The following is a 141,592-nucleotide window of genomic DNA, read 5'->3' as shown; positions in this document are numbered from 1 at the left end:
GGGGGGGGGAAGACAAAGCAATTGGGGTTAAGTGACTTGCCCAAGGTCACACAGCTAGTACTTGTGTGTCAAGTGTCTGAGGCCTGATTTGAACTCGGGTCCTCCTGACTCCAGGGATAGTGCTCTAGTACCCAGATGGGTTAGTACCACCAGTACCACCTAGCTGCCCCACTTGAGACCCTTCTGACTTTATGAGAACAGGGTGGAGTATATACCCTGAATTGTACTTTATACAACTGAATATAACAAAACTAAACTGTATAGCCAGATCTGTATAGTCATCAATTTTAATCCCTTTGGACCTCATTTAACTTTCCCACAGAATTTTTTTTCCCCCAGAGACTTGAGTTTCTGAATTGCTGTAGCATAGCTAATGTGTGTGAGCAAGGATGCGATTAAACATTTGAGAGGTGGTTTTCACTGTCTCTGTGAGGTTGCATGTATAGGTACTTATGTACCATAAGCTGGTTCCTAACTACATTAATGGGACATCTGTCCTAATCAAGGCATAAGCTGTTGAACACACAGTATAAAAGCTCAGGGTCTGAATGCAGGTTCTGGGCTTTGTCAGGGAGTGGCCTGAGTGTCTGTCAGCTTCATCAGAGTATATGGAGTTTCAGGAAAGGTTTATTTCCTGTGGCCACTTTGGAACTCAGGGAATTGCCCAAAAAGCTATCTCTTGAATTAGTTGCATATAGAGTATTGAATGTGTAATTTCTTCCTTTTTGAATTTAGGTAGGACTTCCCTTTGATCTTGTGTATGATCAAAAGAAAAGAGTGAATATTGTCTGTTTTCCATTTGGTTTTCTTCATATGTGTAATTTCTTTTGTTTTATTATTCAATAAATTAACCCATTTATTGTTGGACTGTGGGCTAGAGATATTTGATAAGATTTTACTGGTCTTTCAATTCCTTCAGTCTTCTGATGGCAGATTTGACTGTGACTGCAGAGGTGGTATTGTAGGTCCATGCACCACCAGCTACTGTTTTCATACAGGATCCACAGTGCCAGATACCCACAGCCCATCTCTTCATTTTGGTCTTGCCACAGAAAGAGCAGGTATACTTGGCATGCTGGCTAATTTCAATTTTCTTCACCATTTTCCTGAAGGATGCACCATAACGTGTTCCATATTTACCAACAATTCCGACCTTCTTGGTATGTTTAGCCATGTTATCGGCTCTGGGGCTGGAGCTTGGAGAGGCCATATGTGTAATTTCTAACTTATTAAGTCATTTAGACCTGGAATTTATTTATTTTATATCTTTTTCTTTGATTTGTCATTTTTTTAAACGGAGGGTTAAAGTCCTCTACTGAGGACAATCCACGATGAAGACACCAAGGTCATCCACTGCACCCCAGGCCATCCATTACCAGTCATCTTGACTTCCGTTTTGCCACTGGACTTCAATGACTCTGGAAGAAAGAGTAAGGCTGAGACTTTGTGCAATTTTGCCTTTCTTAGACCCAGTTCACAAGCAAGTCAAGACATCGCCCCATGATATCATTAGTCCTCTGCAAAAACTAAGGATGAACAACAACAATTTTTGGCAATTCATATTTTTTCCCAATTTTTTCAATCTATTCTTGTAATTACTATTCATCTTTTTAAAATGAATTTAAATTGTATTGTTAAATCATTAACTTAGTGTTTTAAACTATATTATTAAATTGTATTAATATTTGGTGCTTTAGTAGGAGCACACCCTTAACTGTTCCCCCATGCAGGTTGGGTTAATTTTTTCCCTTAAAATATATTGAGACATTCCTTGAGAGTAGGATGGCTCAGGGGACTGCAGGCAGACGGCTGACTTGGCTGCTTTGTTGTCTGAGTACAGGGAAGCCACCAGGTCCTGAGCGACAGGGTTGCTAATGGTGGGGTGTGGCACCCTGGCTCTTGGAGGTTTGTCTGGTAGATCAAGATGACTAATGCAGGTTAGGCAGTTTTGCTCAGTTGAATCAACTTGACATGACTTTAGTGAGTATCCTCGATGACTAGCCATCTTCTGCTAAGGTTAGTTAAATATCCTTTTGTCAAATATTGAAGGAGCTGCAAATGTTCCATTCCCCCTCCCCCTGCCATAGGCCTGAGTCAGGCCTATCCCAGGACAGGTGCATTAAGAATTGTTACATATTTAACTCATCTTCCTTTTTTTACCATGAATTAATATCCTTGCCAGTGCTTTTTTTGAAAAATAAGTTTTTATGGATATCTTTTGCTTTTACATCATCTATATTTCTTCTAGTATTCCTCTCCTTCCCACTTCCCAGAAAGCTCCCATATAACAAAGAATATTTTTAAAGAAAAAAAAAAGCAGAGGAAAAAGAGAAAAAAATAAGTAAAACCAACCAATTCATTGAAAAAAATCTGAAAATAAATGCAATGTTCCACACCTGAGAACCTCCCACCTCTGCACAGGAGTGGCTGGAGATGTTTTCTTTGTGCTTTGTTCTTTCTAACTTGGCAGCATTCATTTTTTATTGGCATGGGATTGCTGTTCATTTTATTTACCTTGCTTTAGTTTTATATTGTTTTCTTAGTTCCATTTACTCCACTTCATCAGTTCGTGTAAATCTTTCCATGCTTTTTCTTATTCATCATGTTTGTCACTTTTCCTAGCACAATAACATTCCATTGCATTCGTGTACCACAATTTATTTACCCATTTCCTGATTGATGGGCATCTACTTTTGTTTCTAGTTCTTTTCTACCACAGAAAGTGCTGCAATAAATATTTTGATGTATATAAGGACTTTCTTTTTATTAATGACTAATAGTGGAATCTCTGGGATCAGTGGGTATGGATATCTTGGTTACTTTATATGTACAAATTCAAATTGATTTACAGAATGATTTACTAATTCACAGATCCACTAACTATCCACTAGTGACCTCATCTTCCCATAATCCCTCCAACACCTGATTAATCCTATCTTTTGGCATCTTTGTTGGTCTGCTGGGTGTGAGGTGAAAAAGGGATGTTTATCCTTGCTTTTTCTGATAATTAGTGAGCATTCTTTCATATGATTATTAATAAGTTGCTGTTCTTTTGATAACTTCATTATCTTTTGCATACTTTACCTATTGGGGAATAGCAATCATATATATATGTGTGTGTGTGCATATACACACATATATATCTAGGTATGTGTATATATCTTTTATATATGCATATATGTATACATATATACACATGTCTGTGTGTATGTATATATGTACACATATATACATACATATGTCTCTGTATACACACACATATCCAATTATCTTGGATACCAAATCCTTATCTGAGAAATTCAATATTAAGATTTTCTTGTTGACCTTTTTTAGCATTTTTTTTCTTTTTAGAGGGGGGAAGGCAGGGCAGTTGGGGTTAAGTGACTTGTCCAAGGTCACACAGCTAGTAAGTGTTAAGTATCTGAGGATGGATTTGAACTCAGGTCCTCCTGACTCCAGGGCTGGTGCTCTATTCACTGCACCACTTACTCGCCCCCTATTTTAGTATTTTCTAGTTTAATATTTTATCAAATGCCATTACTTCCAATCTTACTTAGAACATTTTTTTCAATTATATAATACATTTTAAACCAAGCTATTAATTTTAATGTAGCTATATCTTTTTTCACTAATATGTTTCCTGTAGGTAGCATATTGGTAAAATAAATTCTGTAAATCTTTTTTCTTTTAAAGGAGGAAAACCCAGGCCATTCACTTTTAGTAAGAATATTAAATATGATTTTCCTCATATTTTGTTCTTATTGATATTCATAAGAGTGAAATCGATCTTAGCTTTCTGTATTTGTTTTAGCTATTAAAATAATTCATAAAGCTAGTTATTGTTTTTCAAACCATTATTTTTTTTTTATTCTTTCATTTTGAAAGTATGGCACTATGAATGAACATTTTAATTGACCAGAGTTTAATTTTCTCTCCACACTGACTTTATCTACATTGTTGTAGTCACTGTGTATGTTGTTCTTTTGGGTCTGCTTTTTTCACTCTGCATCAATTCACACTTTCTGTGTTTATCTGAATAATTCACATTTGTCACTCCTTATGGCACAGTGATCTTCTATTACAACAATTTATTTAGCCATTCCCTATTCACTAGGCACAAGTTTTATTTCTAGCTTTTCATTGTCAAAAATAATGCTGCTAAAAAAAATCATGCTGCTATGAACATTTTTTTTTTGCGCATATGGAGCTTTTTTTTTTTCTGTCAGTTACCAGTCATGAATTACATGACTATTTTACCATAGCTCCTCCAGTAATGAATTTTACCACTTTTCAAAAAAAGCATCTTTGCTACCCTTATGGGTATGAGGTAAAGCTTCGGTGTTGTTTTAATTTGCCTTTTAAAAAAATTATTAGTAATTTAAAACATTATTTTGATGGTTATTGATCATTTGTATTTTTTATTTTGAAAATGTTCCTACATTTTTAAAGCACTTCTTTGTTGAGAAAGAGCTCTTAATCATATATTTGCATCGATTCCCTATAGATTTTGGATTTTGACTTTTTTCAGAATTATTTAATGCAAGAACATTTCCCAATTTTTAAATATTTTTCTAATTCTAGCTGCATCGATGTACAATTGTAAAAAAACTTTTTAATGAAGACACCAGCTTGGTTATGTGGTTTAAGTTCTGCCTTTGTGTAAATTACTGAGTTCTTTATCTGATTCCCTCTCTGGCACTCATCTACTTGAATGTCCTTGAGGGCAGAGAATGTTTTTGCCTTTCTTTGTCTTTCCCATGCTCGGCACCATGTCTCCCACATAGTAAACCCTTAATAAATGTTTGTTGACCTACTGCCCATCCTTGTTAGGTACTCTCATATGTCTGCATGCATACCCATCCTAAGGGTCTGCATTGTCCCCACTAGCCATGAAGAGCTCAGCTTGTCAGCACCTAGTCTGAACCTCACTTTAAAATACCTCCTTGAGAGGCAGCTAGGTGGTGCAGTGAATAGAGCATGGGCCCTGGAGTCAGGAGGACCTGAGTTCAAATCCAACCTCAGACACTTGACACAAAAACTAGCCATATGACCTTAGACAAGTTGCTTAACCCCAACTGCCTTGCCTTCCCCCCTCCAGAAAGAAAGAAAGGAAGAAAGGAAGGAAGAAAGAAGATTTAAAAAATAAAATAAAATACCTCCTTGACCAGGTCCAAATTTAAGTTAGTTCATTTAATGGGACATTGCTTAAAATTTTTAAATGTGAAATTTGTTCAACCATAGTTAGCTCAGAGCCTTTCGCTCATAATGGTTCTCACTCTCTCAATTCATTTCCCCTTGCATTCATAAATCCAGAAATGAAGTATGTTATGATCGCATACTTTATTGTACACAGAATGAAGTTAAAAGGAAATAAGAATTTCTCTCCCAATTATCTTCTACCCCTCCTCTTGAATCCCTATGATCTTTGAATTCAAACATGGGGAATCCTGACTACATAAAAGCCAACAATGATGGAAAAGGAAAAGAGGGATGCATAGTTGCCCCTATCTCAGAACAAAGAACTAAAAGGCAAAAGCAAGGAAGATGATGTTTCCCCTAGCTCACTAGTCTACAGGCACAATGGAGTTAGGCTGGTTGCCAGTTGCTTTTGGGCACAGTTGACCATAGCTTTGAGACTCACTGCCTGAGTCAGCCTGACTACTCCAGCCAAATAAGGTTTATAATAGCTGGCAGTCTCAGCAGTTCTGGCTCTCTTTCCTCTTCATGATTCCTGGTCATAGTTTTTGCTCAGGATTGAAAACTCCTCATGGAAGTATGGTTTCTGATAGCACTGGCCACAGTGTCTGTGATCTCTGCTGCCTTCCAGCCCATTCTTCTCTCTCTTCTCTCCTGGAAGTCTAAGCTGCAAGACCAGAGGAAGGAAGGAAAGAAGTGAAAAGTGCATGCAATACTTAATACTATCCCCTCATCCCTCTATATGGCTTCTGTCTCATTGCGGACAAGAGCTCACCAAGCCTTCAGATTTTGTTTTATGACAGGACTGTTAAAAATAACTCTGCCAACTTCTCCTTTCCTGGATGATTTATCCAAGTTCAGAAGAAAATAATTCAAGGATGTAAACAGGGAAGTAAATAGGGGCAGAGTCTACACATATAAATGGGAATATCTATTTTGTCTTTCATAATTTCTTCTATCCCACTTTTGAATTTTATGAAAAATGTTAATTCAACTTTCTTCCATTTTTATAGATACTTTTTAATTGTTTGTTTGCTCATTAGAAATTTATTGTGGGGGCGGCCAGGTAGCACAGCCAGTAAGAGCACTGGCCCCAGAGTCGGGATGACCTGGGATCGAATCCGGGCTCAGACACTTAGCACCCACCCACAAACACCTGGCCGTGTAACCTTGAGCAAGTTACTTAACCCCAATTGCTTAAAAAAAAAAAAAGAAAGAAATTTATTGTGGTACAAGGTTGATCTAAGCCTATTTTCACCAAACTATTTTACATTCTTCTTGGTTCTTGTCAAATAAAGAGTACCTTCTCCTGTATGTTGTTACTTAGGGTAGTCAAATGCTGTGCTCTTTTGTACATTTGTTTCTAAAGGTCTTATCTAGTTTTTCCATAGATTTTGCTTCCTGATTTTTTTTTTATCCAGGACCAAATAATTTGAATAATTTCTGCTTTATATAATAGTTTGAAGTCTGGTATAACCAAGTTCCCTCTTTTTTTTTTTTTTGCTTTTTGGAGGGGGGAAGGTAGGCCAGTTGGGGTTAAGTGACTTGCCTAAGGTCACACGGCTAGTTTTGTGTTAAGTGTCTGAGGCTGGATTTGAACTCAGGTGCTCCTGACTCCAGGGCCGGTGCTCTATTCACTGCACCACCTAGCTGCCCCACCAAGTTCCCTCTTTAAAAAAAAAATACATCACTTGATATTCTTCTTGACATTTATAGTATCACATGAATTTTGTTTTTATTTTGTCTAATTTTATAAAGCATCCCTTTGGTAATTTGATTGGTATAGCACTAAATATGTGGAACATCTTTTGCAGTACACTGTATACTTATTTTTACTATATTGTTATGGAACATTCAAGAATATCTGCTACCTCTCCAATTAAAGTTATTTGTTTTTTATAAATATTGCTTTTTAGTTATATTTATAGGAGTCCTTTATGTGTCTTGGTAGGTTAATCCCTAGATATGTACTATTCTATTACCTTAAATAGAGTTTCTCTTTCTATTTGTTAAATTCCATTTAAGATAACAAATATGCATCAAATACTTGGTAATTAATTCTCTTGAGTTTTGTTCATTCTTTCCTATTTTAGGTGTAGAGTATTTCAAAAAGGAAGCCACAGGAAACCAGGAGCTGAAATCCAGGCTTGAAGGATCATAGCCAGCCCAGCATTAATGTTCTGAGGGGCAAGGAGTGATCTTCTGGATCTATATCAGTGAATACCAAAGCGAGGACTCATTCAGCCATGATGCAGTCTATGGACATGAACTTGGTGGGATCAATGCTATGTAGAAACTAAGCTAAATCGAGAGTCTAGCTCACAGGTAACAATGTGGTGTAGATGAGAACACACCCCAGAGGTACTGGGGAAAATGCTTGTACAGTTGTTATTGTTTTATCTTTGAAGTAAATATCCTTTTGTAAAAGCTAGCTGATGTTATGGTTAAATGTAGCTCAAGTGCTAGTCAATGGTCCTCCCCTAACATCTGGTGGGGGGCTCATGAGGGCTCAAGTCAATGGCAGAGAAAAGAAGCATTCCACGTGCCCCTCAGGATACGCTAGATCCCAGCCTGTTCCCGATGTTACAGCCACACCACTGCTGTTTGCTTCTGAAATTCTCCCTTTCTTAGTACACCTTCTAGGACCTCCCTAACTAAGGACCATGCCTAGGCACAGGTCTTCTTCTCGGTCTACCCTGGCTCTGTGACCCAGAAATAGGTCGAGGGCAACAAAGCTGCTGTTGTGTGTCTACCCATGACAGGGCCAGGGTCTCTTCTTGTTCCGGTACACAGCCTCTTCCCTGGGCTCACCATTCTCACTGGCAGCATGTCCCCAGTGTCCATCAACCTCCCCATCTGTCTCCCCAGGCTGAGCTGGGTCAAAGGACTCACTGTGACTTTTTCTCTTATTTCCTCATCAGGATTTGGTCTGGTGCATTTTCTGTTTATTTAGAGGAGGGTTATGCTTTTCCCTTTGACATGACTAGGGTACATCATATATTGTCTTATCTTTTTTCTCCTTCATCTACTTTTATGTGTCCATGTCTCAATTCATTCCCATAAAAAATTTGCTTCCAGGGCAGCTAGGTGGTGCAGTGAGTAGAGTGTCAGCCCCGGAATTAGGAGGACCTGAGTTCAGATCCGGCCTCAGACACTTAACACACACACACACACACACACACACACACACACACACACACACAAATAAACTAGCCATGTGACCTTGGGCAAGTTACTTAACCCCAATTGCCCTCCAAAAAGAAAAAAAAATTGCTTCCCTTGGAGGATGTGTTGTGAAATTTAATTCATGATATGTTAGGCCTGTTTCTTCACTATCACTTCTACCTAACTTCTGCTTTCACACTTGCCCCCTAGTGTACTTTTAAAAAGAAATATCTTCCTGGTATCTATTGGTTGTTATTGTTATTGTCATTGTTAACCCCCAAGATGACTGTCTTCTTAGTTTCCCCCCTCTTTTTCCTGGGGTAATTTATTTCATTATTTGTGCCTTGCTTGGTAGTTATATTTGTTTATTTTTCTTATTTTGCTGTTGGGGATTGTTTAGGTAGGTCTGCTTCTCCCTCCCTCCACCCCCAAAATGCTTAGAATGCTTCATTTCTATTGAAAATCCATCTTAAAAAAAATTTTTTTTATTAATGTTTAGACTCAGGCTTGCAAGACATGTCACTTGAGTTTGCATCTTCAGCTCTTTTTCATCTTTAAAACACATTTTCATTCCCTCCTGCAATTTCTTGTAGGCAGTCTTTTTCTCTTTCACCTGTAGAATTTGTTATTTGTCATTGGAATTATTAAATTTAACCACTGTATGTCTCAGAGTTTGTAGTATTGTTTTTTTTTCCCTAGAGGAAACTATGGATTTTTCCTGTATTCTTTCTTTTTTTAACATTTTGATTTTTTACTTATTCATTTAAAATATTTTATTTTTCACCAGCTACATATAAAGACCATTTTAAACATTAGTTAAAAAAAAATTGAGGGGGAGGAGCCAAGATGGAGAAATAGAAACAAGACTTCCACAGGGCTCTGGCTTCCACCTCCTCCAATTCATATAAAAGGTGATTCTGAACAAACTTTGGAGCTACAGAACCCACAAAATGAAACAGAGAAGCTAACCTCCCACTGAGGACAGCCTGGCAGGCTGGCAGGAATCAGCCAGCACAGCTCTGTGGGAGTTGAGCCCAGCCCCCTGCGAGAGGAAGGTTTTGGCCCCAGGGTGGGCCTAACCAGTCACTGGTTGGAGAGACTTCAGATCACCAGCAGCTGTAGTGGTTTCCAGAATTATCAACACATAGATGCTAAGGACAAAGTGAGAGGTCAGTGCAGTGTGGACTTTGGGATCCAGTATTTGGGAGTGCGTCAGCTTTTTCCCCTGGGGTCAGAAGCTGCTGAGGTGCCTTGGCCCTGCAGCCACAGCTCCACATGGCTGCTTCAGCTCCTGGCCTGCAGATTGTAGGGGGACCAAGCAACCAGTCTGAGGGTAATCGCTTTTGCTTTAACCTGCTTGGATCCAGATTGCAGTCTAGGATGGAGGTCCTGGGTTGTGTGACTAGCATGTAAAGGCTTCAGAGAGGGCACCCAACTAATAGCTTCAGCAGCTGACAAAACCCCAGCGTTTGGGATGAAGCTCCCCTGTATGGTGGGAGAGTCCTACTATGGCAAAAAGCCCAAAAGTCAAGTAATTGAGTGGCAAAATGAGCAGGCAAAGGAAGCAAAACAAACAGAGAAACCAAATTTTACACTCCTATTTTGGGGACAAAAAGGAGCAAAGCATGGAACAGGAGGAAGTCAGTGAAGACAGAACCCCTGCACCAAAAGCTTCCAAGAAAAATACGAGCTGGTTATAGGCCATAGAGGACCTTAAGAAGGATTTTGAAAAGCAAATAAGAGAAGTGGAAGAAAAATTGGGAAGAGAAATAAAAACAATACAAGAAAATTATGAAATGAGAGTCAACAACCTGACTGAAGAAAATAACACCTTAAAAAATAGACTAACTCAAATGGCAAAAGAGGCTCAAAAAGGCAATGAGGAGAAGAATCCCTTAAAAAGCTGAATTTACCAGATGGAAAAAGAATCTTAAGCTCACTGAAGAGAATCATTCCTTCAGAATTAGGTTGGAGCAAATGGAAGCTAGTGACTTTATAAGAAATCAAGATACTATTAAACAGATCCAAACAAATGAAAGAATAGAAGGCAATGTGAAATATCTCATGGGAAATACCACTGACCTGGAAAATAGATCCAGGAGAGATAATTTAAAAATTATTGGACTACCCGAAAATCATGATCAAAAAAAGAACCTAGAAATCATCCTTCAAGAAATTCTCAAGGAAAATTACCCTTATATGTTTTAGAACCAGAGGGCAAAATAGAGGTTGAAAGAATCAACCAATCACCTCCTGAAAAAGATAATAAAAAGAAAACTCTTAGGAATATTATAACCAGGATCTGGAATTCCCAGATCAAGGAGAGAATATTACAAGCATCCAGGAAGAAACAATTTGAATATTGTGGAAACACAATCAGCATTTAACACAGGATCTGGCATCTTCTACACTGAGGGATCGAAGGCCTTGGAATATGGTATTCTGGAGGTCAAAAGAGCTGGGATTAAAGCCAAGAATCACCTACCCAGCAAAACTGAGTATCATGTTTCAGGGGGAAATATGGTCATTCAGTGGAATAGAGGACTTTCAAGCATTCTTGATGAAAAAACCAGAGTTGAATAGAAAATTTGACATTCAGATACAAGAAGCAAGAGAAGCATGAGAAGGTAAACAGGGAAAAGAAATCATAAGGAACTTATCAAAGTTGAACTATTTACATTTCTACATGGAAAAATGATAATTATAACTGATGAAACTTTTCTCAGTATGAAAATAGTTGAAGGGAATAGAAATATATATACATACATATATTTATATATGTCTATATAGGAGGGTATATGGGCATATGAATACATATGTGAACGTGTATATATATGTTTACAGGTATATATATAGATAGAGGGCACAGGACCAATTTAATAGTAAGGGATGATACTTAAAAGGTGAAATTAAGAGGTGAGAGAGGAATATAATGAGAGGAGATGGGGAGAAACAGAATGGGGTAAACTATCTCATATAGAAGAGGCAAGGGAAAATTGTTACAATGAAGGGGAAGAACAGGAAGGCAAAAGGGAATGGATCAACCTCATTCTCATTGAATTTGGCTTAGGGAAGGAATAACATACACACTAAATAGGGTATCTCACCCTACAGCAGAATAGGGGGGAAGGGGACGAGAGGGGGGAAGATCGAAGGGAGGGCAGGCTGGCGGGGAGGGAAGTTGGAAGCACCCACTTTTGAAAAGGGATGGGATCTGGCAGGCTGGCAGGAATCCAGCGAAGCGCTCTGGCAGCCAAGCCCAGCCCCATGCCAAGGCTTTAGCCCCAGGGTGGGCCTGACCAGCCGCCTGCCAGAGGGACTCCAGATCAGCAGCAGCTGTGGCCCTTTCCAGGTTTATCAACACATAGATACGAAGGACAAAGTGAGAGGTCAGTGCAGTCTGGACTTTGGGACCAGTAAGTGGGAGTACATGGCTTTTACCCCTAGGGCGAGAAGCCCCTGAGATGCTGGCAAAGCCAGACAGTGCCACATGGCTGCTTCAGCTCCTGGCCTGCAGAGTGTAGGGGGACCAAGCACCAGTCTGAGGGGTCATCGCTCTTCCTTTAACCTGCTTGGATCTGGATTGCTGTCTAGGGTGGAGGTCCTGGGGTGTGTGTCCAGCTTGCCAGAGTGTGTGGAGACCTCAGAGAGGGCACCCATCTAATACCTCCAGCAGCTGAGAAAAACCCAGCTTTTGGGATGAAAGCTCCCCTGTCTGGTGGCAGAGTCCTACTGTGGCAAAAAGCCCAAAAGTCAAGTGACTGAGGGATGACATGATCAAGCAAAGGAAACAAAGCAGACAGAAGATTCCAACATTACATTCCTATTTTGGGGACAAAAAGGAGCAAAACATGGAACAGGAGGAAAACAGTGAAGTCAGAACTCCTGCACCAAAAACTTCAAAGGAAAATACAAGCTGGTTACAGGCCATAGAGGACCTTAAGAAGCAGATAAGAGAAGTGGAGGAAAAATTGGGAAGAGAAATGAGAACAATGCAAGAAAATTATGAAATGAGAGTCAACAGCCTGACTGAGGAAAATAATACCTTAAAAAACAGACTGGCTCAAATGGCAAAGGAGGCTCAAAAAGGCAATGAGTAGAAGAATGCCTTAAAAAGCCCAATTTGACAGATGGAAAAAGAATCTCAAAAGCTCAATGAGGAGAATCATTGCTTCAGAATTAGATTGGAGCAAATGGAAGCTAATGACTTTATGAGAAATCAAGATGCTGTTAAACAGATCCAAACAAATGAAAGAATAGAAGGCAATGTGAAATATCTCATGGGAAAAGCTGCTGACCTGGAAAATAGATCCAGGAGAGATAATTTAAAAATTATTGGACTACCTGAAAGCCATGACTAAAGTAAGAACCTAGAAATCATCCTCCAGGAAGTTCTCAAAGAAAACTGCCCTGATGTTTTAGTACCAGAGGGCAAAATAGAGGTTGAAAGAATCCCCTGATCACCTCCTGAAAAAGATCCCCAAAAGAAAACTCCTAGGAATATTATAGCCAGGTTCTGGAATTCCCAGATTAAGGAGAGCATATTACAAGCAGCCAGGAAGAAACAATTTGAATATTGTGGAAACACAATCAGGATAACCCAGGATCTGGCAGTTTCTACACTGAGGGATCGAAGGGCTTGGAATATATATTCCGGAGGGCAAAGGAGCTGGGATTAAAACCAAGAGTCACCTACCTAGCAAAACTGAGTATCATATTTCAGGGGAAAATATGGTGAATAATATTCAGTGGAATAGAGGACTTTCAAGCATTCTTGCTGAAAAAACCAGAGTTGAACAGAAAATTTGACATTCAGATAAAAGAAGCAAGAGAAGCATGAGAAGGTAAACAGGGAAAAGAAATCATAAGAAACTTATCAAAGTTGAACTATTAACATTCCTACATGGAAAAACAATAATTGTAACTTATGAAACTTTTCTCAGTAGTTGAAGGGATTAGAAATATATACATATGTCTATATATGAGGGTATATGGGCATATGAATACAAAAAAAAAGAAAAGGGACGGGATCAAAGTAGAGAATAGAACAAGTGGGACGTGGGATAGGAGGGAGGGAAATATGGTCAGTCTTTTACAATATATGCACTATGGAAATGTTTTGCATAGCTACACATGTACAACCTATACTGAATTGCTTATCTTCCCAGTAAGGGTGGGTGACAAGGGAGGAAGGGAATGAATCTGGAATTCAAAGTTTTAAAATAAAATGTTTAAATATATATATATATATATATATATATATATATATTAACATTATTTTACATATAACTGGGAAATAAGATACACAGGCACTGGGGCATAGAGATCCACCATGCCCTACTGGAAAATCAAAGGAGGTATGGGAGAAGATATGGGAGAGAGCAGATTGGAGGAGGGGATATCCAGCGGGATTGCTATTTTCAGGTGTGGGTAAGGGAAAAATGGGGAGAAAATTTATAACTCAAAATCTTGCGGAAATGAATGATGTAAGCCAGAAGTTAATAAAGCATTTGATTTGGAAAAAAAAATCGAGTCCCAATTTTCTCTCTCCCTCTTTCACCTTTATCCTCCCTAAGACATTAAGCAATTTGATATAGGTTATACATGTTCAGTCATGCAAAACACTACTTACTAATTTTTAACATTGGTTTCATTTAAAATTTTGATTTCCAAATTTCCTCTACTATTCACTGAGAAGGCAAGCAATATGATATCAATCATATATGTGAAATCATGCAAAAAATATTTCTATATTGGCCATATTCTTTTAAAACAAAAAAAATAAAATAAAAAATATATTTCAATTTGCACTCAGAGTTCATCAGTTCTCTCTCTGGAAGTGGATAGCTTTTCTTTGTCATGGGTCTTTTAGAATTGTCTTGGATTACTGTATTGAACTGTATAGCCAAGTCTTTTATAGTTGATCATTGCTGTTGTGCACAATGATCTCTTGGTTCTTTTCACTTTACTTTGTATCAGTTCATAAAGGTTTTGCCATGTTTTTCTGAAACCACACCCCTCATAATTTCTTATAGTACAATAGTACTACATTACAATCATATGCTACAATTTGTTCAGCCATTCCTCAGTTAATGAGTAATTTCTCGATTTCTCTGCCATTGCAAAAAGAGCTGCTTTAAATATTTTTGTATAAATAGGTCCTTTTCCTTTTTAGTTTGTCTCTTAGGGATACAGACCTATTAGTAGTATTTCTGGGTCAAAGAGAATGCACAGTTGGAATGGTTGTGCCAGTTCACTCACCAAAAATTCATTAGTGTATCTATTTTTACTTTATTCCCTCCAGTATTTGTCATTTTTAATAGGTGTGAGGTATTACCTCAGAGCTGTTTTAGTTTGTATTTCTTTTATCAGTAGTGATTTAGAGCATTTTTTTCATATGACTATAGATAGCTTTGATTTCTTTTTCTGAAAACTGCCTTTTTATATCCTTTGATTATTTATCAATTTGGGAGTTGCTTTTATTTTTTATAAATTTGATTCAAGGGGCAGCTAGGTGGTGCAGTGAATAAAGCACTGGCCATGGAGTCAGGAGGATCTGAATTCAAATCCAGCCTCAGACACTTGACACACTAGCTCTGTGACCTTGGGCAAATCATATAACCCCAATTGCCTTGCCTTCCTCCCTCCAAAAAGTTTTTGATTCATTTCTATACTCAGTGTGTATTTGAGAAACAATGCCTTTATCAGAGAAACTTGCTGAAAAAAAAATTTTATATTATGCCATACCTTTAGAGTAAAGTTGTTTCCCTAATTGTCTCTTTTAATTAAGTCTATTTTTGCATTTGCTTTGTCTGAGTTCATGATCATTAGCCCTGTCTTTTGTATTTCAGCTGAAGCATATTAGATTCTGCTCTAGCTCTTTATTTTAACTCTATATGTGTTATTCTGTTTCAAGTATGTCTCTTGTAAACAACATATTGTTGGATTCTGGTTTCTAATCCATTCTGGTAATCTGCTTCCATTTTATGGGTGAGTTCATCCTTTTCACTTCACAGTTATGATTACTAAGTGCATAAACCCCCCTCATCCCATTTTCTTCTGCTCCTTCCTCTTTCTCTTTTTTTATCCTATCCTTCCTCAGAAGCCAATTTTGCATTTAGCTACTGCCTCCCTTACTCCACCTTCCCTTTTATTCTCCCTCCCTTTCTCTTACTTCTTCCCCTCTTGTTTCCCTATTGGGTAAGTTGCATTTCTGACACAACTGAATGTGTGTATATGTATATGTGTGTGTACATACATACATACATATATATGCATATATATATATATATATACTTATACACATTCTTACCTCTTTGAACCAATTCTGATGAGAGTAAAGTTCAAGCCCTTGCCCACCCAACCCCATTTTCCCCTCCATTGTAAAACTCTTTCTTGCATATCTCTTTTTTTGTGAGAAAAACTTCCCCATTCTATCTCTCTTTTCATCCTTCTCCCAGTGCATCTCTTTCATATTCATTCATTTTTTATGAAGATCATTCCAACATAATCAACTTATACCTATACCTTCTGTCAATGTAAACTCCTTTTAACTGCCTTAATAATGATATATTTCACAGGAGTTTAACTTTAGGAGTCCCTTATGATTAATCTTTAATGTTTACTTTTTTATGCTTCTTGAGTCTTGTGTCTGAATGTTAAATTTTCTATTGAAAATTTTGTCTTTTCATCAGGAATGCTTGAAAGTCTTTTATTTAGTTAACTATCCATTTCCCCCCTCACTTTTGCTAGGTAGATGATTCTTGGTTGTAATTCTAACTTTTTTTGCCTTCCAGAATATCATATTCTAAGTTCTCCACTCCTTTAAGGTGGAAGCTACTTGTAAGATCCTGACTGTAGCTTTACAATATTTGAATTGTTTCTTTCTGGCTGCTGGAAGTATTTTCTTTTTAACTTAGGAACTCTGGAATTTAGCTATAATATTCCTGGGAGTTTTCATTTGGGTTATCTCTTTTAGGAGGTGATTGGTGGATTCTTTCAATTTCTATTTTGCCCTTTGGATCTAAGATGTCAGGGCAGGTTTCCTTGATAATTTCTTGAAAGATGATGTCTAGGCTCTTTTTTTGGATCATAGTTTTCAGGTAGTCGAATAATTTTTTTTTTTTTTTGCTTTTTGGAGAGCATTTGGTTTAAGTGATTTGCCCAAGGTCACATGGCTAGTTTTTGTATTAAGTGTCTGAAGCCAGATTTGAACTCAGGTCCTCCTTATTCCAGCGCCAGTGCTCTATTCACTGTGCCACCTAGCCACCGTCCAATAATTCTTAAATTACCTCTCCTCAATCTATTTTCCAGGTCAGTTATTTTTCCAATGAGATAGTTCACATTTTCTTCTATTTTTTCATTCTTTTGATTTTGCTTTATTGTATCTTGATGTCTCATGGAGTCATTAGCTTCCACTTGCCCAATTCTAATTTTTAGGGAATTATTTTCTTCAGTGAGATTTTCTATCTCTTTTTCTATTTGTCCAGTTTTGCTTTTTTAGGAGTTATTTTGTCAGAGAATTTTTGTACCTCCTGTTCCATTTGGCATATACTGCCTTTTAAAGAGTTCTGTTCAATGGATTTCAATGTCTCTTTTTTTTGTTTGTTTTCTCCATTTCACCAATTTTTTTTTTTATGGTGTTATTTTCTCCAATATGTTTTTGTGCCTCTTTCACCAATCAAGCTGTTAATTCCTTTTTCTCATAATTTTCTTGCATCACTCTCATTTCCCCCCAATTTTTTCTCTTCCACTCTTACCTTTCTTTAATATTTCTAGAAATTCTTGTTAGATTTGGGTCCAAATACCATGTTTCTTTGAGGCTTTTTTGGTAGCTGTTTTCACATTGTTGTCTTCTTCTGAGTTTATGTTTTGGTCTTCCCTGCCACTGTAGTAGGTTATTATGGTTAAATTCTTCTTTTGTTGTTTGCTCATTTTCTCAGCCTATTTCTTGACTTTTAATTTTATGTTTAAGTTGGACTCTGCTCAACTGGGGATGAGGAAGCACTGTTCCAAGCTTCAGGCTTTCTCTTCTTAAATTTAATTTTTTTTCAAATTAATAATATTTTATTCCCAGTTATATGTAAAAACAATTTTTAATATTTTTTATTTTGAATTCCAAATTCTCTTCCTCCCTTTCTCCCTTCTCCCCTCCCTGAGACAGTGAGGAATTGGCATAGACTATCTATGTGCAATCATGCAAAACATATTTCCACATTGGTCATGTTATGAAAGAAAACATAGATCCTCCCTCCAAAAAACCCTTTAAAAACAAAGTGAAAAATAGTGATGCTTCAATCTGTATCTGGACTCTATCAATCCTTTCTGTATAAATAGATAGCATTTTTCATCATGAGTCCTTTGGAATTTTCTTGGTTCATCGTATTGCTAAGAATAGTTGATCATTGTACAATATTGCTGCCATTGTGTACAATGTTCTCCTGGTTCTGCTTACTTCACTTTGCATCAGTTCATGTAAATCTTTCCAGGTTTTTTCCTTCAGGGATTTTTTTTAGTTAGTTTTGGGGGTCTGCAAGTTTTTGGTGCTTTCAAGGTAGTGTGAACCTGATCTATACTCTGGTCTTTACCCAGGAAGGGCCCCTGGTCCCCTGCATCCCTAAGCACTAGAGTTAGTGTGCCTCTTTGCTTTGGAACTGTGACCAGGTCCCTACTCCCAACCACCAGCACTCCTCTCTGCTCTGGAACTGCAACTCAGAACCTAGTATGGGCAATAAATTTGCCAATCAATGCCAACTGTACCAAGTACTAGCAAAGGGTCCCCTGTAATCTCTTTCTGGCTAGTTGTCCTCACCCCTTACTGTCTCTGGGCTGAAAGCTCCTGCCACTGTGTGTGGGATTCAGACAGGCCTCCAGTCTAGAATCACAGACTTCTACTAGTTTCTTAATTTTTTTAAGGACAGAAAAATGTCTCACCCCAACCTTTTGTTGGCTCTTCTGCTCTAAAATTTGATTTGAGTCATTATTTAAAGCTGTTTGGAGAGGAGTGTTGAGAGAGTTCAGTTGGATGGCTACCCCAATCCACCATTGCAGCTCTGCCTCCCCTGAATTATTTCTTGCATTATGGTGTCCAGGTTTTTTGACTTATCATCTCCTGCTGGGAGAGCTACAATCCTTAAATTGTCTCTATGCATCTTTGTCTTCAAGATTAATGATGTCAGATTTGCTAAAGGTGGATTTCACTTTTTTCTATTTTGCCCATTATTTCTGCTATGGAGGCTATAAATTTTGCCCTCGCGATTCTTATTTCTCTTTTACACAATTCTGGAACAACCTTTTGTGGTTCTATGCTCTCTCAGCAATTGAATTCATTTAATGGATCTGGAATCCATATTCCCTCCTACCAATCATTAATATCTTCCCTCTTGTTTTATGTGCTTATGCTTAAGCATTTTAACTGAATTTTCTTGCTCCTGAGATCTTTGCTAATTTCAGTCTTTTCCCTTTATATTTACCCTTCTCTTACTTTCTTACTCCTTTCCCTTTAATTATTACCCCAGAGACTGGATCTCAAAGCTGTTTTAGTATCCTCTGGGTAATTCACTTTCACTAGCTTTGATCTTTGGCCCAGCTGGATGCTAATCCCTTTTGCTTTAGATCTGGCTAGAAACCTGGCTCAGTTCCTTCTCTTCCTTAGTTCTCTGAGTACAGCACAGAACTCTTCCACTCTGAGGTCCCAGTCAGAGTAAACTTCTGCCTTCTGGTTTTCAGTGGTGCAGGGAAGGGGAAGGAGTAAAGTTGACTTTTGTTGCAAGCCCATAGGTTGGTTTGTGTTTTGAGAATTCTTGGTATCTTAGACTATGGTGACAGCTGAAATTGTTTTACCTCTTTTTCTTTTTTGAGGGGGGGAAGGCAGGGTAATTGGGATTAAGTGACTTGCCCAAGGTCACATGACCAGTAAGTATTGTGTCTGAGGCTGGATTTGAACTCAGGTCCTCTTGACTTCAGGGCCAGAGCTCTATTCACTGTGCCACCTAGTTGCGCCCTGTTGCTTTATCTCTTGTGCATAATTTCTATATTGGAGAGATTTTAGAGACTGAGAGGATTGGAGAAGGTTTCTAGTTCTTCATATTGTCATGGATGTTTAATTTTTTTTTTTTTTTTGCTTTTTGGAGGGCAGTTGGGGTTACGTGACTTGCCCAAAGTCACAAAGCTAGTAAGTGTGTCAAGTGGCTGAGGCTGAATTTGAACTCAGGTCCTCCTGACTCCAGGGCTGGTGCTCTATTCATTGCGCCACCTAGTTGCCCCAGATTTTTATTTCTTAATTAAGAAAAATGTATTTTCTCATACCTGCCTCTTATTAGAAGAAAAAACGTCATAATACACAAACAAAACAAAATCCCATATTGACCATGTCCAAAAAAATCAGTCTCATTCTGCACCTGGAGTCCTTCACCTTTCTTTCAGGAAGTAGGCATGTTTTATCAATGGTCCTCTGCTATCATTGTACACCCTTGGACCATTGTCTATATATAACTGCCTTGGCAAGCCACTCAAAGAGCTTGGATGCCCTGCCTTCCTTGCTTGTCATCCTTTCATTTCATTTGGTTGCACCTAAATTAGCCTCCTTACTTTTCCTCACACTCACTCTTTTGTTTGTATCTTTGTAATGACTGTCCCATATGCCTGAAATGTATTTCTTCCTTTCCTCTTAGAATGCCTAGTTTCCCCAAGATTCAGCATGAGAACTACCTCTACAAGATACCTTTCTGGATATGCCAGCTGGTAATGCTTTCCTCCCTTCAACACTGGAATCCATTTCTATATATTGTGTTTTAACAGGTTTTTTTTATTAAATCATTTTTTCATTTAAAAATAAACTTTCTCGTCTTTTACCCCAACTCTTTTGGGGAAAATAAAACCCTTGCAACAAATGTGCACAGTCAAATAAAGCAAATTCTCACATTGCCCATGGCCTCAAAATACAGGATGTTCCAGATGTCTTAGTGTGGTTTTAAATGTAGAGCTTAAAACCACACTAAGACATTTGGGACATCCCATATATATCATTCTGAATCTTAACTCCATCATCTCTCTGTTAGATAGTAGGTATCACAATTCATCACTGGTCATCTGGAACTCTGGTTCAGGGTTCTTAAGGCTTTCAAAGTTGTCTGACTTAACTGTGTTACTACATAATTTTTTCCCTCCTAGTTCTGTTTACTCTGCTCTGCATTAATTCATACAAATCTTCCAATATTTACCTGAAATAATTTCCTTCATCATTTCTTATAGCAAAATAGTAATAAATTATACTTTTAACCATAATTAATCCAGCCATTTTTCAGTTGATGGACACTTCTTTAGTTTCCCATTCTTTGACAGCAGAAAAAGAGTTGCTATAAATATTTTTGTACGTAGAAGTCCTTTTTCCTCTTTTTTTGATCTCCTTGGGGTGTAGGCCTCTTATATGGTTTGCTGAGTCAAAGGGCATACACTCTTTAGTGACTTTTTAGGGGGCATAGACCTAAATTACTTTCCTGAATGGCAGACTCATTTTGTTCCTGCTTCATTTGTTCCACATTCATTCCACAGTTCTAATTCATTAGTTTATTACTTTTGTGTGAGTTTTTAAATAAAATTTTATTGATATCTTTCATTTTTTACATCAACAGAATTTCTCTCAACTTCCCCTCCTCCTCCACTCCATCCTGACAACCTATCCACATAACAAACAACATTTTTAAAGAAGAAAAATAGGAAGAGAAAAAATAGCAAAATCAATCAAAACATAGAAAAAGTTTGAAAATATGAAAATGTACCACACCCATGTATGAAGAGGAATGGGGTAAGGCATCTCATCATTTCTCTTCTTTGGAGCAATGCTTGTTCTTTCTCATTTTAAAAATGTAAACATTAATTTTCTATAGTTTGTGGGGTTTTTTCCACTTACATTGTTGTGGTCATATGTATAATTGTTTTCTTGTCTCTAGTTCATTTTTCATCAGTTCATGTAGATCTTTTCAAGCTTCTCTGGATTTACCATAGGTATAATTTTTTTTTTTTACAGCACAGTAATATTCTATTACACTCATGTACCACAATGTCACAAAAATGTCACAGTAGTATTCCATCACACACTGTATAACTAATTCAGTCATTCTTCAGTTAATAGGCATCCCCTCAGTTTCTAATTCTTTGCCAATAGAAGAAGAGCTGTTATATTTTTGTACATGAATCCATTTCCTCTTTCTTTGATCTCTTTGGGGAATGGAACTAGTAAAAGAATTATTGGGTCAAAGGTTATATACAGTTTAATTGTTTGGAGGGAGAGTATAGCTCCAATTTGCTTTCTAGAATGTGGCTGGGCCAGTTTACAGATCCACCAACAATGCATTAATATACCTATTTTCCAATGGCCACTCTAGCATGTCTTTTTTTTTCTTTTTGGCCAACTTTAACAATCTAATGGGTGTGAGGTAGTATCTCAGATGTTTTAATTTGTATTCCTCTAGTTATTAGTAATTTAGACCATTCCCCCAGCCCCCTATATGGCTATTGATAGCTTGGATTTATTCCTCTCAAAACTGCCTGTTCATATCCTTTGACCATTTTATCCATTGGGGAATGGCTGTTATTTTTATAAATTGGAATCCACTCTCTCCCTCTCTCTCTCTGAATGTCTGTGTAATTTTATATATATATACATACATGTATTATATATACATATTAGAAATTAAACCTGTACCAGAGAAATTTATTGCAGATTTTTTCCTAATTTCCTATTTTTCTTCTAATTTTTGCTGCACTGGGTTTGTTTGTATAAACAACTTAATTTTGCGTAATCAAAATTGCCCATTTTATATCCTGTGAACCTCTCTTATTTGGTTATGATCTTTTCCTCTATTCATAGATTTTACAGATAATTTCTTTCATGCCTCTCTAATTTGTTTATGGTTATCAGTCTTTTTGTGATGAAATCATGTACCCCTTTGGAGCTTATCATAGCATATGGTGTGAGTTGTTAGTCTATATCTAGTTTCTGTTAAGATTTCTTTACATTTTTCTAATAATTTTTTTTCTCTGAATAGTGGATTCTTGCCCCAATAGCTGGGATATGGGTTTATAAAACAAGACTACTGTGGCAATTTGCTCTTATAAATTATGTGTCAAATCTGTTTCACTGATCAACTTCATTTCTTACCCAGTACTAAATAGTTGATAATTATGGCTTTGTAATATTTGAAATATGGTAATGTGGCTCCCTTTCTTACCACTTTTTTTTTTCATTAATTCCCTTCATATACTTGACCTTTTGTTCCTCCAATGAATTGTTTTTATATTTTCTTTTCTTTTTTTTTTTTTTTTAAAGCAATTGGGGTTAAGTAACTTGCTCAAGGTTACACGACCAGTTATTTCTGGGTGTGGTGCTAAGTGTCTGAGCCCGGATTCGATCCCAGGTCATCCCGACACTGGGGCCGGTGCTCTTACTTGCTGAGCCACCTGGCCGCCCCAATGAATTGTTTTTAGCTCAATAAACTAATTCTTTGGCAGTTTGGTCAGTATGGCAAGGAGCAAGTAAATTAACTTAGGTAGTATTGCCATTTTTACTCATGAGTATAGTTTACTCATGAGCAATGACTATTACTCTAATTATTGGGATCTTTGTGTAAAGTGCTTTTGTGCATGTGTGTTCACATAGTTTGTGTCAATACTATCAATTACAGGTTGTTTGGGGGTTTTGTCGTTGTTTGTAGTGAGCTCAGGTTTCTAACCTTAACTCTTCCCTAATTTATTCTTTAAGTTTTTTTCTTTTGACCCACTCTGGAGTTTAGTTCTGCTATTCTATAATCTCTGGGAATCTGCAGGATATACTTGTGAAGTGGGTCATTTTTGCTAATTTTTTTCACAGACTTAGAGGATCCCAAGTTCAGCATTAGAAGGGATCTTACAGGCTATTTTACACATAGGGAAATGGAGGTAAAGAGAAGCTAAGTGACTTGCCCAGTTACATAGCTAGTAAGTGCATAAGGCAGGATTTTAATTTAAATCCTATAGTCCTCATGTTATACTTGTTCAATGAGCACTATCTTCTTGAAGTTTTACTTAATTTCCATTCTTATATTTTATGTTGGTTTGTACGTGTAAGCTAGCTTTTTATTCAGGCTTTCTCTACTGAGTATCCTCTCCTCATGTTGGGTAACATGGAGAATGGCAAGGGTCAGGTCCCTATCTGAAATACATTTCTTAGGTTGAAGATTTGCCCCAGTTGGATTCTTGGCTCCATTTCTGTCATGTGTAATACATGTTCATCTCTCTTTTCCCAGTGTCACTTTCCACTTTCTTAACCTGACTAGGCAGAATCAATATCTGCTACCACTTATGCAGTGGTGGTGGGACAGAGTAATTCACTGCCATAGGGAAAATGGGCAGAAATATCAACAACTGGATCTCTTGTCATATGCCTATAGTTGCTTTGAACACACTGTTGAGAAATGGATTGAGGGAGAGAATGTTAAGGGTAGTTTACTCAGTACTTCCTAACTATATCACCTCCATAATACACTTACAGTTAATTTAGCTAGGCTTATATTTCAATTTTATCCTGTTATTTTATTTTTGCCTTTTGGAGGGAAATTGGGGTTAAGTAACTTGCCCAAGGTTACACGGCTAGATTTTTTATGTGGGTGTTAAGTATCTGAGGACAGAACCAAACTCAGGTCCTCCTGACTCCAGGGCCGGCACTTTCCTCACTGTGCCACCTAGCTGCCTCTATCCTGTTATTATAACCTATCAAAGCTACATTGGCTCCTGATAACTTTATTTGCTTCCCTCCCAGTTTCATTAAAGATAACATGACACAGTGCTGGACAGAAAGCTGGTCTCAAAGTCAGGAAAACCTAGATTCAAGTTCTTCCTCTGATACATACTAGTCATGGAATCCTCAGCAAATCAGAACCTCATAGTACTCTAGACAATTCTCTAAGTTGTAGGAAAAGTACTAACCTACATTGATAGGAGTTTCCTTGCCTGGGAGATACCTGTATCAGTGAAAACATAGATCCAGTTATTGTCTCTATCCCAGTTTCATTTTATTTATGATTTTGATGAGTATCATCAATAATTCACCCAAGTAAATAAAAAATGTTATATAGTACAGGGTCAAAAATAGAACCTTGAAGTATTCTACAGGAGACTTACTCCAGGTTGACATCAATCCATTAATCAACACTCTGAATCTGGTTGAGCCAACAAGTACTAAATCTACCCAAATGAATAAATGTTCTGAGGAATGATAGATAAGATCCTAAAAACTAACATATTACAGGTGAAGTCACCTTAAATGATTATGCTCCGAAGAATTAAATTCTGAATTAGGGAAATAATTCCAATCAGGAGGGAAAAGATTTGTCTTAGAGAGACCAATGTGGATGCACAGGGAACTCACCAACCAAGTCTGGTTTATAAAAGAAATATATATTAGCTATGTGACCCTGAGTAAGTCACTTAACTGATTGACTCCAAAAAGAAATGCACAGATGCATATGTATAGACGGCCAAGTAACAGGATGTGAATGATTGTGATATGGTCTTGTGAGAAATGTCAGGAATTGTAAAGCTCATAGTGAGTTAAGGCTGGAAAGGTGAGGTCAGTGGAAAAATGGAGAAGTTATATTAGGAAAATATAGAGAATCAGAGAAGTGAAAGGAACATACTTTGGGGTGGGCGAGATAATGAAGACTAGCAAGAGAGAAAAGTTCAAGTTCAATTCTTATTTTAAGATGTCCTTTCTATTGGAAAAGACAAACAAAATGACTGATGGAAGGATACCCAAGCTAAATAAAGTGAGATAGTAAGAAAGTACCTACCTACCCTTGATGAGTTCAAGTCACTTGATCAAGAGGAATTAAACCTCAGATACTGAAAGAATTGGCAGGTATGATTACAGAGTGCAACACTGTCATTTCTATTTTAAAGATCATGAAAAATGGACAAGTTATCACAAGACTCAATTAGAACAAATGTCCCTGTTTTCAAAAAAGAGTACCTGTAAACTACTGGATAGTGAGCTTGACTTTAGTTCCTAGGAAAGTAATAGAATAGATTATTATGGATAGTTTAATACCTAGGAAAGGAAGTGTTTGTTACAAAAAGCCAGCATTGTTGTATCAAGAACAGGTCATGACACCTAACTTCATTTTTTTGGATAGGATTACTAACCTAGTAAATGACCAGTGGATATTGCTGATATTTTGGCAAAGCTTTTGATGCAGTATCATTTTGATGAAGAGGAGAAAATGAAGATATGTATTTGACAATAAAACAATTAGATAGCTTCAGAACTGGTTGGATGTTCAGACTAAAAAAAGGTGTTAATAATTCAATGTTAATGTGTCAGCAAGTAGTCTTCCAAAGTTTTCTTGAAGATCTTCACTGATGACAGGGAATCCATCACTTTGTGAGGCAACCCATTCTAAGGTGGGATGGTTCTAGCTAGAAACAAAAATTTCCTTATACCCATTGCTTTTAGTTATACTTTCTGAGGCCAAGGAGTATAAGATACATCTAATACGTCACGATGGCTACCTTTTAAGCATTTGAAAAATGATCAGGTCCATCCACACTCCCATCTATTATTCCCTAGTTCTAGGAGAGACTATGGTCTATGTGTGGCAGTGTGCTGTTGGTTTTCTGGCTAACAGATGGTTTCAGCCATGTTGTGGTCAGTTGGTCCTGGGCTCAACCCAGAAACTGTGTGTGTGTTGGGTAGGAGATGCCAGAGAGGCAGGAAGGAAAGAACAGAGGAAAATGTCATTCCATATACCTAAGGACTGGGCTATATTAGAAGCAACACTTTTAATTGAAGCTATTTTCTCCAGACTGTAGTAAAAGAGAAAATTTTGGGTTCTAACCGTGTTTTCCAAACCTTTTCATTTCACAGGCATGCTTGCAAATGTTTTTATTCATCTTGGCACAACTTGAAGATCTGGTGAAGGTATAAAGTGCATGGACACATTGCAATTGGGAGAGGTATATTTCTATTGAAGATTGAAGGACAGAATTGGTCTTTGGAAGACAGGATGAAAAGACAATCTGCAACTTCATATGGCTAGCACCTGAGGCAAATCCTAATTTGTGTCCAAATATGGGAAATGAATTGATAAAGCATATGAAGAAAAACCAGGGGCATCCCACATAGAAAAAGAGATTTACAACTGAAAGTCATATAGTCCAATCCACTTGTTAGAGGAAAGTTAGGCCAAAGGCATTAAGTGACGTGGCAATTAACACACAGGTAGTTATCAAATGAGGGATTCAAACTCAGGTCCTCCTTTTCTACATCTAGTTCTTTTTCAGTTATAGCTATGATAGCAGTTTCATATCATTATCATGAGAGGACCTATAGAAAGATATGGAATAAGCCAGGCTTTCTACAAAACACTGTTTGGGAAATTCCATTCTCACAGATCCTTACCTCATTTTTCCTTTATATCCCCAATCATTCTCCTGACACCATTTCCTCCTCTGACCCTTTAACTATAGGTGTTCCCCAAGGTTCAGTCCTTGACCCTCTCTTTTACTTTATGCTTTAAGTGTAGCCTATCTCACGGCTTGAACAAAAACCTCAATATTGAAGATGATGAAATCTTTATCTCTAGCCTTGACCTCTCCAACAGCTCTAATTATGTATTCTCATCTATCTGACATCACTCTGTATATATCTCCTTCAATTTTCCTAAGGTAGAGATGGAGTCAGCTTCAACTTTTTCATTCTCCTATATACAGTGTCACCAACCCGCCCCCCTCTCCCCAACCAAACCTGTCAAGCAGTGCAGCACAGGGGATAGTATACTAGAGCTGCTATCAGGAAGACATGTTCGAATCATTTCTGAGTGTCTTTATCTACAAAACAGATATCACCAGTTCTGCCTCAGAAGACTGTAGTGAAGCTCAAATGTGATAATGTATATAAAATGCTTTACAAACCTTAGAGTACTATATAAATATGATCCATTGTTCCTTACTGCTTTGACTTTAGTCTGAGCCTATGTCATTCCTGCCTGACTCTTGCTCAGAAACTCTCTATTCTCTATAGGACAAGACTCTCCGTAATTGGGCCTTCCCCAACACATCCACCTGTATCTCCTAGTATTTTCTGAGTATGTCATGGTTTCACATCTTCATCATATTGTGTCACTACCCAACTGGAATTACCCTTTCCCCTTTCCTTTGTCCTTTAGAGTTCAATTCAATATAGAGTTAAGTCTCTCCTGGACTGGACTACATCAATCAACCATTTTTTCAAATTCCCAAAGTGTTATTTTACATGCTGCTGACCTTGATATTTTAGCATTTACTTTATAATGCTGCTCAATGTTTAACTGCTCCGTATGCACAGGCAGACTGGAAACTATTGGAGAATAAGGGCTGTTTCACTTTTTTGGACATCCGTCTTAGTGCCTCTAACGTACACAGAAGGCATTCAATATGTGTTTGTTAAAAAAATAGATTATAATGATTAAGACCCAGTACTTTTCAATAGTATTAGTATCTACCTGATATAGTTTGTTGGCTGATTTCCAATTACTTGAAGCTCCTTGACTTAGGAAAGCTTTGGATGTTTTGGAGAATTATATATTGCACAGTCTTTGATAGTCTAGGCTTCTTTAATCTAAAGTGGGAACAATCTCATTGTATTGTAGACTATCTAGCAGATGCTAGCAGATACCCAATGGCAACTGAAGGCCAAAGGTATAACCCTTCTCAGCCTTGAGTCAGAACTTTTTTTAATCTTATCTTTTTCTTTTTTTTTTTCAAATGCTTTATTAACTTCTGATTTACATCATTCATTTCTGCCAGATTGAGTTACAAAATTTCTCCCCATTTTTCCCCTACCTACCGCCCCAGAATAGCAGCCCCACAGGATATCCCCTCCTCCAATCTGCTCTCTCCCATATTTTCTCCCATACCCCTTTTGACTTTTCCAGGGGATCTCTATGGCCCAGTGCCTGTATATCTTATTTCCCAATTACATATAAAATTAATCTTTTCTTTTTCAAATAGGATTGGTGAACATGATGGCTGAAGACATTCATTTTAAGTATCAGAGGGCTGGAATTCTTTATATATTCTGTTGGGTCACATGAGGAATTAAAAAATCCCAATGCATTCTTAACTTCTACTTCCTAGGCTACATCCCCTGGTGCTTCTGACACAAAAGGCACTTGTCTCTGCTTTCAGGGCAGGGAGAGAGCTGCCTGAGGGTGCATAATACTTCTAAAGTCTTTTAGGGTTTAAAAGTAAAGTTCCTTCAAATAGGTAATACCTAAGACCCTGAACTTACTTATTTAGGGACACTGAATAATGATATTAAAAATGCAAGGTATGCGAAAGAGCATGTAACAGGCTCTTTATGGGGGACCACAGGGAGAGAAAGCAAACTGGCAGAGGCTTTGTGTTTCCTTAGGAGAAAAACATAGAATCATATATTCGTTGAAGAGAGGGCATGCATGGTGGAAGGACAGTAAGTTTCTGCATTAGGAAAGAAGGAAGTAATTTATTAAACACTTAGCATGTACCAAACACTGTGCTTCAGTGCTTTATCAATAGTGTCTCATTTGATCCTCACAACCACCCTGGGAGGTAAGGTTTCATTATTATCTCCATTTGACAAATGAGGAAACTAAGGAAAGAGAGGTTAGAATGTCTTGCCCAGGGTTTCATAGTAAGTTTCTGAGGTCAGCGTTGAACAGGGGTCTTTCTGACTCCAGGCCCACTGCTCTATCATCATGCACCTAGCTATCTACTAAAGAAAGGGGGGAGAGCAGAAAAATCAAATAAGTGCCACAGAACAAATCAAAGCATCAGGACTCTAGCATCCAGCTTCTCATTGAAGAATTCCAGGGGTGCGGTACATAGATGGGAAGTAACAAAAGGGAAAAGGGAGGCAAAGGGCAGAATAGTTCACATGTAGCTAGACTTTTAAGTTCAGACTTCTGGACAAGAGCAAAGATAAGTGTGAAATTGGAGGGAATAGCTATGACTAGCAACAAAATAAGGTATTCTTGGTGGGCGGAGCCAAGATGGTGGAGTAGAAGCACGACCTTCCCGCCGCTCCGGCTTCCACCTTCCCCAATCCATGTAAAAAGGGGACTCTAAACAAACTTTGGAGCTGCAGAACCCACAAAATGACACAGAGAAGCTAACCTCCCACTGAGGACAGCCCCGCAGGCCGGCAGGAATCAGCCAGCACAGCGCTCTGGGAGCCGAGCCCAGCCCCAGGCTTTAGCCCCAGGGCGGGCCTGACTAGCCGCTGGCCAGAGGGACTCCTGATCAGCAGCAGCTGTGGCCGTTTCCAGATTTATCAATACATAGATGCGAAGGACAAGGTGAGAGGCCAGTGCAGTCTGGACTTTGGGACCAGTAAGTGGGAGTGCATGGCTTTTACCCCTGGAGCGAGAAACCACTGAGATGCCAGTACAGCCAGCCAGCGCCATGTGGCGGCTTCAGCTCCTGGCCTGCAGAGTGTAGGGGGACCAAGCACCAGTCTGAGGGGTCATCGCTCTTGCTTTAACCTGCTTGGATCTGGATTGCTGTCTAGGGTGGAGGTCCTGGGGTGTGTGTCCAGCTTGCCAGAGCGTGTGCAGACCTCAAAGAGGGCACCCATCTAATACCTCCGGCAGCTGAGAAAACCCCAGCGTTTGGGACGAAAACTCCCCTGTCTGGTGGCACAGTCCTACTGTGGCAAAAAGCCCAAAAGTCAAATCATTGAGTGGAAAAATGAGCAGGCAAAGGAAACAAAGCAGACAGAAGATTCCAACGTTACACTCCTATTTTGGGGATAAGAAGGAGAAGGCATGGAACAGGAGGAAATCAGTGAAGTCAGAACTCCTGCACCAAAAGCTTCAAAGGAAAATACAAGCTGGTTACAGGCCATAGAGGACCTTAAGAAGCAGATAAGAGAAGTGGAGGAAAAATTGGGAAGAGAAATGAGAACGATGCAAGAAAATTATGAAATGAGAGTCAACAGCCTGACTGAAGAAAATAATACCTTAAAAAACAGACTGACTCAAATGGCAAAGGAGGCTCAAAAAGGCAATGAGGAGAAGAATGCCTTAAAAAGCCCAATTTGCCAGATGGAAAAAGAACCTCAAAAGCTCACTGAGGAGAATCATTGCTTCAGAATTAGATTGGAGCAAATGGAAGCTAATGATTTATGAGAAATCAAGATGCTGTTAAACAGATCCAAACAAATGAAAGAATAGAAGGCAATGTGAAATATCTCATGGGAAAAACCACTGACCTGGAAAATAGATCCAGGAGAGATAATTTAAAAATTATTGGACTGCCTGAGAGCCATGACCAAAGTAAGAGCCTGGAAAGCATCCTCCAGGAAGTTCTCAAAGAAAACTGCCCTGATGTTTTAGAACCAGAGGGCAAAATAGAGGTTGAAAGAATCCACCGATCACCTCCTGAAAAAGATCCCAAAAAGAAAACTCCTAGGAATATTATAGCCAGGTTCCAGAATTCCCAGATTAAGGAGAGAATATTACAAGCAGCCAGGAAGAAACAATTTGAATATTGTGGAAACACAATCAGGATAACCCAGGATCTGGCAGCTTCTACACTGAGGGATAGAAGGGCCTGGAATGTGATATTCCGGAGGTCAAGGGAGCTGGGATTAAAACCAAGAGTCACCTACCCAGCAAAACTGAGTATCATGTTTCAGGGGAAAATATGGTCATTCAGTGGAATACAGGACTTTCAAGCATTCTTGCTGAAAAAACCAGAGTTGGATAGAAAATTTGACATTCAGATACAAGAAGCAAGAGAAGCATGAGAAGGTAAACAGGGAAAAGAAATCATAAGGAACTTATCAAAGTTGAACTATTTTTTTTTTTAAACAATCGGGGTTGAGTGGCTTGTTCGGGGTTGCATGGCCGGTTGTTGTTTCTGGGTGTGGTGCTGAGTGTCTGGGCCCGGATTTGATCCGGGTCGTCCCGGCACTGGAGCCGGTGCTCTTGCTCGCTGAGCCACCTGGCCAAAGTTGAACAATTAACATTCCTACATGGAAAAACAATAATTGTAACCTATGAAACTTTTCTCAGTAGTTGAAGGGATTAGAAAAATATATATGTATATATATATATATGTCTTTATATGAGGGTATGCGGGCATATGAATACATATGTGAATGTGTGCATATACGTTTACAGGTATACATAGATAGAGGGCATGGGACCAATTTAACAGGAAGGGATGATACTTAAAAGGTGAAATTAAGAAGTGAGAGGAATACAATGAGAGGAGATGGGGAGAGACAGTGGGGCAAACTATCTCATACAGAAGAGGCAAGGGAAAATGGTTACAATGGAGGGGAAGAATAGGAAGGCAAATGGGAATAGGTCAACCTTATTCCTATTGAATCTGGCTTGAGAAGGGAGGGAAATACACACTAAATAGGGGATCTCACCCTCCAGGAGAATAGGGGGGGAAGGGGATCTGAGGGGGGATGATGGAAGGGAGGGGAGGCTGGGGGGACGGAAGTTGGAAGCACCCACTTTTGAAAAGGGACAGGATCAAAGTAGAGAATAGAACAAGTGTGAGGTGGGATAGGAGGGAGGGAAATATAGTCAGTCTTTTACAATACATCTACTATGTTATTGTTTTGCATTAGCCACACATGTACAACCTATACTAAACTGCTTGTCCCCCCAGTGGGGGTGGGTGGCGGGGGGGGAAGGGAATGAATCTGGAATTGAAAGTTTTAAAATCAAATATTCAAATATATATATATATATATATATATATATATATATATATATATATATATATATATACTATTATTAATACCACCTTACATGTAATTAAGAAAAAAGATATACAGGCACTGAGGCATAGAGATCCACTGGAAAAGTTGAAACGGGTATGGGAGAAAATATGGGAGAGAGCAGATTGGAGTTGGGGATATCCTGTGGGACTGCTGTTTTGGGGGGACGGGTGGGGGAAAAACGGGGAGAAAATTTGTAACTCAAAATCTGGCAGAAACGAATGATGTAAATCAGCAGTTAATAAAGCATTTAAAAAAAAATAAGGTATTCTTGAAAAATTGTGAAGTTCTAGTTTCATAGCATTTTATTACAAAAATATGATTACAGTCAAATTAGTTGAGGCAGTTGCTTCTTTCTTCTGTGTTTTGCCCCACCTGAGGTCCATCTGGTCAAATCTATCTTCATCCAAAATGGCCAGAGTAAAGAAGGGAGAATGATCACTTTCTACTTCAAAAACCTGAAAAAAACCTTGAAACCACAAAGTAAAATTAGTTTCAATTATGAGGGTGAGAAAAGTAACAGATTAACAAAAGGATGGCTTTTAAAAAAAAATGCTACAATTTAAGTTACCGTGCATGCTCCAATGGATTCAGAAGTTATTTCTTTACAGAAATTAATAGTATGTTTTAGATACTACAATTGGGAAAAGTAGTCTGAATATGACCTTGAAGGATTTTGCTGTCAACAAATGCAACTGAAGAACCAACCTATAGAAAAAATCTTTTTAGGTAAGAGGTTCTTAACCTGATGTCTGTGGCCTTTTCTTCCCCTCAACTGTACTTGACAACTGGTTTCCTTTGTAATCCTACTATGTATTTAGAAATATAAATTGAAAAGTGAGATAAGGTACAATTAGACCTAGAGTGAGGATTTGCTAGCATAGGACTTTCTGTGCTTAGATAAGGTAGGACACATTAGATTTACTCTGCATTATACAATATTTCCAATTATTTTATTAGTGTTTCTTGACACTTCTTTTTGACAAAATTTGAGATTTATAGTGGGCCAAAAATCTTTTCATTTGGATAACCAGGAAAATCTATAATTTTTAATGAAATACCCCTCAAAATGAAGGCTCTTAGTCAATAATTCTCATTTTAAATTTCTAAATGTGATTTCTGAAGCCCTTTAAAATTAACGAAAGGTTTTGAAAATTACAAAGGTTAACTGACATGACACTATGTAAGGAATATCAATCAGCATTACTATCTTTATACTACAGAAGTTGTTTCAAGAACAGAAGAAAAATGCCTATCCAAGGATCAGACTAAATATGTAATTTAGGATTCTTTCATTTGATCCTCTCTAATACTTTTATGTGTTTCATCTAGAAATTTATATCCATATGTGGCTCACACATAGTGGTTGGTGGTGGTTACCTTGTCCCTGGGTTCTTGAAGAGGACCAAAGGGACATCACTATGTTGGGGTCAAGTTATAGTATGTGGCTGATCAGACCAATATGAGCTCAGAAAGGCTCTACCATAGGCTGAACACAAATAGTCCATATGAACATTTGGAATGGAATTTGGAATTTATTGCAAAATAACTACACATATGATAAAAAGTCTTTATGATCTCAAAGCACTTAGCTCATGCCAACTCTAAGGTGGGTACTCTTAAGTTTTATCATCTTGCTTTGTCAGGTAATAGAACTGAAGGTTGAAGAGATTAAGTGACATGTCCAGGTACTCAGCTGGTAAATTAAAGAGTCAGGATTCAATCTCTGGTCTCCCTGACTCTGCCTTATTTTTTCCACTAAAACATGCTTCTGAATATGAGTATAGCATGCCAGCCTGATATCCTCTACTCTAACCTTTTTTTCTAGCTCAGGGCTATACTTGTTTCCAAAGTCCTTGTTAGCCAGTAAAATGAAAGAGATATCTATGATCTCAGAGAAGGACCCTTTTCAGTTTTCAGAAACATAATTTCTGACACAAATCAATACAATTTTAAATGGTACGCGGTGGCAGGGTTTAGTGGAAGGAGCACTGGACTTAGAAATGAATAATCAGGGGTGGCTGGGTGGCACAGTGAATAGAGTGCCGGCCCTGGAGTCAGGAGGACCTGAGTTCAAATGTGGCCTTGCCCTCCCCCTTCATAGAGCAAAAAAAGAAAATCATAAAAAAATGAATAATTAATGAAACAAGACTCAGAATGATTACTACTCAAAAATCTGGTGCCACAGGATACTTTTTATTCCATTTTACTCTTAGGGAAACTGAGAGAACAAAAAAGAAACAGAAGCAGGATAAGTTTATGGACTTTCAAAAAGTCACACAAGTTAGTACTTAGAGGGTTTAAAGAAATAAAACAACCACCTATTTGATCTTACTATAGTGCTGTAAGTGAAGATTTCCTAAATTGTCTTTGGAATAATGTAAATAGCAGTTTCATCATAATATTTTGATATTGGTGACATTCCCCTTTAAAATATCAAATGTGAAATTATGTAGGTATAAAAATGTATGCAGCAATTATTTGCAATGAAAATAAGTTAATTTCTCCTAATTTGCCCCCAAACTTCCCTCATCTGAGTACATAGTATTTCAGTTGTCTTCATTTGTGTCTGACTCCATTTGGGGTTTTCTTGGCAAAAATACTGGAGAGGTTTGACATTTCCTTCTCCAGCTCATTTTGCAGAAGAGGCAAACAGGGTTAAGTGACTTGCCCAGGGTCACACAGTAATTGTCTAAAAGCTGGATTTGAACTCAGGTCTCCCTGACTCCAGGTCCAATGCTCTATCCTGAGTAGATAGCATACATGTATAAGTATGTACAGTTTATATCAATATGCTACAAAATGTTCAGAGGCATCATGGCGTAATGGATGTTGGACTTGAAGTAAAAAAGGACTAGGTGCAAATACCACCTTAAACACTAATGAGATCTGCGAACCTGGGCAAGCTACTAAATTTCTCTTCTTCCTTCCTCCTCATCTCACAACCTACTACCTCTCCTCTTTCATCTGTGCCTTAAGAGGTCTTTCTCCAGTAGACTGCCCCCTTTTACTATCATCCCCTCTATTTCAATAATCATCAGTATCTCCCCATCTACTGGTTCCTTCTCTGCCATTTACACAAATGCTCACGTCTCCTCTATTCTTAAAAATCCTTCACTTGATACTACTATCCCTGCTAGCTCTTGCCTTCTTTCTCTCCTTTTTAGCTAAGTTCTTTGAGAAAGATATCTACAATCACTGCCTCCATTTCCTCTCTTCTAAATGCTCTGCAATATGGCTTCCAATGCTTCATCACTCAAATATGATTTTTACAAAGTCACCAATGATATCTTAATTGCCAAATCTGGTGGCACTTTTTCAATCTTCATCCATCTTGACCTCCTTAACTTCTGATGCTGTTGATCATTCATTCACTTCTCCTCGATACTGTCTTTCCTCTAGGTTTTCATGACATAGACATCTCCTGGTTCTTCTACGTGACTGCTCTCTCAGTGTTGATCTTCACCCAGGTTATACCCATTAACTGGGTTTCCCAGAGGGCTCTGTCTTGGGCCTTGTTCTCTGTCTATATTATGTGAACCTCTCTCCTGAGCTCCAGTTTCACACCACCAACTGCTTTTTGGACATCTCAAACTGAATGTCTCAGAGATACATGAAACTCATATGTCAAAAAGCAAAACTCAATACCTTTACCACAAATCTTTTACTCTTCCTAACTTGATGATGGTACCACCATGCTGTTCTCCCAGTTACCCAGGTTCCCAGACTCAGTCATTCTCAACTTCTCTATTGTACGCACTCCACATATCCAATCTGTTGCCAAGTTTTGTTGCTTCAACTTAGTTCCTCCCTATGTTTCAGTCTTCTTACACTACACTCTCCATATTCTGTACAATCTAGTGACAGTGCCACCTTACTGTTCTTTCCACACAGTATTCCATCTCTTAACTGGAGATACCTCTTATGTCTAGAATTTTATCCCTCCTCACTTCAAGTCTCCTGGCCTCCTTCTAGATTCAGTTCAAATATTACCCTTATGCAGGAGCCTTTTTGGCCCCCCTCACTAGTGCCTTCCCTCTGAGATTGCCTTCAACTTAACACTGTATATACATGTACATGAAGTTGTTTGTAGGTTGTATTCCCATTAGAAGCTCCCTGATGGCTGAGATCCTGTTTTTATCTTTGTACCTCCAGCACACAGCAGAGTTATCTGACACATATCAAGAGCTTAATAAATGCCTGCTGAGTACTTAGACCTTAGTTTCCTCCTCTATACAACAAGGGGGCTGAGTTTCATTACCTCTAATGTGCCTTCTAGTTCCAAGTCTATGATCTTATGAACTATTCTATGACCAATTAAGATTGGAAAATACCATCCTGGATAAATATACACTAAAAAAGCCAAACATACCATGAGCAAAATCTAGGTTTTGTATTTGTATTCGGGCTGTATTATTGCATCTTGGCAAAGAAAAATGGTTCTAGATTCAAGCTGGTGCTCTGCTTCCATTTGGGGTGTCTACCCCAGGGTTAAGCATTAAAAGGTTCTAGATAGACATCCACCTAAGAGAAACCTGGCTTAATCTAGAATTATCATATAATCTAAGTAGCTTGTCAGCACTGAAAGGCAAAAAATTTAATTCCTCCAAACTCAAAAAAGACCATACTATGTAAAACAATTGTGCTGGACACTGTGAAAAGAAAACTAAGTTCTACCTGAATGGAGTTTAAAATTGAGGGTGGGAGGAAATAGCAAGTACACAAATAACTGATACAAAAGATGAGAACAAAGGAGAAATCCAAGCAAAATGTTATGAGAAATCCTAGTGAGGTTCTTTTTATCTTGGGAAGGGTAAGAAGTTGAAGGAAGAAGGAGACACATATATAGGAGGAAGAAACATCTAAGTTGTACCTTGAAGGAACTTCAAGAGGTGGAAATTCTGAAAAACAGAGAGGAAATTTCATTCCAGATATGGCGATGCCACAAGTAAACCCAGAAAGATAGGCAAGTAAAGACTGAAAGTGAGAAGTGAAAGCAGCCCAATTTTAACTGGGATGTTGAATGTGAAGAGGAGTAATATGAGATAAAGTTAACTAGGCTGTTTTAGCCAGCTTCTGGAGGGCTCCAAATACCACTGGCAGTAATTTTTAGTTTATTTCTTAGGCAATGAGGAATCACTGAAGGTGTTTAAGTATGGAAGTGGTGTGATGAATGATATGTTAGGAAGATTACTCAAGCAGCAATGTAGACAATCGATTGGAGAGGAGATTAGAGGAGAAACAGAAAGATCAATTAGGAGGCTGGTACCATAGTCTAAGTAGAAGAAGATGAAAGTCAGAATTGCAATGGTTATGGTGGGAGTAAAAAAGAGATGCCAAACCAAGAGATAATTAAAAGATGGAACTGGCCTATGTGTATTTGTGTGAAAGAGAAGTGTCTAAAATTACCCCTAACAACAGACAACCTCAAGATACAAGTCACTTATCTTCTATAAGAAAGAACATTTTCTGTATGATATGAGAATTATCTTAAGTACCTTCTGTGCAGTGAATAAAAAGACACCAGATGGACTGTGGTGTCTCTTAGAACAGAACTAATTCTACTCCCTGAGAAAAACATCTCTGAAGGGACACAGAAAATTTTACTTTTTATGAAAAGGGTTGGATATGAAAAAAAATGTTGGCATTGTTCTTTTTTTTTGTTTGTTTTTTGGAAGGCAATTGGGGTTAAGTGACTTGCCCAAGGTCACATGGCTAGTTTTTGTGTTAAGTGTCTGAGGTCGGATTTGAACTCAGGTCCTCCTGACTCCAGGGCTGGTGCTCATTTCTCACTGCGCCACCTAGCCACCCCCATGGCATTGTTCTTTTAAAGTATACCTCCTGCCTCTTAAATGATCGTGGTTATACAAATACAACTTTAAACATTTTAATTGTGAACATTCTTCAATATTTATGATAGAAAAAAGAAGTGAGACCCTATATATCCTAGAAAAAGGATTTCCAGGAATATACCAATTGAACTCAAGGGCCTCCAAGAGCCTTTCCAACTTTGAGAGTCTGTAACTGGTTCCCTCCTTAAACATTAGGGTTATTACTTGTTCTAACTCTATATACTTCTGAGCACCCTCCTTGTTCCAAGTATACATACAGTCTTTTCCCTGTCCTTTTTTCTTCTTCTGAACCTAAAAATCTCCCATTCATCCCCAAGGGCAGTCCCCCCCCTTTTTGGAGGGGGGAAGGCAGGGCAATTGGGGTTAAGTGACTTGCCCAAGGTCACACAGCTAGTGTCACATGTCTGAGGCTGGATTTGAACTCAGGTCTTCCTGACTCCAGGGCCGGTGCTCTATTCACTACACCACTGGACAATTTTTAAAAAGAGTAAAAGGGAAAGGAGATAAATACTCAAAAACTTATTTTAGTGCATTGTAGATGCTTTTCTTTGTTATAAGTTTGGGAGTGATGGAGGGAGAGTAGGAGTTTAAGGGGCTACTTGAGTAAGAAACCTAATTGAACCAAATACCATTTTCCATAAGATCTCATTTTCCCTCTAAATGTCTGAAAAAGGAACACAATGTGTCCTTAGGAGTTTGTTCTTAGTAAAAGACATCTACTTGGTGTTCAATGCTGTGAATGTTCTGACACATTTAATGTATTTACAAAAACCAGTAAACATGAAAATGGAGTACATTCACAAGTACACCACAGATTTCTCTTATTAACTCTAGAAGCTTTATGAAATCATCCCTAACTTACAAAGCAATGTGTTACAGTGGGAAGAGAAGTAAAATTGGACTAAGAGGTCCAGGTTCAAAATACAGCTCTGCCACTTTTTACTCTGTGACCTTGGGATAAGTCACAACTTCTCTGGGCCTTAGAGTCCTCATTTCTAAAACGATGAATTGGACTAGATGATCCTTCAGGTTCCTTCTAGGTCTAAAGCCTGTAACTACTGCATGATGGGGAAATCTCTAGGGCACTAAACAGAAATCACCAATTTTCAGAGTTCAGAAGTTCCCAAGTTATCTAGTCTATAAAGATCTCCCATTAGTGAAAATCCACTGCTTCCTAGAGCATCTCATTTTACTTGTAGATTATTCTAATTGTTAGGGCAGTTTTTCTTTATATTAAACTTAAGTTTGTATCTGCAACTTTTAGTTACTATTCCCAGTTCTATTCTTTGAGGCCACATAGAAGAAGCAGAATTCCTCTTTCATGTGAAAGTCTTACAAGTATTTGAAGAAAGCTACCTTAACCACTCTTGGACGTTACTCAGACATTTGGATGTTACTAAAGGTACTCAGGTTTTTCAACTCATTTTCACATAGAATGAGCTGCCTTCCTCAGAATTCTTTTCAGCTAATTAATAAATGACTCTTTATAAAACAAGACATTGAGAACAGAATGCAGTATTTCAGATGTGACTGACCAGGGCAGAGTATCAGGGGAAGTATCACCTTCTCATTCCCAGATACTGTACCTTTCTTGAAAAAAACCAAAGAGAGAATTAATTTTCTTGGCTGTCATGCAACATGATTCACAATGAGCTTGTAGGTATTTGTAAAGTACATCAGTACAGTACTGCTACATGGTATCCAAACTTGTTTCCTTCCTTCCTAAGGGGTATTAAAGAGTAAGCTTTATTACAGAGGCATACATAGAAAAAAAGCAAGGGCAAGAGCTAATTGAGTTGAGATACACAAAAGGAAACACACAAAAGTAAATTAGGAGAAAAACAGGTAAGCAACGAATGAGAAATGAGTAGTGAGAGACACAGAAACACTGAGAGAGTGAGTTACAGGGTTAGAAATACAGATGGAAGGAGAAAGAAGGATAAACTCAGTGACAGTCAAAAAAGCAGAGAGGTCACTTTTTTAGTCTAATTTGAAGGTAGCACATTTTTGCATAAAAGTATTTTTAAAAAGTTTTGATTCACTTTGTCTCTAGCACTTACTTCTAACTCATATTTGCATAATAATCGCCAAAAAAATTAATCTTGCTGTCCCTTTCCTGAATGTGTTGTTCTCCCACCTGCACCCTCCAACAACAATAGCAGCAATAAGGGTTGGAGTGGTAAGAGGGCAAAGATGATATAAGGCAATCCTTTTATTTTTTTAGAAACTACTTAAAATTTGCTTTAGTTTATTCTTCACCCAGATTTTTTTTGGGGGGGGGAGGGGGAAGGCAGGGTAGTTGGGGTTAAGTGGCTTGCCCAAGGTCACACAGCTGGTAAAAGTGTCAAGTGTCTGAGGTCAGATTTGAACTCAGGTCTTCCTGACTCTAGGCTGGTGTTCATTCACTGCGCTACCTAGCCACCCCCTTCACCCAGATGGAAGCATACCATCTGCTCTCCTTTTCTTTTGTTATTTTGTTTTCTCTTTCTCGTGGCTCCTCCCATTACCTCTAATTCTTCTTTACATCATGACTAATGTGAAAATATGTTTAATATAATGTATAAGTAGAGCCTGTATCATATTATACACCATCTTCAGGAAGGGGAGGAGACGGTGGGGGAGAAAATTAAAAACTCAAAATCTTATGGAAGTGAATGTTGAAAACGAAAAATAAATAAATTACATTTTTTTTAAAATTAAAGAAAGTACGTAAAAAAAATCTAGCTAGATATCAAATAGGTTATTGAATTCCATCCAGCATTAAATGTGTTGAACTGCACAGTTTAATTAAGAAATTTATGACATCTATGACCATGGATTTAGGTTTGGAAGTGACCTGAGGCACCATCTAGTCTAAACCCTTCATTTTACTGATGAGGAGACTGAGATCCCAGAAAAGTTGAGTGAAAGTCACAAGTGGAATAAATGGCAAAGCTGGTTTGAACTCAGGTACATCAACAGGAAGGGGGAAGGAGGAAATTTTTTTCTCTGGGTTCTTTTTTCTTTTTCGCTCCAAATCTAGCCCTCATTCCATTTCATAACACTACCACTTTAGGGGTACCTTTTCTTTGTTCATTTTAAAGGGTGAAGCTACACTGGCTAAAAACGTTTGAACTACATATTGATGGGGAAAATACCTATGTGAGTTTGAATGTGTGTCTAAGTATACACACACATACAGACAACTGTCTTATGCAATCCTTCTAACAGACTAATAATTTTAACTCTGCTAAGAGCCAAAAACTAAGGAAAGAAGACTTACCACCCAGAGTGTAAATCCCAGGAGGCTTAATCTCTCTTCCATCCTCTTTCCCCTTTGTTTCCATCATCTATTTCATGTTCCACTTCCCCCTTTGCAGAATTTTCAGGTCACAATCACCAGTCTGAAGAAGTCCTTCTTCTACTGCAGCCACCTACCAGTTTATTACTCTGCTGCACCAGAAGGGTATATAGAAGAAGTTCTGTTCAGTATCAGATCATTAACCAAACAGGGTTCCTTTGTCCAACATACTGTGTCTGTGTCTTCCTACTATTTTTATGGCCCCTGTTACCAAATATACATATCACACACAGTAAGGTTATGGTTAACTTTTAAGAAAGACTGATGCAACATTGGTAAAATTCCAAAATGAGAAGCTTAAGCTAACTCGGCAATTACAATCCCTAAGAGATACTTTTCTTTCTTTTAAAAAATAATTGGCTTCTTTCCTAATTCCACTGCTAAGAGCTATATTAAAGGTTCACTTCAGATACTTAAAAAACTGAATTTGGTAGTCCCAAATCTTGAAAAATGGCATTTCAGAGATTGCCAAAATAGCAGCAGAATGAGCAGAAATTTAATTTTTATTAGTTTTTTCTAGAGCCTAGTGGGGATATAGCTTCCTGATTTTTCAATGTTTTGGACTACTTAAAATCACAAACATACACATATAAACCTCACCTACATTTGAAATGGGACATCTACATATGCAATATAATGATTTACTTGAAAACTGCTAATTACTTAGAAATTCTACAACACTGTTTTTCTACTGGAGAAAATTATTAATACACATTTCCCCAAATAACATATACATTACTTACAACACAGACACACACTGATACCGACAGACACACACACACAGCAGAATGAAGAGGGAAAAAGAATACACGTGTAAAAGAGATAAGAAAACATTTTTAACACGCCTATAAAAAGTTTTATTTTTACAACTTGATATTAATTTATCTTCCCACCACCACTGTTTAGGAGCATTATAATATTTTTGTTGTTGTAGTTGTTATGCTAGCTACCAAGGTACTTAATTCAATAACCAAATAATGATCCTTAAAGGATCATTTTCCCCCTTTGCCCACCCCCAGCCCCCCAACAAAAACAAATAAAAAGAGAAGCTGTCTGCCAACATTTAAAGATGAATACTATTCTAAGCACTGAATTCTAGTTTAACAGAGGGAGTGAACTGATGTTCCATTTTCCTCCTCATTTATTTCCCCAACTCTCAAACCCCATCCTTTGACCTCAGTATGCAGGGTGAGCCTGAGCAGAAGAGTTGGTGACATCAGGGCTTCGCCATTCCCATGGCTGTTCTCAGAGGCCTGCTGTGCTTCTGGGAAGTGGGGCACAGGGAAGTCTCTGACTGAAATCTAAAACAACATTTTGACCACCCACACCCCCATCCCTCATCTCAAATCTCAGTGGTAGCCAGCAGGTTTAAATGTCATATATCCAGAACAACTGTACCAATTGTATGTAAGTATGGATGAATCTACTTGAAAATAATGTATCCAAGGCCTCTTAAATTATCACCACACCTACCAAATATACCTGGGTCATTAAAAATGGGACACAGAGTGGAAAGTCTCTGAAACTATCTCTCTATGCCCCTTAAGGCTATCTATTCCATATCATCAGCTGCTGACCACCACAGTCAGCTATAGACCAAAGTCCTCTGGGCTCATTCCTTCTTAAGGTATCTCATAATACTTCAAGAAGTGAACTTGGGATTCCTTCTTTTAAGAATTTCAATGAGCTAGGAAAGATATCATTGCCTCACAATTCTTGGTAGGAATGACTTCTATTTTATAAGAGAAAGGTGAAACACAGGACTAATGACTTTGCATACATGCAATAAGATGCAGAGGCAAGGCTAAATGACCTTTTCCCTGAATGATGCTTACTAAAACCACTGCCTCTCTGGTTGTGGGGTAAGGTGAAATCATAAGGCTCATCAAATTTAGCTTAAAAAGAAAAAGAGAGGGTAATGCAAAACAGTAAACTAGGGAGTAGTCTAACTGAACTAAATAGTTTTGTTTCTGATTTTGCCTTTTACCAGCAAGCACAAACTAAGCCAAATTTCTTAATCACTATATTCCTCTGTCCCATCCCACCTCCCACTTCCCCAAGCTACCTCCCCCAAATCCTGTGATTTTTCATCTTTAATTTTATAAGATCATTTGAAGATAGGAAATTACAATTTTTTTCCCTTGTTAACATGAGAGCCAGAGAAATACTTGGTACTGAAAGATTAGTTCTTAAATTACTTTGTAACTAGTTATTTTCTGTTATCTTTCTATTTCTCAATATCCTTGCTCAACTTTATAATAATGTCATAAAAATCAAAGTGCTGTAAGGACTTAGCTAAATGCTATTATAGTAAAAAAGTATAACATTTAGCCTAATTCCTAATTTTACCTTTTCAAAACTCTAGTTTTCCATACCTGTCAACTCTTAATTGATGTCTTTATACTGTGAGCTCACTGTGTACTTGGAACACCAACCCCTGTAAAAGCTTAAGCCAGAGTAGCACAATGGAAGAAACAAACAAACCCAAAACAAAAACAAAGCCAAAAAATCCCCCCCCCCACATTCTAAAATATCCCAATACAGACACATATGCAAAGAATAGAAATATATCTATGCCTCTAAACAGCCTCCCCCAAGAATGCTATGTGCTTATCCCAAACAGTTCTAAAGCTCACCCAAATGGGGAAATTAAATAAGAAATTTTATAGGTATGTTTATGCATTTTTTTCCCTAAATCAGAGTCAGAATCTCTATAAACCAATTACTTTTCCTTAAAATGAAATGGGGAAGGGAAGAAGAGAGGGAGGACGGGAAAGGGTAAATTAGAATATAGGATGGTGATCAGAAGCAAGCAGAAAGAGTCAAATTACCTGCCAGCAGGCTGGGGCTCTGCATGGATCCAGGCTGCTGCATTTACCATTATACGAGCTGCATTATTGGGGGAAGGGAAGTTTAAAAAGGCATTGACCCCGAAAGTTCTCAAAACTTCTCACTCATCATCAGGAAGGGGGAAGGAGGAAATTTTTTTCTCTGGGTTTTTTTTTTTTTGGCTCCGGAAAAGGCTGGCAAAGAACAGTAACAGTGGAAACAGTTAGAATGTTTCTTTAAAAAGAAAACAAAAAACAAAAAAATAAAACATTAAAGAAATAAAAAGCCAAGTTTCATTACTATAAGAAGGTTTAACACTAAAGTTAGGCACCCTCCCCAAAACAGTATACCGACAGGACTTTGGTAAAAGAAATAAAATACCACACAAAAAAGCCCAAAACAAAATTAAAAGCATTTCAAGTCAAATCTGGAAGAGGACTAGGAGATTCCAACAGCAGATTTTTGTCTACTACTGAGACACTCCAAAATCCAAGCTTCAAAGACGCTTAACATACTTTAAATAAAACATTTATTTTTTTAAAAGAAAAAGGATTGAATTTGGTTATAAATCCTGCAATATATTACTTCTTAAAATCCTAGAACAATGAAAACAAATTTTAAATAAAATAAAAAACAGTAGCAGCAGAGGTTACCTGTCTGAGCACCTACATTTCCTTAGGGAGGAGGGGATCGTGTCTCACCAGCCACATAGCCCATAAACCTTCTCAAAAAGAGTGAGCCAGGAAAAAAATAATGTAACACGAGATTTGATTTTACAGTCTCCCTAAGCCCTCCCATAGCCCCAACTGGGGTTTTACTCTTACGTGAGTAAAACAACTTTTTGTTTACCCTTTTTTTTTTCACTGGGAAGAGTAGGGGAGTTGATTTGGAAAGTCAGTGATTTCACACGATGCCTTCTCAAAGTCTGATGGAGTGCTTGATGAAAGCATGTCTCTGTGGATTTTTTCCCCCAAAGACTCAAATGTTCCAAAGCTGTTTCTTGAGCAGATAGCATGCACAAAAGATTTCAAAGTTGGGTGGAGGAAAAGCCAGCAGAAATGACTAAGCAGCTCGTGAGCATCAAAAAAATTTTTTTAAATGGGGAAAAAATAAAATGGAATCGTCCATAGCATGTGTGCATGTGTATAGTCCAACTTCGATCATGTGCAAGATGAGGAAACGATCCAGAAAATAATTTTTTAAAAAAATACAGTATTAAAAAAGTACAAGTGTGACACGCTACAAAGCTGTACAAACAATTCATACTTTGACATGATTATAGTTACACATATAATGACAGATAACATTTCTACCTCTCCAAACAGTAACGAGGTTTATACAAAATGTATTACAAATACAAAAATAAACTTAGTTGTAACTTAAACATAAATATTTGTAAAAGTTTCATTTGGCTCTTTTAGGAAGACTTAATTTTTCTCTTACCTCTATTTAATGAAGGAATAGAGGAAAATAGCTAGGCTTTACTGTTCTTTTCACTCTAACATGTGAACTTCCAAATCATAACAAGGTTGGTGAATCTATAGTTTAGAACAGCGTGATTTTGTAAATATAGTTTATCAGAGTGTGAATAAACTAGTGATGGAATGACTTCAGATATCTCCTCTTACTTTGCATGTGGATGACCTGCTATAAGTGTAAATGACATTAAATTAATTTCCCCTATTCCCTCCCTTTCCAACACCACAAACCCTAAGGTTCTTTCCCTTTATTGTGAAAGGGAAAAAAATGTGTACTCGTACACACACGTACGTACACACACACAGAGGCACTCATATAAACATACTCCAGGTGTATCTGTCATACAGAGAAAACATTTGTGGTAAATGCAACTAAGTACATGCTTCCTCCTTTCTTGATTTTTTACTTCTCTTGACCAAACAATATACTGGAACCATCAAAGTAACAGAATTCAATTAGAGTATCATCTGACATTTGATAATTTTCTGTTTATGGCTCACAAGTGTATGAAGATATACTCTGCCTATAAGCCAAATTATCTGAATGTGATTTAGAGTATCCTAAGTTTTATAATAAACTCCTCCTAAATATTATCACCTTCTACTATGAAGTCAGACACTGGCACAGTTAGCTACTATTCTATTTATCAACAGTTAACCTTCTACTGAATTTTAATGTTATTTAATTCTATTTAAAAATCCATTTGTTACATTTCTTTTTAAAATGAAAGAAAAAATCCTATACAAATAAGCATGATCAAACCTCGGTTACAACAGGTTAATACTGATCTTTCTTTTTATTGCCTTGAAGTCTCTCTAGTAGCATCCATGAGGTTATGTTTAAGGTCCACATGAAGGTAAATAGCACTGGAGAAGCAAAGAAGTAGCTCAAAGAAAAACTGCAGAGGATTGTAGGGGAGATGGTACTTGCTCTTTTAAGAATCCTGCGGAGGTTGGCAGCATTTCCATTTCTCTTTCATATATACTCCAACACCTCTTTGAGATACCTTTATCCCTGTTCATTATTGTTGTTGCTGTTGTTTGTGTGTATGTGTGTTTATGTGTGCTGATACCATTTTTGTTTCAGGGCTTTACAGATTTAGTGGGCAAGGGAGGAAAATAATAGGGAAAGCTGATGATGTTTTAATGAGACCCAATTATAACTGACCCAATACTGCTGTCTTCATTTTTCTTCTTCCCTCCCACACTTCCCTCCAAACCCCATTGAGTAGAAGGGGGAAAATGCCTGGTCAAGAGAGTGGACAAAAAGCATGTGGCCTTGAATAAACATACCATGAAAAGTCAATAACTAAGGAAAGAAATCAACTGACAAAAAATAACATACACATACACAGACCTGGGAAATATATATTCCTCATCATGGCTTCAAGTGGTTGCTTCCCCCCAACCCCCTCATGAAGTCTAATTCTTAAAACAACTCATGTTATGTTCCTTGAAGTTAAAAGCTATGTATTTCCCTTCACATCCCATTGACTTTATCTGTTCTTTCATCTCACCTAACATCAAGGTAAAAGAAAAGAAACCCCACTAGTCACCCTCCCCCAAACACACACACACACACACACACACACACACACACACACACACACAAAACCCCTCTTTCTAAAATGTGAATGTGAGTACATACTACTAGCATCAAAATGGATTCATTCAAGAGCTTAAAGAAGCTCTAATATTCCCAAATGTAAGTTATTTTTCTGTCCTCACTTTGATATACCCAACCACCATTGAAAGACAAAACAAAGGGAAAAAAAGGAAAGGAAAAAAGGATAATAAAGATGCACAGGCTTCAATTCAGTGTCTTGTTAACAAAAGGTAGCGTTTTCTTCACTTTGGCCATTGTTAAAGATGCAGGCATAGAGCAGGGAATATTGGACTAGCATGTATTAAAAAAATGCAACATTAACATAGTATATAGCTTCCAAAAGACTAAAACACTAACAAATACAAGGCAATGCACATATTTTTAAACTAGTGTAAGTTTTTCCACATTCGATTAAATGTTACTTTGTACACCAAACATTGCAACGCTGTTCATCTATCTTCCATTATGCAAACATGCCACTTCTGTCACTATATAAGAAATGTTTTTACAGATCACACCTATCTTGCTCTCCCATCTAGTATGAAAAACAAAATCCAAACATAAAATATGAAGCACCCATATTAAAACTGTTCTGGAAAGATTTGTAAAGACATATGGACATAGAAGTGGATACTGAAATGGCAGAAATTTCAGTTTTGTATATTAAAAGGCTTCTTTAATTTTAGATGTTTCCTCTGACCCATTTCTAATAAATGATCTCAAGAGAGGGGAATTATGGTTTGCAGCATAGTGTTGACTTTCCAAACACAAAAGATATAAGGAGTTGTGCAAGTATCTTATATCCCCTCTTCTCTGGCCCTTTATAATATAAGCACAATTCATTCTGAAGGTTATTTTAAAAGGTAACAATAGTGAAGGAATTATCTACTTGAGCCTGAAGACCTTATATCCACTTTTCTGCCTTATTAATTCAGATGGTAAAATTCCATTGAATGGTTATTAAAAAATGGGGGATAGCAGTGACTGAAAAACACAGGTTTTTTCCTTTTCTCTCTTTGTTCTCTTATCTAACTTGGCTCAGTTTCCCCTCCAGTTCCCTGAGCTTCCCTCATAAACAGCATTGCAAGTTGGTTTCAAAAAAAGGAAGGAAAAAAAAGGAAAAAAAAGAGAGAGAGAGAGAGAGAGAGAGAGAGAGAGAGAGAGAGAGAGAGAGAGAGAAAGATTTACAAGGGCTTTGTTTGTTAATTATTTACAGGTGGAGTCACTCCACCAGGAGTTTGATTTCATTGGCTAGCAGCTGGTTCATGTTGAACAGGCCCCCTGGGAGCTTGGTGAGTAGCTCCCTCTCCGTGGTTTCAGGGTCGCTGTCGACAGAGCTGGAGCTTGCGCTCATGTTGTCGACAGCAGTGCTGGCTGGGGGGCCCAGCTCTGGCTCACTAGTCTCGCTGGCCGTGGACACCACGGAGAGCAGGGACATGCGCCGTGTGAGCCGGCCAGGGGGCAGGAGGGAGGTGGCATAGTCCGCTATCATACCAGCTACGTCTAGATTACAAGCCTTATCAAAGGCGATGAAACCTACATTTGCATTGGCCTCGCAGACGCAGAATGAGCCGTCATCTTTCATCAGTAGGTCAATGCCGCACACATCCATTCCCAAGATGTTTGACACCTGGATGGCAAGCTGTTTTCCTTGTTCACTCAGTGAGCACATCATTCCCACACCACCTAAGAAAGGCAAAGCCACATGGGTAGATATAAATATGACTTAACTTTATCAAATGAATGGAACAGAATACATATAAAAGCTCTACATTTCTTGATATTACTAGATAGAAGTCTTCTTGGACTCTCTATGGTTCCTAGCTTCCATTTTATCTTTTTTTAAAAAGTGACTTGCCCAGGGTCACGCAGATAGTGTTATATCAAGTGCTTGAGGTTGGGTTTGAACTCAGGCCCTCCTGACTCCAAGGCTGGTATTCTATTCACTGTGCCACCTAGGTGCCCCTTTTCTATCTTTTAGAGACATAAAACCAGGATCCTAAATTCAAGCCATTTATTCACGAATAATCCCCTAACCCAATATTCTAGAACCAAGTAGTTAAGCCCAAAAAAGTCACATTGTGTTCTATTCTATTTAAGCCCTTCCTTTTACCACTTAGAAGTCATACTTGATAGCTTAGATGGAAACTCTTTTGATATCTACATTTTCTAAGTGCTGTCTTACTGTCTTTTGGTCCTATCATGGATGTCCAATTTTGCAGAATGATAGAGTCTCCATTCTAAACAGTCTGAAAATAGTTATGCTTTTGTGTTCATATAAATACTATAATAAAGATCATAATAACAGCTAACATTCATGTAATGTTTACTATATGCTAAGCACTTTACAATGATCTCATTTGATCTTCACAACCTCCCTGGGAGAGAAGTGCTGTTATTATCCCCATTTTACAGATGAAGAAACTGAGGCAGAGAGAGGTCAAGTGACATGTCACACAGCTAGTAAAAATCTTTTTTTTTTTTGGAGGGGGTAAGGCAGGGCAATTGAGGTTAAGTGACTTGCTCGAGGTCACATGGCTAATAAGTGTTGTGTCTACCGCTGGATTTGAACTCAGGTCCTTGTGACTCCAAGGCCCATGCTCTATTCACTGCAACACCTAGCCACCCCAGCTAGTAAATATCTTAATGATGGATTTGAAGTTAGAACTTTCTGACACTATCCACGGCACCACCTAGCAGCTTCAGATATTTAAAGTCACCCTGTGGGGGGGAAGAATAAGTAGGCTGTTTCAGTTAGATGAAGTGTTATAAGAAAGAAAAATGTTTTGACCAAGGCCAGAACCAGATTGTGCAGTGTGGGACACACTGTATTTATAGTAGTTCTTGATGGGAACAAAGAACTGGAAACTAAGGGGATACTCTCAGTTGAGGAAGGCTGAGCAATGAAACCTGAAAAATTTGTGTGAACTGATGCAAAGTAAAGTGAGAAGAATCAGGAGAACAATTTATATAATAACACAACATTGTAAAGACAAACAACTTTGAAAGGCTTAATAACTTATAGAAATAATGATCAACCACCATTTCAAAGGACTGATGATGAAGCAAGCTACTCACCTTCCTAAAAGAGAGGTGATAGACTCAGAAGGTGGAATATAGAAGAATTCCACCTACAGAAGGTGGAATACATATATTGTGGTCATCATCAATGTAAGAATTCATTTGACTTGACTATGCATATTTATTACAAAGGTATTGTTTTTGTTTTCTTATTTTTTTAATGGGTTGGGGGAAGGTATGAGGAAGAGAAAATAAACTTTTGCTAATTAAAAAAAGTTAAATTTAGAGGACAGAGTCAAGATGGTGGAGTAGAAGCGGGTCCTCCCCACGGCTCCTGGCTTCCACCTTCCCCAATTCATGTAAAAGGGGACTCTAAAAAAACTTTGGAGCTACAGAACCCACAAAATGACACAGAGAAGCTAACCTCCTGCTGAGGACAACCTGGCAGGCTGGCAGGAATCAGCCAGCGCAGCACTCTGGGAGCTGAGCCCAGCTCCACCCCAAGATTTTAGCCCCAGGGCGAGCCTGACTAGTTGCCAGCTGAAGGGACTCCAGATCACCTGCAGCTGTGGTCGTTTCCAGATTTATCAACTCATAGATGCGAAGGACAAAGTGAGAGGTCAGTGCAGTATGGACTTTGGGACCCAGCAGTTTGGAGTGCCTCGGCTTTTGCCCCTGGCGCAAGAAGCAGCTGAGATACCCAGCACAGCCAGCATCACTTGGCAGCTTCAGATCCTGACCTGCAGAGTGTAGGAAGACCAAGCGACCAGTCTGAGGGGTAATCGCTCTTGCTTTAACTTTCTTGGATCTGGATTGAGGTCTAGGAGGTCCTGGGGTGTGTGTCCAGCTTGCCAGAGCACATAGAGGCTTCAGCAAGAGTTCCCAACTAATACCTCTGGCAGCTGAGAAAACCCCAGCATATGGTACGAAGCTCCCCTGTCTGTTAGCAAAGTCCTACTGTGGCAAAAAGCCCAAAAGTCAAGTAATTGAGTGGCAACATGCCCAGGCAAAGGAAACAAAGCAAACAGAAGAATCCAACATTAAACTGTTATTTTGGGGACAAAAGGGATCAAAGCATAGAATAGGAGGAAGACAGTGAAGTCAGAACTCCTGCACCAAAAATATCAAAGGAAAATACAAGTTGCTTACAAGCCATAGAGGACCTTAAGAAGCAAATAAGAGAAGTGGAGGATAAATTGGGAAGAGAAATGAGAACAATGCAAGAAAATTACGAAATGAGAGTCAACAGCCTGAGGAAAATTACACCTTAAAAAACAGACTAACTCAAATGGCAAAAGAGGCTCAAAAAGGCAATGAGGAGAAGAATGCCTTAAAAAGCCAAATTTGACAGATGGAAAAAGAAGCTCAAAAGCTCAATGAGGAGAATCATTCCTTCAGAATTAGACTGGAGCAAATGGAAGTTAATAACTTTATGAGAAATCAAGATACTATTAAACAGATCCAAACGAATGAAAGAATAGAAGGCAATGTGAAATATCTCATGGGAAAAACCACTGACCTGGAAAACAGATCCAGGAGAGATAATTTAAAAATTATTGGACTACCTGAAAGCCATGATCAAAGAAAGAACCTAGAAATCATCCTCCAAGAAATTCTCAAGGAAAACTGCCCTGATGTTTTAGAACCAGAGGGCAAAATAGAGGTTGAAAGAATCCACTGATGACCTCGTGAAAAAGATCCCAAAAAGAAAACTCCTAGGAATACTACAACCAGGTTCCAAAATTCCCAGATCAAGGAGAGAATATTACAAGCAGCCAGGAAGAAACAATTTGAATATTGTGGAAACACAATCAGGATAACCCAGGATCTGGTAGCTTCTACACTGAGGGATCAAAGGCCTTGGAATATGATATTCTGAAGGGCAAAGGAGCTGGGATTAAAACCAAGAATCACCTACCCAGCAAAACTGAGTATCATGTTTCAGGGGAAAATATGGTCATTCAGTGGAATAGAGGACTTTCAAGCATTCTTGATGAAAAAACCAGAGTTGAATAGAAAATTTGACATGCAGATACAAGAAGTAAGAGAAGCATGAGAAGGTAAACAGGGAAAAGAAACCATAAGGAACTTATCAAATTGAAACTATTAACATTCCTACATGGAAAAACAATAATTGAAAGTGATGAAACTTTTCTCAGTATGAAAATAGTTGAAAGGAATATATATATATATATATATTGGAGGATATGCAGGCATATGAATACATATGTGAATGTTTGTATCTATGCTTACAGGTATAAATAGATAGAGGGCACAGGACCAATTTAACAGGAAGGGATGATACTTAAAAGGTGAAATTAAGAGATGAGAGAGGAATATAATGAGAGGAGATGGGGAGAGACAGAATGGGGTATCCCATATACAAGAGGCAAGGGAAAATGGTTACAATGGAGGGGAAGAATAGGAAGGCCAAAGGGAATGGGTCAACCTTATTCTCATTGAATTTGGCTCAGGGAGGGAATGAAATACACACTAAATAGGGTATCTTACCCTACAGGAGAGTAGGGGAGAAGGGGATGAGAGGGGGGATAATGGAAGGGAGGGCAGGCTGCGGGGGGAGGGAAGGTGGAAGCACCCATTTTTGAAAAGGGACAGGAAAAAAGTAGAGAATAGACCTGGTGGAAGGTGGGATAGGAGGGAGAGAAATATAGTCAGTCTTTTACAATATATCTACTATGCTATTTTTTTGCATAAGCTACACATGTACAACCTATACTGAACTGCTTATCTTTCCAGTAAGGGTGGGTGACAAGGGAGGAAGGGAATGAATCTGGAATTCAAAATTTTAAAATCAAAAGTTTAAATATATATATATATACTATTATTAATACTGCTTTACATGTAATTGGGAAATAAGATATACAGGCACGACTGATATGACCACAACTACAAAACACTTTTCACACAAATGAAGTCAGATCTAACTAATTGGAAAAATATCAATTGCTCGTGGCTGGGTTGAGCTAATATAATAAAAATGACAATTTTACCTAAATTCAATTTTATATTTAGTGCCATACCAATTAATTTACCAAAAAACTACTTTAAAGAGCTAGAAAAAAATAGTAACAAAATTCATTTGGAAGAATAAACGGTCCAGAATATCAAGGGAATTAATGAAAAGAAATGCTAGGGAAGGTAGACTTGCTATACCAGGTTTCAATCTGTATTATAAAGCAGCAGTCAACAAAACTACTTGGTACTGGCTGAGGAATAGAGTAGTGGATCAATGGAATAGATTAGGCACACGAGATTCAGAAGTCAACGACTACAGTAATATATTGTTTGATAAACCCCCAGACCCAGGTTTTTGGGATAAGAACTCATTATTTGACAAAAACTGCTGGGAAAACTGGAATATAGTATGGCAGAAACTGGGCATAGACCATTATCCAACACCATATACCAAAATCAAGTCTAAATGGGTGCATGATCTAGGTATAAAAGTTGATACTGTAAGCAGTCTGCTAAAACAAGGAATAGTTTACCTGTCAGATTTGTGGAGAGGGAAACACTTTATGACTAAACAAGAATTAGAGAACATTATAAAATGGATAATTTTGACTACATGAAATTGAAAAGTTTCTATACAAACAAAGCCAATGTAACCAAGATTAAGAGGGAGGTGGGAAATTGGGAAATAATCTTTACAACCTATGTCTCTGACAAAGGACTCATTTCTAAAATATACAGAGAATTGAGTCAAATTTATAAGAATACAAGTCATTCCCCAATTGATAAATGGTCAAAGGATATGAACATTCAGTTTTCAGAGAAAGAAATTAAAGATATCTATAAGCACATGAAGAAATGCTCTAATTCACTACTGATTAGAGAAATACAAATCCAAACAACTCTGAGGTACCACATCTCATCAGTCAGATTGGCTAAGATGACAAAACAGGAAAACGATAAATGCTGGAGAGGATGTGGGCAAATTGGAACACTAATTCATTGCTGGTGGAGTTGTGAGCTGATCCAGCCTTTCTGGAGAGCAATCTGGAATTATGCCCAAAGGGCTATAAATACTTTCATACCCTTTGATCCAGCAATACCACTCCTAGGGTTATATCCCAAAGAGATCATAGAAGTGGGAAAAAGACCTATATGTACAAAAATGTTTATAGCAGTTCTTTTTGTGGTGGCAAAGAATTGGAAATTAAGGGGGTGCCCATCAATTGGGGAATGGCTGAACAAGTTGTGGTATATGCATGTTATGGAATACTATTGTGCTATAAGAAACGAGGAGCAGATGGTCTTCATTTTTACCTGGAGAGGCTTATACAAACTGATGCTGAGTGAGAAGAGTAGAACCAGGATAAATTTGTACACAATTACAGACACAATGTATGTGTGATGACCAACTCTGATAGACTGGATTCCTCTCAGCAATGAAGTGATATAAGTAAATCCCAAAAGACTCATGATGGAGAGAAATATGTGCATCCAGAGAAAGAACTAGAAAGAACTGAGTTTATATCCAAATGGAAGCAAACTACCTGATCTTTCTCCTTTTCTTGTTTGGTTTCATGTCCTCTTTACCATTTTTCATTCCATCTGATACAATCCGTCTTTATAACCTGACTAATGTATAATGTGAAAGTATTTACAGATCCTATACTTGACTATATGCCGCCATGGGGAAGAGGGGAGGGAGGGGGACAAAATGTGAAAGTCAAGGAACTGTGGAATTGAATCCTAGAAACTAAAAGTAAACAAACAAATTAATTAAAAAAAAAAAAAGATACACAGGCACTGGGGCATAGAGATCCCGATGCCCTATGGGAAAAGTCAAAGGGGGTATGAGAGAAAACATGGGAGAGAACAGATTGGAGAAGGGGATACACTGTGGGACTGCTATTTTGGAGCGGTGGGTAGTGGAAAAATGGGGAGAAAATGTGTAATTCAAAATCTGGTGGAAATGAATGATGTATATCAGAAGTTAATAAAGCATTTGAAAAATGAAAAAAAAGTTAAGTTTAAAAAGGTAATCGGCTCCATTTTGGAAATGTTTATGAAATATCTGTGATTTTAATGGTGTGGATACCTCCTTTTGAGGAATTTCCTATCAATGTAGATCAGTTATTACTTTTGGAATTTATAATTTTATAGAACTTGAGAGGGTACTAAGAGGTTCAATGATTGTCCAGTCACACACAGTAAGTATATAGCATAGACAGGATTTGAACTCAGGTCTTCTTGACTTTGAGATGAATTATCTAGTCAGTTAATAAACATTTATGAAGTACCTATTATATGCTAATCATTATGCTTAGTGCCTGAAGTGCCTGACAGTCCCTGCCCTGAAGGAGCTCATAATCTAATATTTTTTTTTAGGTTATACATGCATAATATATAAATATGTATACATGTATATTAAACATTTCCACATCAGTCATGCTATGAAAGGACAATTAGAACAAAAGGGAAAAACCATGAAGGGAAAAAAAAACCCTCCCCAAACGACAAAAGATAAAATAGTATGCTTCAATCTGCATTCAGACTCCATAGTTCTTTCTCTGGATATAGACAGTATTTTTCATCATGATTCTTTCAGAATTATCTTAGATCACTGCATTGCTCAGAAGAGCTAAGTCTACCAAAGTTGGTCATCTCACAGTGTTGCTGTTACTGTGTACAATGTTCTCCTGGTTCTGCTCACTTCACTTAGCATAAGTTCATGCAAGTCTTCCCAGGTTTTTCTGAAATCGACCTGGTCATCATTTTTCTGGAACAATAGTATTCATTACATTTATACACCACAGCTTGTTCAGTCATTTCCCAGTGTAGGGTAAATGGAATTTAAGATCTTCCCTGTCCATTAACAGGCCATGTGACCACATGTGTTCTTTTTTCCCTTGGAACATGGATTGTGTTCCCAGGTCTAAAGGTACACAGGTATTTCAACCATGGATATCTTGCTGCTTTGAACTTAGTTCACAGTTGTAATATACAGAGTCCATCAGGTGATTCAGGGAGATTTACATTGCCTTGGGGTAGGAACTTGCCCAAGGAGAAGCTCACTTAGAAGGAAACTTGCTTATAAGGGAGGCTTGCTTGCAGGAAGGCTTTCACACTTTTTAGTACTGAGTTAATTAGGCACTGGGCCACATGGGTTGTGATGTCTTCTGGCTCTGAATCTATTAGTTGAAAAATATATATACTGGGAGGTTTGTATTTTGTTTTGGAGCTCACTCATGGGAAGAATGTTTCTTTGTGATTTGGCCAGACAAAACTCTGGGTAGCTGGGCAGCTGTTGTAAAGGAATGCCCCAGCTGTGCCTGAACCTAGATGTTGGCAGTCCCTGGTCCAGTGATGAGGCATCTTCAACTGTTTAGACAGTTGAAGCCCTGTTTATTGGAATCTTTCTTGGATACTTTCTTCTTTCTATTTATGTCTGTTAATTAAAGTAAGATCGTTAACCCCTTTAAAGCTGTCTTTCCTTCCCTTTGGGCATAGCTCCAAATTGTTCTCCAGAATGGTTGGATCAGTTCACAACTCCACCAACAATGCATTAGTGCTCCAATTTTCCCACATCTTCTCCAGCATTTATCATTTTCCTGTTTTGTCATGTTAGCCAATCTGATAAGTGTGATATGGTACATCAGAACTGTTTTAATTTGCATTTCCTCTAATCAATAGTGATTTAGACAAATTTTTTTTCATGACTATAGATAGTTTTAATTTCTTCATCTGAAAACTGCCTGTTCATATCTTTTGACCATTTGTCAATTGGGGAATGACTTGTATTCTTATAAATTTGACTCAGTTCCCTTATATTTTAGAAATAAGGCCTTTATCAGAGATACTGGTTATAAAAATTGCTTCCCAGATTTCTGTTTCCCTTCTAATCTTGATAGCATTGGCTTTCTTTGTGCAAAGCCTTTTAACTTAAATGTAATAAAAAATATTCATTTTGCATTTCATAAATTTCTCTATCTCTTTTTTGGTCATAAATTCTTTTCCTCTCTATAGATTTGACAGGTAAACTATTCCTTTCACTCCTAATTTGCTTATAGTCTCACCCTTTATTCTAAATCATGTGCCCATTTTGACCTTATCTTGGTAAAAGGTTTAAGATACTGGTCCATGCCTAGTTTCTGCCATGCCGTTTTACAGTTTTCCCAGCATTTTTTGTCAAATAGTGAGTTCTTATCCCAGAAGCTAGAATCTTTGGGTTTATCAAATAGTAGATTACTAGTCATTGATTACTGTGTCTTATGTACCTAATCTATCCCACTGATACATCACTCTTATTTCTTAGCCAGTACCAAGTAGTTTTGATGACTGCTGCTTTATAATAAATACCATTTTGGATGCATTTCTTTTCATTAATTATCTTAATATTCTGGAACTTTTGCTCTTCTAGATGAACTGTTATTTTTTCTGGCTCTATAAAATAATTTTTTGGCAATTTGATTGATATGGTACTGAATAAGTAAATTAATTTAGATAGAATTGTCATTTTTATTATATTAGCTAGGCCTACCCATGAGCAACTGATATTCTTCTAATTATTTAGATGAGACTTTATTTGTGTGAAAAGTGTTTTGTAATTGTGTGCATATACTTCTTGGTTTGTCTTGGCAGAAAGACCCCAAATAGTTTATATTGTCTACAGTTACTTTATATGCAATTTCTCTCTTGCTGCTGGATTTTCTTAGTAATATGCAGAAATACTGATAATTTATGAGGATTTATTTTATATCCTGCAAAGTTGATTCTCTAGGACTCTCTAAGTATACCATCATATCATCTGTAATGAATTTTGTTTCTTACTGCCTATTCTGATTCCTTCAATTTCATTTTCTTCTCCTATAGCTAAAGCTAATGTTTCCTAGTATAATATTCAATAACGCTGGTGATAACAGACATCCTTGCTTCACCCCTGATCTTACTGGAAATGATTCTAGCTTATCCCTATTACATATAAAGCTTATTGATGGTTTTATATTGATGCTGTCATTTTAAGGAAAATTCCACCAATTCCTATACTCTCCAATATTTTTAATAGGAATGGATGCTGTACTTTGTCAAAAGTTTTTTCTGCATCTATTGAAATAATCATATGATTTCTGTTAATTTTGTTATTTACATGGTCAATTATGCTGAGTTTTTCTAATATTTAACCAGCCCTGCATTCCTGGCATGAATGCCACCTGGGTCATAGTGTATTATCCTTATGATAAATTGCTGTAATTTCTTGGTTAGTATTTTATTTAAAATTTTTGCATCTATATTCATTAGGGAATTGGTCTATAATTTTCTTTCTGTTTTGGTTCAATACCATAATTGTATCATAAAAAGAATTTGGTAGGACTCCTCCTTTGCCTATTTTTCCAAATAATTTATATAGTATTGGAATTAATTGTTCTTTAAATGTTTGGAAGAATTTACTGGTAAATCCATCTGGCCCTGGAGATTTTTTCTTAGGGAATTCATTGATGTTTGTTCAATTTGTTTCTGAAAAGGGGTTAAGCATTTTATTTCCTCTTCTGTAAATCTGGGCAATTTATATTTTTTTAAATATTCATCCATTTTACTTAGATTGTTAAGACTTATTGGTATACAGTTAGGCAAAATAACTCCTAATTATTGTTTTAATTTCCTCTTCATTGGTAGTAAATTTACCTTTTTCACTTTTGCTACTGATAATTTGGTTTTCTTCTTTCTTTTTTAAAATCAAGTTAACCAAAGATTTCTATTTTTTTTTTAAGCAGTTGGGGTTAAGTAACTTGCTCAAGGTTACATGGCCAGTTATTTTGTGTGGGTGTTAAGTATCTGAAGCCGGAACCGATCCCAGGTCTCCTGACTCTGAAGCCAGTGCTCTTACTCACTGCTCCACCTGGCCGCCCCAAGTTTTTATTTTTTTTTTATAAAACAAGCACTTAATTTTATTTACTAGTTCAACATTTTTTCAATTTCAATTTTATTAATCTCTCCTTTAATTTTTACAATTTTAATTTAATTGTAGACTTTTAATTTGTTCTTTTTCTAGCTTTTTAAATCACATGCCCAATCCATTGATCTCTTCTTTCTCTATTTTATTCAAGTATTTAGAGATATGTTGTCTGATCGTATGTTTGTTACTGATTGTTTCTATGATCTGTTTGTTGTTTGACCCACTCATTCTTTAGGATTAGATTATTTAGTTTCCAATTTTTTAGTCATAATCTCATTTTAATACAGTATGTTTTTTGTAGTTGAACATATAGCATTGACATTAAAAATGAATGCTGTCTACTTGAGAATAATTTACACACATATTAGCAGACCTATATGGTAGAAAGAATTCTGAATTTGAAATCTGAGGAATTGGATCCAAATCCCAATTCAGCATTGTTAATTAACAGCCTGTGTTAACTTGGATACATCATGGCACTCCTCTGGAACCCAATTTCCTGATTTGTAAAAAATGAGGGGTTTTGATTTTCTGATCTCTAGGGTCTCTTTCAGCTATAAATCTTATTTTCTTATGTAAGCAATGCACTCACTATATATATGTGGCACAAAAGTAACAAGAGTGAAAAAATGCCTTTCCCCCAAATGCTACTGGCCAGGGAGATAGCTACAGAGCTTCCAATGGAGGAACTACTTCTGCCTCCCCTTACTCTTCCTCTTTCCTACCAAACCACAAGACAATATAGGGTCTGGGGAGCCCTATAGAGGCATAGGAGATTGGGACTAAGGAAGGGAGATTGAAATCAACATCCTTGTCAGCACCACTGTAATATTTGCACCAGGTTCCTGACTGAAGGAAAAGTCCAGTTTAAATATTCAAGATATTATTTACAAATTAGGAATGGAAAAAGAACTGATAGTTCACTGAACATTTCCACTTGCTCCAAAAATAATTCAAAATATTCACCCTACTTAATAGCAGTAAGTTTACAGCACTCTCTTCATATTTAGGATTCTAGATCCTGGAAGCTTTAGGTAAAAGAAATGGTAGGGATCATCTAGTTCAATCCCCTTATTTACAAATGAAGAAACTGAGACTCGATGGGGTTGAATGACTTGTCCAAGGTCACATTGCTAATAAGTCAGAAACTGAACTCAGGTCCTCTGGATCCATATCCTGTATTCTTTCTACTACATTATGTTGCTCTATATAGGTGTACAGCATTATTATTTATGACTTACAAAATAAAAAATTTTAATTGCTTTGGATAAGTGACCATTGGAACAGCTACACTATCCATTTACATAATGTGACAATGTACTGTTTATACCTAGTGAGCAGTTGCTTTGCATCCTTCCATCAGTTGAACAGCGCAGCATAGTGCCAACTACACGGCCTCCCACTACAATGACACGCACATCCCGGCCGTGGGATTCCTTTATATACTTCTGGAATAGATATGGAGCTTCATGGCGAATAAGATGGCTTAGGTCAGCCAAGTGGTGCTTATCTCGAGCCAGGAAAACAGCTTTACCTTAAGTAAGAAGAAAAAAAAGGATATTAAAAGTAACTGTACTATGGACAATTTATAATTACTTCTATCTCTTTTATGGCATCATCTTCCCCAATACCTATGTTTTAAAACACCATGGTACTTAAATCAATAATATTTTAGTTTTTCACAATGAATTGTCATGATCATTCAGTGAAGTCTTAAAATTTGATATTAAGTAATACTCTGCTAAACAGGAAAATGGGAACAAGAAAAGATTAAAGGATACATTTCCATTTCACTTTAACTATATTAAAATGTTTCTTGAGAGTAGTGGCGATAATCAAAATAGCTTATATTTATTTATCACTTTTAAGGTATGCAAAACACTTGATATACATCATATCATTTGACCTCTACAACATTGCCTTTGGGGGTACTTGTTATTAGCTATCAAAGTCCTAGTTTTAAAAAATCATCTAAGGATTCCAGATGATTTTGCAGAATTTGCCTTCTTTGAAACCTAACTTTTAAAAATAGACTCTAAGACTCTCCCCATCCTAAGCTTCTATTTTGGAATCCTACCCTTTTCCGCCTCCACTACTACTCCAAAGCCATCTGAAAGCATTTCTGTCACAACAACCTTCAGCTCACATTCTTTGGAATCTCTGGTAGGCAGAGGCATAGCTTTCTTTACTAAAAACAATTACGAATAACATAATCTCTCAAAAATGAGCATTTTGATTCCTTCAATAATATAATCAAAATAACTGTTAAGATAGCTTCTAGCAGTGAAAAGAGAAAGCTGGGAGAGAAACCTGGCCTTTAGAGAAAAGGATGTATAGTCCAGCTAACTACAATACCTTATTAGCTTGGGCAGGTTTGTTTCTATAATTATCTCCCTTGCTCTGATTCTGTATTTACAGTTCCTAACTTAGAAAAAGGTTGTGCTCCAAAAGTTCATTTATAAAATGGCTATTTGGAACTACAAACACAATTTCCCACAGAAGCAATGTGAATAAATGGTGAACAGATTTCTGGGTTAACTTATGAAGTGTTATGTAATCCATTTAGCTTGTGGTGTCATAAAATGTAAAAAGAACCTCAGTTTCCCCGTGTAAACAGTTGGGCTGACAAGGTATATCAAGTCTAAGACAGGTTTTACTTAATCTAACAAAAAATACATACAAAGGACTTATATTACAGCCCACAAACAGAGAAGACAATGTCTCTTTTCTTCATAAGATTTAAATTCCAATTCTTTTGGTTTAATATTTTCACCACTTAAATTCTGACATTCTAAAAGTAATTTAAAAGCATTTGTAAAAGGGTCAGTTTGCATTAAGACTGGTGATTATTATGAAATGCACTACAATCCAATCCAATGAGCATTTTTGAAGCACCTACTATTGAAAAAAGTACTGAGTTTGCATTAAGTAAACACATAATATATATGATAATGGAGGGAGGAGATGAAACATATAACAAGTAAAAGGATCAGAATAGGCTTCCTTTGGGTTAGGATTTTCCAGGCTTGTGAAGGGGACAAGCTTCTTTGTCTGAGGAATATATTGCAAATAAATTTATTATTCTACTGAAATATTACAAAAGTAGCAGTTGTGAAAAAAGAAAATTGTGCAATGGAGAGAGAACAGAGTATAGTGGGAAAAAATGGGAGTGTTATAATATATTTAAACATTTTGGAAGAACCAATAGAAGGAATAACTCCTTATTGACTGAAACCAAATGAATGATACAAAATCCTTTCTATATATACATAACTAGAAAAAAAAAATCACTGACAGACTCAGTGAAGGATGAGCTATTGCTGTAATAACCAGAAACTCTGAATTATTTCTAATTAGTGAAGTTATCAAATATTTGGTGTACTACTGAAGAAACATCCCATTCTTACTAAATGTGCCTTAATTCCATTTATAACAACTTATTTTAATGAAAATTCTATTTATAATAACATTTTTGTGAAATCACAGGAAGAAACAAAATGGAAGCTGAACATATAATGCAGGTATCTCTTTCTAAAACTATATGGAGAATAAAACTTGGTTTACAAGAAACATAATTAAGGATCTCAATTTATTTGATTGTGTTCTGATAAACATTTAACAACTTCATTTGAGAAAATAATAAATAAACATTTATTAAGTACCTACTATGTAAATGGTACTGTGCTAAGTACTGTGGATAAAATAAGAAAGACAACCCCTGCCCCCAAGGAGATACAATCTAATGGGAAGACAACACTCAAGAGGAAACTACAAGTTGGAGTAGGGATGGAACCACGATAATGGGAATACAAACCAAAGCCGTGCAGCTGGCAAGAAAGGAAGAACTGACTGGGTTTCTTTTGGGAGGAGTCATTTACTAAACAGAACTTTATGAAAAAAATTAGTCTACTTTATTTTATTTCTTACCATGCATATGCATGGCAAACCTTAGAATTTAGTCCCTTTCATGTTGAATAGGAAGTATGGGAATGTTTATTGAAAAGCAAGGGGTAAAGCTTTTAGTAAACTCTCACTATGGAGGATGGCACAAGAACCAAGCTTTGAAGAAAACTAAAGATTCTAAGAAAAGGAAGAAAGGAGGTCATTCTAGGTATGGGGGGCAGCTCATAAAAAGACATGAAGGCAGGAGATGGAATGCTAAATTCTGGCTATTGTAACTAATTTGACTGGAACAATGATTCTTATCTAGTGGCTCAAGACTCCCTTGAGGTTTTATAACAATGGCCCAAGGAATTCACACTAAAAATTCATTAATGGCACCTTTAAGGTATTTTTCTCTGGGGCAGCAAGCATGTGCATTTTTTAAGTATTACAGGTTTATTTCTATAGTGATATGAAAATGTCATGATCATGAGCACCATGATTTTAGTGCCTTAAGTTTGTTTAGATCAAACTGCTTTTGACTTAAGCACAAGCTCTTGTAATTTTTCAATCTGTAATCAAATTGTTTCCAACCTGCCAAAAGGAATCAGTGCAAGCTGGCATGCACATATCCTCATTTTCAAGAGAGCTTGTAAAAAATTCCTATCATATTCCACCACAAATTTGTGTGAGCAAGCATTTTCATATTATTCTTGTTTTAAATCAAAATATAGATATAAACTTGATGGGGCGGCTAGTGGTGAATAGAGTACCAGCCCTGAAGTCAGGAGGACCTGAGTTCAAATGCAGCCTCAGACTCTTAACACTTAACTAGCCATATGACCTTGGACAAGTCACTTAACCCCAATTGCCTTGCCTTTCCCCCTCCAAAAAGCCAAAAAAAAAAAATGTAGATATAAACTTGATATGGAATCAGATTTAAGACTATATTTATCAGGTACTGAGCCAAACATTGCAAACCTTTGTTTAAATAAAAAAAAAAATCTAACATCAGAATTAAGTTACTGTATGATTATTATGTTAAGGATTTTCCAAAATGTAACTTTAAAATATTAGTTATATTTGATAAGATTTGTAGAACAAAATGATTAATATTTAATAATATTAACTTAGTCTTGCACATAATGTAAGCATATGCTATTATTTCTTTTAATTATTTTATAATGTTGCAATAAAATATTCATATTTATGTTAGGAATTTTAAATTTTGTTGAGCTTTAATGATTATAAGAAGAACAAAATTTTATATTGTAGAATTATAAAATTATACAAAGTAAATTTGGAACATTTTGGGAAAAAAGCTTTCACTGTAGTTACTGTAAGCATATAATGAATAAATTTAAAAAATATTGTGACCATCATAGTAAATTACACTGAGCGTTCACAACATTCTTCACTTTTGTTAAAGGGGAACACTGGGACATTAGAATATTCCTCCCCAAAATTGGGAACGAAAGGACTATGATATCAATAACCATGTAAAAGGCAAGAATATAAAATAAGCCTTCAGGGGGTCTCACTGTGAGGATTCTAGATGCGAAGTTTAAGAGTTTAAATTTTTTTAAAGGTAATAAGGTGCCACTGAAAGTTCCTGAGTAGGGAGATAAATAAGGTTATACTGAAGATTATTTTGGCATCCGTGTATAGGATAGACTTTCTATACCAAAACAAGTCTGTTTTTAACAATTTCTTTTATCAAATGATTTAACAGGTAAAAACAAAAAGAAATGGCTATACTATTAATTTTTATCTATTATAGGCATATCCTATAAAATGTTGTTCTGATCAACAATGTTTCGCAAGCACCTTAGTAATTAGGTGTAAGCAAGGCTTCACTGAAACATTATTTAGTCAATCATCCTTAAGACCCAAATTGGATTGCCTGAGATGATTTAAATTAATGTGGTAGCTCCAGAGGCATACCTGCACTTCAATCAGTTAAACACTACTACATGTATTTCTTACAGCACAAGTGAGATCTTGAGAACCTAACTGCCCATTAACACTATTTTTTGTTAACATTATATTTTCCCAGAACCAATTAATTTGAGGTGGAATATGCATGTGTTATCAGCTACATTCTTTACAGGTAAATTTAAATGTTACTCAATTCTAATGCACTTTATTAAGGTTCTACTAAGTGACAGGCAGTACAGTATGCTAGATTTGAGAATATAAAGAGCGTGTAGTCTAGTAGAGAAGATAGGATATGATCGCAGAAGCAGCCAGGTGGATCAGTGAATAAAGTACTGGACCTGGAGTTAGGAACACCTGGGTTCAAATCCCACCTTGGACACTTATGAGCTGTATTACTTTGGGGAAGTCACTTCACATCAGTTGTCTCAGTTTCCTCGATTGTAAAGAGGGGACAATAACAGCACCTGCCTCCCAGGGCGGTTGGAGGATCAAGTGAGATAATATGACTACAAGTTGGAACCAGATTGGGGAGCTCTAGACTAAGCAGTCTGGCATTTACTGTCACTGAAGGTTTCTGAGAAATGAGATTTTTGTCATCAGAGCTGTGCATTAGGAAAGACTACTCCTGTGTGAGAGAGACAGAAGCAGGGAAAGATCGAGTAGAAGCAGGTAGATCCGTCAGAAGGCTACCAAAATAGTCCAGGAAAGGCAATGTGGGGCTGAATTAGAGTAACAGCATTGGAAATAAAGGAATAATTTGAGAAAATGAAGTAGTATCTTGGCAACTGGCTGAGTATGGGCTTCTCCACACCATATCACCTTGCTTATTCCCAACCCACCCCTTAGCCTTAGTTTCTAGATCCTCTTTACATGCTGTTTTCTCTTTTAGAAAGTATAAGCAGCTTGAAGGTAGAGATTGTCTTATTTATATTTGTATCCCTAATGCTTTAGCACAGTGCCTGACACACAGTAAAGGCTTAATACTTTCTTTCACTCATCTAATATTTTATTCTTATCTCTGATTTTAATGTTAGCAATGTAAAGCCCCAGGACAAATGAATCTTTCCTCTTCCTTCAGTTCTGAGCTCTGTATACCTCTTACTCCTGTTTCAAAGTATTTCCAGGATAATTTGTATTCATTATCAACTATACTTCATAAATATTAGCAATTGCTATTATGGCTATCTAATGGATTTTCCCATTCCCTTATATGGTGTCTTTCAGAAGCCCTGTTTCAGAAACTGTTCCCTTCTTGACTTGAGTCAAAGATTATTTCTTACTACCATGATCTAGTCAGCACCTGGGAACAGACAAGACAAAAGAAAATAACTTGCTTCCATCTGATCAAGAAAAAAATAAGTCCAGGGGCAGCTAGGTGGCGCAGTGAGTAAAGCGCCGGCCCTGGAGTTGGGAGGACCCGAGTTCGGTTCCGGCCTGAGACACTTAGCACCCACATAAAAATACTAGCTGTGTAACCTTGGGCAAGTTACTTAACCCCAATTGCCCTCCAAAAGGCAAAAAAAAAAAAAAAGAAAGAAAAAAAGAAAAAATAAGTCCATTCCATAAATTTCCCCTCATTACTTCCCCTGTATGAACTTGTGTGTGTCTGTGTCTGTGTCCCAGTTATACATACCTCTATGTCCCCGTGTATTCTTCACCACCATTGGGAATTCCAATACTTCTGCTTCATCAATCATTTTAGCAAAATTTTCATGACCACCTGTTTAAAGAAAAGAAAAAGAAAACATAAAAAGAAATGTTTCATGATTGTTCTCTTCTGAACTATAAAAAAAAAAAAGAGGTCAAAGGGGAAGCCTACTTTGATGCTCAAAGGCTTAGAATAAGTTTTTAGGAAGAAAAAAACTCCGGAGAAGTAAAGGTTAATTTTAGTTCCAAACTATTTGTCTGTCCATTTTAGAATATATATGAGAAATCTTAAATACCCTAAATACTTATCATTATATATCCAAACTTCTCAATCCTCACAGTTTATATCTTTACTCTAATTTAGGCATACATAGGACTGGTCATACTTTTAAAATTTCCATAACTATATATATATATATATATACATATATATATATATGCGTCATCCATAACTGTGCCACTTCCAAGATCTTCTTCTCTGAAATTATTATCATAACCTCTTGTCCTTTGATTTCTTCCTCACTCCTTCCTAAATTTATTTTCATTCTTCTCTCCTTTCCCAAAACATCAACTATTCTAGCCTCACTTTTCTCCCTTTACAGTCTTGACCTTATAGGTAACTAGAATGATTATATACTTTATTCTACCCATGAATTCTTTGCTCCCTTGTTATGCCACCATCCAGCTCTGTCAATCTATAAGTCAGGATTACATTCTCCTCAACCTCCTTTAACCATCATCCTTCTTCCCTGCTGAATATCATAGGAAAAGATAATTATCAACTGTGTTAACTATGTCCATTACAAATTCATGTTATCTCATTTCAAATGGGCCCTTCCAAAAACAAGGCAATTGGTAGTGTCTTCCTAGTGTCTGGATGTAGACCAGGAAGGTTTTGCTAAAGATTAGTTCTACCCTAGAACCAAAGAATGTCAGAGCTGGAAAAAATTTAAATATCACTTAGTGCAACCTCTTGTTTTTACAAATGAAAACTGACAAGACCTCTAGACTAATTTTCTATACTTCCATGCTACCTAAACATACATGCCTTGTTCTTCCTATCACTTTAAACAACAACAAAACCTACACTGGTTCCACTAATGCCCCTCTATTCACCCTCACCTACCATATTGTAGGTCATCTTTTTATAGTCATCTACCCTCATTGTCTCCTCAACTTCCCTATCACTCACTTCTCAACCCGTTGTAATTCTGCTTCTTTGGTCACCACTCAACGGTAAATTACAACTACTTTCACAAAAGGGGATTTAAATGACAGAATGTAAGCTCACGGAGTGCCGAATACTTCATTTCTGTCTTTATATCCCTGGTGCCTAGCACAGCATGTGGCACAAAGTATGCACTTAATAAATGTTGTTTTATCTGCCCCTAAAACAAAAGATGTACTTTGGGGTTCTGTCCTAGGCTCATATTCTTACCTCTGGTGATCTCATCTGTTCCTTTGTTCAATCTCTTTTTTCACCTTCCAGATCACATTATCAACTGCCTTTTGGGCATTTCTGCTTACAGCAACTTAAACTCAGAGACTCAAACCTAAATTGATTATCTTCTACCAACCTTACATCTACCACATTCCATATTCCTCATTTCTGTTTACATCCTCCTAGGAACTTAGGCTCATAACCTTGTCATCCCTGACAATTTCCTATTCCACATTCTCCATGTTAAGTCCACTGACTGTACATCCAAGATATCTCAAGAATCTGTCTTCTTTTCTTTATTCACATAGCCACCACTATAGTTCAGTCCCTCATCTTCTACTTCATTTACTGTGATAACCTCCTGACTAGTCTCCCTGATACCAGTCTCTGTTCCCCCCCCCCATATATATACATACATCCTCCATAAAGCTATGAAAATAATCTTTCAAAAACACTGGTACAAATATATAATCTCTCTGCTAAAATACCTATAAGGGCCTCATTCTTTCTAAAACAAAATACAAACCTGTCAGTAAAGACCCTATACAATCTAGGTCCAACCAACCTTTCTAGCCTCATTTCAAACTGTTATTCTTCATAGAGTCTAGATTCTAGCTAAAAATCAACTAAATGGTTCCCCCACTGAACATGCCAAAATCTACTTCCATGCATTTACACAAAGCATCACTTAGGTACTAATGTGGTACGATAGAAGGTAGTTTTGGAGTCAGAGGATTTGACTTCAAACCCTAGCTATAATTTATTACTTGTATGACCCTGGGCAAGACATTTACCTGATGACTTCTAAGATCTCTCATAGCTCTAAATCTAAGAACTTGCCCTAGAGGTATTTCTTCTTCAAATCTACATTGAAGAATCTTTATCCTTCTTGAAAGCCCTGATCTTTACCTATGGCTAATTCTCCTGAAATAATTTTTAATCTTCTTAACAATGAACACCATTAGAAATATAAGCTCACTGAGGCCAGGTAGTTTCCTTTTTGTCTTAGTACCTCTGATATTTTAATAACAACAACAATAATGATAATAACTAACATTTGTATAGCAATTATTATTTCATTTGAGCCTTACAACCCTGGGAGGTAGGTGTTATTATTCCTATTTTACAGATGAGGAAATTTACAAAAGCAGAAGTGAAATGCTTTGCATAAGGCTCACACAGTTAATAAATTTCTAACGCTGAATTTGAATTCAGTTCTTCTTGACTTCAGACCCAGGGTTCTATTCATTGTGCCACCTAACTTGCCTGTACATAAGCATTTAACTTATAGCAAACAGGTACTTAAATGTAATAAATCTGCTGAACTGAATCCTTTCCTTTAACAAAACGGAACTAACCTTTATTAGAGAGTGGAGATGCTAGTAATTCTTTCACTTTTCAACCTCCTATTTTCTTGGCCACCACACGTACCAGAAACCCTAAAGAAGTTTACCTAGTTTTGCCAATTCCCTCATCAGATTAGGATAATAAGTAAAAGAAGTAATAAGGAGAACTAATTTGGGTTTTAGTAGAAACTAAGATTCCCGGTAGTAATATGCAATCATTCCTTTTCCTTTTTATTAATAAATGTTTTTGTTTACTATCTCTACTCTAAATGTTAAAAATATAATATTTCTTACTATATAGAGAGTACTTACATATTTAATACATTTTGTTCCCCATTATCTTACAAGCCAGAGACAATAGTAGTGAGATTAGACCCAAAACAAACTGCACCTGCAGAGCTCAGCACAAATCTTGCTGAAATGCTGAAGCCAAGAAAAGCATGTAAATGAACCAGGATGCTGGGACCCATCCTGCTTATCTTAATAAAATGTCTGTATCCAGAATTAAAGAAGTATCCTACTTATTTTTTTTAGAAGTAGAAGTACTAAATTATGTAGCTTCAACAATGCAGCATTTAGAGGGGATGCCTATCATTTGGGGAATGGCTGAACAAGTTGTGGTACATGAATGTAACGGAATACTTATTGTTCCATAAGAAATGATGAGCAGTCTGATTTCAGAAAAACCTGGACTTATATGAACTGACACTGAGTGAAGTGAGCAGAACCAGGAGAACACTGTATACAGTAACAGCAACACTGTGAAATGACCAACTTTGGTAGACTTAGCTTTTCTGAGCAATGCAGTGATCTAAGACAATTTCAAAAGACTCATGATGGAAAATGCTATCCACATTCAGATTAAGAATTATGGCTTCTGAATGCAAATCAAAAAATACTATTTTCTTTCACTTTTTTTGTTCTTTCTTTCTTGTGGTTTTTCCCTTTTGTTCTGATTCTTTTTTCACAACATGACTAATGTAGAAATATGTTTAATATGACTGTATGTGTATAGCCTATATCAGATTGCATGCCATCTTGGGAAGGGCAGAAAGAGAAGGAGGGAGGAAAATGTAGAATTCAAAATCTTATAAAAGCAAATGTTGAAACCTAAAAATAAATATTTAAAAAAAAAAATGCAGCATTTACTCATTTTCCCATTCTCTTGGTCCTTCAGACTTCATGTCAAAAGATATGGCTAAGAACTGTAGACTATCCTTCAAGAAACAAGTATCCCCTTGACAGGGTTAGAACTGCAGAATTCTTGATACTTGCAAGGAAAATCTATTTTTAAATGCAAGACTTTAACTACTGATTAGAAAAATTCAAATTAAAACAACTCTGAGTTACCCCTTCACACCTATCAGATTGGCTAATATGACAGAAAAAAAAGGAAAATAATTAAATGTTGGAGGGGTTGTGGGAAAACTGGGATACTAATGCACTGTTGGTAGATATGTGAACTGATCCAACTATTCTGGAAAGCAATTTGGAACTAAGTCCAAAAGGGCTATCAAATTGCAGACTCTTGGATCACTACTAGGTCTGTATCCCAAAGAGATTAAAAAACGAGAGAGAGAGGGAAAAGGACCTACATGTACAAAAATATTTATAGCAGCTCTTTTCGTGATGGCAAAAAATTGGAAATTGAGGGGATGCCCATCAATAGGGGAATGGTCAAACACATTGTAAAAGAAATGACAAGTAGGCTGATTTCAGAAAAACCTGAGAAGACTTAGATGAACTGATGCAAAGTGACTTGAACAGAACCAGGAGAACATTGTACATAGTAACAGCAACACTGTGTGATGAACTATGAACGACTTAGCTCTTCTCAGCAATACAATGACCCAAGACAATTTCAAAAGACTCATGATAGAAGGTGCTATCCACAGTCAGAGAAAGAACTAATGGTATCTGAATGCAAATCAAAGCATAATATTTTTCACTTTATTTTTTCATGTCTTTTTTTTGTCTGTATTTTCTTTCACAACATGACTAATAGGAAAATACATCTTGGATTACACATATATGTCATTTATCAAACTGTTTACTTTTCAAGGAAGAGAGAAAAAAGGGAGGGAGAGAACTGGAATTTGAAATTGGAACAAAATAAAATAAAAAAAAATGCAAGTTTTTTTTTCTTGCACTACAGATGTGCAAAGGGGGCAGATTACTGAAAAATTATATCTCACTAATAACTGCTCAATGGTAAATCTACATGTGACACTACCTGAGAGTTTCTTTTGGCTTCATAATCTTAACAAAGTGAAGATAATCACAGGAAGTAAGAATGACGTTATTTGCCTTAACTGAAGCATCAAGCATTTCTGTTGCACTCTCTTTCACGGATTATAGTGCCTTACTGATGTATACCAATGTCTAAATGTATCTTCCTGCTATTACTAAAACTCTGAAAGGGAAAGGAATGGCTATGTTTGACCTGGGCTTGTAAAGCACTAATATAAATAGGAAATATTACACCATTCCATGAGGTCTAATTCTCTTGTCTCCCAATCTATCTAGCCTCAATCTTTATTCTGACCTCTATAATCCTGAAGCACCAACTCTCAGCAGAACATGTAGAATTGATGTCACATAAAATTCATTGTCTTCTCCTTGAATTTCCCAATTCCCCTATTTTTGTTGAGGGCAAAAATCAACCTTCCAGGCACCAACATGCATAACTTCAGTCATTCTCAACTATTCCCTATCTCCTATTCTCCATATCCAATCTGGTGACTTAAGTCTACCTCTAATAGCTCATATCCATCTACTTCTCTTTGCTCACAGGAATACCACTCTAGCTTAATACCTCAACAATTCTGATCACCTTCTTCTTCAATACCTGCCAAAATAATTTTCCTGAAGAGAAAGTTTAAAGATGTCCTGGCTCAAAATGTCTAGTGGTTCTTTATTGTTTTAAGATAAAATAGATAAAATTCCTCAGCTTGGTATTTAGAGCTTGCATGATAAGAATTCTGACTTAGTTTTTTTAGTCTCATTTCACACTAGTATTCTCCCTCGTGAACTCTATAGTCAGACTGGTTTATATGCTGTGATCAGAACTTGACAACCTCATTTCTGCCTCTATGCCTTAGAACATGTTGTTCCTTATACTCTTCAACTGTACCTTTTAGCATCCTCAGCTTCTACTTTAAGGCATAGCTTAGGTGCTATGCTTATAGGAAGACTTTCCTGATACCTCTACCTTGCATTTATTTTTAAAAAAGATTTGGAAAGCAGCTAGGTGGCACAGGAGACAGAGCTTTGGGCTTAGAATCAGGGAAGACTCATCTTTATGAGTTCAATCCTGGTTTCAGACCCTGTGTGACGCTGGGCAAGTCACTTAACCATGTTTGCCTCAGTTTCCTCAACTGTAAAATGATCTGGAAAAGGAAATGGCAAATCACTCCAGTATCTTTGCTAAGAAAACCCCAAACAGGGTTAAGGAGAGAGTCAGAAACAACTGAAATAACTGAACAACAAACAAAAAAAATTTTTATTCTCCAGCAGAATAGAAGCTCCTTGAAAGCAGGGGCTTTTTGCCTTTTTGTCTTTCTATCCCCAAATCCTAGTATAGTGCTTTGAATTTGGTGGGTGCTTTTAATAAAAGTTTGTTGAATGGAACGGTAATGAAATTCCATTATTTCCTGTCTTATATTATGAAGTCAAATGAGAAGCCAGGATTCCCAAACTAGCCTACTCAAATTGTTAAAAAACCAAAGTCTTCAAGTTATATCTCTATGAAGTCCCCCACTACTGGATTTTCCTTATGCATTTGTTCATTCCTTTGAAAACTGTTATTGATTTCCAGACTCATACTATATTTTCCTAGTGTAGCCTCACCATAAGAGAAGGTATCTGGAAGAGGAACACCATGGCCAGCTAGCTCTTGGAAGGTCCAGAACTTATTGACACAATTCAGGATAGCTTGAGGTCGGTTCATCAGCCGGCATCCCATCTTCTCTAGGTGACGTAATACAGTGATATCACTATCACTCTGCACCCAAGGTGTTGGTACCCTTACTACCACCACCTGGGGATAGGCAGTGATCAACTCTCCATTGATTCGGAGACCTGCAAACAGAGGGAAAAAAAGTGAGTGGATTAACTTAAAAGTTTCAAAGGAGATGGAAGAAAAGACACAACAAAGCACAATAATACATATATTTCAAAGCACTGTTCATGTAATACCTTGCATTGTTATTAATCATTAAGACTCATGATGACCAACAGCACACACTTCAAAACTTTGGCAATATCCATAGTTTCGTAAATTAAATTTTCTCTTCAATAGACCAGACTAAAGGTTATATAGTATTGGAATGGAGAGGGATATTTTCTTAACATTGTGTTTTTTTGGTAAGAAACCACTAAATTCATTACTGAAATCCCCAAACTATGATCCTGAATGGTTTTCTTCAAGGTGGCTCCTTTAATGAAGGTAGCTGTAATGGTAACAGGAATTGAAGATCTTCCAGTAGCTCTACATGTATAGGTCATTACACATACCCTAGAGCCAGAAAGAATTCTTGAAACCAACTAATCTAATTTTGTTGATCCAAATAAATTTAATTCACTGACCATTTGTTAAGCATTTACTAAATGAAGAGATGCATTAAATATATACAGTAAAATAAATAAAACACAGTTCCTTCTCCACAAAATTTACAAGATAGTAATATGATATACCTTAGCATACTATGAAAATGGGCACTTATTTGACTCTGTAAGAATCCTGGGCAAGATTCCATGACATCCTGTGGTAAACATTTCTATGTTTTTATTAGTCTTAGAGTCAGAGTTTTTATTTCTCATCAAGGATTTATAAAATTTTTTCCTCTTCTGGGTTATTTAGATCAAACTTAGTAAGGAGATACTAAATGACTAGCCTCAAATACATTAAGACTGAAATATGAGAAATGCTAAATAATTTCAATTTCTTTAAATATCAAACACAAGAAATTAGAAGAAGACTGAAATATAATGTGTAATGGGAATGGGAATTTGAAGATCTTCTCTGCCCCTTAATAGACCTAGGGGGGAGTTTGAAGACCTCCCCCTGCTTTGAAAGTAAACTCTGACCCCTAATAGGCTGAATGTAATCACATGGAACCTGTGATGGAGGGAATTTGCTGAAGGGTACAGCAAAGTTCACAGGAAGCTTCCCTGCTGTGAAGATTAACTCTGCCCCCCAGATAGGCTAAATATAAAACATGGAACCTGTGGTGGGAGGAGTTTTGCTAAAGGGAAGCAGAGCCCACAAGAAACTGGTTCAGAGCTAGCCAGAAGGTGGGGAAGAGAAAGGTGCCTAGGAAAGGAGATAGAGAGTTTTGTGAGTAAATATTGATCTTGTATTGGTTTGTGGGAAGGCTGAAGAATGGCATGGCTCTCAGTGTTATTATGGCTTCTGAATAACTTTGGTACTAGGAGGGAACTGGCTTCTTGGTTTTGGCTTTCAGTTTTCTGGTGTCTAAATAAATCCTTCAGTTCTATACTCTATCTGGAGAATCTGGTATATTTTTCGATCAACCATCATGCGATACTTACAGTCATGGTCTTTATTGTGATCATGGGCACTGTAAATATTGCATTGGCGCTACATTAATGCAAATTAGATTTAAAAAGGAAAAAGAGCTTGACTAGGAGTTCTACCATACCCCCATTTCCTGGCCTTCCATTTACTTCTTAATCCATTGAATCCGTATTCTAATTCTACTACTTGACTGAAGGTTACTAATGCTTAATCTTATTTAACTACGAAATTTGATGGTCTTTCCTCAATCCTCAATCTATTCAACCTCCTTTTATAGCTTTTGACCCTGTTAATTGCCACTTCTTCCCTTAGCTTTCATGAGACTGCTTTCTCTTGGGTCTCTTCTAAACACATTGTGTTTTCCTTTTGCTGGATCAACATCATCCACTTAGCCACTAAAAGGTGAGTAACTGTCAAATGCTCTATCCTTGGCCTGCTGCTCTCTAAATCTTGTTAGTGATCTCATTAATTTCTATGGGTTCAATTACTAAACCCTTATGAAGATGACTCCCAAATCTATATATTTAATAGTAAATCTTGAATTCTAGGAATGCATAACAATTATTTATAAGACTCTTACTAGATGACCCACAAATAGAATGAGTTCAACTTATTTAAAATAGAACTTATTACATTTAACTTCAAGGATATTACTCTTTTCCAAAGTTCCCCATTTCTATTGATGGTACCATCATCCCTCCAATCTTTAAAGAACCCAACCTTGGAATCATCCTTGATTCTTTCCCTTCCTTAAATCTCATATCCAAATAGTTGTCAATTGCTGATTTTTCTTCCATAGCATCTACTGCCATGTATAAACAGCTCTTGATTTACTGATGTGAATTTGCCTGTGGACATGGGAAAGGGAAAGGCACACAGTTCAAGGGCATGTGTTTGTGTGGGGGGGAGTCAGGGACAGAGAAGTAGAGCAGGACAAGGAACATGTTGGGGGATTGCAGGAACTGAAAGGAAAAACATACAGATACAGATGAGAGGATGGGTGATAGGTGGGGACCAGGGAACCAGTATTTGAGCACAGACTGACAGAAAACAGGTACAGGCTAGACGAACGATGGGTAGAATGGGGAATAGGTCACTCTCAGCTCTGGAGGTCTCAAATCAAGTCCCCAGTATGGTGGGGGCAGTGATTTCTCTGCCTATCCTGCTTTCACTTGGAGGTTTTTTTTCTCTTGGTGGGGAACTGAGGAGCAGGAGAGAGAGAGAGAGAGAGAACACACAGTGCAGTAAAGCTAACATAGGTTTTTGTGTTTTTTTTTGGAATGTGGTTTTCTTTCGGGTAAAGTTGTATGAGTAATGTGAATTTATGTAAAGTGAGAACTGTCTGTATACTCCTCTCCATTCAAAAAGTTACTACCATAGTTCAAATCCTCATTACTTTCATTGATAGTAATCAATACTGATCTCCTTGCCTCTGGTCTTTGGCTTTTTCTAAATCATTCTCCATGCAGCTACCAAACTAGAAAAACAGACTGGAACATGTCATCTCCATTCAAAAATCTTTATGGGTTTCATTTTCCTTTAGGATAAAACAAATTCCACTTTCATCAACTTCCTGGTCTAATTTCATAATGTTCCCCCTTTAAATAACTTTCCATTCCAGTCATGCTAGTTTGGTAGCTTTTCTGTGCTCACAATTCCCTAGAATGCATTCCTTTTCTTCACCTTCATGTTACAAAATCCTTAGCTTTCTTTAAACCACAAATCAGGGCCACCTTCACTAGCCCTTTCTTGATTCCTTCCAGTTATTAGAACACACTTCCTCTTGAAATCATTTTGTAGGGCGGCTAGGTGGTGCAGTGAATAAGAACACCAGCCCTGGAGTCAGGAAGACCTGGGTTCGGATCTGGCTGCAGACACTTAACACAAAAACTAGCCATGTGACCCTGAGAAAGTCACTTAACCCCAATTGTCCTCCAAAAAGCAAAAAAAAGGAAGAAATCATTTTGTATAAACTTTGTATTTACTTGTGTATATGCACAGCCCCTACTATAAATCCTTCAGGAAAAGTTTTATTTTCATCTTAGTGTCCCCTGAACTATTCCCTACACATAATAGGTTCTTAAATATATGTTTTTTGAACTAGAGGGAAGAGAATCTCCTAAATATGTGTATTTTTAAATTAATTTAAAATGCTTTATTGATTTTTTTACACCAAGTCATATAATCATTCAACCCCCCTCCCCCAACCTTCCCTTGTGACAAAAACATCTGATACAGAAATCTTGTCTAACAATGTATTAAATATTCTGTTCTAGTAGCATCTCTACTCTCCCACTGCGAGGGATATTTCTGAATATTTTTAAAGAATAAAACAATCATTTGTCATAGAAGAAAATGGTAGGAAGGAATTTTAAAAATAACCAGTTTTCTAATCCAATGTGACTTGCAGAACTGGACTAATTTCACTAATGTTTTCGCTTGGCATGAGCATACCTACAATATGCATAAGAAACCACAACAAACATTTCTCAACTACCTTCAATATGCATAGGTCTGTGTTAGTGTAGATACAAAGATTTCTAAAATGCTAATCTCGAATCAAAAAGATTTATTTTGGGGGAGTGATGAGGAATACAACATGTAAAGCAAAGTATAAAATTAAGTGTATGTAATTAAGATAGGGTGTGGTGAGGCAAAGAGATAACAGAGAAAGATTCTGATTAGTCATGAAAAAAGACTATGGTAAGCACAGCAGACAGATCTTGCAAATGTATGGATGGTTAAGGTGAAAAGGCAAGGTCAGTTTTGTACATTTAATTAAGCTTAAGGTAGATAGGGGACATCCAGTTTAGGATGTCCAATAGGAAGTTGGAAATGAGGTAAGGGCTGGACAAGTATATCTGAGTCATCTGCATAAAGATGATATAACTGAATCCAGTGAGGAATGATAAAACCAAGCAAAACAGTATAGAGGGAGAAGAGAGACTAGGACAGAGCCTTGAAAGGCATCCATCATTTGTGAGAGTGACTTGGATAAAGTTCTAGCAAAGGATTAGTTGAACAGATAAGGAGAGTCAGCAGAGGGCAGGGCCACAAAAATCTAGAGAAGAAACTCTAAAAGAAGAATGATTAGACCAGAAGTTAGTCTACAGAGAGTAAAGAAGAGAATGAAAGGAAAGGAAATGAAGGCACTTATTGCAGATAGCATTCTTTTAGGAGTTTAGCCATACATAAGAGTTCAGATATAGGACAACAGCTAGCATGGATGGAAGGATCAAGTGAGGTTTTTTGAGGATGGGGGAAACATGGGTGTGTTTGTAGCCGGTGGTGACACAAAGACAAGATAAATGAAAGAGTAGGAATGATAGGGTAGTTTGCTAGAAGTCAATGTACTAGGCACTGAGAATACCAAAAATACAAACAAAATAGTTACAGCTCTCAAACAGCAATAGGTATACCACATGGATAGAGAATATATACAAAATTATAAAGAGTATTTCAAGGAGAATGCAGTAATAATTGTAAGAGTTGGAAAGTATTGTAAAAGTGGCTTTTTAACTAAATGTGTTAAGAGTTTAGGAAACAGAATAGTATTGGACATAAAGATCCGAGAATGGGAAGAGATGTGTAATTCTGAGGTATATAGTACAGCAAAGGAGGAAACTCATGATGGATAACCTCAATGTTCTAAGAGGAGAAGCTATTTGCTAGTAAAGAGGTTGAAAGCAGTATAGCAAATTTGAAAGAGGTAGGGAAAAGAGTACCTAAGAAGCATGAGATAGTCAATCATAGATAAATAAATGATTTCAGTGCATCAATGAGACCCCCACTGAAATAAATTTTTTTAAGGCATACAGCAGAGGAATATGAATTTCTCTTGCTACATTTGGCAGCATGACTTGAAGGATAACCCAAGGTTGAAGACTGTGAAAGGCATCAGACAACAGAACAAGGGGACAAAGAATTCAAAGGTGGAATTTAGTCTAGCTGAATTAATTGATCAATTCAAGGTCACAACTATGAAAAGGGAGGAAACTGAAGCAAGCTGGGAAAAGGGAATTTTAAGATGATAAAAGTGGTAAGAGCTATAGGAGATGATAAAATGCAAGGTATGACCATCTGTGTGAATTACCTAATTGAGTAAAGATGTAGTTCCTGAAAGGTAAGACTGCTGTCAGGGTGTTTTAAGGGACACAAATGTGTACAATGAAATCTCCATGTCTAAGGGCAGAGTTTCAGATGGAGAGGTACACAGTGAGTTAAAGACTGGAATCTTCATAAAGAAGGGAGAATGACTTAGAATCTGGTTGATTATAGCCATGTGAATCTAGGTGAACCTCAAAGGAAGAGAAATTGTTAAATGATTACGGTAGATGGCAGGCCTTTAAATTATAATGGGGAGCAAGGCCTTGGCTGATTCTTCCCTTGGACTTCTGCTAGGGACAACAAAAGAAGGTACAACAATCACTGGCCAATGGATGTGATATCTTCTGGAGAAAATAAGATTTTTCTGAATGCATGAAGAGTCATAGGAGATAACTTACATTCTGGAAAATTTCCCATGGTTAAAATTTTTTTTAAATGATCTTAAAGGAGGTAAACATCAGTTATCTTTAAAATTAACACTTAATTTCTCCTATATTAGATAAGCAAGGTATCTAGTCTATGAGTTCTTTGGGATACAACAGTATATCACTGACTCACATTGAGCCCACTTTTAAGTTACAACTTTCTGACTGTTTTCAATCACTTATCTCCCCCATCCTGGTATGTAGTTGGGTTTTTTTTTTAACCTTCATAATAGTGCTTTACATTAATCTTTATCATATTTATCTTCCTAAACTTCATTCTACCATTTCATCCTATTCATATATTAAGATCCCAATTGTGGCATCCAAAATATTAGCTGAACCCCACTTCTTTTCATCTGCAAATGTGCACTCTACCCTCTCCCCCCTGACCAAAGATCTGGATAAAGGCATAAAAAGAATGCTTATCAAATTTGTGGAAGACACAAGCTGGGCAAGTCAACACACCAGACATTAAGAATCAGTACCCAAGATGATCTTAACAAGCTTCAATAAAAATGGATCAAATCTAATACTACTAATAATAGGGATGGGGGGTGGAGCCAAGATGGCAGAGTAAAAGCAGAAACTTGCTTGAGCTCTGGCTCCAACTACCTCCAATACCTGTAAAATATAACTCTAAACAACTTACAGGGCTACAGAACCCACAAAGTGACAGAAACAAATCTCCCACCGAAGGCAGACTGGCAGACCGACAGAAAGGTCCATCGCACCGAATTGGGAGCCAAGCACAATTCCACATGAGCCCCAAGGGCCCAGACCTGGGGTGGCCCCAAACAGCAGCACAGACCAGCCATGGCAGACTTCAGGAGAATGAACCACCAGCAGCTGTGGCAGTTTCCAGACTTCTCACCCCATAAATGCCAAAGAGAAAGTAAAAGGTCAGTGGGGAATTCTGTTGGAACTGGATGACAGAAAAGCATGGTCTGGCTCCTGCACCCAGAGCAAGAGGTGGTAGGGGCACAGCGGCTGTGTGGCTGCCTCTGGAACTTCTGCCTGCAGATTGTAGGGGCACCAAGCAAGCTATTCAGAGGGTAATTGCTTTTGCTTTGACCTGCTTGGATCTGGGTCACAGTCTTGGGTAGTGGTCCTGGGGTGTGTGGTCAGTGCACAAGAGCCTATGGTAGCTGTGGAGAGGGTGCCCTCCTCAGACCTCTGACAATGTGAAAACCCCAGCAATTTGGGACACAGCTCTCTCCATTCTGGAAGCAGAGTTCTACAAGGGCAAAGAGCTCAAGTGTCAAAGTAATTGATTAGCAAGATGAGCAAGGAGAGGAAGCACAATAAGACCATAGAATCCTTTTCTGGGGACAAAAAGGTTCAAAACATGGAACCAGAAGAAGACAACAAAGCCAAAACTCCTGGATCAAAAGCTTCCAAGAAAAATATGAACTGATTACAAGCCATGGAGGAGCTCAAAAAGGGTTTTGAAAATCAAGTAAGAGAAGTGGAGGGAAAATTGGGAAGAGAAATGAGAATGATACAAGAAAATCAAGAAAAGTGAGTCAATAGCCTGCAAAGGAGACCCCCCCAAAATACTGAAGAAAATAACACCTTAAAAATAGACTAACTCAAATGGCAAAAGACACCCAAAAAGCCAATGAGAATGCCTTAAAAAATTGAATTAGCCAGATAGAAAAGGAATTTAAAAAACTCACTGAAGAGAATAATTCCTTCAAAATTAGATTGGAGCAAATGGAAACTAATGAATATATGAGAAATCAAGATACTATTAAACAGATCCAAACAAATGAAAAAATACAAGGCAATGTGAAATACCTCATCGGGAAAACCATTGACCTGGGAAATAGATCCAAGAGAGATAATTTAAAAATTATTGCAATACCTGAAACCCATGATCAAAAAAAGAGCCTAGAAATCATCCTTCAAGAAATTCTTATGGATAATTGCCCTGATATTCTAGAACCAAAGGGCAAAACAGAAATTGAAATAATTCACCAATCACTTCTTGAAAAAGATCACAAAAAGAGAACTACTAGGAATATTATAGCCAGGTTCCAGAATTCCCAGATCAAGGAGAAAATATTACAAGCTGTCAGGAAGAAACAATTTGAATATTGTGGAAACACGATCAGGATCTGGCAGCTTCTACACTGAGGGATCGAAGGCCTTGGAATATGATATTCCGCAGGGCAAAGGAGCTGGGATTAAAATGAAGAATCACCTACCCAGCAAAACTGAATATCATGTTTCAGGGGAAAATATGGTCACTTAGTGGAAGAGAGGACTTTCAAGCCTTATTGATGAAAAAAACCAGAGTTGAATAGAAAATCTGACATGCAGATACAAGAAGCAAGAGAAGCATGAGAAGGTAAACAGGGAAAAGAAACCATAAGGAACTTATCAAAATTGAACTATTTACATTCCTACATGGAAAAAAGATAATTTTAATCTATGAAACTTTTCTCAGTATGAGAGTAATTGAAGGGAATAGAAATGTGTGTGTATTATACACACACACACATATATGTCTATATAGGAGGTTATATGGGCATATAAATACATGTCAATGTGTGTATATATATATATATATGTGTGTGTGTGTGTGTGTATGGGTATACATAGAGGGCACAGGACCAATTTAATGGGAAGGGATGATACTTAAAAGGTGAAATTAAGAGGTGAGAGAGGAATATAATGAGAGGAGAAGAGGAGAGACAGAACGGGGTAAATTATCTCATATAGAAGAGGCAAGGGAAAATGGTTACAATGGAGGGGAAGAACAGGAAGGCAAAAGGGAATGGGTCAACCTTATTCTCATTGAATTTGGTTTAGGGAGGGAATGACATACATACTAAATAGGGTATCTCACCCTACAGGAGAGTAGGGAGGAAGGGGATGAGAGGGGGGATGAAGGAAGGGAGGGCAGGCTGGGGGAGAGGGAAGTTGGAAGCACCCACTTTTGAAAAAGGACAGGATCAAAGTAGAGAATAGAACAAGTGGAAGGTGGGACAGGAGGGAGGGAAAAAAATTAAAAAGAAAAAAAAACAGAATAAAGGAAAAAAAAAGAAAAAGACCTAGGGTTTTTGTTAAACTGAAAGCTCAATTGGAATCAAGTACAACATAACAACAACAACAAATTATTTAGCAATTTTAATCTGCATTCAAAGAGACATAATATACAGAACAAGAAAGGTGACACTTCTATTGTACTCTACTTGTCAGACCATACCTGCATTTATATTTAATTCTTGGGGGCACATTTTCAGAAGAACCCCAACAAACTAGTTTAGGTGCAGAGCAAGCAAGATAAAGGAGCTAAAGATCTCTTCATAGGAGGACTGACTTGTATTTTCATAGGGAAGTGCAATAAACTTGTACTACTTCATCTCAAAAGGCAGAGTTAGGAAGGGTAAGTAGAAACTGAAGAGAAACATATTTAGACTCAATGTAAAGAAACACTTCCAAACTATGTGAGTTATTTAAAAGTGGAATGGGGTCCCCTCAGCAGTGAGTGGATTCCCCATCAATGGAGAGGATAGGTCTGCTTTTCCAGACATTATAGAAGGGATTCCTTTTCAAGTACAGGTTGTACTATACTGTATCTGAGTTCCCTTCCTACTTTAACAGTTTAATTCAGAAATATCAGTGTACAACCTGAGATTAGAAGAAAATATACTCATTACCAGTCTTTGTCTTAAGACTGCAATGCCCAACTAGAAAAATAATTTAGCTCAATAGTCAGTTGAATTCAATACCACTACTAGGGTTGTATCCCAAAGAGATCATAAAAAAGGGAAAAGGACCTACACGTACAAAAATATTTATAGCAGCTCTTTTTGTGGTGGCAAAAAAATGGAAATTGAGGGGATGTCCATCAATTAGGGAATGGCTTAACAAGTTGTGATATATAAATGTAATGGAATACTGCCGTGCTATAAGAAATGATAAGCAGGCTGATTTCAGAAAAAAAAACTGTACTTACATGAACTGATACAAAGTGAAGTGAGCAGAACTAGGAGGACACTGTATACAGTAACAGCAACACTATGTGATGATGAACTTTGAATGACTTAGCTCTTCTCAGCAACACAATGATCTAAGACAATCCTGAAAGACTCATGACAGAAAATGCTATCCATATCCAGAGAAATAACTGATGAGGTTTGAATGCATATTGAAGCATACTATTTTTACTTTTTTTCCCCCACAACATGATTGATATAGAAATGTTTTACATGACTGCACATATATAATCTATATCAAATTGCTTATTTTCTTAGAGAGGGAGGAAGAGAGGGATTGGAACTCAAAATTTTATTTGAAAGTTGTCACTACATGTAATTGGAAAAAATAAAATACTATTTAATCAGCAGAATTTAGATAAGCAGAAGAATTTCTATCATTTCAGTCAATAATACAGAAAATTATTCAACATTTTAAAAGTTTTTTAAGTCACTATTAATGGGGGACTTTTTATGTGAACATTTTCAAACATCAAATCAGAAAAATTACCAAGTAGCACTGAAAGATGTTAGTTCCTTTAAGGTTTCAACAAGAAGCTTTAAATCACATTGAACTCTTATCTGGCCTTCTAGGTAGTTTTGTCTTGTCCATCAAGATTGTTTCCCAGGAATTCAAATCACCATCCTTCAAAATGAGGCTCCAGACAAAGGTGGTTACTCTTGAACAGAACAAGTGAATATTGAGAAGTGTAACAAAAGTTCAGATGACTCTCTCGAGTGACAAATCAATCATTATAATATTGAGTTTATGAAGGTTGGCTTAGGATTTAATTAATATGTATTGCTCAATGATGAGAACTAGTAGGCCTTTTTCTTTTAAAGAAAAATACACTATATCTATATTCTAACTCTTGGGAGAAATATTTTCATTTGTGTTTTCCACTATTATATCTTTATATAACATGTCTCTGTATATCTCTCCTGATTCCTTCTCCTTAATTTTCCTAATATCTTATTTCCATGTTTCCTCTACTTTTAACTCCATTACCCACAGCCAAATTTCATTTTCCAAAGAATGCATAATTTGAGAATGAAGAGTAATCTAGAATTCATTCATTTTGCTGATTCCTCTTCATAATTTAGGGACTAGGGAGAGGCTGCTCTGGCAGCTCACCTCATTATCATGAAGCACCGCCGCATTGCAGCTGACACAGTCATGTGTCTGGGAAAAAAAGCAAGCAGGCAACTGCTGCTCCATTTTAAAATCAGTGTTGAGGTCAAAGTAAAGTGACGGGCTAGATACTACTAAAATAAAAAGAATGCATATGCTATGTCCCAGATATACTCCGCCTCCAAACCTATGATTGGTTGAGGGTCAAATAAAACAAATTCAATGAGGAAGAATGTAAAATTCCTAGCCAAGTAACAACTCAGTTAAAGCTCTTTACCCTAAATAATATAGTTGCCCTGTATGTTTGTCAATGGAGGTGAGACACTAAGATATATGATAAATAGAGCCAGAGTTCAATTATGAATATTAATCTTCTCTAGTAACCAGAAAAATATGAGCAAAATATTCCTTAGGACATGTAGTGCACACTAGTCTTGGTAACAGCAAACCCAGGAACTAAGTTTTCTTACCAAAAGGTAAAATCTATTTGATATACAAATTTAACATATCAAATACATAAGGACTTAAATGAAGAAATATTTGGGGTGGGGGCCAGCTAAGTGGTGCTGTGGATAAAGTGCTGTTAGAAGTCAGAAAGATCTGAGTTCAAACCTTACCTTAGACACTTACTAGCTACATGACCTTGGGCAAGCTTAATTGTTTGCCTCAGTTTCCTCTGAGCTGGAGAGGGAAATGGCAAAGTGCTCCAGTATCTTTATCAAGAAATCCTCAAATGGCGGAGATGCCCATCAATTGGGGAATGGCTGAACAAGTTGTGGTTTATGAATGTAATGGGATACTATTGTGCTATAAGAAATGAGGAGCAGGAGAACTTCAGAAAAACCTGGAAAGTCTTATATGAACTGATGCAGTGAGCAGAATGAGAACATTATACATAGCAACAACCACAGTGTGTGATAACTGACTTTGATAGACTTAGCTCTTTTGACAGGATTTTGATAGGACTCATGATGGAAAATGTCATCCACATCAACAGAAAGAACTATGGAGTCTGAATGCAAAGCAAAGCTGACTATTTTCTTTTTCTGTTGTTGTTTTGTTTTTTTCTTTCTCGTGGTTCCTCTCATTCGTTCTAATTCTTCTTGTTGTGTTTGTCCTTCATTTTCGAAGCGGACCATGACATCAGGAAATTGATGACTCACTCACTCAAATTCTTCTACACAACATGACTAATGGGAAAATATGTTTAATAGGAATGTATATGTAGAGCCTATATCAGATTGCATGCTGTCTTAGGAAGGGGAAGGAAAAGGAGGGGAAGAAAATTGAAAATTTATGGAAGTAAATGGTGAAAACTAAATATAAATAAATAACTTTCAAAAATTTATTTTTAATTTATGGAAGAAAACAAGCATTTCCATAGTGTAGTATAATTTTAAAAAGATGATTACACACGAAGCTGCAAATATATTATGTACTATTTCGTTTTAAATATATAAGTTTATGATGTAAATTAAAAAACAAACCAACCCCCAAAACCTCAAATGGAGTCACACAGTCAGACACAACTGAAACCAATGAACAACAACAACAATGCTTGAAGTATGAACTAAGTTGTAAAGGGGAGAAAAGCCTTTATATATTTTTAAAAAAATCAAATTATTTCTTTTTGATTATTAGACAGGAGATATTGGAAAACAATTGTCTCCTCTCTACCCCACTCAATATCAGAGCACTGATTTTTTTTATTTACATTGAGATAGTAATTCATTTAAAAAGAAATTTTCAAAGGCCACAAAGGGAGGAATGGTGAAATGTATCATTTAAGACACTGCTACTAAAGTAAGGCATGAAAATTAGCAGCAGTCTCCCAGCAACAGAGTACAGCAGAGAGGGAAGGAGAAGGAAAGACATCTCTGTTATTATAAGCAAAGAAATGTTAACTCCTGACCATTTTGAAAGGAGCTAAGTTTTCATATGCAACCCCAAGTTGCCATAAGACATTTATATCAATTAGCTTATAAACAGCTTTGTCAACAAAAAGATGTTTACTCAAATTTACAGATTGGGAAGATCTTTCTAAACTTAGATTAAAATTAAAATTAAATCCTTCAACCCAGAGATCTCACTGAGCATATACTCCATGAAGGTAAAGATTTTTTAAAAAGGATCTTATACACAACACAGTATTCATAGCAGCAATTTTTTTGGTAGCAAAGAATCAGAACAAATGAGATATCCATCAACTGGGAAATGACTAAATAAGTTGTGATACATGGTTTTGATGCAATATTGCTATTCCATAAGACAAAATAAATATGAAGAATTAAAAAAAGTTTGAAAAGGCTTATATAGGGGCGGCCAGGTAGCACAGCAAGTAAGAGCACCGGCTCCAGTGTTGAGAAGACCTGGAGATCGAATCCCGGGCTCAGACACTTAGCACCCACCCAGAAACACCTGGCCGTGTAACCTTGAGCAAGTTACTTAACCCCGACTGCTTAAAAAAAAAAAAAAAAGGCTTACATAAAATGATGCAGAATGAAATGAAATCAAGAAAACAATACATACAATGATGATACCAATATTAGTGGAAAGAACAAGAAGAATAGAATGCTATATAGCTATAATAACCAAACTCTGCCTGAGAAAAGGGTGGAGAAAATATTTTTATCTCCCTTTTTTAAAAAGATGGGGGGAATTATGGGTATGGCATACTGCAGGGACTGTCATATTCAGTTGATATATTGTTTGATTAGGGTGTTTTTTTTTCTCTCCTAAAAAAATTCTTCTTACATGGTATGACTTAGTAAGAAAAACAGAGGAATGTATTCAGAAAGAAAGATAGTATAAAAATAACCCAAAACAATATAAACAGTAATTAAAAAAAATTTTTTGATGTAAGCACTTTGAATATCTTATCTTGTTTGGGCTTAAAAACAACCAGGTAGGTCAAATTATATGAACAGGCAGTTTTCAGAGAAAGAAATTAAAGATATCTATAAGCATATGAAAAAATTTTCTAAATCACTATTGATTAGAGAAATGCAAATCAAAACAACTCTGAGGTACCACATCTCACCAATCAGATTGACTAAGATGACAAAACAGGAAAGTGACAAATGCTGGAGAGGATGTGGACAAAATAGAACACTAATGCATTGCTGGTGGAGTTGTGAACTGATCCAACCATTCTGGAGAGCAATCTGGAATTATGCCCAAAGGGCTATAAATAATTTCATATCCTTTGACCCAGAAATACCACTTCTAGGGTTGTATACCAAAGAGACCATAGAAGCAGGAGGAAGACCTATATGTACAAAAATATTTATAGCAGCTCTTTTGGTGGTGGCAAAGAATTGGAAATTAAGGGGGTGCCCATCAATTGGGGAATGGCTGAACAAGTTGTGGTATATGCATGTAATGGAATACTATTGTGCTATAAGAAATGAGGAACAGATGGACTACCTGGAGAAGCTTATACGAACTGATGCTGAGTGAGAAGAGTAGAGCCAGGAGAAATTTGTACACAATTAAAGATACAACGTATGTATGATGACCAATTTTGATAGACTGGACTCTTCTCAGCAATTCAGGGTTATAAGTCAACCCCAAAAGTCTTATGATGGAGAGAGATGTCTACATGCAGAGAAAGAACTGAGTTTGAATCCAGATTGAAGCAAACTACCTGCTCTTTTCCTTTTTCTTATTTGGTTTTGTTTCCTCTTTCCCATTGTTCATTCCATCTGATACAATTCTTCTTTATAACCTGACTAATGTCTAATGTGAAAATATTTGCAGATACTATACTTGATTGTATGTCGCCACGGGGGAGGGAGAGAAAATTTGAAACTCAAGGAATTGTGGAAATGAATCTTGTAAACTAAAAGTAAACAAATTAATAAAGACCAAAAAAAAACAACCAACCAACTAAACAAAAACCAAACAACGAGGTACCACAAGTATCATCTCCACTTTACAGATAATAAACCTGAGAAAAGTGACTGGAAGAAGTACTGGAACCAAGGACTCAATGACTCCATCTCAAGCACTTTATTACATCATGCTGCCACCATTAAAGCAATACAGTATTATAAGTGATTAAAAAAGTAAAATAAACAGAATGGCTTCAAGTTTCAACTTCTTCCCATTGCAGGGTTGCCATGAGACATTATGACAAAAATTGCCAAAAGGAACAATAACTTCAAAGTAATCTCTCCCTCCTCTTTTCCCTCCTTTTCTTCCTACTAAGGACTAACCATATAAATTGATATGCATATCAACTAGTCCAAAATGAGGGAACCTTCCAATTACCTAATTTTTTTGGGAAAATGATTTTCTCAATAAATGGCTTCACTGTCAGGATCCCATCAATTAAAAATGAGATTCTGAAAGTAAGCTTTTCAGAGAATTATTTGCCTGAATAAATGGAAAAAAAAACATTTATTAATAGCTATGTGCCTAGAAGATACTATTCTAAGAACTTAGAATTCAAACAGAAAATACAAGACAATTCCTATTCTCAAGGAGTTTGGGCTTTAATTAGGGTAGACAATATGTAAGAAATCTAAAATCATGCTTTACCATTCTCAAGGAAATTTACAGCCACAATGCTTCAATCATACATGACTAAATGTGGGGAATACTCGAGTCAGAGTAACAGGGTTAATGGAGACAGCATATAACATTTCTACCACATATGTACAAAAACATTTTGACAAGAACAGTGTGTTGAGTTTAATAAGATGAAATTCAATAGGGATAAATTTAAAGTCTTATACTTACATACAAAAAACCCTACTTCACAAGTACTAGAGTGGGGAGTTATATGATTTGATAGCAATTGTTCTGGAAAATATCTGAAAGTTTTAGTAGACTGCAAACTCAATGAGTAAATATCGTGATGTGGCATCAAAAAAATGTAAGATGAGCTCCCTGCCACGGCGCTTACCTCACAGAGCCATTGGGAGGCCAGGCCCAGGGAGTCGTTGGGGTTGGCTGCCCACGCTTTGCAGGCAGGGACACGGGAGAGGAGTGTCTGCTGTTCCTGTCCCCCTGGGCTCCGGCCGCCCATGGACCCGGTCATCTTTGAGGAACAGCCGCCTGTGTTGTCCCATGGCCAGGGGCCGCATCCAGGTGACAGGGCACATTGGACAAGGCGGCCTGACACCTGGGCCTAGTCAGGTCCCCCATGGCCAGTGACCCCGTGCCAGCCCTGCTCTGGACCCAGGAGGTGGGCCAGATGGTGGCAGGCCAAACCCGGAAGCTCCTGTTACAGTTTGGAGTGCTGTTCTACACCGTTCTCCTCCTCCTCTGGGTGTCTGTCTTCCTTTATGGCTCCTTTTACTACACCTACATGCCCACAGTCAGCCACCTCAGCCCAATCCACGTTTCCTACAGGACAGACTGTGGCTCTGCTGGACCCCTTCTCTGCTCCTTTCCTGTTGTCAACGTCTCCCTGGTTAAAGGTGGACCTGATCGGGCGCTGATGTGCGGATGGCCTTACCGAATTTCCCTGGAGTTAGAGATGCCTGAGTCCCCAGTGAACCAGGAGCTGAGCATGTTCATGGTCACCATTGCTTGCTACACCCATGGGGGACGAGTCATCTCCTCTTCTGCCCGTTCAGCTCTGCTGCATTACCGGTCCACGCTGCTTCGACTGCTGGACACCCTTATCTTCTTGGGCCTCTTCTTGTCTGGCTTTGAAGAAAAAAAGCAGCTCCTGGAGGTGGAATTGTATGCAGATTACCGGGAGGACTCGTACACACCGACCACAGGAGCAGTGATCAAGATCCACAGCAACCGTATTCAGCTCTATGGGGCACAGCTCCAGATCCACGCCCACTTCACAGGGCTCAGGTATCTGCTCTACAACTTCCCGTCACTTCGGCTGTCATCGGCATTGCCAGCAACTTGACCTTCCTCAGCGTCATCGTACTCTTCAGCTACCTGCAGTGGGTGTGGGGCGGCATCTGGCCCAGGCACCGCCTCACCTTGCAGGTGACAAACCAAGGCAAGGATGGCTCCCAACCAGAAGGCCAGAGAAGGGCCCCTGCCAGACAGCCAGGGCTGGGGCCAAGAGGCCTAGCAGAGCTAACCAGGCTTCCAGAGAAATCGCAGGATGACTGGGTCCACGCAGCTGTCCTTGGGGCGGGGAGTCAGCCGCCAGAGGAGAAAAGGCCTGAAGTACATACAGCCTCTTAGCGAGGGGGCTGGATCAGGAGACCAGAGATGGTTCTGGCTCCTGGGAAGACGCAGCCCTGCTGACTGAGGCCAACCTGTCCTCCACCTGCCTGGGGACCCTGGGCAGTGCCGACCCTCCAGACAGCACTGAGAGCCCTTCAGGTCCCCCCTCCCCCCCCTCCACTCAGCCTGCTCCAGATCTTGGGGGGGGGGGGGGCGGCTGCGCTGTGGCCCTCACACATCCACCACTTTCCTTTGCCCTCTATCCTTTCACTCTTTTCTCCACAATAAACTTTTTTCACGCCAAAAAAAAAAAGTAAGATGAGCTTGGGCTTCATTAGGAGGGCATAGCTTCTAAAAACAGGAAAATGCTAACCCCACTCTACTCTGTCTTCAACAGATTTTATCAAAAGTACTGTGTTCAGTCTAAGATGGACAAGCAACAGAGGCACAAACAGACCATAGAATCCTTTTTTGGGAACAAAAGGGATCAAGGCATGGAGTGGGAGGAAGACAACGAAGTCAGAATTCCTGCTTCAGAAGCCTCCAAGAAAAATATGAACTGGTTACAGGCCATGGAGGGGCTCAAGAAGGATTCTGAAAATCAAGTAAGAGAAGTGTAGGAAAAATTGGGAAGAGAATTGAGAATGATGCAAGAAAATCATGAAAACTGAGTCAACAGCCTGCTAAAGGAGACCCCCCCAAAATACCGAAGAAAACAACACCTTAAAAAATAGACTAACTCAAACGCCAAAAGAGGCCCAAAATACCAATGAGGAGAAGAATACCTCAAAAAGTCAAATTTGCCAGATGGAAAAGGAATTTCAAAAACTCACTAAAGAGAGTAAAGTAACTCCTTTAAAATTAAATTGGAACAAATGGAAGCTAATGACATTATGAGAAATCAAGATACTATAAAACAGAGCCAAACAAATGAAAAAATAGAAGGCAAAGTGAACTAATTCACTGGAAAAACAACTGACCTGGAAAATAAAACCAGGAGAGATAATTTAAAAATTATTGGACTACCTGAAAGCCAGGATCAAAAAAAGAGACTAGATACCATCTTGCAAGAAATTATCAAGCAAAATTGCCCTGATATTCTAGAATCAGAGGACAAAACAGAAATTGAAAGAATTCACCAATCTCCTCTTGAAAAAGATCCCAAAAAGAAAACTCCTAGGAATATTATAGCCAAATTCCAGAGTTCCCAGGTCAAGGAGAAAATACAGCAAGCAGTAAGGAAGAAACAATTTGAGTATTGTGGAAACACAATCAGGATATCACAAGACCTATCAGCTTCTACATTAAGGGACTGAAGGGCTTGGAATATGATATTCCAGAGGTCAAAGGAGATAGGATTAAAACCAAAAATCACCTACCCAGCAAAACTGAGTATAATGCTACAGGGGAAAATATGGTCATTCAATGAAATAGAGGCTTTTCAAGCATTCTTGATGAAAAACCCAGAGCTGAACAGAAAATCTGAAGCAAGAGAAGCATGAGAAGGTAAACAGGAAAAAGAAATCATAAGGAACTTATTAAAGTTGAACTATTTGCATTCCTACATGGAAAAAATGATAATTGTAACTCATAAGATTTTTCTCAGTATGAGGACAATTGAAGGGAATATATATGTATATATGTATACATGCATACATACATATGTATATATAGGCAGGTGTATGTGTATATAAATATATATGTGTGTGGGCATATGTATGTTCATGTATACACAGACAGAGGGCACAGGGTGAGTTGAAAATGAAGGGATGATATCTAAAAAATAAAATTAAGAGGTGAGAGGAATTTATTGGGAGAAGGAGAAAGGGAGAGATAGATTAGGGTAAATTATCTCATAAAAGAGGCAAGAGAAAACTGTTACAAAGGAGGGGAAGAACAGGAAGGTGAAAGGGAATGGGACAACCTTATTCTCATTGAATTTGGCTTAAGGAGGGAATAACATACACACTCAATTTGGTTATCTTTACCCTACAGGAAAATAGGGGGGGTAGGGGATAAGAGGGATGATAGAAGGGAGGGCAGACTGGGGGAGAGGGTAGTTAGAAACAAACATTTTTGAAAAGGGATAGGGTCAAAGGAGAAAATAGAATAAGGGGGGGGGGGGGTAGGATAGGATGGAGCGAAATATAGTTAGGCTTTCACAAAATAACTACGGGAATTTGGGTAACTACACATGTACAACCTATACTGAATTGCTTATCTTCACAGTGGGGGCGTGTAGATGAGGAGGGAAGAAGGGAAAAAAAATCTGTAACTCAAAGTTTTAAAAATAAATGTTTAAAAAAATTTTGTTTTTTTGATAGACTGGACTCTTCTCAGCAATGCAGTGATATAAGTCAATCCCAAAAGACTTGTGGAGAGAAATATGTGCATCCAGAGAAAGAACTAGAAAGAACTGAGTTTATATCCATATGGAAGCAAACTACCTGATCTTTTTCCTTTTCTTGTTTGGTTTTATGTCCTCTTTACCATTTTTCATTCCAACTGATACAATCCATCTTTATAACCTGACTAATGTATAATGTGAAAATATTTATAAATCCTATACTTGACTATATGCCGCCATGGTAGGGAGGGGGACAAAATGTGAAACTCAAGGAATTGTGGAATTGAATCCTCTAAACTAAAAGTAAACAAATTAATTTTTAAAAATTTTGCTTTTTACATGCAACTGGGAAATAAGATATACAGGCACTAGGGTATAGAAATCCATCTTGCCCTACTAGAAAGTTAAGGAGGTGATGAGGGAGGAAGAGAAAACAGACTGGGGGAAGGCGTATTCAGTAGGCTTGCTATTTGGGGTGAGGGGTAGGGGAAAGATGGGGAGGAAAAATTGTAACTCAAAATCTTGAGGAAATGAATGTCGAAAACTAAAAATAAATAAAACAAAAAACTAATGAATCATCATGTATTGAATGTGAATGTATTTTATGTGAAGATCATATACCATAACTATTATAATTTATAGGCATTACACATTTTTTGACTAGGAAGAAGTACAGCCAGTCTATGGTCATTGTTTCTACTTCCTGACCTGCTCCTGTATTAATAAGTTAAGTTCCATAAAGGAACATGTGAAAGAGGAACTGGAAAATGTATGACTATTTCACTCTTCACCCTCACATCAGGTATGGCTGGTAAAAACTAAAGGTGAATGGATCATCTACCTGGCTCTGAGAGTTTTTTTTTTTTGAGACATGTTATGAAGAAAATGAAAAGTTTTGCTATTTCCTGAAGTGTGCGGAATGGAGGCAGGAGCACCCTTCTCCCAAGTGCCTAAGGAAAAAAAGACAGAGTTGTAGCCATCATATACAAATTTGGCATTAGTACTCAGGAATCTTTTGGAGATGGAGAATAGTGGTTGTCCTGCTCTCTGAACAAAGCTTTTATGATGACAAACTGAATATGGGTAGTTGGGAAAAGGACCAGCCTCAGGGAAGGGGGAAAAGGAGAGAGGAAAGAATTTGGAACACAAATATTTTTTTAAAAAGAATGTTAAAAATTGTTTTTACATGTAATTCGGGAAAAAAAAGATTACTAAAAAAATCATAATAGAAATCTTTCAATTCCATCTACCAATTATGCAAAAATTTTTGTTGAAATCCAGTTAGAAAATTTCTATCCTCCTTGGATGTTCCTGCAAATAATCAGAAGATGCTACTTTTTGATATTTTAAACAAATGGTTCTAAAATCCACTGAAGATTTTAAATAGGTTAGAAAATAGTTTCCAAATATTTTAGTGCAGTAAGGTTTTTTTTAAATAGGTGATGCATCATTTTCAGCAACAAAAGCTTAGTCCTAATACTTCAAGGCACAATATACACTTCATCAAAGTTTGATCCTTAATGATAGTGTATATAAATCTATATTGTAAATAATCTTCTTGATGAAAGTATCCTTTTTTGGGGGACTGAATTCTTGCCAGATCTGATTTAGATGATCACTGATTTTACCTACCATTGTGGCTGAGGAAGAGTTAGAAGTATTAGGTAGGTCATTTTCTGCTCATTTACTTGTTCTTATGTTATTATCATTATCCTCAATCTATGGTTTCTTTACAGAAATTTTTTAAGCCACTTGCCCTTTTTTATGAGGGTTAAAACTAAGTAATATATCCATCCATCAATCTACTTAAATAGGTTTGCATAAATTGTAATAGGCTGAAAGAAAATAAAGGAGCAAGGGCACTACTATCCAATTTTCTAAAATGCAGGATACCTCAAACACAGAAAGTGTAAATACATAAATCAAATATTTGTAGTTTAATGTATTTCTTGGTTTGGGGATAAAAAAATAAAAGTTATAATAGTTTCTTATAACAACACCCAATGGATCCTCTTGTACACTACCCCCTCTATATATATAACCCATTGAAATCTCTGATCTATGTCATTCATTTAGTACTTAGAACATCTTGCTTGATACTGTTATTTATCCCATTATATAAATGAAAAATATATTGAGTTTAGGGTAAAGAGATCTAGCTTCCTGTAAAGATTTTCTTACTAACTAGTTGAGTGACACTGGGTAAATCACTTAACCTGAGTCTATTTCTTATCTGCAAACTTCATAAATTTATGATAAATTTTTTTTTGCAAAGCATAAAGTGTTACATAAATGAACCTATTATTGTTGTGTACTATTTATATCTTATCTGTCCAGCTAAAGTTTAATAAGCTCCTTAAGGTAAAGTCCAATTCTTATAGTTCTTTTGACTCTCCAGTACTTAACAACATGACTTGGATGGTGGGACAAGGAAAGTTGAAATCAAGCACTATTTATTGAGCGCTTACTCCATGTAAGGCACTATGCTAACTCTGTGGTACAAAGAAAGGCAAAACCAGTCACAGACCTCAAAGAGTCCTTATTGTATAGGTGGAGATAACATGAAAATTAGAGACAGTACCCAAGGAAGGCACTGCTATTAAAAGGGACCAGGAAAAGCTTCCTACAGAAGGTAGGATTTTATCTGAGCCTTGCAGGAAGTCAAGAAAGCCAGGAGGCAGAGATAAGGAGTGAAAACATTCCAGGGATGGGGGACAGCCAGTGAAAAAGGCTTGGAATTGAGTGACAGAGTGTCTTGTGCAAGGAAAAGTAAGGAGGCCAGCATAACTGGATCACCAAGACTGAAAAGGTTGGAAGGTGACAGGTTACAACGGGCTTTAAAAGAAGACAGAGGATTTATATTTGATCCTTAACAGGGGAACTACTAGAGTTTAACTGAGAAAGGGAGGGTAAAGAGAGGGTAAGTGGATGGTGGCATGGTCACATTAGTACTTTATGAAGATTACTTGGAAAGCTGAATAGAGAATGGCCTATAGTCAGGAGAGCCCAAATGTGAAGTGAAAAGGGCCAATACCAGGGTAATGGCACTCAAGAGTTCAGTTGAAGTCAATAATATCAATTCCTTAAAACAACAACTAATTAGATCACAAGGCCCAATTATTTGAAAACCAAGAAAGAATTCAAGATTCAGGTGCTATTATTAATAATACCTAATCCCACATAAGGGAGAAGTTAGTTTCTCCTAAGCCCTAAGACATTGATTTTAACCCATACATTTTCACTATCCCAGGATCATGAGATTTTTCCTGGAGATGAGATCAATACCACAGTTTAAGAAAAATAAGTTAACTGAGGCCTGAAGAATAGCAGAGCCAGGATTTGAATCAAGTTCTTTTGGTTTATCATCCAATTCACTTTCTAATGTGTCAAAAAAAAGAAGAGACGGGGAGGAGGGGAGTGGAGTTGGAATCAATCTGTCCCTTTCCATAAGGTCAAAGGGGTGAGGATAAAGCAAGAAATTTTAGAATCAATATATATTCTGTTGAATCATGTCCAGAAGCATATTTTCTAGTACTGTGTCTAATCTTAAACACTAAAGACAGCAAAAACTGAACATCTATATTAGTGATTCCCATATGTTGAGATACAATACTTGAAAAAAGCATTCTGATTTACCATCTCCAAATGATCATTCAAACTAATCTAAAAATTACCAAAAATTATAAAACATTCGTTTTATGGAGCCAAAATAAAATTTGTGATCACAGAATTGGACACAAGCTTTTTTTTTGCTTTTTGGAGGTGGGAATGCAGGGCAATTGGGGTTAAGTGACTTGCCCAAGATCACAAGGCTAGTAAGTGTTAAGTGTCTGAAGCCGGATTTGAACTCAGGTCCTCCTGACTCCAGGGCTGGTGCTCTGTTCACTGTGCCACCTAGCCACAAGGTTTTTTTTTTTCTCGTCAATATCCAGCTTTATTGGGATCTAGTTCTCTGAATTTCAGAAGTGTAGAAACCGATAGTAAAGGAGCCAATTGCAAAAAGGTAAGCTGGCTGGTGGGGTCAGTTGGGGTTCAGTGGTAGGTTAGCTCTTCTTGGAAGGGAGGATGGTGTCCAGCTCATGGATGCCGTCAATGATCCGAACGCTGAAGGTAGGTTCAGGATGAAGCACTTCTGGAGCTCCTCCAGACATTTCTTCAGGAGCTCTATGGCCTCCTCACGTGTGATACTTGGTTTGTAGTAACAATCTAGGATGCTGAGGGTCAAGAAGGCACCATACCCATGGGCTGAAAATGGAGCTTTGGCCAGGGCTGCCAGGTAGTCCATATAGTACAGTGCGGGTCCTTCATGCTCATTGTAGCCGGCCAGCAGGAGGCTGACGCTCCGACTCCGGGGTCCGACTCCGGAGGTAGTCAGCCAGATTTCGACATGTGAAGTTAGCTGCTGCTGTGGGAGACAATTCATATCCATTGCGCATCTTGTACAGCTGTACATTTTTCTGAATATATTCAGCAAACTGCACAGTGTCTCCAGCCTCTCCAACACACAGAAGTAAGATCTTCTCACTCATCTTGAACATCTTGTCATGATCGTCCTTCATCTGAATGATGTTGCTGGCGGCCATGCGGTCTAAAGCCACCAAGATGTAGTCGGGCCCCTGGATGCCGATAAGGTACTCCATGGCGGGCTGAGGGACAGGACGGGACACAGCTCAGGCCGGGTCTACCTACGGTTCCTTCTCACCGCTGGCTCACCGGTGAGACAGCACCGCGCAGGCTGAAGTGGAAGGGGCCTGGACACAAGTTTTTTTAAAAATCTGTCACTGTCACTACCTCACTGATCTACTTTCTTTTCTAACAAATGTTCTTAATGCCTTAACATGGCAATTCCTGCACATCATCATGAGTAACAAGCTTCAGTCTGCATACATTCACTACTCAATTCAACAAAACTGGAAAGTGTCTCCTATGTGCAAAGTATTAGACACTAGAGACACAAAGACAAGAACAGCTCTGGCCTTCAAGCGACTTAGATCTTTTCATATGCTTTTCCATTAACCTTGATGTCACTTGCAATATTGATTTGCCTAAATGGTATTCTGTGATTCAAAACTGTATGCTAGGGCAGCTAGATGGCACAGTGGATAGAGCACTGGCCCTGGAGTCAGGAGAACTTGAGTTCAAATACATACATTTACTAGCTGTGTGAGCTTGGGTAAGTCACTTAACCCTGACTGCGTTAAAACAAAACAAAACTGAATGCCAACACCAAGAGAAGATCGGTGTTAAAGAGATATTTATGGCAGCGAATGGTTCAATGTTCACCAAAACATCAGCTCAATACACTCTACAGATATACATACATCTAAACACATAAATGAAAGATTGTGTCAATGGGTTGCATGTTCAATATGTCATGGTCTGATCAAATTGCCTGAAATAATAAATTATAAATAACCTCCAGACAATGCCACTTTATCATTTTGTATTTACTATTGCCTTCTTCCCTTCCCTCCCAACACTGGTATATTTCAACAAAAAACTTGAATGTCCAAAAGAAAAGCAACCAAACAACCTGTTAGTCCAATTCACATAATGATTAGCTGAAGGAACTGGGCACATCAAACTTTGAAGAAGAGAAGTTGAGTAAACATGGTAACTTCCTTCATGGAAGGATGTGCCAAATGAAATGTCTGATGCAAGAGTGATGGTTACTTTCATCTACCACACCAGGATTTTTCATCTAATATTCCCAGAATGTGTTTCATAGCTTAGAAGCAGTTACATGTTAGGGCACAACCATCCTTCAACATGCCTGCAGACAGCCCCTTTGTTGGCCAAATCTGAAAACTTCACAGAGCTCATGATAAGAAAGAGACCTATTGCCTTGACTGATGCTAATGAGCATGTCTAGTTACTGTAACAGGCTTCATGCTTAGCCATCTTCAGAATAATCACCCACATGCTATAATGTAAAAATGTCAGTTCAATAGGAATAAAAGAAATAGAGATATACAATGGAGAGAAAAACTGAAACTAGAATGGAACTTTTGAAGTTGTATTTTGTTCTACTGAGTCAAATACTTTAAAAAAAAATTCAAAAAGTATATATGATTAGGACATAATGGAATAAACTGATTTAAAGCATAATTATCAAACTCCACAAACCTGAATAAAAAAAGAACATGTCAAATATAAAGTAAAATCACTGCAAGGGAATATGGAAAACACCTCCAAAGAAGGACCATAGATTTAAGAGGTTTTAGTTCTTCTAAAACTGGGGATGGGTAGATGGAGGGGCAGAGGTTCTAAACTGCTGGGTTTTCTCTCCTATAGTTGTTTACATTCTTCAGTCATGGATTTGGGTGAGTGTGATATTCTCGTCAAAGGGTGAGCAAGAGAGAATGTCATACAGGATCACTTCTGAGCCACTGGCCAAAACTCAAAATGAAGACAAATGGGATCCCATTTTGGCACAAAGGGGCTGGTTTGAGTTGGAATGGGTTACTTTCTCAGTCTTCTACTGTTACTTCAGGAGCTAAGTGGCAGTTATACAATAGTGCATGTGGATAGAACGTTAGACCTAGAGTCAAGAAGACCCGAGTATAATTCCTTGCCTCATTTTTTTTTTTACCAATTTATATGGTTCTGGGCAAATCAGTTAACTTTTCTAAGCCTTAATTTTCTCATCTATGAAATGAGGAGACTGAATTTAATGGCATCTAACTTCCCTTGGTATATAATAAAAAGCTAGTACTATCTGAAATGGTTTTAAAAAATTAGACATTTTCCCATTATGTATGAGGCATAAGGGTAAAGCAAAGGACACCTCTCCCCATTACTGTTTAATAGTTCTCAAAAGGCTACTAATAAGAAAGGAATTAAACATATAAACAACAAAAAGAAAATAAAATTATACTTTCGCCACATTATGTTCTAACTGAACTAAAATATTAAAGGTAATAATGAGGGGAAAATATAGATAAATGGGAGAAAGTATAACTATGGTTAGGGTAAAAAATTTATAACCAAGAAATAAAGAACATTGTTAAGGGAAAAAAAACTATCTTAACATAAAATTTAAAAGTTTCCTGACAAAAATCAACACAGCTAGAATTAAGACATACAACAGCATAGTAAGGGAAAAAAAATCTCTGCATTAAATATCATCTAAGAGTCTGACGTCAATAAGACACAAACATAAGTCCAAGAGTCACAGACAAGTGCTTAAAGGAAATGAATAGTTTTTAAAAGAATTATAAATGATCAATAATTATAGAGAAATATTGCTCCAAACAATGAAAAATAAGAAAAATTTTGAAATAATAATAGCAACAGTAATAACAGCATGTATATAATGCCTCCTATGTACCTACCACCTACTGTGCTAAATGCTTTACAAATGTCATTTCCTTGTTGTGATCCTCACAACTCTGGGAGGTATATGCTATTATTATTTCCATTTTACAGATGAAAAAAGTGAGGCAAAGAGGTTAAGTGATTTTCCCAGGGTCATAGAGCTAGGTCCACTGGGCCACCTAGATGCCTGAATGAGTGGTTTTTATTATTGTTACAACCAGATTTATTTCATGTTTTCTTTCTGAGGTGTACAACAAGTCCATTCTCCATGGGTACTTTTATTTTTCTGTCTTTGTTTTCTTTATGACTAGGATTATTTTAGCTAAGTTGATTAGAATACCTTGCTTTATATTAATCTTGGGTTCAGAATCATATGTCTAGTTGCTTTCATTGTCTTGCTACTAGACAATGAGGCAACTAGGTGGTGCTGTAGTACAGAAGCTGAACCTGAAGTCTGGAACACCTAAGCTCAAAAAATGCCCTCAGACATTTCCTGTGTGACCCTGGGCAAGTTACTTAAACCCTGTCTCAGTTTCCTCATCTGAAAAATGAGGATAACAGTAGCACCTACCTCCCAGGGTTGTGAAATCAGCTGAGATAATATTTGTAAAGTGCTAAGCACAGTAACTGACACACAGCATTATATGAGTAGAGATTATTATTACAATTTTTTACTCAAGGAAGGAAAACAAGGATCTGTTTTTGGTCCCATACTTCCATTGCTGACAAATGTTTGGCTCTGTGCTTGTTTAAATAACTGCAATATACCAGTTCAATTCAACAAATACTCATTAAACACTAAATTATCATATCATTCTTTTTACCATCCTCCTTGTTTTGTTTTTGATTTTGATTTTTTGGAGGGCAATTGGGGTTAAGTGCCCAAGGTCACAGGGCTAGTTTTTGTGTTAAGTGTCTGAGGCCGGAACTCAGGTCCTCCTGACTCCAGGGGTGGTGCTCTATTCATCTAGACACACCCGCCCTCCTTGTTTTCAGACAATTAGACAGCTAGGTGGTGCAGTGAAAACAGTAGTGGGCCTGGAGTCAAGAAGACCTGGATTCAAATCAAACTAGTTGTATGACCCTTAGGTAAGAGCAAGTCACTTAACCTCTCTGCCTTAATTGTAAAATGGGGACAACAGTACCTAGCTTGCAGGGTTGTGCTGAGAGTCAAGTAAGATAATATTTGTAAAGTGCTTAGCAAAGCACCTAGTTATTAGAATCTTAACAAATAACAAATATGAGCAATTCAGAGAAACCTGGAAAGATTTGTACAAAATGACAGAGAGCTAAATAAGCAGAACCAGGAAAACAATATACATATTAAACACTGTAAACAAAAACAATACCAAAAGGCAATGAAACTAATTAATGCCCAATCTTGACCCTATAAAACTTATGATGAAACACTGATCTCCTTTATGCATAGAGATGGAGAAATATAGCTATGGAACATCATATATGCCAACAGAACCAACAGATTTAGCCACTTTATGTCAGATATTTCTCTTTTTAAATGATTGTTTTTGATACAGGGGAAGGTTCAGTGTGGGGCTTGGGAGGTATTATAAGAGAAAAGTGGCATAAAAAAACTCCTGTGTATGGTATTAAAAAAAGATTAAAATATTAATAGAACATTTTAAAAATCAATAGACAACACAGGTTATTACATTCTCTATGCTTGTTAGGATTAAGTTTCTTCAAGAAATAATAGAATCCTTGTCTTTATTTTTGTCTAATTACCATTTCTGAGTCAACAGCTTGCTTAAAGAGGTTATGCTGACAAAGGATTATCTCACGTATACTGTCTTTATGTTTTGCTCCAACTGGTACTTGCTTGGACTTTTGCTCTAACCAATTAATGATAAGATAGCACAACAGCTGATTCTGAAACAACTTCTATAGTCTGTCATTTCTTTTTTCATAAGAAAGTGTCAACTTCATTTTCTGGTATGTCCTTCATTGCTTGCCACATATAGCATCTTCTAAATCTTTTTTCTAAGAAAAGTTATCATTAAGGAGGCTTTTGAAGAATCTATAAGCCTTTAACCCCAAACCTTATTTTCCAGCATGGTTTTCACTGTCTTCCCACATGTACCTGCCATTGAAGTCACTGAGTGTCAAGACTTCATTAGCATTGAGAAATTTTAGAAATTCTTCATACAATTTCTCCATTTTTTGCAAAAGATGATAGCACTTAAGCTAAAATGATATTAATAGTATTCTGCTTGCTCATTATGAACACTCTGAAATGAGATAATCAAGACTCCTATGAAATTATTTTCTTATAGCTCTCCATGAGGAACATACAACCTGTCCCTTTATTCACCTGTAAGTTCTATTCTATGCTCTTATTTGATCACAGCAAAAACATTAATATTGATGCTGTTTGACATCAACTCATTGCTATTTGAAGCACAAAAATGGCACATTATAAGTGTTTAAAAACAGTCTAAGAACGGTGTAATTCTAAGCAACAAGGAGGAAGCAGAGGAGGGAAGGTATAGGCACAAATGCCAAGAAAGAAATATAGACAGAGATTCAGGGGGCAAGAAAGGGGGAGGCAGCTGCCAGGCTCAGCTTGATACTACCATGGACCTCAGTCATCTAGAATACAGAATATTTTGAGAATGGTAGTTACCAAATGGGGCAGCTAGGTGGTTTAATGGATATAGAGTGCCAGGCTTAGAATCAGGAAGACTTATCTTCCCCAAGTTTAAATCTGGTCTCAGATACTTACTAGCTGTGTGACTCTGGGCAAGTCACTTAACCTGGTATGCCCAAATTTCCTCATCTGTAAAATGAAGTGAAGAAGGAAATGGCAAACCATTCCAATATCTTTGCCAAGAAAGCCTTAAATGGGGTCAGGAGGAATCAGACACGACTGAAACTACTGAAAAATAAAAAGTTCCCAAATCCTTCCACAATGGGCTCAAATTACCCAGAATTAATTCAGAGGTTCAGTGTATATACAATTACAATTCCCCTGTTGAATGGGATGCAGTACAGAACAGTAGAAAGACTTGGGTTCAAATTACTATTCTATTTACTACCTGTCTGACTTTATCAATTCACTTAACATTTCTGCTTCTCAAGTTTCCTCAAATGAAGGTCTGGAATCAATGACCTCTAAAGTTTCTTCTAGCTATAAATCGATGATCCCAGGACTGTTCCTTTTTTCTACTACTGCCACTGTGGAAATCAAAAGAAGCTGCATGGGACTAACACTATACTATTTTGTACTTTTGTATGGCATAGAAGCCATCTTGGACAAAAAATTAAAATTAAAAAAAAATTCATTTGGTAATCAATCTGTTGATAAGCCTCACTGTGCTTGCTTAACTAGACTAGTTTTTGAACAACAAATTCAGCCTGTCACTGGACCCAAATTCAAAACCTGTTAAGAGTTTGCACTCTGTTGACAGCTTTCCAGAACCTAAAGTCACCTCTGTGGACAGACTGTTTCACTGAAGAAAAACCTAGTGCTCTCAAAGTTAAATACTTTCATAAGAAATACTACAAATGCAGTAATATTGAGCCTAGAACAATTTTAATCACAGGTTGTTTGGCTTTGGAGAACTGTCTGGGTTTTATATGGCAGTTAGTGTCACAGAGGATAGAATGCTACACCTGGAATAAGAAACACCAGAGTTAAAATCCATCCTCAGACACTTACTAGCTGTGTGACCCTGGACAAGTCACTTAACTTCCATCTGCCTCAATTTCCTCCTCAGTAAAAAGGGGATTATAATAGCACCCACCTCCCAGGGTTGCTCAGAAGACAGAGTACGATAGTAACAGTGTAACATTTAACATAGTACCTAGCACATTATAGGTACTAATAAATGCTTATCCCACCCCAAACACAATGGAGTCCCACCAACTTTAATAAGTCGGGTCAGTACAGTAGTTCTAAAACTTTGGTCTCGGGATCCCTTTATATTCTTAAAAATTATTGAAGATCGGGGCGGCCAGGTGGCTCAGCGAGTAAGAGCACCGGCTCCAGTGTCGGGATGACCTGGATCAAATCCGGGCTCAGATACTTAGCACCACACCCAGAAATAACTGGCTGTGTAACCTTGAGCAAGTTACTTAACCCCGATTGCTTTAAAAAAAAAATTATTGAAGATCCCAAAGAGCTTATGTTTATGTGTATTACACCTATTGATATTTACTACATTCTAAATTAAAATGAATTTTTAAAATATTTATTTTGAAATAACAATAATTATGTTAATATAAATGAAATTTTTATGAAAAAACTAATTTCCAAAAGTAAAAAAAAATACTAAGAATGGCATTAGTTTACATATTTCTGCAAATCTCTTTAATATCTGGCTTAATACAAGACAGCTGGCTTCTCTTATCTGCTTCTACATTCAATCTGTTGCAATATTTCTGGTTGAAGAATATGAAGAAAATCCAGCCTCACACAAATATTTAGTTGGAAAAGGGACGAGTATTCAATAAGCAAATAACTTCTTGGTATTATTATGAAACAGTTCTGACTTCAATGACCCACTGAAAGGGTCTTGGGGACCACTAGGAGCCTGTAGATCACACTGGTTAGAAGGAAAATAAGCCTTAAACATTTTATTTTAAAAGACAATGGTAGCAGAAACCTCTTCTTGTTGAAAGAGAAAAAAATATTTACCTCATATTCATATCTTCTAGGATCCCAGCAGTCCACCAAGTATACATACTGTCAAGATTCTAAGACAACTGACTATCAATGTCCCCTGGAACTCTGACAGAGGGAGAGTTCAGGAGATGTTACTAAGGATGTAGCTGTCAGTGACCTCGTGACAGTTATCACAAAACCCTCTGGTATACTCTTTACATAAGAGGCAACCTATCACAAAATTTAAACAAAACACATACCTCAAAGGAGAACACTAACAAAGATACACCATAGGAAGTCACTCAGATAGCAGGAATCTCAAAACTTACCTGATTCTCCTCCATACTCAGTTCTAACAATCATCAGTTTCTAAAGACTAACCCAGAGACCTGACCTTTCCTGGGTTTTATATGCTTCCTACAGTACACCCAGAAAAACACATGCTATTACTCTAATCAGCAGTTACTTCTTTGCTCTTCCTGAGTGGTATTAGCAATCTTATAGGCACGACCTTGAAGTTAACCCAAAATCAAAAACCGAAGAAAATGAGCTTTACATTTCCATCTCCCAAAGAAGAAAACAATGCCATTCATGTAAAAAAAAAAATTCAGTTACTTGGAAATTTGTCATTTATGAACTTTAGCAGTATCATTAATAGAATACCAATAACTGTTCCTTGCATCATTTTTTCTTTTAAAACAAGCTAAAATGTGAGGAGTAAAGGGAAGATCAGTAGATTGGTGTAGAATGTTTTGATGGGTAGAAATGTTTACAATAATTATTTAGGAAAAATACTGGTAGTATCATTGAATTTTTTCACAATCCATCAAAGGCTAGTTACATATATATACACTATGTCTTTTTCTCTTAAGTATGTCTTTTAATTTTTCTTATTTTAACCTAACTAATAAATAAGCACAGATAGCAGGCTATCTTTATGGTGAGCAATAGACTAGATTATTTCCAAATTCTGTAGCTCTCTGACTAAAAAAAAAAAAATTCATGCAGTAAGAACGCCGGCCCCGGCATTGGGAGACTACGGGATCAGTTCCAGCCTCAGATACTTGGCACCTATACAAAATTACTGGCTGTGTAACCTTGAGCAAGTTACTTAACCCCAATTGCTTAAAAAAAAAATTTAACATCTGAGCATTATCTGTTATGTTTTAAAATTATTCCAAGTCAAACTTAGGTCTTCATAAGGGTTATTAATTGAAATGGTTAACTAAAAGTTCTATAGCCAGCTTGTAGCTGGTTAAACTTGGTAAGGATATCTCAGTATGTTTATAATTACAGTGTGGGTCAAGTCAAATACTATTATAATATTATACTGCTATTAGGAAAAATAGAGTCGGAGCGGCCAGGTGGCTCAGTGAGTAAGAGCACTGGCCCCAGAGTCAGGATGACCTGGGATTGAATCCGGGTTCAGATACTTACCACCACATCCAGAAATAACTGGCTGTGTAACCTTGAGCAAGTTACTTAACCCCAATTGCTTTAAAAAAGAGAAAAAATTAAAAAAAAAAAATAGAGTCTTTAAAAAACATGTCTAATTCTAACAAATCTAACCAATCCAATAAAATAGCAAATCTCCAATAGTTTGATTATTTATACAAAATTTTTAAAAATGTAATTCACCAGGAAATGTTGTTATTCAGTTGTATCTAATTCTTTCTGACCCCTTTGGGGCTTTCTAGCTCAAAGAGAAAACCTCACATAAAAGCAATGCCTTTATACATAGTATATTCTTAATATTTAATAGTTTTTCCCCAATAAAATGGAGAATAAAGTTAAAAACATCAGTACTAGACAAAAAGCTAAACAAAGTTACCAACAGTTCAGAAGACAAGAACAGTTGAGAGCAACTCTGAAACCTCAAAAGAATGACACATGAAAAACTAAGGACAAAGCCAATGGACTTATGAAAAGAATTCAGAATTAGGAGTTAGGAGACCTAGGATGTAATGAACTCTGCTGCTACACAGCAGCAGGCTACACAACAAATCATTTAATTTCTTAAGTTTTGTCATCTACAAAATGAAGGGATCAGACTAGATGAAATCTCTTCAGGTTCAAAGTAGACTAAAACAAATTACACAATTATAAGACTGAAAATTAATTTAAGGTAAAAGATATTTTTTGTAATCACTATAACATTCTGCTCCTCAGCACATTAAAAAAAAAACTCCCCAATACCACACACTTTCAAAAAGCAGCATAAAAGTTTTGGGCAAACCTAATTTCATTTCCTGAAGGGCTGCAACTGTCAACAATCACAGCCCCAAGTCTCTCAGGTTCTTAATGAGGCCAAACCACTCAATCACAGGAATTTTAAAAGTAGAATCCTATAAAAGCAACACAAAATGTTACTTAAATTTAGCATCTCAAACAACAGAGATGAACCTAGAAGTAAGCAAAAAAGAGCTTCTGCTTAACATTTTCTATAAAAAGTCTTTTGCTCCTAGGAAACATTAAATCCTCACACTTAGAGAACTGTATAAAAATAAGGTAACCAATTAGAAGAAATAGTCCATGGACAGGAAGAAGTGAGAGGTGACTGCAGAAGGAAAAACAAGAATAATAATAATTCAATAAAGTTCAAATCCATCATTTCATTTTGGTATAGAATGATGTATTTCTCAAAGACTATTATAGTGGAACACAAGATTTAGCAAGTAGTGGTACTATCACACTATCACACGTAGCCTGCTAGGAAGTATCTGTGTTTTTGTCCATAGCCCATGGCTCATCACTAAAAAATTAATTACCAAATTATGTTCTTTTGACCACAACAATTTATGAAAATTATATTTAACACATGCAAACTATAAATCACAGGATTCAGAGGGGAAGAGATCTTAGAGGTCATCAGATACAGTGATGCCATCATTTTATACATGAGAAAAAAATGAAGGTCAGAGATATAAAATAATTTATTCTGTCACAAAAGTAATTTCAAAGAATCACAAAATAAAGTTGTAGCTAGTATCCAACCTAAACCTGAAGAACTTTGGAATCTATTGTGAGGCATGGGAGATAGTGGCATAGGACCACCCAGCATGGCATGCCCACATCAAAGAAAGTGCTCTCCACAAGCAAAGCAGAATTACAGTAGCTCAAAAGAAAGATCTGCAAAATTTAGACATCTCCACTTCAAATGTTCACGTGGACTATTTGTGCCTGACCTGTGGTACAGCCTTCTGAGTTCATTGTGGTCTGATCTGTCAGACTGTACCTTGATCCCCTCGACACAGTGATGTCACTTTGGTCTTCTTTGAGGAAAAAAGAACTACCACCAACAGACGATGCAGATCTATCCAGCCCCAGTCTCTCTCTATGGAGCCAGTTCCACTTCATCAACTGCCTACTGATCATTTCAACATGTCCAAAAAAGAGAAAAATCTCCTTGGAGAGATCTTCAAGTAGAAGATGGAAAACCATTTGTCCTGTATTCTACAATGGGTTTATTATTGTGTATGGGTTGGGCTAGATGATCTCTTCTAAAATTCAAATGATAGGATTTTATGAACTCATTATTCCTTTACTGAATTTTTCTATTTCTGATATAGACATTCTTTCATCTTCCAGGTTCATAATCTTGGCATTATCCTCAGTGCCTCTTTATTTCTACCACATTCCATGTAGCTGGATCAGCTGTCAGATCTTATATTTTTATGTCCACAATATTTCTCATATCTGACACTGTTTCTCTAACTCACATAGCTAGTCATCCTGGTTCAAAGCTCTCACTGGAGTTCTCTCCATTGGTTTCTGATCAGTCTCCCTGCCTAATGTCCATCTACTTCAATCTATTTGTCACATGTCTGCCAAAGGGATTTTCCTTGGGCACAAATCTGACCATATACTCCAATGGCTCCCTATGGCCTCTCAGATAAAATATGGACTCCTCTGTTTGACTTTTAAACCACCTTCACATTTTGGTCCAAACCCATATTTCCAGTCTCACCAAACAGTCTGCTTTCTGAACTCTGTAATCCAGGCAGTCTAATCTTCAGCTGTTTCCACACACAACATTCCATCTCCTGGCCCCGTATCTTTACAAGACTGTCTCTCATTCCTAGAATGCACTTCCCCGCTTATATCCACTTCACAGAAATCCTTATATCCTTCAAGATGCATCTTACACACCACCTTCCAAATGCCATTCCTGATCCTCCTAACCTTCCCATGTTTCTGTGAATAATAATCTATCATGTCATCTCCAGTTAAACTCTAAGCCTCCACATTCACTAAGACCTCTGACTTTCCTACCTTCCCAGTACTCTCTCAGGCCTCTGCTGACTTCATTTCCATCCTTCTGCAATTGTGTTCCTTTAGTTGGCCAATCCAACTCTGTGACTGTCCTTTACTCTCCAATCCCTTGCCCTTATGTCCTCCTACTGCTGCTCAACTCTTGAGAGACCTGAGCCCTGGATTATTCCCATGCTATGCCTTTTCCTAGTCACAAGTTACTGAATGGAATGGCAATGCTGTGTAACTTACAGTTACACTACTATGCTGAATAGGAACATTCTAATTTCATGTCATCCCACTTCAACTGGGCCCTTACCACAGTAAGGCAATGCTTTACCTAACTGCTTCCCTAACTTACTTTCCACAGAAACTTTTTAAATTTTTACTTCCATCCTTAAGCCTCTCTCCTCTCTTAGCTAAGGACCATATAACTCCCTTTACTATCAATCAACAAAAAAGCATTTATTAAGTGTTTATTATGTATAGCACTTTTTCTTCAGTCATGTCCAACTCTTTGTAACCACATTTTTGGAGTTTTCTTTGCAAATATATTGGAGTGGTTTGCCATTTCCTTTCTCTAGCTCATTTTACAGATGAGTAAACTGAGGCAAACAGGGTTAAGTGACTTGCCCAGGGTCACACAGCTAGTGAGTTACTAGGGTCAGATTTGAACTCAGGAAGATGTGTCTTCCTGACTCCAGTCCTGGTGCTCTATTCATTGTGCCAAGTAGCTACAGAGAGCTGAGCTAAGTGGCTTGGTAAATAAAGTGCAAGGCCTGTAGTCAGGAAGACCTGAATTCAAATCTGACCTCAGACACTACTAGCTGTGCAATCCTGGGCAAGTCATTTAACCTCCATTTGCCTTAATCCACTGGAGAAGGAAATGGCAAACCACTCCAGCATCTTTGTCAAGCACGGTATTGGTCCACGGGGTCACAAAGAGTAGGACAATAATATATGCAGCGCTTAAAAGAAGTGAGGTCATAAGAAGCTCCCTCTTCTCCCCTTCTCTTCATCACAAAACTACTTAACATTTCCACTTACTCCTCACCTTTCTACCAGAATCTGAAAAGGCAGGGGCCCTTTGCCTTACCAAGGTCAACCCCTCTGAATGTGTCCTTGATCCCATGCAGACTATCCTCTCCAACAGAGTGCATCCTTACTTACCCCCCTCTCTACCAAATCTTAAACCTGGTTTGTTTTTATTGCTTTCATAAAAAGTTTTTCTCAGGGGCAGCTATGTGGCACAGTGAATAGAGCAGCAGCCCTGGAGTCAGGAGGACCTGAGTTCAAATTCGGCCTCAGACACTTAACACTTACTAGCCGTGTGACCCTGAGCAAATCATTAACCCCAATTGCCCTCCAAAAAAGCATAAAATAAAAAAGGTTCTCTCATGCTTAAAGTCTTCAACTGACTCTACTATTCCCTCCAGCTATCATCCTACAGTTATTCCTTCCACATTACAGGTGTTAAGGGAACAGAACCCTTGCAATGTGGAAAATCTGTGTAAAATTTTTTCTCTCTCCATAGCAGAGAAGTCTGATTTTTTTTTCTCTCATTGGGGTGTTTATAGTACCTTACTGTAAAATTTGGATTAATATTATATAATACAATACATATATTTTATGCATTTTTGAGTTTTTAAACTTTTTTGTGTTATCTGTGGCTTCAGCAAAACTCCCCCAAAATTTCCACTTAATTTCTTATGCCACCCTGTGATATATTGGAACTGTGATGGGGAAAGTTGAGGTGTGGAAGGGATAACTGTATCTTTCCTGTTACTTAGCCAAACTCCTAAAAAATTTACCTCCACTTTCTCTCCTCTCATTCATTCTCCAATCCTTTGCAATCTGGGTCTAACTTCATAACTCAACTGAAATGGCTCTCTCCAAAACTACCAACCATCTCTTAAATGTCATATTTGATAAGGTTTTTTTCAGGCATCATCCTTCACAATCTATCTGCTGCAATGGACAAGTGACCACCTCCTTCTAGAAACTCTTTTCTCTGAGGGTAAGGGACACTACTCTCTTGGTTCTCCTTCCTACCTACTTCACCAATTCTTAGTCTTATTTCATCCATTATCCTCTATGTCATGCTTACTCCTAGGGCCCCTACTCTTTTCCACATATTCTTATCAGCCTCATCAGTTTCCTTGTTTAATTATCTCTAATCATAAGAACAAGAACGGCAATAAATGGCTAAAGGACATGAAGAGGCAATACTCAGACATCCAAGCTATCAACAATCATTATGAAAAAGTGATTCACATCACTCAGTATTTCAAATTAAAGCAAATCCAAAACTCTACCTCATACCCATGAGATTGGCAAAGGTGACCAAAAAAAAAGAAAAATGGCAAATAATGGCAGGGCCATGGGAAAACGGATGCATTAGTGCACTGTTGATAAATCAAGTTGTGAACTGGTACTCCTACTTGACACTTTCTCTTGTCTTCTGTAATAAGTCTCTCCTCATTTTCCTCTTTCTCTGTCTTTCTTCATCTTGTTCATTAATATTACTTCTTTTTCCTTCTGCCAAGTATAGAACACCTAAGATAAAGCTAGTATTTCCTTGATCAACATTAGTATGAGTCATTTTGTCAGAAAACCAAATTATTTACAAATTTTTATATGAGATGGTTGCATGAGGAGAGAACAAGAAAATGAGGTTTGGAATTGTGAAGGAGTCCAAGAACTAAATTTGAGTAGGGGAAATTTGATAAGATTAAGGAAAAGTTGAAGGAGGAGAAAAACTAGAGATAAAGGAGGAAATGGGGTTAAAGCTGAAGGAAGAAAAGGTAGTACTACAGGAAGACTACGACTGGAAAAGAACCTGAAGAGGATAAAAAGGGTCCAACTGGAAGAGATGAAGAGAGGGACTCAAGCTGAAGACCAGAGAAGAAAAGTATACTTTTCAAATAAAAACTAAATTAAGAAGATTTCAGAAGGAAAGTGGTAAGGCAAAATCAGGTGGGGTTTATAAGCTAATGATAAAATATTAGTAAGACATGAGGTAGGTGTGGTTGTCAAGGTGTGTTGAGGACAGTGACAACTCCAGAGTTGAAGAATGCACAGGCATTCTTGTCATTGCAGTTATCCCCAGATAGTTACTAGAAAGAACAAAATAAAGAAAAGGCTCACAACATTGAATCCAGCAAGTATAAAAAGCAGTGCTTAGACTATACTATGTTTTGATTTCTAACTCTGCCAAGTGAATCTTATCAATGCTTAAATGGCAGACTGGTCTTCCTCCTAGAAGGAAAAATAAAGAGGATAAAGGAACATGTCCTGATCTCCAGGTTATCTGGAAAATGAAGAGTTTATTTAAAAGGAAAGAAGAGAGGGTAAAAACAAAGAGAAAAGGATCTGAAAAGGGAGAGAAGAATCCTGACTTTTGTCAAAACGAATAAAGGATACAAAAATGTTACAAGACATAGAAAGATGGGAAGAACCACAGAATCAAATCAATCAGTCAACAAATATCCACCGTGTGGTAGGAGCAAGAGAAAAACAAAAGACAAAAAAAGGTCAGTGCCTCTAAGAAGCTTACATTTTACCAAGGGAGACAATATGTACTACGTCAAGTACATAAAAAATATAAAAGGTTTAAAAAAATTAAAAAATATATAAAAGGTAACTGGAGGGACAGAGAATGAGGCAGCTGTGAGGATCAACAAAGTTTTCATGAAAAGGTGACTAGAGTTTTGTTTTGAAGGAAACAAGGTATTCATTCTAAAGCTACAATTGAGGAAGTATATCACAAGTACAGACAACAGCCAGTGCAAAGCACATAGATGAAATATGGAGTGAAGAAGAGTAAAAAGATGAGTATGAATGAACCACAGAGTGCAAAAATAAGAGAAATGGATAATAAGCTTGGAAAAGTAGATTGGGGCCATGTTGTAAAGTATATAAAAAGCTAGAGAAGTTTTTATTTGACCATAAAAGTTTTTTTCTGAATGTTCACTATGAAAAAAAGGAGAGATATGGAACAAAAGTCTGAGGGGAATGGCAGGGTTTAGTAAGGGTTTCTTAAAAACAGCAGAGAGATGAACATGTTTGTAGGCAATAGGAAGGAACCATTTGATGGAGAAAGATAGAAAGAAGGGATGATTACAGGAACAATTTGCTGAAGAACAGAGGAGAGTATAGAACCATATTTTAGCAAGGATGTTAATTACCTGGAAGCATTTAGAAATGGGAAATCAAGATCATGGAGGATGATGATTATGTCATAAGGATCAGTAAAAGAAACTAGACATGTTTAGCCTGAAAAAGTCATTAAGGGGGATGGGGGAGAGGGGAGGAAGAATGGGTAGCCTGTTTCAAATATCTTAATGTCAGTTTTGCAGAAGAATAAGACTTGTTGGGGGAGGGGCACACGCAGGATTATCAAGCTCTAGAATTCTAGAAACAATTAGGAAGATCAAAAGAGGAAAACTTAGGTCAGCAAAAAAGGAATCATTATGATCTATATTCTAAAAGAGAAGAAAAAATGGTTACTTGCGCAGGAGCCATTTCTGAATTTGTTGTACACATACAGTTCAATCATCAACTTTTTTCAATAAATATTAAAACCACCTAATCTGAATAAAACTGAGAAAAAGATATTTTACTTAATTTTGAGGCAACTCCATTCTGACCTATTTAAACAATGTCACACCAAAAATATGGTAGATTAAAAAAAATATTGACAGATTATAACCATTTCCTAAGCAAGTTTAACCAACATAAATGAATCACCACAAAAAGGAGACCAAAAGAATAAATAAACCACTTCAGTCAGCAAGCATTTGCTCTCCTTACCAAAGGATGCAATGGCAGCCAATAGCAACACTGGTTTAGAACATAAACTGATTTGTTAAATGAATTAAACATAATAGGCCATACTACTTTAAAAAAATTAGAGAAAAGAAGTTGTTTTCTATAGTTGGGTAAGAATCCAAAACAAGTCAAGAGATAAAAGACAAGAGAGAACTTTTATTATAAAAAATTAAAAGACTTTTACACAAATAGAATCAATGAAACTAGATAAATATGAATAGGGAAAAAAAGATATTGTAGAGAACGTTAGGAGGATGAACACACTATTTCTACAGTCTTTCTGGAAAACAACCTGAAATTATTTTTTTTAAAAAGCTAACAAACTGTTTATACTCTTTGATCCTACAATCCCAAGTCTGATTTTATACCCCAAGGAGGTCAGTGACTGAAAATTTCTATATACGCAAAAAATATTGATAGTAGACTATTTGTAATAACAAAAAGCTGGAAACCAATTATGTGCTTATCAATTTGGAAATATGAACAAATTGTGCTAGATAAATGTAATAGGATTTTGTGCCATAACAGATGACAAACACAAATAACTATAAAAAATATGTCCAAGACTTCTATGATCTGATGTAGGAAGAAAAAAAGATGATAAAAAAACAAAACACATGGTTATAATGGTATGAATAAAGACAATGTTAAAAACCAGAATATAAGTCAAATAAAATTGTTAATGTTGGTTCCAAATGACTGGGCTTAAAACAGAATTCCTTTCATTTAAAAAACGGTAAGTTATATAAAGTAATATGTATGTATGTGTGTATGCATATATATATATATGTATATATATAAACAAACACACATATAGACAACAGAGCAAATGCTTTTGCTTAACTTTTTCTAATGGCAAGGCACAATGGGGACCGTTTACTGGGATGTAATCAATGTTAAAATATTATCAATAAAAATAAAAACATTTAAAGAACTAGTTTATAAAATCTTATGAGAAGGATGACAGAAAATTGTGAGCAAGAGCACTTCATAGGACAGTAAGAAGTAAAAAAGGTTTTTTTTAAGTTAAGAGAAAAGCTTGTTTATATTCTTCAAGCAATGTTAGAAAATTTATATATGAATAAGAGGTACTTTGTTTAAAAAGAGCCAGTAAAGCTGCTCTTTGCTATGCCAAATCAAAAGTTTTTCATAATTAACATACAATAAGCACAGTGGGATCTTGCATTCTTGAGATCTTTCAATTAATTGTGAAATGGTAACCATTTGTTCCACTGTTGAATATCTCTTGTGAAAGACAATTGCAAAGTTCTTTTGATGATATCAAACTTCCCATGGAAACAAAAGTCTACCTTTTTAATACCAATACCAGTGTTGTTAAGAAGGTGAGTCGTTTAATGCAACAATCTACAAAGAAAAATAAATTAATACTTTTAAAAGTATTCTCAAAAACAGAAAAATGTTCATTTGTATATCATTAGTTTTCAACAGTGTTTTTCTTTCCTTTTACAGAAGTGAGAACTGAATCATATATTCCCATTGTGAGTCTAAAATTATAAAGCAAATAAGTGACCTGGAAAATATCTTAAGTCAACCAAGTCCTTATCCAATGACCTAGCAAGGGTTTTGTGAAAACCAATCAGAAATTACAAGCCCTTCTGGTCACCCCAACATCTGGTCCCAACCCCAAATGAAACTCTCTAAATTAGGAATAAGATGAAAGAAAAAGTCACATCTTGGTAAAACAGAAATTCAAAGGATTGACTTATGGGGTAAAGCAGCAGAGTATGAAATCTGTCCCATATGCCTTCTCCTTATGTACAGCAAAGATAAGGGTGATCTAACAAGGCATGCTTATGAGTCAACTCAAGACATTCTTAATTTCTACTCATGGAAATAAATTTGACAATATTAAGAGACATCGCCACACATGCATACACAAGCAGATTTTATTCAGCCCTGGAACTGACAATTTTATCGAAAGGAGATCATCAAAAACATACTGCAGAATATTCACTAAAGGAAAATACAGCAGAAATTAAAAGAAACTAGAATATTATTTTAATTTTCCCTCTGAAATTATTGGATTATTTCCTATCCTATTATAACAGATCAATTTAATTTTGATATCTCCACTAAATAGATTTTCACTAATTCTTTTAAAGAGGCCTGTTTCAAAGGTTAAAAAGACTTTACCATTAGGAAACTGGACAGTCTTCCTGTCACATTTAGTTTTAGAAAATGTTGAATAATCCTTAAGATCTACTCTACCACAAAGGAACTAAAATCATCTCATTTCCTTTCCTTAGACATATTCTTACCCAAATTCCCTTGCTCGACTGTTAACACAACTTCATCCATCACCACAGCTCTAAAGTCTAGTTCCTCCTCACAACATTTGGCCTTTAGAGCTCGAAGTATCTCCTGTTGGGGGTAGTCTTCTCTGATTCGACGATCTGTCAAGAACCACAATCTGGCAGCAACAGAGCTACACATCTTGATTTGGTCTTTCTCCTTTGAATTATTTTCTCTTTAAATTATGCTCTACCTAGAGGGGGAAAAAAAACATAAACAAGTCAAGAACTCTAATAGGAATTTCTCTTTATACACACAAATAATAGTGTTTTAGTGATCACAGCTCTACAAATAGTTAAGAAAAATTTTCTATCACCAGAAAGATGAGAAATAGTAACAGCAGCTGGTAATGTCTCCTTGAGAATGACTACTAATTATTCATTCGTGGCTAGGATTCCCATGAAGAGCATAAGAGGGTTAACTGACAAACAGGACACACAAACCTCATCATCAGGGAAAGGAGATCAAGTGAAAGGGTTTTAAGGTATATATTTGAAGAAATTAAATAACTCACATAGAATTTTTTAGGTCAAGAAAGAGGAAAGGTCATCTGATGAGAATGAGGGGGGCAATGATAGAGGCTCAAGAAAAGTTTGGGGAAAAATTACTAAATTTACTAAAGGGATGTGGATAGGTCAATCAAAAAAAGAGTAGAAGTGTTGGGACAATGAGGGCCCACAGAGATTAGGTAACATGATAGCTTGAGTCCATACTGGACTTAGTTGGCATAGTTATAACTTCTTCCTACACCTCTGAAAGAGAACAGAAAGGGTAAAAGATGAGAATGACCCAGGGATTAATACTTACAAAAAAAAATGACAAAGGTGAATGATGAACTAGGCAAAGGAAATGAAGCAGTAATCAGACAAATAGAAGGAATACTAGTAAAAGCAAAGTTGGCAAATCAAAGAGAATATTTGCTAAATTGAATTAAAAGAGAAATCCTGGCTAACATGGTTGCCTGAATAGAAGTAAACTGACCAGATCCCACACATTTATAAGAAAAAATCCAAAATTGGCACTAGATCAAATAATGATATTGAAATTCAACAAAAAAAAATAATAGTGTGTGACTTCTTCCACCCAGAACCACCAAAAAAAAAAAGTTAGCCATAAGGCCAAGGGCAATAGGAAAAGGAAGTCATTAGCATAACCAACATGAGGACAGAAAATAAGTCAGCAGTCTCCCAGTCAGGCTACAGCCATGTGAAGCCTGTAAGGGTCTATATTTGGAAGCAGCAAATGTGGAGGGCTCACCTAAACAAATTCCAGGATGGTCAGCAATCCACAATGAGGGCCTTTGAAAGCTATCAGGAATGACAACATATAGAATATAGAATATCTACAGAACAGAATATATATCCTTGACCAGGAGAAGCCAGGTACCCAGGTCTCCAAGGTCCCTAGTACTCTGGCCTGAGATGTCATAGAGGGTCCTAAAAACCTAATCTGGACCTCATAGGTCCCAGAAGGACTAACTCCAGGAATGGAAAGTGAGCACAGGAACCCAGGTTCTTGAGAATAAAAGCACCATCCCATCCAAAAGAGCAGCAGGAGGTGGTGCCACACAAAGCCCCAATTCAGAACTAAAGTTGTAGAGATGAACTTAACCAGTATAAAAAAAAATTATTGCTCTAGTGATACCCAAAAATTCAGCCTAGAAAGTAATTCCACAATAATTGCAAGCAGAGACAAAAAGGAAAAAAATAGTTTTGATACAAACTACGTGAATACTTAAGAAATGACACAAGAGATAAAAATGAAATAACTTTGGAGGAAATTAGCAAAAGAAGAATAAGTAGGTTTAGAAAGAAAGTGTTAGGGGCGGCTAGGTGTCGTAGTGAATAGAGTACCAGCCCTAGAGTCAGGAGGACCTGAGTTCAAATCCAGCCTCAGACACTTAACACAAAAACTAGCCATGTGACCTTGGGCAAGTCACTTGACCCCAATTGCCCTCCAAAAAAAAGGCAAAAGAGTGCTAAATCTTACCCCAAATTGGAAATCTCTGAAAATTATAATAGACTAAAGAGAAATCAATACCCTGTGAGACAACAGAAAATAATGGAACCAAATCAAAATTACAAAAAAAAAATTTATGAAAAAGAAATGCAAGATATCTGATTTAAAAAAAATGATCTGAAAGAAAGGCTAAGGAGAGGTTAGTTTCCTCACCTATAAAATGAGGAGGCTGAACTAGATGTCTCTGAAGTTCTTTCTAGGCCTAAATAAGTGATCCTATGATCCATGATGCTCTGAAAAAGAGATCTCATCCAATCCCAGGGAGAATACAAAACAGACTGTAAAGATTGGGAGAAGGGATCAATGGAGTAAGAGGTAATTGTGAGAGAGAGAGATAGAAAGTATGTTTTCACCAATGATGTCACCAAAAAAAAAATTAACAGAATGACTAAAACAAATAAAAGTTTACTGATTAGAAATGAGAGAGCTTTTTTTTTTTGTATCAGTCTCAGTGGCCAAGTACTGTTTCCTTTTCAACAAAGGAAAAGTAATCAGAATCTCCCAGGGAAGACTTAAAATAGCATCATAAATTCTGTGAAGCCACCTGAAATGAAATAGACACAACTCCAAGAACCTCTAGAATGGTCTAGAACAATCAAAGAAATTAGAGAAGACATAAAAGAAATCAGAAAGTCTAACCAGATAGATACCAAAGAAGTTAGAACAAAAGACAGACATACTCTATATTATCAACAGATTACTAGAGCTGGGGAGCGTGTGAGGAAGAGAGTTAACTTCAGAAGATTACCAGATTTCAAATTTTATTATAAAGCAGTAGTCATCAAAACTATTTGGTACTGATTAAAAACAGAAAAGTAAATTGAACAGTCTGGATAAGCAAGAAACAAACAAAAATAATTGAAAACTGAGTTATCAATTAATGGTGGATACTTCTGGTCAAGTCATTTACTTTTCCTGGGACTTTTTTTAATTGCAAAATAGAGATTCCTTCCTGTTTTAGATTTGTGATAACATGCCTCTATTTTGGACAAGAACTTCTGGGAAAACTGGAAAGTACTTTGGTAGAAATTAGGATTAGACTATTACCTTAATATGCCACAGTAAATTAAAAATGGATATATGACCTGAATATTAAAAAAAAAAAATCACACCATAAAATTTTTAGAAGAGAACAAGATGAGGTACCTTTCACAACTGTGGCTAAAGAGAGAATTAATCACCAAAACCAATGGCTTTTTTTTTCAATCTTCATCCTTCATGACCCCTCTGTAGTATTTGGCACTGTTGACTACCCTTTCCTCTTGAATACTCTCTTCTCTCTGGGTTTTTGTGATACTGCTCTCTCTTGTCTCTCCTCGTACCTGTCTCACTGTTCCTTTGCTGGATCATCATCCATATCCCACCCCCTAACTGTGGATGTATTGGGAAGTCTCTGTTCTGAGCCCTCTTCTCTCTATACACTCTCTTAGTGACCTCACTGGTTGCCATGGATTCAATTACCATCTATTCAGATGACTCACAGATCTATATATCCAACTCTAGTCTTTCTCTTGAGCTCCAGTCCCACATCTCCCAAAAGTCTATTGGGTATTTCAAGCTAGACATCTCAAATTCAACATGTTCAAAACAGAACTCCTCATCTTCCCAAAATTCATTCCTTGAAAACTTCCCTAGTGTGGTCAAGGCAACACCATCCTTACAACTTTAGTCATTCTTAAATTTTCAACCCACACAGGCATTCAGCAACCAAGTCTTGTCAATTCTACGTCAACAAAATCTTTTTCATCTGTTCCTTTTCTTCCACTCATACAACTACCACTATCATTCAGGTCTTCATCACCTCTCAGGTACATTATTGCAACAGCCTCCTAATTGGTTCCTCTAACCTTAAGTTCTCACCTTTTCAATTCACCCTCTACACAGCTGTCAAAGCTATATCCCTAAAGCAAAGGTCTTTCCAATAGTTAGTACTCTGCCCTCCAAGTTTAGCTTATATTTCCTTCACATAACATTGAGTATATTTCCACACTAAATTGTAAGCTCCTTGAGGGCAGGAACTATTTTTGCTTTCCTTTGTATTCTCTACACTTAAGGTGCCTGACATAGTATGCACTTTACAAAATGCTTGCTGAGTGAAAAGACTGAATGCAAGAAAAAGCATTTGTCTTAATATCTGTCAAACACAAGCTCTGAGAATACAAATACAAAAGTAAGAGCAGACCATGACCTTAAAAAAGATTACATTCTAATACTGAGAGATCACAAACACAGGAGAGCAGTGGTCAGTGAGGGGTGCTTTGGTCTGGAGAGTTACAAGGCTTGTCAGTGGGTGCATAAGCCAGTCTCACAGAAACAGTAAGGCTGATTCGGTCATGGTTTTGAAAGAGGAGACCAGGGAAAAGAAAAGGGGAACTCCCCTAAGGCATAAACTTCTGAGATAGAGTCTCAGAGTGGTGAGTGAGAAGATGACATAAGAGTAGGGATGAGGACTACTGTGCAAAGAGGGCATGAAGTTCAATTCTTCTCAAGTCTCCGGGCAGTCTGACAGGAAGCAAATTGCTAATGTTTTTTAAAAAAAATTCCTTGTGGGATACTTTTCTCTAATAGACCCAACCCAACCTTTATAAAATAACCTTAGAAGCACAACCTTGCTCTGATGATACCTTCTATTTTGACTTCCAAGAATACACTGAGATCATAAAAGATAAAAAAGACAATTGAGATAATAAAAATAAAGTCAATTACAACAGAATTAGAAAAATAGTAGAATGGTAATAAAATATCTGCATCAAACATCATAGATGTTTATTATACAAAATATACAGGGAAGTGACAAATATGATACCAAGAATTATTTCTTTGTTTATAAGTGGCCAAAGCATATAAAGCAGTTTTTAAAAGAACTGCAAACTATAAATGACTACATGAAAACATGATCCAAAGCATTAGTTGTCTGAGAAATTCACATTACAAATGAGTTTTTACCTCATTCCAAGAAAAATGAAAAATGTTGGAAGGATAGTGGGAATAAAAACACTGATATCTGATGATGGTGGAGCTTTGAAGTGATTACAATAATGATTCTTGATAATAATATAAATTACACAAGAAAAGTTACTAATTTATTTATACCCTTCGACCTGACAATACCATTATTGGAAACATAACCCAAGGAAATGAAAGATGAAAACAGATTTCATACATAGCAAAATCTTCATAGAATCACTATAACAGGTAGCAAAGAACTAAAAACATGGCAGTGTGTGAGTGTCTGTCAAATGGGAAATGTTTTTAAAAAACATAATATGCCAGGCAGCTAGGTGGTGCAGTGAATAGAGCACTGGCCCTGGAGTCAGGAGGACTTGAGTTCAAATCAGGCCCCAGACACTTAACAGAAGAACTAGCCACATGACCTTGGGCAAGTCACTTAATCCCAATTGCCCTCCCAAAAAACCCCCAAAACAAAAAAACCCAAAACCATAATACGTGAATATAATGTAACATTACTGGGGAATAAGAAATGACAAATTGAGGAATTAAGAGACTGAGAAATATAGTTAGAGCTGTATGAACTGATAACAGAAGGAAATAAGCAGAACCAAAAGAACAACATCACTCTGCCACCTTGAGAAAGAGGCAGGAAACTACTAGGATAGACCATGGTGGACAGACGTGTCAGAAGGCAGTTGATGTAAGGAATGCTACGGTTTAATTGTTTGCCTTTGTCTCCAGGAGTTCAATCTGGAGGTGTGTGTGTATCGCCATGGTCTAAGCAACATGGCTGTTGATGGGTTTTTTTCTCTTTTCATAACTGGCACCATGAAAGAGTACAGTTTCCTAGGCCAGAAGCAAACAATGAATGAGAAGAGTTCTAGATCTGAAGACAAAGAACTCAGATGAAGATGGGCTCTGCTTGCTTACTCCTTGTGTTACCCTTGGGCAAATCAGTTAACCTTTGGGGGACTAACTCTACACATTTGTAAAATGAAGAGGTTTGGCCTAGAAGATCTTTATGGTGCACTCCAATTGGAATGTATGACTGCCCAGTAAGACTTTCCTAAAAGGGGTATGTTTATCTCCATGGTATTCAGGGAAGCATGAAATAAGTGGGACCAATGTACAAAAGGCATCAATATAACATTTTTTAAAAAGTTCTTCAGCTTAAGACACAGAACTAGGCCTAGGTTCACAACAGGAGGCCAAGGTAGAAAATAGGAAGATAAAGATAACATCAAAGGAAAGCCAGATCAAAGAAAACTATTGACACCAGGCTTACAAAGTTCTAGCAAATTGAGAAGTGAGAATTTTACAACAGGGATCTTAGAAGTTTTTTTTAAAAGACATATACTTTCTCTTTAACAATATTTTTATATTACTATAACCACTTGGACATTAAAAATATTTAAGAATATCAAAATACTTAGGATATACTGATTAACATTAATCCTTCTCTTCTGCATTATTATTAATAGGTACTTTTTACAATATACCCCCTTCCTAATACAACCCATTAACCCTTAGGAAGATCAACAGTAAACACTAGATCTTCACATAGGTGGTCAAGCAGCATTTTCAAAGTCAAAAGCTACTCACAGAGAACTAAGAAGACTAAGAATGTAGGACAACTAATGCTCAAAATAGTCTGAAGTACAAAAGCAAGAGAAAAATGAAATATAATGTAATAAGTTTTTTGAGTGCAGACATTCATTCACTTTGATTTCTGTACTCCCAGGGCCTAGTAGTCTTTCACAGAGCAGACTTCTGATAAATAATTATAGAAAATTAAGAAATGGTCAAAGGACAGAAGAATATCATTCATGAACCAAAAACTTTTTACACATTCCCATTTGAGGAATAAACAGGTCATACTTCCTAGTGAACTCAGTAATTAAAAATCCCCCCCCAAAAGCAGGATTGCATAAAACAAATCAACTAAAGTGAAGTTTCTGCCTCTAAATACTGACTGAAAATGTTTTCAACCACTTAGTGATGAATGTTTGGTGCAAAGAAACTGTTTTTCTGGTATATGGTAAAGTTTGAAAACATGTTCCTAGAGTTGTAAAAGCCTAACTAACTGAAAGTGCTCAACAAAAATTACACTATTCATGGCCCTGCCCTTTAAGCTGTTACTGATGCCCAGGGCTTTATAGAATACTAACTTAATCACATGTCAAAGAAATAAGCTGACAACCAAGGACTAGGAAGCACAAGGGGAAAAAAATATACAAGGCTGCTGTGGGCAAATGAACAATTTGGCAAAATACAGTCTGGCTTTCCAATAAAGCATCAAAATCTGAAATGCTGCCAAAGGTGAAACACCAGTGTAATAAGAACACATAGTTTGATCTGGTGTTGCAACTCCCACATTCCCATTTTCAATTCAATTCCATAAACATTCATTAGGAATCTACTATGTTCAAAACTTTTTTTTTAAAGTGTTAAACAACATATTAAAACTAATACTGGTTATAATGACAACCAATATGGAGACTTAGTAATGCAATAATATACATAGCTACATAAAATTCATAAGCATCAATTTATTATGCAAATATGAAGTACTATATACTTTCTGAACAAGCCCAATGAATCTTTAACAGAAAAACTGTAAGAAAGGCAGTGTTGTATAGTGGATAAAAAAGCCAACTTTAGGGGCAGCTAGGTGGTGCACTGAATAGAGCACCGACCCTGGAATCAGGAGGACTTGAGTTCAAATCCGACCTCTGACACTTAATACAAAAACTAGCTGTGTGACCTTGGGCAAGTCCCTTAACCCCAACTGCCCCTCCAAAACAAAAGCAAAAAAATTTGGGGCGTCCAGGTAGCACAGCGGAGTAAGAGCACTGGTTCCAGGGTGGGGATGACCTGGGGATCAAATCTGGGCTCAGATACTTAGTATCACACCCAGAAATAACTGGCCATGTAACCTTGAGCAAGTTACTTAACCCCGATTGCTTAAAAAAAAAAAAAAAGCCAACTTCATATTTAGAAAGACCTAGGTTCAAATCAAACCTCTAAACAAGCCAGCTATATCTCTAAGACCATAAACTATAGAAGAGTTGTCATTCTGGATTGGTAAAAGGAGTTTCCTAACTTGTAGTTCCAGACACCAATGAAATCAAAAGCCATGCTCTCAAAAAGTTTATGTTGGGGGTGGGGACAGAAAAGGCCGAATACAACTAAGGAAATACAAAGTATATATAAAGTAATTTCCGTAACTTGGGGGAATCAGAAGTAGCACCTGAGCTGTGCTTTGTAGATAATATCTTAATAATTTTGAAGATAACATTAAGTCATAAAATAAATGAGTTCCTATTTACTACTTAGGGAGCAAGACCTTAGGAATGAACCTTAAGGCCAAAATATATAGGAAAAAGAAAAACACCAATAATTTTGCTAAGATGATAATTTTGGATTAAAACAGTATTTTGGTCAACATGCCTAGGTGAAATATGGGATAACTTGGGGAGAAAAGTACTATATCCTAACAAATAAACATGTACTTTAATAGATCTTTATATTGTGAACAGTCAATAAGGATATGGTACTCAACTATCACATCAACTCACATATTGGTAGAGAACAGGGCAGAGTTCTCCAACTCTGGTTGAATAAAAGCTACAGAATAATGGGACCAGTTAAGAAGGAAAATGCTGCACTAACAATCTTTTTTAAAAAAAGGCTATTCTAAAATTTTGAAACCAGGAAAATAAATGTATGCTGCCTTAAGGTCTATATATGGCTTTGCCAATTATCAGTGACATCTAAGGTTTTTTTTTTTGTACTTTAATTTCTCTTTTAAGGTTAGATTTAAATCAAATGACAATCCTAGAAAATGAAAGATGAAAACAGCCATAATTTTGGTGAGGAAAAATATATATAAACATAGGTTTTGAGGAGACCTGGCTGATGGCTATGGCCTATAAATGAGGTTTAAGAGGGGCAATATATATTTGTGATATCCTATATGTTTTCTTGGGCAGGTAGGTGTTGCAACTGATAGAGTAATAGGCCTGGGTCAAAAAGACTCACCTTCTTGAATTCAAATCTGGCCTCTTACTAGTCGTGTGACCCTGAGCAAGTCAGTTAATCCTGTTTGCCTCAGCTCCTCATCTGCAAAATGAGCTGGACAAGAAAATGGGAAACAACTCCAGTATCTTTACCAAGAAAACCCCAAATGGGCTCACAAAGAGTCCGACATGACTGAGAAACTACTGAACAACAAATATTTTTCTTTAATTTTATATATATATATATCTTTTTGGAGGGGCAGCTATGGTTAAGTGACTTGCCCAAGGTCACACGGGCTAGTAAGTATTAAGTGTCAGAGGTTGGATTTGAACTCAGGTCCTCCTGACTCCAGGGCCAGTGCTCTATTCACTGTGCCATCTTGCTACCCCTCATCTTTAATAATCTTAATAAGAAAAATTCACAATTATAAAACATTCCTTTAAATTTCAAAAACCCATAACCAATCTGTTTCCTCTATTAAAAAAAATAACTAGTGGAAAAAAACCTGGATTTGGAGTCAAAGGGCCTAGCTTCAACTTCTAACTCTGCTACCTACTAGAGAGATGATCTTAGATAAGTCACTTAACCTCTATGGGGCTCTAAGCTCCCTGCCAACTCTAAATCTAAGATGCTGACCTTAAGTTCCTTTAGAAGGAAGTACACTTTAGTTGTTATGTATTGGGTAAAAAGCACATACAAATTAAGACCTGTTCTTGGCATTCCTGTCCACCATTTAAGAAAAAAAAAAAAAATTGTTCCTATTAATCTCTTCAGATCAGATTTCAGATGAGCAATACAATAAATTTCAGTAACTATCGTCTAGTATTCTGTCAACCTTTCGGAAATCCTTTGCAAAATGATTTGTCATATACAAAGTACCTTTCTAAATTCTCATCACTAAAGTTTCCCAGGAAGAGTTATCAGTAAGTAACAAAGAATATAATATATCCCCCCCATACTTTATGCTTCTCTCTCACACACTTCACATAGTGGATTCAGAAGTTCTACCTCCACCTATTTTCACAGATTAGATCTTTAGCTTGATTCCTAGGGGTAAAAATCTACTCCCAGTTTCCCAAACAGTGTGACAACTCAGTGTTCTGTTCCATTCTGTTCCCATCCCCCATCCCTTTCTTGTATGCAAGTCTTTCTGTCTTTCAGCTCAGGGGGGAGGGGAAATATTTAGATGAATGAATCTAGTGACTTAACCCAGCAGCAAGTTCCAGAGGGAGGTGAGCTAGAGAAAAGAGGAAGGGAGAGAATTTTAAAAGGCTATTATTTCTGGGAGTACCCCATAACTTAGTGTCTCACTTTAGGTGTTCATATGACCAGGGAAAATAACCAGCCTTAGTGTCTCTTTCTACAATGAGACTGTGAAGGTGTAAAAAATTCAAACAGTCAGCTGATAAGTCCCCTCTGGGAAGGAAAAAAAAGGTTGCAAAGGAAAAGGAAAAAAAGGGATGGCTTCTTCATGCTCACACCCTTAAGTTCCCACAGAGCTAAGTACCCAAGAGAAGGCAGAAAAGGAATATGATACTGTCCACTTAGAAATTAAAATGGGTGGATGCTAGCCAGGCGCCCCACAACCTAGTAGTTATAGACTCTGCTCCTCCCTTCCTGCAGAGGGAAAGGCTGAAAGGGAAATGAGGTTTTAGACAGACTGTGTGCACATTTGTGAGTGATTGACTATGCAGTTCCCCTTCTTAGCCCCCTCCTCAGAATCAAACTGTCCCCTCCCAAAACAAGCAGATTTCAATACCTCATGAGGGGCAAAAAAAGATGAGAGAAACAGAGAAAGATAAAAACAACAGCCATGTTGCTTAGACCAACAACTACATCAATGAAAGAAGATACTCACAGAACTAGTACAGGTCAAAGGAATAAACATACACGCACGACTCCTTAAACTCAACTACTTATTTTTCATTTAATCATGTCAAAAGTAGCTTGCATTAGAGATGAAGAAAAGAGTATAAATTATGCCTATTTATTTAATTATAGGTTTAAAAAATGTGACATATGAAGCAAGATATTACATTTGGATTTCAAGGTGTAAAGTACCTCGAAGTCTAGTCCCACTGCTTCATAATTTTGTAGATAAGGAAACTAGAGTCCAGAGTAATTAAGTGGAATGCCACTGAATGACTTAAGTCATGTTTAAATCCAACAGAGGGCCTTTAAGCCTTTTAATATCATGACAGAAGAAAACTAAATTAATGTTTATGGCATCACATTGTTTCTGCGAGATTTTAATCGTAAAATGTATCCTTTATGTCAGTTTTTACAATAAAAATCTAACAGAAACATAAGAAACCAATTCAAGCCTCCAAATTAGAAAAATTTTGTGAAAAGACCAACTCCTTTCAAAAAGTGGGAATACTTTGTTAAATTTAGAGAGAATGCACAGGAATTCACATCAAAGTTATAAACACAGCAGGAAGAGTATCAAATCTACAGATACTCTTACAAAGGAAAAAATAACCTCATCTGTATTCACATACACAAATGGAAGAGAATATCGACTATACTATACCAATCCATTTTATACACGGGCAAAGTGAGACAAATTACAGGAAAAACCTGGAGAAGGGAGTATTCCCTAACACCATTGCCTTCAGTTTGTAAGGGGGGGGGGTGGTGAAGGAGAAGGCTGTCTAAGTGTTTTTGGCAGACTGTCGAAATCACACAAGGGTTAGTTCATCGCTAGCAAGGAATATACTCTGAAAGACATGTATATGGAGGAAAACATGGGGTCTGGAGCCACTCTTCATAAAAGGGGCTCCGAGGGGCACCGGAGCAGTTGAGAATGGTCCACCATTGGGCAGGGGTGGGAGTAATAAATCCACATTTCCCTTTACACACCGCGTTACCACACCCCCTTACAAACACAGGAAGGGATGAGGATGACCCACCGCCTTTCCCACTCAAGGTTACCCGTCGGCTCCATCCTTCTCAGACACGGGTGTATCAAGCCTCATCACATGTGCCCGCAAATACAGGGGGTCTCAGCACCTTCGCCCCCACCCTTTCATTCACCCGGGCGAGCAGTTGTCTGCTCGCGCCCACTCTCTCCCTTACACACCTTTCGGGGTGGGGGTGGGATGGGGTGGCGGGGATCACCCACCTGGCTCGGGCAGCTCCTCCCTCCCTTCCCAGCCAGCGGGGGCCGGGCCGGGGCCGGGCCTGGGGGGATCACCACACTTCGAGGGGCGCGGACGATCGGGCAGGCAGTATGTCGGGAAAGGACCGGGAAAGGGAAAGGGAAAGGGAAGGGAAGTAGGAGGGAAGGGAACTGAAGGGAAGGAGAGGGATCTTGGGATGCTGGACGCAGGGGGAGCCGCCTCCTTCTCCTCCTCCCGCAACGGCGGCTCCGGCAGCCAGAGTCCCCTGCCCTCTCACACACACTCCAGCTGCGCGCGCGCGCGCGCGCTCCCGCTCTCTCTCTCTCTCACACACACACACTCACGGGCGGTCTATAGCTCTCACACGAGGTCTCTCACACACACGCGCGCGCGCGCACACACACCAGAAATTCCGCCCTCCCCCTTTCACACACACCGCCTCTAGCACGTTCTTTCACTCACGATTCCCTCCCCCTTTCACACTCGCGCGCTCTCCTCTGTCTCACGCCCTCCTCCCTGACACCCCCCCACACGCACGCGCGCGTACACACTCGCACACAGACGCGCGCAGCCTTTCTCACACACGGAGCTCGCGACGCTGGCCGAGGCCTGCTCGTCAGCGAGCTCGCGAGCCGAGGTTTTACGCGCCACCCCGCGCGCGCACCGCGCGCATTTGTGTGTTTGGTGCTGTACGGGGAGGACGGCTTTCGGAAGGGCTGGAGGCGGCGAGAGAATGAGCAAACTGTCCGGCGCCGGCGGCTAGGGGGGCGGTGCTCAGAACACGGTCCCCGCGCCCTCCAGACCCCTCCTTCCGGTCTCAGCAAGGCCGGCGTGGAGCCCTCCGCGCACCGCCCCCCGCCCCCAGCCGAGCAGGGAAGGAGCGCGCGCCCCGGGGGGGGAGAATGGGAGCTAGAGAGTTCTCCGAGAGCGAGCCTCTCCCTCCGCCCCTAAACCGTCCCTCCCTCGGAAGGCGATGAGGGAAGGGGGGAAGCGCCCGCCGCCCGCCGCCCGCCGCCCTCGGAGGGGGGGGGCGCAAGAGAGAGGGGACCTCTCCGCTTTCTTTACCACTCCTACCCCCTCTTACATCCCCCATCCATCCTTCCCTCCCTCCCTCGCAGACACAAAGCTCGGCCGCCGCATTTCCCCACAGTCCCGAATTTCCACATACACCTCCACAATACACAGGCATCTCCCACTGAATTGCTTTCCTCCCACTCCCCTCCATCTTGATCCCTAATCAGAAAGAATGACATCATGATCCTGCCCACTAGAAAAGGGGTTTGAGGCTGGCTGCCTGGTGCTCTGGAATGAGGGATGAGCCTGGGAGGTTGAAAAGATCTGGGTTCGAATCCCGACCCCCCGTTTACCAGCTTTGTATTTACCTTGGGCAAGTCACCTAAAGTTCTGTGGACTCCCGTTTCCTCACATAAACTGAAAGGCTTGAGTGGAGAAGTTCAACTGCCTGTAATACTAGATCTGGGTTCAAAAGCAGCCTCCAAGGCTTAATTGTTTTGTAAATTTGTGCAAGTCACTTGTGACAGTGCGCCAGGCAACTCTAGTTGAGTCCCTGATAGTCCACCCTTGAAAGAGTTCCCTTCACTGAAAAAATGATAGGCGTAGACAAAAACAACACAACCTGTGCTCTTATCCTTAATGCAGCAGCAAGTATAGTTCTTGACCATATTAAAAAAAAAAAAACTTGTTAAAAACAAATCTAGGCAACAATACTTATTCTAAAAAGTACAATGCATTATACTACTACAATAATTAGTTGTTTTAAGTACAAGAAGTAACAGTAATGGCCCCTTTAAGGAGGTTTCCCTCCTCTTCGGGTTTAAGAAGCTTATTTTAGATTTAAAAAAAAAAGTCCTGCGTTCAGTCAAAATCATTTGAGCCCCTATTTAGGAAAAAAAATTTTTTTTAACATTTAGGCAGAAGTTGGGCTTTCTGCCTAACTCTACATTTATATCTATTTCTAGTAAATCCTTGGCCTTTTTGTGGTTGAGGTAAAATTCAATTTACTGGAAACATTTGGATAACAAAATAGAACATCATATTATAGTATCTGGGGATAGACAGGGATCAGGAGGAAAAGGTGTGCTGAAACCCCAGGCTTGCTCCTTCCTTGATGCTTCTAGCCCTTATAATCTCTGTCTAGTTTTTAATTGGCTTACTTTCATAGCTGCCCCTGTCACTTAAACAGTGGTTTTGATTGAAGGCCTGACTGAATCAAAGTTTTCTTATCTAACAAACTACTTTTAAGTGGGTGGTATGAACCAATCAATTTATACTTATATAGAAGCTTAGCTTCCTAGCAGATCTAATTATAGTTACAAGCTATTAAATTGTTTTAAGTTTGATTTTGTCACATAGCACTTGTGAATCTATTATGTTTAGTATTTCTTATTCCATACCTAATTCATATTATACATTGGATACCTCTTCTTTTGGGGAAAACTTGAGACTTGAGCCATAACCTGAGCTATAAGTATTTTTTTCTTAGGCTCCATGGGTGGGATTCAATGAGCTCCCTTCTTGTTAGAAGACAGTCTCTGAACCTAGTCCAGATAGCTTACATAGTACCTGAGCAAAAGAACCTTTTGGTGAAGAAGAGAATGGACACCACATCACTTAGAAATATAAAGAGAATAAATAAAAATAGATACAATATAAAGTAAGTAGGAATGGAAGACGTTAGCATTTGGGGACATCAAGAAAGACTTGATGTAGAAGGCACTGTGTGAGTTGTGCCTTGAATGAAGAGAGTGATTTTTGAAATGGAAATGAAGGGGAAGCACATTTCAAGCACAGGAGATGATGGCCAATGCTAATGCAAGGAAATGATGGATGATGTGTCCTGTGTAAGAAAAAAAAAATCAGAGAAGGCTAAATTCACTAGATTGCTGAGTGTGAGAAGGGAAGTAATCAGTTAAGTTGGGCACATATTGAAAAGAGCTTTAGAAAGGTAAATGGACAAGTTTATATGTTATCCTAGAGGTTGGAGTTTCTTGAGCCAGGGAATGACATAACCAGATCTTCATTTAAGGAATGTCATGTCAGCAGCTAGGTGCGTAGGAGATAGGTAGGGGCAATTATAGTAATCTCAGGCAAAGATAACAAGGACCTGAACTGAAGAAGTCTGAGTACAAGGAAAGGGTTAGATATAAGTGATGCTGTGGGGGTAGAAAGAGCAAGGTTTGGCAACTGACTGGCTACCTGAGGTGAGACAGAGTGAAGAGTTGAGAATAATACCAATGTTATGAATGTAGGAGTCTGAAGGAATGGTGGTACCCTCCATATGTACCATCCAAGGAACTGGGTAGTAGGGATGGATTTAGGGGAAAATAATAAGTTCCATATTGGGAAATGTTGAGTTTGAGATGTCTTTGGGATACAATGTAAAAAGTCCAATAAGCATTTGAAAATTTAGAACTGGAAATTAGGAGAGAGACTAGAGCTGTGTATATAATCTGTGAGTCATCTACCTAGAGATGATAACTAAACTTATGGGAGCTGATGAAGTGATCAAAAGAGGGCATGATAAAAAGAGAAGATCCAGGACCGAGCTTTGGGGAATGCCCACAATTAGGAGGTATGATACGGATGAGGAGCCAAAAGAAGTGACTAAAGAGCAATGAGGTAGAAGGAGAAATAACATCATGAAAACAGAGAGAAGAGTGTCCAAGAGAAAAGGGCGGTCAATAGTGTCAAATGCATCAGATTAAGAAGAAGAAAGATGGAGAAAAGTATCAGATTTGGTAATTAAGAGTTGGGGACAGTAGTTTCAGCTGAGTTGTAAATTCTGAAGCCAGATTATGTAAAGTTCAAAAGAATGAGTGAAAGGAAAGAAAATGGAGGTAATCAGAATCAGAATACAACTTTTTCTACTTTAGAATGAGAAAGGGAGGAGAAATTCGGGATGAAAACTTGAGAGGATAGCAGGGTCTAGTGAAGGGTTTTCTCAAGCATGGGAGATATCCAGGTTGTGTTTGAAGACAACAGAAACAAATCAACAGATTTTGTTCAGCTGTTTTTCAGTCATGTTTAAATCTTAAACATGGGTTTCTTGTGGCAGAAATACTACAGTGGTTTGCCATTTCTCCAGCTCATTTTACAGATAAGGAAACTGAGGTAAACAGAGTGAAAAGACTTATGCAGTCACACAGCCAGTAAATGTTTTTTTGGCCAGATTTGAACTCATGACGATGAGTTCACTTCACCACCAGATGTCTAATCAATAGATAGAGAACAGTAAAAGATAGAGAGGGGGTGGTTAAATGATTGAGGTTGCAATTTACTAGAGAAGATGGGAGGGAATGTGATCAAGGATACATGTAGGATTGACCTTGGCAAGTAGAGAGGCTATCAGAGATTGGAGAGAGAAAGAATTTGGTGGGAATTGATGTCAAGGGGATTTTGAGATGAAAAAAAGGAGAGGCAATAGCAAATGGCTTGAGCTTTTAAAGTATAAAATGAGGTCCTTAGCTGAGAGAGTAGGGAGGAGAATATGTGGGAGGCCTGAGGAGAGAAGAGGTTTGGAACAGAATCTGTGAGGAATAAGATAGGATATGAATTAAGGTATAATAAAAAAGATAATTTTACTATAGTGGGGACCCAGTTGAAGTGGGATAATGTGAATATATAATGTAACCAGTTAGCTTCCTCCAGCTATATTTGGCAATTTGTGAGTAGGAATGGAGAAAGCAGATAGTAGGAACTGTCTAGGCCTGGAGTTGGGCAAGGGATGAGTAGGGTTAGGACAGTGGGGAGAGGGATTTGAGAGTAGATGACAAAGTGGAACTCAACTGGTGATGCAGATCACAACCAACTTATACTAAACCATCCTTGGCAACTCTTGCCCATGTCCCATAAAATCAACACATGTTCCCTGCTTTTTCTTGACATTGTGAGTATACCAATGGAAGACTAAGACCATATGCCTTTTCAACCTGATCTCTCCCTTGCTCTTGCCATGTAAACCAAATCAACTTTTTCACTGGTATGTTTCCCCGATGATAATTTTATTCCAGTTCTTCAAAGTTCCTTATATGTTATATGTTGCAGTCCACTCATACCCACCATAACCTTGAGTGCCCTCTGAGAATAATTTTTAAATCGGAGATGGTAGTTTTTGTTAACTTGATGTCATATAAAACTGTTGAGGGGCCAAGGTAAGCCAGTCCAGTCATGGGTAGAATCTGGACCAGGATTCCCCTGGATCCCACTCCCCACTTGGTCTAATTATGGCTCAGGGTGTTGGCTCACCATCTTTCCATAGCTAGCAAGGAAACAGGGTGTGATTACGGAGAAGTGACCCCCAAAGATTGCACAACCTCCAATAATTAAGTACAAGCTGGTTAATCATCTTTTCCAGGAGAAAACCGGATGCAACTGTCTTGGTTATAAAAACCCTAGCCCCAAGACACATAAATGGACTACCCAGATAGTTCCTGCCTGGCTCAATTTGTCTTTTCATTTGCCACACCCTTGCATTTGGGCTCACCCCCTCGGTGCAGGCATCATTCACTGCTGGAAACCCTGGTGGGGTGAGAGGAGCTTTTAAGGGATGTTTTTGGTCTGCTGTGTCTATAACAAGATAGCCTCAGTAGCTGACATCCATAGCTTGACTTTTGGATTATATATGGTAACTGTGGGAATCAGTACATGATAGTTCTACTAGCACAAGATAGTCCTGTGTATCTTGTTCTTGTAATACGGAGAAATAGTTTCCCTAACTGGGGCCTGTGTGTGGGGAGAGGCAGGTAATGTGGTTTCTCAGAGACTATCTGCTAAAGTATGTGAAGCCCTAGGCCTCAGTTAGCTGACTTTGGGGGAAAAAGGAAACTCTGGAAATCCCCTTGTCACCCCACCTGCCAAATAAGGGAATGTTAACACAACAGCCAATCAATTTAAAAGATTACATGAGGAAGGGGAGGGTTTCAGTTTTCCAGTGGTTTTCGGCTATATAACCCAGTTTTGGCTTCTGTATACTGTCCTCCTCTCTCTGGATTTCTTTTCCAGTGACTGGACTGCGGCTTCTCGAGAGATTCTAATAAAACTTTCTACCTTCACTTTGAGAGGTCTCCGAGTAGTCAATTTGGGTTAGGGTCTCTGTACCCCACACAGGCCCATTTGTGAGTTATTGCCAGAGATAGGGTCTTTGGGCTGGGAGTGATATGGTACTAGGGATAGGGTGCAAGCACCCCACCAGTTCCAAATTACTTTCCAGAATTTAGAATTAGTTTCTAATCTACCAATAGCCTTAGAGCCAATTTCTGGGTAATTCATAATTTATTAATTAGGCTAGCAAATGATCAATAAGTTGATGGTCAATGGTAAAAAGTAACCAAAGACAAAACCATGTAGATCCCTGAAGGTTTAAATACCTTTGTTAAAGGAGGGAACCCTGTCAGGTGAAAATCAACTCTAATTAATGAACATAATGAGGGGGTGGACATTTTAATGAGGAGGTGGGCTAAAAGTCTTTGGGTCCTCTGGCTGAGAACCACTACTAGAGAGCCTCAGCTCACTCAGGCTGTCAAAGGGATACATCTCCACCCAGACCACTCAAATTGACCAATAGTGGGGTTTCTAGGACTTGAGCCTATTGCTTTTAGGGCAGGAATTCACCTAGATAAGATTCTATTTACATTTTAATTAGAAGTAAGCTCTTCTTGTTGGGTGGAGTCCTGCCCAAGATTGAGGAGTAAATTTCCTGAGGATTAGTCCAATACCACCATCAGCCCCTTCCTTTAGAGACTGACTAACCTACAAAGACTGGTCCCTGAATGAGGAACTAGGAAGTGATGGGGGACGGGATCCCAATAGGTTCAGCAGGAATTATGATCTTATCTAAGACCGGAAGACCTGCAATGTCATCTGGAAAGAATTCAAGGTCTCAGGCTTAATTGGAGTGAGAGTTGTAGAAGTTTATTGTTACACTTCCATGAGAATCGGGCAAGAGTCCTTTAGGGGACCTGCAAGTGAGAGGGGTACATGCTTTTACCTTTAAAGGGTAGGGCCGCCACCGCCAGGGCCGACCAGACGGGAGGGGCCCCATCGCACAGACAAAGGCCAGAGCTGACCAAGAGGAGCACGAACAGAGTTTAGACAAGATCTGGGCCAGGTCGTTAAGGAGACAAAAGGCAAGGACAAAGGAGGGCGTGGGCCAGGCCCAGAAGAAATCAAGAGATCAAGCAAGAACAAAGGGGTCACAGGGCGCTGCCCAGGTGGAGCTAGGGATAGAGAGAAGGGGCAAACCCAAAGGGCGGGAAAGGACAAATCGTAGCCACAACTTAACAAAAAGTGCAGTTACAAAGTCACAGACTGGTTTTACAAGTTGGTTTCACAAATTGATCTAGACCCCAGGTACCCCATCAGAAGGATGCTCTATGAAGTAGTTCTTTGGCAGTTTGATTGATACAGCATTGAATAAATTAATTTAGGTATCATTTTTTTATTTTATTGACTTGGACTACTTATGAGCAATTAATATTTCTCCAGTTATTTAGATCTATATTTGTGTGAAGAATGTTTTGTAATTGTGTTCATATAGTTCCTGAGTGTCTTGACAGACAGATTTCCAAGTATTTTATAGTTAAAATAACTATGCCTCATCAAAAGGGAAGATTCAATCAGAGTTCAAGGGGGTTCCCAGAGCCTGTACCTCATCACTGTCCATAGTTATTTTAAATGGAATTTCTCTTTCATTCCCTTCCTGCTGATTTTTTGGGTAATATATAGAAATGATGATTGTATAGGTTTATTTTATATATCCTTCAACTTTGCTGAAGTTGTCAATTGTTTTGATTGATTTTTAAAATTGATTCTAGTGTTCTACAAGTCATGATTTTATGTCTTCTTATTTTACTTATTCCTTCAGTTTTTTTCTTGTCTTATTACTATAGCTAACATTTTTGGTACAATATTGAATAATAATGGGAATAATGGAGATCTTTGTTTCACCCCTTATCTTATTCTTATCCCCATTCCAAATGCTTATTCTTGGTTTCACAAGAAGCTACTTTATCATTTTAAGGAAAGTCCCATAAAAATGTGGAATGCTTTATGAATTTGCATGTCATTGCAGGGGCCATGCTAATTCTTTTCTGATAGTTCCAGTTTTAGTATATATGTTGCCAAAGTGAGCACTGAAATAACACTTCTGAAAAGCTGTGTGTTCTCTACTAAAGTCCTCTTTGATGAAGTCCTTGATGCATGTATAGATAGATGATCATCATAAAATTTTTACATAGATGTGTTGAAGTTAGGGGTCCATAAAATGTAGAGGTATAGGATTAGGGGTGCTCCAGACCCCAAAATATCAACACGGCAGGTCCTGCCAAATGAATTCAACTAAAATCTTCTCTCAGCCAAAGAAAAGCAAAGTTTATTAAAGATTCACCATAATGGGTAGACTCTTAAGGAGCCTTGGTATCAGTGACACTCATATTGAACAAGCAGGCCAGAATAATCTGACGCAGTGTAAGTCTGTGCTAGACAATTGTCCAGCCTTCCCTCTCCTGGAGGCAAGCTGGGGACTTATATACAGAAAGGTTGTAGGAAGAATCTAGAGGAAAAGTTTGGGAAGGGTCTTCAGGTGAAGTCAAATGAGGTCAGATGAGAGATTAAGGGTAGGAAGTAGCTGGAGGCTACCTGGAGATGAGACAATGGAGGACTAGGCTAGTTTAAGGGTGTATAGATATTTTGGAAGGATCTAGGGTGGAGACTAGCTGGACAATGGAGGGCTAGGCTAATAACAGAGATTTGGGCCCAGCTATAATGAAAGGTTTATGGTCTCAGGCAAATGCTTCATCAAATGGGAAGATTCAATCAGAGTTCTAGGGGATTCCCAGAGCCTGTACCTCATCAGATGCAAAAGTAGGTATATAAGTATGTAGTTATTGATATATGTATTAATGCATATATATGTATATGTGTATGTGTATCTGGCTTTATTTTATTGGAAAGATCCAAGATTTTTTTCCACACTTTTGGTACCTTCCTCTTTAAGAATCCTTGTAAATTCATCCTTTCACGTAATTCACAATAGAGTTGACCAAAGCACAGATGTCTTCTATGCATACTTGGTCTAACCTGATTGCTTTTCCTGTCTTTGACCTCTTTAGTGCCATTTCTACCCCATCATCTGACCATAAATGTGGAGGCTCTAATAGCCTTGATGGTGAGTAAAGTTTGTAATAAGAATCCTTATAGATCTCTTCCATTTTTCTTTTATTTGTTCTTCCATTTTCATATTTAAATGTCCTTGATATGACTTTGCTTAATTGGATCACTGGCCATGATGGGATACAGGCTCTGAGAAACCCCTTGAACTCTGATTAAATCTTCCCATTAGATGAGGCATTTGCCAGAGTCCATAAGCCTTTCATTATAGCTAGGCCCAAATCTCTTACTCTTACCAGCCTAGCCCTCCATTGTCCATCTACTTCCCATCCTAGATCCTATCAAAATATCTACATACAAATCTGTTACCCTTAAACTAGCCTAGCCTTCCATTGTCTGTCATCTCCAGGTAGCCTTCAGCTATTTCCCACCCTTAATCTCATTACTGGAGTCTGACCTTATTTGTCTCCGCCTCAAGACCTGTATCAGCAATGCCATATTCACAATGCCTATAGAGATTACAAATATGCTGATATAATTATCCATTACAAAATACGTCATGTTTGCCATATGAGGAAATAAACTAGAAAATTTATTAAGATACCAAAAGACTGAGTCCCAAAACCAGAAAGTGAAAGCCATCAGAGTAGTTATGACATTGGCACAGGTAGATAAAGTAGAAAGCACCCACATTTTCAATCTTTAAAACAGAACAGGCTACCTCAGGCAAAGGTCCTCCTCTCCTCACGCACAGCAACCACCCAGCGTCCTGGAAGCGAGCTCCCAGCAGCTCCGGCCCCTGGCAGTCCTCAGCAGGAGTCCTTAGCAGAAAGTCCTTAGCAGTCCTAACTCAAAAAGGGCTTCGCGCTGCCACTGCCTCTGCTGCTGCCGCCGTCACCACCACCGCCAGCCAACGCAGGAACGCTAGCTTGGCTTCCGCTTCCTCTTGCTCCGCCCCTTCCTGCTACATCAGCAAGTCCAACGGGGCATGGAAGATCTTTAAATCCCATAACCCTTACAAGACCCTCCCCAAACTCCTCCTCTAGACCACCCCTAGATTCCTCCCACAGTCTTTCTGTATATTAGATGCATCTTGCCTCCATGAAGGTGCAGAGAATTGAATCTAGTACAGACTCATTCTGGCCCTTGTCCAGTACAATTGTCACAGATACTTAGGCTCCTTAAGAGTCTACCCATTAAGAGGAATCTTTAATAAATTTAACTTTACTTGGGCAGAGAGAAGACTTGAGTCAAATTCATTCGGCAGGATCCTGTGTGTTGATATTTTGGGGTCTCATGTACCACTAATCTAAACCTTAAACCTTCTTTAAACTGATTTTATTCTACATCACTTCTCTTTTTTAAGAGGTAATCCTATTCCTAATCTTTTATCACTATTATCTACATCAGAAACAAGTTAGATCCTATCTGTTAAAATATAATGTTTTTAATTTTTGCTCATCATTTTCAACTCCTACTTAATCATTTTTAAGGAAAATATTTATAATGTATAGCCATGAGATTCCTGTATAATGTACAAGTCTTTGGCCTCTCATTCCTTTTTTCCTGATCCAGGTTTTCTGTTGTATATGTCACCATCCTCACTTATTCCCATCTTCATATTGATGTCACCAAGTATCAAAGAATTTGTTGATTTAATGTGAATAGCTTTGTCAAGTTCTTTGTAGAATTTTTCTATCTCTCCATTCTCATAAGCTACATATTTTTTATTGTGTGGTTTTTGTCTTTGCAAATTCTGATCATGAACATACAAATGAAAGATGACCAAATGTCCTGTAAAATAATGTTTCTTGTTGCCTTTGGGTACATGATAAAATCAATTTTGCCAGTTCCTTTATTTGCTTCTCCATGGAGAAACTATAAGCCATCCTTCTGACGAGGGGGGTTATAAGGGTTATGGGATTTAAAGATCTCCCATGCCCCATGGACGTGCTGACATAGCAGAGCAAGAGAAAGTGAAAAGCCGAGCTAACGGTCCTGCGGTTGGCAGTTGGCGGCGGTTGCCTTTTTTTTTTTTTTTTTGAGTTAGGACTCTTGCTGAGGACTGCCAGGGGCCGGAGCTGCTGGGAGCGTGCTTCCAGGACGCTGGGTGGTTGCTGTGAGTGGGGAGAGGAGGACCTTTGCCTGAGGTAGCCTGTTCTGTTTTAAAGGCTTGAAAATGTGGGTGCTTTCTACTTTATCTACCTGTGCCAATATCATAACTACTCTGATGGCTTTCACTTTCTGGTTTTGGGACTCAGTCTTTTGGTATCTTAATAAATTTTCTAGTTTATTTCCCCAAATGGCAAACCTGACGTATTTTGTGATGGATAATTATATCAGCATATTTGTAATCTCTATAGGCATTGTGAATATGGCATTGCTGATACAGGGGTGATAGGTGTCAGAGTCCCTGCTGTGCAGTCTGGAAGGAATTCACAAGGCCCAAGCAATCTTTTAAGTCAGGATTGTAAAAGTTTATTGTTATGCTTTATATCGAGCAGGAGGTCTTAGGGAACCTGCAAACTTAAAGAAGTCATAGGTATAGTTTATAAAGAGTTACAATAGTAAATCAGATGCCAATTATGCTAACTAGGTGAGTAAGGATGGCATTAGGGAGGAGTTAAGAAGTGGTCAGTGCTTAAAGGAACATGCACTTTTATTATCAACTTCGCAGGTGTGTTGCCCATAATTCACTGGGAAATAGCCCAAGGAGGGGCTACCTGGAGGTGTGGTTTTAAGCTGGAAACATCACTAAGTCAGCTGGCGGTCAGTTCTGACTGAGAAGTGCCTGGTCTGCCACCCGTCAGTGTCATGTTTGACAAGATGAATGTTGGGAACTAAGGCTAACGGGAATTCAGGATGTGTATAATTGGCTGGAGTTAAATTACAGACAGGGCATTGAAGGATTCATAGGTGCAGCTGGCCAATATACTAAGGGGAGATAAACAGTTCACAAGTTGTTGCTAGGCAGAGTGCTGGCAGGGGGAAGGGGCAGAGTTAATGCTCTGAGGCTGGGGGGGGTGTGGAAATGTGATTTTACAAACTGGTTTTACAAACTGATGTTACAAACAGACACCCCAAGTACCCCATCACTTCCATTTAGTTGTACCTTCCTCCTTTATTCATTTAGTTTGGGTTATAGCAAGAATATCAAGACTCATAATAAGATTTTGCTCTTCCAGTAGTATATCTATTAGTTAGTCACTGGATGAGGATCTTACATTTAGAGCCATGGTAAAGTTCATAGACAGTCTAAAAAATTGTCTTTTTAGTATTCCCTCTCTACTTTTTTTTTCTATCTTCTACACTATTTTTCTGCCACTCTGACTACTTTACTACAGAAATACAAGGAGGTCTCACAGGGCTGAGTATCATTTTTATTTTACTTTCTTTTATGGGTTGCCATGGCCAGAGGAATTTGTCTCTTAGTGGCCAGTCTACTGTTGATTAGCCTCTCTGTATTTGGTGACCATATTCAAAACTTTCCCTGCATGGTACTGATGGGGTATAGGCTCTGGGAACCCCTTGAATCTTCCCATTTGATCTGGCATTTCTCAGAGGCCAAAAGCCTTCCAATATTTTTTTTTGCTTTTTGGAGGGCAATTGGGGATAAGTGACTTGCCCAAGGTCACACGGCTATTTTGTGTGTGTGTGTGTGTGTTAAGTGTCTGAGGCCGGATCCAAACCCAGGTCCTCCTGACTCCTAGCACCCCAAGCCTTCCATTATTAATATGAGTGAATCTCAGTTACCCTTAACCTAGCCTAACTCTCCATTGTCTATTATCTGCAGGTAGCCTTCAGTTACCTCCCACCCTAGATCCTATCAAAATATCTATGACCAGGGGCAGCTAGGTGTGGCAGTGAATAGAGCACCAGCCCTGGAGTCAGG

At 37.8% G+C, this 141,592-nt stretch overlaps 2 protein-coding genes, 1 non-coding gene and 2 pseudogenes across 7 annotated transcripts; 1 reads left to right on the top strand and 4 right to left on the bottom strand.

Annotated features, from left to right (window-relative positions):
* Positions 1 to 893: 893 nt before the first annotated feature.
* On the bottom strand, positions 894 to 1,208 carry LOC138175566 (large ribosomal subunit protein eL43-like). Its single transcript, XM_069106039.1, has one exon. It carries the CDS (start codon positions 1,172 to 1,174, stop codon positions 896 to 898), a length of 279 nt encoding a protein of 92 aa, XP_068962140.1. The 5' UTR covers positions 1,175 to 1,208; the 3' UTR covers positions 894 to 895.
* Positions 1,209 to 32,436: 31,228 nt separating this feature from the next.
* On the bottom strand, positions 32,437 to 129,121 carry RIMKLB (ribosomal modification protein rimK like family member B). 5 transcript variants are annotated; one of them, XM_069106097.1, is made up of 9 exons: positions 128,577 to 129,121; positions 116,428 to 116,654; positions 73,302 to 73,532; positions 66,652 to 66,738; positions 60,529 to 60,732; positions 44,824 to 48,940; positions 44,173 to 44,364; positions 41,264 to 41,433; positions 32,437 to 32,618 (listed from the first exon to the last, which is right to left on the bottom strand). In XM_069106097.1, exons 2-6 carry the CDS (start codon positions 116,600 to 116,602, stop codon positions 48,477 to 48,479), a joined length of 1,161 nt encoding a protein of 386 aa, XP_068962198.1. In that variant the 5' UTR covers positions 116,603 to 116,654; positions 128,577 to 129,121; the 3' UTR covers positions 32,437 to 32,618; positions 41,264 to 41,433; positions 44,173 to 44,364; positions 44,824 to 48,476. The 5 variants fall into 5 exon arrangements, with proteins under 5 accessions (XP_068962198.1, XP_068962200.1, XP_068962197.1 ...); XM_069106099.1 differs by having other exon boundaries at positions 44,840 to 48,940; XM_069106096.1 differs by having other exon boundaries at positions 44,173 to 48,940.
* Positions 87,377 to 91,104, top strand: LOC138175555 (seipin pseudogene; annotated as a pseudogene).
* LOC138175565 (proteasome subunit beta type-2 pseudogene) lies at positions 97,036 to 98,857 on the bottom strand (annotated as a pseudogene).
* A 7,502-nt stretch (positions 129,122 to 136,623) lies between the features above and the next one.
* Positions 136,624 to 136,725, bottom strand: LOC138175681 (U6 spliceosomal RNA). The gene has a single exon (XR_011172066.1). It is a non-coding gene; the product is annotated as a U6 spliceosomal RNA (small nuclear RNA).
* Between the last annotated feature and the right edge of the window lie 4,867 nt (positions 136,726 to 141,592).

The sequence above is a fragment of the Petaurus breviceps genome, unplaced genomic scaffold (assembly GCF_028583685.1).
Source record: "Petaurus breviceps papuanus isolate PSGF00001 unplaced genomic scaffold, PetGlider_PUasm1.0 78, whole genome shotgun sequence".
NCBI lineage: Eukaryota > Metazoa > Chordata > Mammalia > Diprotodontia > Petauridae > Petaurus > Petaurus breviceps.
This window is presented reverse-complemented; position numbering and strand designations above follow the sequence as displayed.

Bases quoted from the DNA above. Each gene is read 5' to 3' on its own strand.
- LOC138175566 (XM_069106039.1), bottom strand. From the start codon at position 1,174: ATGGCTAAACATACCAAGAAGGTCGGAATTGTTGGTAAATATGGAACA.
- RIMKLB (XM_069106096.1), bottom strand. From the start codon at position 116,602: ATGTGTAGCTCTGTTGCTGCCAGATTGTGGTTCTTGACAGATCGTCGA. The intron at 73,533-116,427 runs GTAAGAATATGT...CTCTGTTTGCAG, and splicing joins AGTCGAGCAAGGGAATTTGG to GTCTCCGAATCAATGGAGAG. The intron at 60,733-66,651 runs GTATGTATAACT...TTCTTACTTAAG, and splicing joins GAATACACGGGGACATAGAG to GTAAAGCTGTTTTCCTGGCT.